The 129,654-nt window shown below is 36.8% G+C and overlaps 8 protein-coding genes across 11 annotated transcripts; 5 read left to right on the top strand and 3 right to left on the bottom strand.

Moving 5' to 3' along the window:
* Positions 1-1,763: 1,763 nt before the first annotated feature.
* On the bottom strand, positions 1,764-28,355 carry cemip2 (cell migration inducing hyaluronidase 2). Its single transcript, XM_084413301.1, has 24 exons — positions 28,215-28,355; positions 25,730-26,081; positions 24,766-24,906; positions 24,047-24,614; positions 18,582-18,751; positions 18,291-18,479; positions 16,765-16,934; positions 15,706-15,918; positions 15,383-15,588; positions 14,371-14,440; positions 13,668-13,796; positions 12,965-13,053; positions 11,823-11,954; positions 11,674-11,709; positions 10,971-11,126; positions 10,662-10,839; positions 8,296-8,511; positions 7,592-7,803; positions 7,058-7,240; positions 5,387-5,615; positions 5,091-5,192; positions 4,126-4,271; positions 3,611-3,717; positions 1,764-3,509 (listed from the first exon to the last, which is right to left on the bottom strand). Exons 2-24 carry the CDS (start codon positions 26,058-26,060, stop codon positions 3,301-3,303), a joined length of 4,182 nt encoding a protein of 1,393 aa, XP_084269427.1. The 5' UTR covers positions 26,061-26,081; positions 28,215-28,355; the 3' UTR covers positions 1,764-3,300.
* Positions 28,356-30,830: 2,475 nt separating this feature from the next.
* abhd17b (abhydrolase domain containing 17B, depalmitoylase) lies at positions 30,831-47,049 on the bottom strand. Of its 2 annotated transcripts, none has more exons than XM_084414757.1 (4): positions 46,713-47,049; positions 44,434-44,906; positions 33,961-34,140; positions 30,831-32,384 (listed from the first exon to the last, which is right to left on the bottom strand). In XM_084414757.1, exons 2-4 carry the CDS (start codon positions 44,898-44,900, stop codon positions 32,165-32,167), a joined length of 867 nt encoding a protein of 288 aa, XP_084270883.1. In that variant the 5' UTR covers positions 44,901-44,906; positions 46,713-47,049; the 3' UTR covers positions 30,831-32,164. The 2 variants fall into 2 exon arrangements, with proteins under 2 accessions (XP_084270883.1, XP_084270884.1); XM_084414758.1 differs by having other exon boundaries at positions 44,434-44,901; positions 46,713-47,035.
* Positions 47,050-47,129: 80 nt separating this feature from the next.
* On the top strand, positions 47,130-54,162 carry cUnh9orf85 (chromosome Un C9orf85 homolog). Its single transcript, XM_084414761.1, has 4 exons — positions 47,130-47,543; positions 47,678-47,784; positions 47,898-48,011; positions 52,901-54,162. Exons 1-4 carry the CDS (start codon positions 47,442-47,444, stop codon positions 53,040-53,042), a joined length of 465 nt encoding a protein of 154 aa, XP_084270887.1. The 5' UTR covers positions 47,130-47,441; the 3' UTR covers positions 53,043-54,162.
* Positions 54,163-58,450: 4,288 nt separating this feature from the next.
* Positions 58,451-64,758, top strand: gda (guanine deaminase). The gene is made up of 14 exons (XM_084412997.1): positions 58,451-58,677; positions 58,798-58,886; positions 59,148-59,319; positions 59,446-59,533; positions 59,933-60,038; positions 61,141-61,168; positions 61,293-61,400; positions 61,941-62,048; positions 63,230-63,327; positions 63,420-63,487; positions 63,751-63,897; positions 63,991-64,109; positions 64,249-64,276; positions 64,377-64,758. The coding sequence occupies exons 1-14, from the start codon at positions 58,552-58,554 to the stop codon at positions 64,439-64,441; spliced, it is 1,350 nt and encodes a 449-aa protein (XP_084269123.1). The 5' UTR covers positions 58,451-58,551; the 3' UTR covers positions 64,442-64,758.
* A 16,985-nt stretch (positions 64,759-81,743) lies between these two features.
* Positions 81,744-87,973, bottom strand: zfand5a (zinc finger, AN1-type domain 5a). 3 transcript variants are annotated; one of them, XM_084414764.1, is made up of 7 exons: positions 86,442-86,830; positions 86,292-86,357; positions 85,592-85,750; positions 85,083-85,182; positions 84,832-84,935; positions 83,195-83,326; positions 81,744-83,105 (listed from the first exon to the last, which is right to left on the bottom strand). In XM_084414764.1, the coding sequence occupies exons 3-7, from the start codon at positions 85,746-85,748 to the stop codon at positions 82,957-82,959; spliced, it is 642 nt and encodes a 213-aa protein (XP_084270890.1). In that variant the 5' UTR covers positions 85,749-85,750; positions 86,292-86,357; positions 86,442-86,830; the 3' UTR covers positions 81,744-82,956. The 3 variants fall into 3 exon arrangements, with proteins under 3 accessions (XP_084270890.1, XP_084270888.1, XP_084270889.1); XM_084414762.1 differs by lacking the exons at positions 86,292-86,357; positions 86,442-86,830 and adding an exon at positions 87,792-87,973; XM_084414763.1 differs by having other exon boundaries at positions 86,292-87,102.
* A 5,694-nt stretch (positions 87,974-93,667) lies between these two features.
* Positions 93,668-105,278, top strand: tmc1 (transmembrane channel-like 1; the record flags this gene model as incomplete). The annotated part of the gene is made up of 19 exons (XM_084414250.1): positions 93,668-93,704; positions 94,405-94,990; positions 95,847-96,050; positions 96,122-96,212; positions 96,310-96,391; positions 96,511-96,617; positions 96,742-96,840; positions 97,350-97,492; positions 97,643-97,787; positions 100,299-100,493; positions 100,577-100,756; positions 100,898-101,050; positions 102,567-102,695; positions 102,774-102,841; positions 102,940-103,179; positions 103,730-103,855; positions 103,945-104,023; positions 104,380-104,473; positions 104,691-105,278. 19 exons carry the CDS (start codon positions 93,668-93,670, stop codon positions 104,921-104,923), a joined length of 2,991 nt encoding a protein of 996 aa, XP_084270376.1. The 3' UTR covers positions 104,924-105,278.
* Positions 105,279-108,399: 3,121 nt separating this feature from the next.
* On the top strand, positions 108,400-120,734 carry tmc2b (transmembrane channel-like 2b). The gene is made up of 20 exons (XM_084415469.1): positions 108,400-108,454; positions 108,883-108,924; positions 109,199-109,613; positions 110,274-110,423; positions 111,919-112,009; positions 112,090-112,171; positions 112,270-112,376; positions 112,949-113,047; positions 113,140-113,282; positions 113,414-113,561; positions 113,656-113,850; positions 113,942-114,121; positions 114,261-114,422; positions 115,727-115,855; positions 116,401-116,468; positions 116,548-116,787; positions 119,644-119,769; positions 119,859-119,937; positions 120,027-120,147; positions 120,332-120,734. The coding sequence occupies exons 1-20, from the start codon at positions 108,412-108,414 to the stop codon at positions 120,568-120,570; spliced, it is 2,859 nt and encodes a 952-aa protein (XP_084271595.1). The 5' UTR covers positions 108,400-108,411; the 3' UTR covers positions 120,571-120,734.
* A 1,018-nt stretch (positions 120,735-121,752) lies between these two features.
* Positions 121,753-126,500, top strand: cyp1d1 (cytochrome P450, family 1, subfamily D, polypeptide 1). Its single transcript, XM_084414887.1, has 7 exons — positions 121,753-121,979; positions 122,235-123,079; positions 124,036-124,159; positions 124,603-124,692; positions 125,189-125,312; positions 125,430-125,516; positions 125,798-126,500. Exons 2-7 carry the CDS (start codon positions 122,243-122,245, stop codon positions 126,078-126,080), a joined length of 1,545 nt encoding a protein of 514 aa, XP_084271013.1. The 5' UTR covers positions 121,753-121,979; positions 122,235-122,242; the 3' UTR covers positions 126,081-126,500.
* The last annotated feature ends 3,154 nt before the right edge of the window (positions 126,501-129,654 follow it).

Below are 129,654 nucleotides of genomic sequence, written 5' to 3' on the forward strand. Positions count from 1 at the left end.
GGAAGCCCCACGCATGACTGGTAACAATCTGCCCTATTACCATAGATAGGCTACTGCCCTGAGTGAGCCGCAGCAGTCTGCCATTTGTTTCCTCGCTGTAGCAACTGGAAATATACAATGTCTGTGCCAAAAAAACATTGCAAATGTTCTGTTATTGGATGTACCAACGAACATAAGAGTCTCCATAGACTCCCGGCATCTGAGCCACACAGGACACCATCATGGTTGAATTTCATTTATGATGAAATGTGCCGAAGACGAACGTTTAAGTGTTACATATTTGCGCAAATCATTTTACGCCAGACTGCTTCACAAACAAGGGTCAGTTCAACACTGGATTAGCACAAAAGTTGTTTTTGAAAGATTTTTTTTATATTAACATGAGTACACACTAGTCGATGAGTTGAATCAACTTACCTCCACAACAACTACATAAATGTATCCACTAACCATTCACGATTGCATGCTGCGATTAATTGCAATTAATGAAAAGGGGGCAGGGAGCAGCAGCTCATTTGCATTTAAAGGGACAAACACAAAAACGGTGTGTATTTGCTCACACCCAAATAGGTGCAAATTTGACATGCTATAATAATTTATCTGTGGGGTATTTTGAGCTGAAAATTCACAGGCCCATTCTGGGGACACCAGAGATGTATAGTACATCCTGTGAAAAGGGGCATAATAGGTCTCCTTTAAATTGAAAGACCAACACCCACTCCCCCCAATGTTCAAGGCATGGTTATACAGCCTTGCTTAAATGAATGAATACTATAAAATTAGGAACTTAAGGAATACTCAACAAGACCATTACTGTATCAGATTACATTGATGTTTGTTTGGCAGACCGCTAGAACCATTCTGCTCAGATTCACTGTGGCAAGTTAACCATTAGCTGATGAAACCGACTATCAGAGGGTTTAATATGGTTCACGGGTAGCATTTGAGTAGGAGTGAGCAGTTTTTTTATTTATTTTTTATTGTTCTGGTTCTGTCAGCGGCCCACCGCTCAGCCAAACGTGCCATGCTAAGTTCTGTGTGAACACTGTGAGCAGCGTGACAGAAGTTAATCATGATAACAATATTCCCAGAAGATTTCGGCGGGAACATTACTGACAGTCAATGTCTGACGAAAAACATGCTACAGCACGGTCAATATTTATGTGACCGATCAGACGTCTCTTTGTAAAGCTAAAGTATTTTTCGTTAAAAAAATCAAATAAATCTTATATAATTTAGCCTATTTATGTTAAACATACATTTCTGTCAGATGTAGCGACAGGTGAAATCATGTCTGTGCTGTAACAAACGATGTAACAGTTATTGCTAGGCTTCATTTAGATTAAGTAATTTACTTGTCGTGCATATATGTTCTCGCTCAGAAGAGTAAGGATCAAGAAAGGCAGAATAAAATAGTAATTGGAGGAAAACATAGCTGTTGTGTGTTTGAAGCCTACATGATTGATGAGATCTCCTTTCTGAGTGTCCGAGTGGCTCACTTCATATTTCACACTCCACACTCCCTAGTCCCGCCTGAATCCCGTTCCTGTTTATGGGACCAAGCTCGATGACCTGGATCACGTATGTATACCGTATGACAGTCTAGTTAACCGGGAAAGCACTGGTGGAAAATGTGGTATAGCCTAGTGGTAGTAAGTTACTCCATGACTTTAACAAACCTGTAAAGCAACTCTGCCCCCTACTGGTCACTTGAGTGCCTACAAGTATTTTACGTCACGCACAAAATTCAACATGACTACAAATACGAGTTTTTTGTTTTATAAGCTTTGTAAAATCTTATCTGAATAAAAATAAAAAACATCAAATTACAGCACAAAAGCATATAGTAAAGAAAAAAGAGCATTTTACAAATAAAAAAATAACTCTGGAGGCAACAACACCCATTTACTTGGGGAAAACTTTTTGCATCTTTAAGAAACAGTTTACAAAAACTACTACCTCTGTTTCAAATGACCAATAAAACTCTTTGTACAGTGGTTAAGAAGTAGCCTAACTAATTCAACTCAAATAAAAACGTCACATACAGACAATTCAGGCTTCCATTTCAATCAAAATAATGACGATACATTTCAAATGTGATGTTATACATCTCAAGCTAAGTGACAGCACTACAAAATGCATTATAATTGATAATGGACAACATTTTAAAGGGACAGTTCACCCAAATATGAAAGTTGTTGTCATTTACTTTCCCTATAATGACAAAACATTTCAAATGGGATGTTATATCTCTCAAGCTAAGTGACAGCACTACAAAATGCATTATTAATTGATAATGGACATCATTTTAAAGGTATAGTTCACCCAAAAATGAAAGTTGTTGTCATTTACTTACCCTCATGTTGTTCCAAACATATGACTATCTCTAGACCTTCTTTCAAACACAAAATTAGATTAAACAGCTAGAATCACAACCTCAGTCACCATTCACTTTCATTACTTTTTTCCTACATGCAACAGAAATAAAATGGTACTTGCTTCTGCATCTCCTTTTGAGTTCCACTTTTGAAAGAAATACAGGTTTGGAACAACACGAAAGTGAATAAATGATAACAGAATATTAATTAAGGTTTTGTTAATATCTGTCATAAAAATCTTTTGTTGTGATTTCCTGTGATAAATGGCAAGTGACCTGAGAGTGAACAAAACTTGCGTGCTTACTGGTTAAACACCTTTCCTGCATGTACATATCTAACATTAGACAATTGTTTGTTTTATGAAAAATATTTTAACTGTAGTTAATGTTTAGTGTAAAACACAAAACATGAATACAGTCTAATATTAAGTGTGAAAGTATATACTGTAGAGTTATTGGTGTGTGTGCAGTAAAAACCAGAATGACAATTAAATAACAAAATGTCCCATCAATTTAAGAGGAATAAATAAGGAAAGCCTGAGTGTCATTTATACCTGCAGATGGTTGGATGAGGGAAAGAGGCCCTTCAAATGACAATTTGTATTGTGATGTACTTCTGCACAGTTGATACTGAAATGCAAAACCATCCCTCGGCATTTTACGATGTACTTCTAGCTTGTCCTGTCCACTTCTCCAGTTTGGAATATGTTTGGTGTGTCTTAAAAAAAGTGCATCACTTTGTGCTGTAACATTTATGACAAAACACAACCACGCAGGACAAAACAACAAACAAACAAATACATTCAACTCACTTAAAATACTTGTTTAAAATTCCATTAACGCTTGTCTTTGCCGAAATAAATTACGTTCATAAGTTCACATTCATTCGCTGGTTGTGTTGTTTGTTCACATCTAGTAAAGGCTCACTTTTGGCTAAGAGATTTTTTCAGGAGTTCAAGATCCATCCGTGTGGGAGGGTGTTTTTGTGGTGGACAAGAGTATTCCTCAAGGGACAGGGGAATGAACCTTTCCAGTAATCCCAGCACCTTGGTGCCTTGGCAGGCCAACAGAGCAGACCATGGCTGTGGTGAAGGTCCTCCTTGACCGAGGAACCCAAAGAAAGCAATGGCGTCTGTAAAGAGACGTCATGGGAATCAGCAAACCCAGAGTAAACCTCAACCAGGAAAAACAGATCTTGACAGTTATTTTTTAAGTGTTGTAGAAATACCTTACCTTTCTTCTGAAGATCTGGCGTTTTAGCAGATCCCAAAGAGACCAGATATTGTGCAACACCAGAAATGTCAGAAGGCTGACCTCTTGTGGCAAGAAGAACTATTGACCTACACAGAACCAAAATGATTTAGCCTAAACAGTGAAATATGAAAATGCTCACCTTAAAAAAAGAAAAGAAAAGGTTCATAATGGCAGAAGGTCCAAAATAGAGACCATACACTACTGTTCAAAGGTTTGGGGTTGGTAAGATGTTTTTTACTCACCACTCTTTGCTGAATAAAAGTATTCATTTCTTTGAAGGAAAAAAATGACTGTCCCAATGCTTATGAACAGTAGTGTATATACATACTTAAATCTTTATTACATCAAATCGGCACAGCACAAATCCTTCCCCTCATCACTAGCTCCCTCAATAAACACTGTAAGCCACCTCTCAACATCTTCCTCCTCTGCCAACTTCTCCTAACCTCCAGACGTGCAGTTTTAAACCCCAAAACGCAACTTTCACCCCTCACCTCTTCATAATTCCAGTTTTAAAATACTGTTCCATTTTAGTGTCCAGCGTCGAAAACAATGAGCTCTTTGTGACTTTTCCAGAGCATGCATCCACAGCAACTAGGAGGAACCCTGAATGGTTGAGGTCAAACCTCGCTGCATTTACCTACAAGAAAAGAAAAAGAGGAAACAGGTCCTCAAAACAGTTTTACATGTAAACAACCTTCATTCTTAATGCATCCACAAACGAATATGCAAGTAAAATGAAGGAAACAAATTCTAATATTCTAAAATACCCCCCAATATACTGTATAAAATGACTAGAAATGTGTACCTTGGATATTATACAATTTGTATACATACAAAATTGTAAAAAAAAAAAAAAAAACGAAATGTTTTATTAAAAATATAAAAGTGCAGAGAGTTTTCTGTGATGGGTAGGTTTAGGGGTAGGGCTAGTGTAAGGGGATAGAATATACAGTTTGTACAGTATAAAAACAATTACGTCTATGGAGAGTCCATGTAAACCACATATACAACTACAAGTATGTGTACGTGCGTGTGTGTGTGTGTGTGTGTGTGTGTGTGTGTGTGTGTGTGTGTGTGAATAAAATCTTTACATATATTCTCATATACATAAACTAAAATACATTGTCATGACAGCAAAACTAACTAAAGTAATCTAAAAATGGCCACAATCAATTATAAAGGTTTTTAATGTCATAACTTTCTTTCATTACAATATGGTATTATCTATTTTTTTTTACTAATTTAAAGTGATTATAACTTTAAATGTATATGATATTAGTTAACACAAACTATATAAGGCTTAAAATACTAAAACTACAATAAAAATTAAAAAATATATATATTTATAAAAAAAATCAAAGCTGTACATATATTCTTACATTTTACTTATTAAATTGGTGAACATGCACAATTTTCCCAAGATTATATGAATCATGCTTTGAATGGTCACACTTACAGTGATATAGGCTTGTGTGTCATTATCCTGCTCTTCTTTTACACTGAGGGATTTGATCTGGGTTTGGAGGTAGCTGTTCCATGGCTCACTTGAGAAGGCAAACTACAGAGAGGAAAATAAAAGTCACTCAGTGTTGACAGTTTAATGACTCCATGTTACAATTACCCAGAAAACGCAAGATAAAGCTCTTGGTCAGGATGGCAGATGGACTGACTAGTCAGTTCAAAGCCTGCCCCACACAAACAGAGCTACACAAATGATGTTGTCCGTTCATATGGAGCTTGGACCGTACTCACCTGTGAGGCCCCACAGGCTCTGCAGGGCTCAGTGTTCGGCTTTGGCATAGGCACTATGTTGCTGGCAGGCTTGCTGTATTTGGGGTAGGCATTGGCGGTGCAGTTGCAGGCCTGAGTCTTTTGGTTGGCAGGTATGGTGGCGATGATCTTCACCCTCTCACAGCCTGCGGTGGAGCAGTAGCTATGGCCGTCTCGTCTGTGCCGAGCTCGTGCATACAGCCATAACAAACTGGAGGTTAAACACAGGCTTAATGTGTCAGACTGTATTTGACTATTTAATTTCTGTCTCAGCCAATGGCGTGAATCTGGGTTGGAATTATCTGTTTGTCCAACCAATGGCAGAAAGAGGAATCATTCAGAAAACCCGACTCATTCAGAAAAAGTTACTACCCTTCAAATGTTTGTTGGTCAATAAGACTTTGAATGATTGAAAGACCACATTAAATTGACCAAAAGTGACAGTAAAGGCATTTATAATGTTTCTATTTCAAATAAACACGGTTCTTTTCTATACAGGAATAAATTACAGTAATATATTGAAATAGAAAAGAGATATTTTAAATTGTGATAATATTTCACAATATTGCTGTTTTTACTATATTTTATATAAAGAAAATGGTGGGCATAAGAGACTTCTTTCAAAAACATTAAAAAAAAATCTTACTGACCTCAAACTTTTGAACAGTAGTTTATATCGCTACCACATCCATAATCGGTATTACATGATACTGAGAGATTTTTATTTGAACTCATTGAAATTGGCTAAAATTGGATACATGTTCACATGCTAATTTCCCTTCTTTTACATTTAGAATTCCTTTGTCGCCAGAGGAGAACTGGCCCCCGACTGAGCCTGGGTTCTCCCAAGGTTTTTCTTTCTCCATTGGGTCACCTGATGGAGTTTTAGGACACTATTAGGTCACTTGATGGAGTTTTTCGGTTCCTTGCCACTGTTGCCTTTGGCTTGCTCAGTTGGGGATATTCTGGGGATATTCTGGGGATATTCTGGGGATATCTAATTTGATTTTATCAATAAATTCCACTAGAAACAAACCTTGTTGTATTATTTTAATTTAATACTGTGAAGCTGCTTTGATACAATCTGTATTGTGAAAAGCGCTATACAAATATACTTGACTTGACTTGACTTGACTTGACTTGTCGTCATCTAATAATTAACGCTGTTAAATCGGTAACACTTTAGAATAAGGTTCATTAGTTAACTACATTAGGTAGCAAGAACTAATAATGAACTGCACTTATTAATCTGTTCATTTTAATTTCAACATTTACTAATACTTTATTAAAATCTTGTTAACATTAATGCACTGTGAACTAACATGAACAAACAATGAACAGCTGTATTTTTATTAACTAACATTAACAAAGATAAACAAATACAGTAACAAATGCATTGCCCATTGTTATTCACGTTAGTTAATACATTAACTAATGTTAACTAATGAACCTTATCGTAAAGTGTTACCGTTAAATCTTTAGCAGATAAAAAAAAAATTATATCCATTTTTCATAGTGTACATTATATTATTATTCACTTGGCACTTAAAACAACAGATTTCAGTTTTTACTGCCCTACAGACTTTTGTGAAATTAATATGTTGATAAAGGCTTATATTTGAAAGGCAATATTTCAAATATATTTATTCCTACCCAGCAGATTTGTCGAAAAAGTACTTCCTCTCCTGCTGTCGTTTCTCTAAGTCTGAAATGGACGACACACGGCCATAGTCCTCTATGCCATCAAAGCCATTGTTCTGCTTGTTGTAGATGTCTGATGTGATCTGAAATACTGTTTCATCGGGGTAGCAGAGGCCAAGTAGAGCCCAATCACCCCTACAAGAGCAACAGAAAAAACAAAAACAAAAACATCAGATTGTCTCTAGTATGAGAAACATATGTTACTTACTAAATCTCATGAATATAGAGTTTAGTGCAGGGATGGGCAACTGGAGGGCCACTGTCCTGCAAAGTTTATCTCCAACCCTAAAATACAGAACAAACACACCTGAACAAGCTAATCAGTGTCTTCAGGATTACTACAAAGCTACAGGCAGGTGTTTTTTAATCAAGCTAAACTCTGCAGGACAGTAACCCTCCAGGACTGAAGTTGCCCATCCCTTCATTAGCCGTGCCTAATGTTTTGTATTAGATATGGGGGAATCACATTCCTCCTTTTTTACTTACTGGTCAAAATTAATAAGTGACAGGACAGTTTCTCTGGGTGCAGGTCCATTCCAGTGCACTGTGTAGCTCTTGCCCATCATCAGTACAGGCTGGTATTGCTGGGTTGGTGCTGTCTGGCTTCTGACACCTCTGAGAACCATGGGTTTATCAGGGTACTCATCTCTGATGATGGACAGGCTTAGATTAGATGCGCCCTGTGTCTGTATGTACACCTATATAGAACATAGGTAACATTGTTTAGGAAGCAAAAACAGTTACGATTTTACAGTTAAGTTTGGGGTCAGTAAAATGAGATTTTTTTAAAAGAAATTAATACTTTTATTCAGCAAGGAAGGATGCATTAAATTGATCAAAAGTGGATAAAAAAAAAATCACGGTTTCCACAAAAATATTAAGCAGCACAACGGTTTTCAATATTGATAATAAGAAGAAATGTTACTTGAGCACCAAATCAGCATAGAATGATTTCTGAAGAATCATGTGACACTGAAGACTGGAGTAATGATGCTGAAAATTCAGCTTTGCCAATATTACTGCTTTTACTTTATATATGATCCAATAAATGCACCCTTGGTGAGCACATAAGACTTCTTTCAAAAGCATAAAAAAAAATCTTACTGACCCAAAACATTTGAATGGTTGTGTACTTGCATATGAACATGACATGAAAATGTAAATGGTGAGTGAGAGATCTATTTCTTTACCTGAGAGTACTTGCCACTACACACAACCCCATTCCAATGAGGAACATCCACACATTGAGGGTGGCGGATCAGGAAATTGTCGGCCCTTGCCACATATGTATCTGAGTAATTACTGATCGAGCCATCCAGGTCATGAAAGATGGAATTTTTATCGCCATCCAGATCATTCTGCTCAAACCACTCGCCCGGTCGACCAAAAAATGCTCTAAGATTCACCTAGATGATAAAAAGAGGATCACTGGTCATGAGAAATGTAAACAGAAAGATTCTAAAACCTATAAAATGTCCTGAAATTGAGATTTGGTACTGAGAAAAAAAACATCCGAACAGACCTAGAATAAATGTGGTACCATTCACACACATCAAGTGAGGCAAAATATGACCACACTTAGACCTTTCCAAGGGCTCTTTTTGACATGCTAAATAGCAGCTGCCAGAACAGAATTTTATTTCATTACTCAGCACCAGGGCAGATGGTGTCCAATCCGGAGAGGACAAGCAGATGTGTCAACTCTCCCTGAGAAATGAGCAATAAGTATAAGCATTAGTAGCACTTGAGGTAAATAAGCGTTATTACAGACTAGACAGACCGGGTGGGTTATCTGGGAGAAAAGAGTCTTTATGACCTTGAGTAATGCAATAAAGTCCAGGTTGCCCCAGGGTATCCCAGACTGTAATTAGTCTAAAGTCATCTCTGACCCAAAAAAAAAAAAAAAAAAAAAAAAATCTAATCATAGGTGAAAATGGAAAACAGAACTGAAACAATAAAAAAAAAAAAAAATGGCCACAAATTCATTTTTGAAACACAATACATTTTAAAAGTTACCACACTAACTTTGGCAGTCGCAAAAAAAAAACATCAAAAGGAAGCTTTAAAACACAAATGACAAACTGTTAATACAAGATACAGAAATAAAAAAGTAAATTCAAATTCAAAAATGACCGACCCATAGGAAATGAATGGGAAATTTACAAAAACACAAAAATTCTCTGAATTTTTGTCTGTACAATCTACAAATCAGCCACGATTCAAAAAAAAAAAAAGTACACCGCAGTAAAGGGGTGACACTCTACAACATCAAGAGTGCAAAAAATTCACACCCACCCACACACACACACATACAAACACACTTTTATACACATACACACCAATAAATTCAGATTACAAAAATCTGTTTTGAATTTTTAAAAATCACAGCTTCATCTGAATGTTATGAAACTTGGTGACTTTTCTGGCATTAGGTATGTGAACACACAAAAAAAATGAGTTCATGATCCGAGCATGCTAAGTGGTCGTTAAAAAATTAGTCACGATTTTGGTCTTCGGTCAAAAATGACCCCCATAGGAAATGAATGGGAAATTGACAAAAACACAAAAATTCTCTACAAATCGGTCACGATGCTCAGCAATGAAGGGGTGAAACTCTAAAACATCAAGAGTGAAAAACATAACATAATTAATAATTATAATTAATATATATATAAATATATATATATATATATATATATATATATATATATATATATATATATATATATATATATATATATATATATATAATTAATATAATAATTATTAAAATTATTAAAATAATAATTAATAAAATGTTATAAACCTTGGCAAAAAGTATTATTTGAGAATTTCTAAAAAAAATATTCAATCCACATCTTAAAAGTAAGTAATTTGGTCCAAAAACATCTAGAATTCACAAGCATCTCCATTTAGAGCTATACAGGCATCTAGTGGTAAACCCATGCAATAACATGATTTATTTAATTTTATGTTTAATAAATTGATTTTTTTTTCTTTTCTTTTTTTTTTCTGAAAGCCTAGTCTCTATTTTAACCGAAAATACTGCATAGAAGAAAAAAAACTGCATTATTTTCATTGGCAAAAAAATGGACTATAAATATTGCATAAATATTAATAAGTTCAATCAAATTGTCTCAAAATACTAAATTAAAAAGAATAAATATTATAGAACAAAAATAAATTGCATTGGTTTTTACGGGGATGGAGGAAGTTTCATTTTTAGGTGTCCGGTCACTTCTGACCGGGAAGGCCAAGAACGTGACTCCTAAACGAAGACCATCAGAGGGATATATATATATATAATAAACAAATAATATACTCAAATAAAATAAAATAGCAAGATCAAAAATGTAAAAAAAATGATTTATTCTGTATTATTTATTTTATTCTGTAGTATTGACGACTTCTTTTTTTTCACAGAAGAAATTAAACTAAGCAACTTATATCCCTGTGTGTTAGGTGGTTTAGCAGTCACAGTATAACAGTAAACAAGTATAGCAGTATAAGAGGGTGTCTGAACAGTTTCCAAGGCTAAATGTGTATGTTCACTCACACTAGGGTGGAAGGCGAGAGAGGACAGGTTATTTCTGGGTGTCAGCTGCCAGATGTTTTTCAGGCTGAATCCCACAGCCATGGTGAAGCGCTCTGTAGTGGGACTGAAGGCTCGAAACGTGCTGTCCAAGATCCTCACTGGACCATCATTTATCTGAAAACCTCTGATCGGAAACGTCCTGACAAGAACAGAGCAAAAGACAAAAAAAATATTCAGATTAAACAAAGATTTTTTTTTCCCGCTAAACCAGACTGAAAGTTTATGTTAACACTATTCTCTCTTCTCCCTTTTTTTTCTTCTCTCACATACTTGTTTCTTGGTAGAGTCCTCATCTTTCCATCTACTCCACCAATTCCCCAGTATTTATTTTGCCTTCCATTGGTGCCACGATTTCTGCTCTCACCAACAAACAGGGACTGGGAGACCTGCTGACTGGAGCCTTCATCTTTAGGGTAGCTGCCATCACTGCAGTGAGGAGGAAGAGGAGGAGGAGGGGAGTGAAACACTTTAGTTGTTTCATTAACTGCTTGCCTAAGGAGGTTTATGTAGAACACTAATGCAGGCAAGTTCACACATTTGCACACATTTGCCAATCAGATTGTAACCGTTTCAGCAAAATTAAAAGATGTTACTTTAAATTACTATGCCTGCAGCCAGAAACACAGACAGCAAGAACATGCCTGCACATACACACACACTCACATAAAAAATATGGCTGTCAATTTAGCATGTTTAATGCCATTATTATTATTTTTATTTTTATTTTTATTTTTAAATAGTGTGATAAAAATTAATGCAATTGATCACGTCCTTTGAACCGCATGTCAATTTTGTAATCAGGGATTTCCTACCATTGGAGCAATCTAAGATATTGTACCGCCTTCATTTTTTATGAGAATGCGTTCTTTTCATTTGAGGACTTTTCTCAAGAATTATCAATATATGTGATTAACAATAGATGCGAATAATGAGATGACTGGCAGCTCTAATAAACAGTAAAATGACACAGTACCTTGCAAATGACAGTCCAACACCATTGTCAGCAAATCTATCAGAAAAACAAAACAATAATCAGAAGATAGCAATATTGTTTTTTTGCAATGAGCTTCTCAAAAGGTTTTAAGCTTAGCAGGTCTACAATTAAGAGGTTTTGTCCTGTACCCTGAGTTTTGTATGATGATGTCACCTCCACGAATCCAGGCACCCAGATCATTGTTTTTAAAGGAGATGAGTGTGTCAATGAGTGCGGCCACCCGTGGCTTGCTTGGATCAGAGTTCTCATGAGGCCTGAACCTGAGAAAGCAATGTCAAACAATGAAGAAAATGTAAGTGCTTCTTTCCCATGCAAATGTCTTTATACTAGGGTAGTGCTATGTAGGTTTCTGTGTGACTGCTAGGTGTTTGCTACTGTAATATTACATACACACATACACATACACATACACATACACATACACATACTATGTGTGTAATATAGTATTTATTGTACTGCTTTTAATGTATGCTGATTTATATTGAAGTCTATTTTCTAGATATCTATATTATAGATCTCATTGTGAACTATTAATAAAAAAAAATTAACAATCAAAATGTCATAACTGGATCTTCCAAAAATAACAGTCTTCTCTCTGGTGATGTATGCAGGACTTCTCCAATCATTTAGTGCACTTAAACCCCGCCCCTGCAAGTTCACATTCATCAGCCTCCATTTTTGAGCAACGCCCACATCTCAAAATCCAATCCTCACCCTACATTTTTTTCTTTTCCGCTAATCCATTTCACTCAATGTACATCATAAAATGGACAAAAAGATGACACTATTTCTATTTTATCGCAACTAAAAAAGATCTATATATTTTTGTGTAAATGTTATATAAATAAATAAATAAATTGATATGTAAATGTACTGTAGGTAAAAAGTAAATAAAATGTCCAGACACATTATGGTAATGAGAAATTTTGGAGAATTTGTTTATTTGAAAAGGATTTTGCTGTAAAATGTGAACTACGTTTATGTGAGATTCACCCACAAATTTTAAAGAACAGCATGTTGGCAAAATACAGTCACAGAAGTATAAATTAAAACGGGAGTAACTTACGCCTACAGCATATACAAACCATGACACTATGATGTATATTTATAGTGTGGTCACTGTGGTTTGTGGTCTAAAAAGAGACCAGAGCTCTGTCCAGCTCTACCACATACCATTAACTGCAGAAACTCTATCTGGGCAGATGTGTTTTCTTTATAAGCAGAATCAACAGACCCTGGACACAGAGAAACGTTCACCATATCCACTCACCTAGCGCTGTTGTCCAGACAGAGATATTCACGTGGGTCTGCCGCAGTGGCGTTGGTGCTCTTGACTTTTCTATCAATAAAGAGGCCAGCCTAACACAGGATGAAAGAAGCAATCACTCTTCACTTAGAAATTGTATGTTCAATATCAGGTACCATGTGAGTTGTGCAGTGAAAGTGAAGCCTGGATTTTCTCTGCACCTGGACAGTCTCGACACTTAACACACAGCTCAAGCTACCCAACATAAACAAGCAGATAACAGAGAACTATTGTATAGGGAAATGTATGTGTGAGCACCCTGTCACACAAGCACATTGTGCGGGACATTGAACAATGAGGCGTTTCAGAGAAACAACGAAGATGCCTTGTGTACGTGCAATAAAAACTTGAACTTGTAATTGATTTCATCAGTTTTTCCTGAAGCCACATTTAATACAATGTTATAAATCCCAAATGATTTATGAACTGAACTGTTATGAGCCAGAGGGAGGAAATGCTCATTTCACCACAGGGAGGTGTGCATTAAATGTAGATGGAGAAAAAGCAGTAGCATTGATACTGTTTGACATCACCTGAAGATTGTGTACAAAAAGGACAGAGGAATGTGCTTATAAAATCAAAAAGTCTAAGTATTCTGCGGCATTTTTACTATTTGAAGGTTTGTTACGAGATAATTCGGTGTTAGAGTCATAAGGCATTTGATTACCTTAAAGTTGGAATGAACACGGTTGTTAAAGAAGATGCCCAGAGGCGTGAGCTCAGCTTTCGTCTCTGGAATCAGTCCGTGAGAGTCACCTGTAGAGGAGCTGTGGAAAATGTACCAAATTCCTGCATCCTGAGAGAAAAACAAAACATATCAGAAACACTTTTCATAAATATGGTAAAACTCCTCAACACCCTTGTAGGTTAAACATCTCCTTCACCTTATAATTCCCTATTTTGTACTAGTGGAAGGGCTGTGAATAATATTTATTCCTGAGTCCTCTGATCCAGGAACCAGACTGAGTCTCTATTAACCTGGCCTGCTGAGAGCACAGCTTCGTAAGAAGCTTTTCCTTAATAAAAAAAGGGTGGAGGGATCATCCTTTTTATATACAAAACCTCAAACAAACAAAGCAAAGCATAACAATACCACCAGACTGAACTGATTTATATTGGCAAAAACATCTTTAATAAAGGATTGGAATGAGGAGATGCTATCTGTGATTGCATAACCTCCTTGATGTTCTCATCAATATCACAGAGATGTGGGCATCATTTCAAAGAGCACAAGTTCCATCAGAGAAGCTCACGAAATAGTCGTTCAATGATAAAGTAGCATGAAAATGTTGTAAGCAAACATTTACTCACTGTTCATTACAGATCATTGTGAAAATTATTCATTTGGTCATATCAAAGATTGTGCATACCTGTGATCCAGCTGCTGAGTTACTGATTAAATGATTATTGGGGTGTGCGATCCAAAATGTAGATACTGCCCTAGAATACACACATAAGACAGGATCTTTTATTGAAATATGAAGCATGGATATAGCTAGGTACTGTACATATTTCACTTTACAGTCAATATTATTCATATCTAGGTAAATATAGCAGTATGCAGTATTTATGTGCATTCAGTGTCTGGTTAAACTGGATTACTGTTGGTTAGGGTTAGAGTTAGTAAGACAGGTGTTTATGTTGAAATATAGCGTGCAAAACAGTGTTGCTAACAAAAACTAACTAATCAAAATATTTGTGTCAAATTAATTGACAAAACTGAAACTAAAATACCATAACACAATTCTTTTTTTCTTTTTTCTTTTTTTAGATGAACTAAAAGTAAAAATAGCCACAAATTAATTTGTGTAAGTTTTTATTTAATATAAATATTAAAAAATGTACAACCTGCCAGCATTATAAATGAAAATGGTAGCTAGCAATAGCACTGTGCTGATCATTTTAACAGTGTTAAACATAAACATAAAAATAAAAATAAACAGTTGGTGGTTAAACTGCAACTGAATAGCCTAGCCAACACTGAAACCTATTCAAACCTCTATCTTCATCCTGAACATCTACAGCTCTATACACAAACACATACAAGCTCCCAAAAATGTTTTTATTCTTTTGAAAATAGCCGCCTGGGGCACTGGGTGTTTTATTACCCAGATAAGAGAAAAGGACTATCGCTGAGTCTCAGGAAATGAGAGCTCTGTTCTTTCTCCTGTTATTTGACCAAACAATACAGTGGGTCACGTTATCAAGGTCAGCTAGTCAGAGCGGAACAAGCACTCTGTAGTCTTTGCATCAGAAGACTTTCAGATAAAATACTCACGCATGCACAATTTTAAGCTGAGAGGCTTCAAGCAGTGTGAATATTGGGAATATTTACAGGTCGATTCAGCAATATTAAATGAATATGTGTTTATAGTATCTTACTTGCACTCGGTTGCAGGAGATGGTATATATCCTTTGTGCACCCTGTTTATAATGTCTGTGCACATGCTATCATTGCGGTCAGTAGGTAGAATGGTCCCTGGCCTGGTCAACAAGCCTAAGTTATGGAAAAATATGTTCCTTTGTTCAATCCCGTCCTCCAGGAAAAAACAATGTCCCAGCGTGTCATAGCCAACCGTGTCCCTAACCTATAAGAAAGGGAAGACATCATGGTGAAACAAAATCTCATATTTTCAATGTGGTCTCAGACTTACTATATGTGCACACAAGCCCGCTGTTTATTGCTCAGTATCTTTCTCTCTCACCAGCAGGCCGTTAGTGGCGTGTATAGCAACACATCGGGAGAAGGAATGATGGATGGACAGGGAGTTCACATAGGTGGGGTCACTGTAGCCCCCGCGCCGATCCACATCTCCACACCTATGAAAGTTCACAGGGTATCTGCCCTTCTGCTGCTGCTGACCCATGTGTTTCAGCTCCACCTGAGACAGGTGTACCGATGAGAAGTTCCCCAAAATCTAAACATACACAAAGAGGAGACCAAAAACACAAGACCACAGAGTGTTGGTGAACAAATTTAAAAAAAATTCTGCCTTTTAATTGTGAGTGATTCTAATTTTATTTTAAAATAACAAATAGTAAATAAAGTCATTAAGTTGTTTTAATTGCACAAAATTATATTAAAACTCATTAAAAATATAATATAGTAATAAAAAAAAAAAAAAAAAAAAATCAAATATAGTAAAAAAAGGTATTAATTATACAAATGTTCTTAAAAATGATTTTTAGTTACAAAATAATATAACATAATATAATAGCATTTATATTAACAAATTATAATAATTAAAAACAAAAAATCATTCATTTTTCTCTACAACCACAGCACCGGACTTGCCAGAAACAGCAAAGACTGCTGCATGATATATGGTTAGTAATTTACATAAGGTAAACATTGACCAGTCAACTAGTCGACTAGTAAAAAAATGAGTAGTCGCATAAGTGTACTTGTACTGTACTGTATTTTATTTTACTTTTCTAAACTGTTTTAATTATTCTTATTTCTTTTTATTATTTTTAATTTCTTCTATGTAAAGCACTTTGAATTGCCATTGTGTATGAAATGTGCTATATAAATAAACTTCAACTAAGCTACTGTGTGTTGTTCATTCTTTTGCCAAACACAACACACACATTTTATACTTTCAGTTCCTTCCATTCAAAAAAGAGCTATACTCAATTATCCGGCGCTAACCCCAACATACAACAACAGCCTGTCATTTCTCCACATGACAGCACCAGACAGCTTAGTGTTAAATAAACACACAACCGCTCTCACACACATACACACAGACCCTCAAACAGACCTTGATGTGTCCCCCGAAGGTGTCGTAGCTGAAATACTGGCACCAGTTTTCTCCGTAGCAGGAGTTTTCCATTTCTCCATGAATGAGGATATTCCTTGAGAGGAGAGCCACCTCTGCACGCATGTCCACACCGTCCAGTATTTCTCCCACGTGGGTGAACTGAGGCTTTCCTGAAAAATTCCGACACATTAACACACACCGTAAAACTCACCCTTTAAAAGCACTGACTAATGATAACGTTTGAAAATATGATTATTTAGAGAGATTTGTCTTAAATTATTACAACATCTAACAAATAACATTTCTCTATTTAAATATTTTGATCATTTAATAAGATTAATTATCAAAAAAAAAAAAGAAAAAAAAAAAGTGGATCCAGGAAGGAAAGCAACCTGTCCACAAAATCGGACTGCCCTTTACGCACACCCGGAGTGCACAGTCTGCACACAGTATCCTTCCGGAAGGATAAGGGCTGGCAACAGCTTTGCCAACAGCACACAATGCACAAGGTGACATTTAAACTACATTCTTTCAATAAAGGCCACAGATTGGAGATATTTCCAATTCTCCAAGGACTTAATACTTGTGCTGAGAATAATGAACATATTGTAATTCATACACAATACACCAAAGAAACTATTTGGACACTTAAATAACACTTAATAATGTATAAATGTTTTAGCATTATACAACAATATAAATTCAAGTTGCATTTATTTTAAAGATATGCACAATCATAAAGTTTGGGGTCTTCTTTCTTTAAAGAAATTAATACTTTTATTCAGAAATGATGCATTATATGGATCAAAGTTGACTGTAAAGCCATTTATAATGTTACAAAAGATTTCTGTTTAAAATAAATGCTGTTCTTTTTCTTTTTGATCTTTCTATTCATCAAAAAATCCTGTGTTTTTAACACAGATAATAATTACAAATGTTACTTGAGCACCAAATCAGCTTGATTTCTGAAGGATCATGTGACACTGCAAATTCAGCTTTGCCATCGCAAGAATAAATGACATTTTAAAATATATATTAAAATAGAAAACAGTTATTTTAAATTATAATAATATTATTTCACAATATACCTGTTTGTACTGTAATTTTAATTTTAATAATAAATGCAGCCTTGGGGAGCATAAGAGACTTCTTTCTATCTAATGAAATGACATCCAGACATTTGTGTGACTTAAGTGTCCAAATTCCTATACTCACTAAAGGCCAGCTGGGACATTAGCATTGGAAAGCAATTAGTGAAAATAGTTCTGCGTTTTTAACAGGGTGGAGTACATGAATTTTCTATATAGCCATTGCTGGCCTCAGGTCAGAAATGACAGTTTGTTTATGGGATTCTGGTAAACAGTCCTCACCCTTTTCCTGTCCTAAACTCAATGACACTACAATCATTTAAACTCGGCTGTATACAAATTCACAGAAAGATTCAGACCAGAAACACCACAAGACAAGTCACCACAAGAAACCGGAGGAAATACATGCTGTTTAGCGCGAACACACCACTGCCTCACCTTGAATTCGAACCTGTTTCCTGTTACAGTGCGGACACGGGAGCAGGGTGAATTCCTCTGCCTGATGCATGGAATAATCTGTGCTGGCCACCACAATCCGATCGCCCGGTTTCCAGCTGCTAACATCATCTTGCAAGTTCAGAACCACTTTATCCACTGCATCCACTTGGAAGCCTGTTGTAGGGTAACCTTTATGGTTGAGCAAAAACCAATGTAAGTTTTAAAAGGGTTTTCTTTTAATACATTATTGGTCGATGTTGAGGATTTGATTATGTGCTGTCCAATACGTACCATTACTCCACTCACTGAAAGCAGTAACAGTGAAACCCACACCGTCCACAGTGACGAAGTCTCGGCGAGCCAGCGCCTTGCCACCTGTATCATGGTTTTCGTGTTCTCGTACGTCTTCTGTGCAAGAAACATTCCCTCCTCCAATTACTGAGACCAAGGCCCATGCCTCCCTAAAAGAGAGATGGAGGATGGAGAGAAAAAGCTAAAAAGAAAGCCAGTAACGGATAAAAACATGCCAGATAAAAGATGCAACAGATTTGGGAGAATTGTGTATTCATGAAATATAAATTGGCTAAAACCGATCAGTTGTTCATTAACAATAAAATATAAATTACAAATTAGTTTGAATGACTCCTCCATTTAGGCTTGTCAACGCACACCCATGTGGAAGTGATGATCGGTTATTGCACATAAATGGAATTTAACAGGAGAGCAGCCAAAACTCTGGGGTGAAAAAGTCAAACACTGTCAAGGATGAATGAGAATGACTAATTAAATCCTTCCTTTCTTATTATTTATCTTGTCAGCCCATTAGTACAGTGAAAAGAGCAGTTGTCCCACAACTGAAGGTAACTGAATGTCTGTCATTAGTCTATGATGATAATATAAACCAAAAAAACCCATTCAAAACCCATTCTTCCACAATTCCATATGTGGAATTGTGTTTTCGTAAAGAAGAAAGTCTTTGCTTTCTTCAAAGAGTAGTCCCGATGTGTGTTAAAGGGTTCTTAAAATTCTCATTAACTCATCCTCAAAGTCATTACTATATGATTAAACTAAGTTAACCCAAAATGAATATTCTGCTATCATTTAGCCTACTCTCCCTCATGTCATTCTCAAACTAAACAGTTTCTTTCTTCTTCGAAACACAAAAGATGATATTTTGAGGAATGGCTCAGTGTTGGGAATGACATATTCTTCAAAATATCTTATGTTGTGTTACACAGAGGAAAAAAATTGGGTGAGTAAACGATGACAGATTTTTTATTTTGTTCATCATACAAAGCTGTTGTATTACTTAAGACGACTTGGGTTGGGTGCATGGGTCATTTGGACCAGTCGTATTATGCTTTTTGTCATTTTTGGGAGCTTTATAACCCCTGGACATGGACAAGAGCAGCGTGAACATTCTTCTGAACGTCTCTTTTTTTCTTATTCTTCTTTTCTTTTCTTTTCTTTTTTTCTTTTTTTTTTTGGCCCCCAGAAGAAAGAAAGTCATACATGTTTGGAATTACATGAGAGTGATAAATAAAAAAAGAAACAAAATGAGTGTCTTGACCTTTTTTCACAATTAATTTATAATATTATTCATAATATAACCAATCCTACTTCCTCTCTTCCTACATGGCAACATTCAGCTTTGGCAAGAATTGAACTAAAATGAGTGGAAAAAGGGGGGTAAAATACCAAAAACAAAACTATTATGGCTCAACAGGCTCAGGAGATACTGGCTTCTGTTTCTGTAGTAGCATTAATACTTCCACTACGACAAAATAGCAGTCACTTTTTTACAGCAACTAGGTCAGAACTTCTATTTGTTTTACAGACACATATGAGCTCTAAGGGCCAAGCCTCAGACACAAAAGCCCCCAGAGGTTTGGAAAATAGTGTCTCACTGAACTTTCTCCCATTAAGGAATGTGGTTCACTGCAGTTTAGAGCAAGTTAATAAAAATCTGTGTATAAACAGAGAGACAAACTACCCACACAGAGACCAATAAGGCCATCTTAGCTGCTGTGAGGTCTGTGATGGCCAGTAAACCACACTTGTATTATTGTTCGATCTTTCATATTTTCATCTTTTAGCAGTCACCAGGGCAAGATTACCTAATTTCTCAGAATGACTATTATGTCTGACTAACACAGAAATCTTTCCTGTCTTTTTCCTTCTTGTTCCTGGCCATTCCCTACCCTCAAAGGGGAGATTAATGTGTAATATCATTAAAGAGTGAATCGTCACAACATTTCCTGCACTTTTAGTCCTCCTTCAACATGTGAAACAATTGTAATTCCATTTTCTCTGAGTAGCACTAAAACTTAGAAGTCTTAGTTTAACAATCATGGAGTATTGTTTCAAAGTTTAAAAGCAGGGAATAATCATTTTCATGATTCCACGATGATGTCAAAACCTGCATGAAATTTGAGTAAACAAACCATTTTCCACAATAGCACAACAAACTCTTTCTTCTTTCAGATAAATCAACCACCAGGGATCATATCATTGACTCTGAAAGGACAAAGGTCTTTTTAGAAAAATAAAATGACAAAATATTTTTAAAAAGGCCCATTTATACAATGCGAGAAAGAACTATAAACATGATATTATAGACACCATCTTGTTAAATTAAAAACTTGCAAAAATATTAAATCATTGCCTTTTATATTGTATTTGTACCATAGCCAAAATAAATGATTGAAATGTCATCTCAAAAATATTTACTTTTTTCTAACCACTATTAGAATTCATTTAGAACAACAACCCTTTAAATTTTATTACATTATTTTGTACAAAATTTTATTACATTTTGTATTATATATATATATGTTTTGTTTTTTTTACTGACCCCCTTGCAACCCCTGGGGGTCCCCGTATCCCTCACTTAGCACATGCTTTGTATCCAAATATACACCACTTTCCACAGGGACAATCCCCCCTGAGTAACTAGTTAAGTGCTTTCTTAACAACACTTTAATAATCAACATTCTTTCATACCTCAACTTCTGGTAATTTGCCTCGTAGTCTGTCAGAGATTGGCAGAACCCATAAAGTAGATTTATCACTAACCAACAATAGGCTTGTCAATTTATTTTTATCAAAGATATGTGTGGAGCTGCAATGCACCCCCTCTGGAGTGCCTACGGGGTTTGGGGGGGGTTAGACTTGGACAGGCTGGTTTATGTTGCGCAAGTTTTCAGTTAGATTGTGCCAGATTGTTCTGTTTTTGCAAAGGGAGCTGCCAAGATTGCATGTTTTCATCAGAGATGTGGCGAGTCTGACTGGTAAGGGGTGGAAAGGTAAGAGATTTCTATGTGCACAATGTGTCAAACTGAAGTCTCTAAATGAGTAAATTCACGTTATTTTTTCGTTCACACCTACTACAAGCCGTATCCTGCCCATTTCTCACACCAGTTTCACTGGAAATGACATAACTGCAATGGCACCAAGTCAGCAGACAGAAGACAATATCATTTCCTCATATGATATGCTTTTTCGTTGCCTTACAGTTCTAGTTATATAACAGAAATAAGAGTTTTCATGCCCAAGACCTTTGACCAAGCTAATGTGTCTAGAGACGTAGTCTACAGCTTGAACATTAAAATAAGAATGCATATTTTCCATGTTTCTTGCAATAGTAAGAGAATGCTACACACAAGTGCCTTTGCAGTGGACTGTAAAATAGGTTTTCTGTCTGGAGGAATTTCTAGATTTGACACTAAACTCTCTTTACAAAATACTTTCAGTTGCATGGTAAGAAAAACTATATCCCTCATTGAAAATAAAAACCTGTACTTTTCATCTGCATTGCAACCAGAAGAGACACAGCATCTGTTTCTTCTGCCTTTGAACTCTTTAAAAAGCCTTTCAATGAGATGACAGATACATGCGTCAGCTCTTTTTACACAAATCCTGGAAATATGCCTGTTTAACCTTTTCACCAGCTTTTCCTGCATAATACTGCCATTTGAAACACTTCTTTAGATGCGTTTCTGTAGAACAACCAACCAGTTAGGTTAAGCCCAAGAGTGCTTAGGACTATTTGCTACTAACATTTGGCTTATATTACACTTTTCATGCATATACTGGCAAAAGTCAACATGCCGACTAAATAAATAAGAACTTTTATATTTGCTTTAAATTTCCTTTAACATCACTGTGCAGTGGCCCCAGAAAGTATTTGGACACTAAAGTCACACTTAAAAATTTCTGAATGTCACTGCATAAGACAACATTAAAGGAGAACTCGGTAACTCTAGCGAACTCTAGTCACTTCTTCGCTGATTTTCCCTATTGTTGTCGCATGTTTTCCCCACGAGCTACACCTGTTACCCTACAGCTGTGGGGGGGCGTATATTTCACAACACAGTCGTAAAAAAACTCACTTGCGGCGGCCTCCTCCCCCTCTCTACCGCTGCTCATGTGCGTTTGTTTTGATCGGAGCAAGCCAACTGTATCGTGTGGAGCTATGTCTACCGAGGTGGGTAATCTGGTAATACATTATACATGCGTGTGTGTTTATGTCGAATTGCCGTAAAGCAATTTGTGTTTCGCGCTCGTTCTCGTTCTAGTTCTCGCTTTTCACGAGACTTCCAATTTCTATCTTGCCGGGACGGTAGTCCCCAAGTTGCAAGGTTGGTTTTCCGCCTGGGAACGCTGGGGGGAGCGGGGAAAGTCACCAATATCACCAGAACAGGTTGTTTAACCATCCAAATGATTTCTAGACAGTTTTATTAAGTTAAAAAAGTTACCAAGTTCTCCTTTAAACACAATCCGTAAGTAACATTGAATATTAAACCAAGTGGCATCATTTTCTCAGAACTAACTTCCCTGAGCCATTTTTGGTCCCAAGTGTTGGATTTGTAGTTTATGGCATTAGCTATGAACGTAATCCACTATCATTTGACAACCAGAAAGGGGCCAAATACATTGTCTTCATTTTTCACAGTATATCTGTTGTGCTATAATATGAAACCTAACATGCCAAATTGTTTGATATTTAGTTATACAATGCAAAGACATTCCTACATCTTTAAGTATGCCGCAAGTATCCAATACGTTTGCGTCATTGCATGAATGGGACTCGTAAAGTATACACAATGTACGCTGCCTTTGGGATTCAGTGGCTGGTCCTCAGTGGGTGAGTCTGAATTAGGATATGGTTCATGGAACAACAGGATACTTTCTGTTTCCAATCACAGTAACTTCAAAGCTGTGCTCGGAGATATCAAAGCAAAACTCATCAGATTGGAAAAAGCTTCTTTCCTGATACCACCCTTCAGGGATTCATTTCGCAGCTATAAAAACGTTTCGGACTACAATGACAAGGAAAATTATGGGGAATCATACACAAAGTACAGACTTCAGTACTGAATTTTAAAAAATGTGACGCTTTGAGCGCTGTTGAGCGGAAACACCTCTGATTGCCCATTGTACTCACGCGCTCATCGGATATGTCTGTGACTGGCTACAATGATCAGCGCTTCAAAAACATTGACACTCTTCGCCGAGCACAATTTGACAATTTCAGTACTGACTTGGTACCGAAGTCGGTACTTTTTGACAACTCTAATCCTATCCCTGCTCAACCAAAAAAAAGCCTAAGCTGGATTTAGCTTGAGCCAAGAACATCTATAAAAACCAGCCTGAACAAGCTGGGAGACTAACAAGCCGACTTAAGGCTGGTTTAAGATAACTTTTCAGTAGAAATACTTTTGTAATCATGCTTTCAAAAGGCCTGCCTTATTTACCTGTATCTGAGATTATTGACATGGTTGCTGCCTAGAAGATCCTGGATGGTTCTCTTGGTCTCGTCCAGCAGGCTCTTCACTGCAGAATCTCCGATGGCCAGTGCAACAATGCGTCCTGTGGGCAGAGACTTCAGCAGCTCACTCAGCCTCTTACTGTCGTTACGAGAATCGTGCGTGTCGAAGCGCTCGTTATTCAGCACCTCCGCCGTGTCCTGATCAACCACCCGCAGGTTAATTCCACGGCTGAAGTTCTTCTGGAAGGCATGGTCACCGGTAGCCAAACCTGAAGTGGGTACGGTGCAAGTGAGGAAGGTCCAAGACAGCCTCTCTGACCCGTGGAGCTCCAGAGTTCCTCCGCCATTCACACCCAAAAACTTGCGGCCCATCCCGGGTACTTCAGTCACGGCGGTCTCGTCCGATCGGCCGACCAGGGTGATGGTGGCCAGGGAGCGATAGCGGCATTTTGGAGCCCCAATATGGAGAGCACCGCCATCTTCGACCAAAATGTGGCGTGTTCGCAATGTAATGTTTTTGGAACCTTTTTTATCATCCGCAAAGACAACCAAACCTTTAAAATAATGAATCGAATCAGACTTTAAACCCTAATAAAAGTACTATCATTCACTTTCATTCAGAAACACATCAAATTAACAAGCCAAAGTGTTCTCAAAGGCATTTTCTTATTTTTAGGGTACTACACACTGGACAAATGATCTTACCTCCAGCCTGGATAGTGACAGAGTACAGAGTGGCAGATGAATCTAGGCGATAATGCTCACCACTGCGTACCACCACCACCTTTTTGAGATCATGGCCTGGGTTCCAGGATCGCAGCGCGGGGTTGTGATGAGGGCAGTTCACTACAAAAAGATATAGAAAGACATTTCAGAGTCTGAGTACAAGATGACCACATAGAGTTTTGATAGTGACAAAGGATCAACAATAAGGATTTGTTTCCTACTTTCCCAGACCAGTAGTTCAGAATGTAACTTTTCCCACCACAAAAGAGTGATCAATACTTATTTTTAGCAACTTATTTTTAGATTTAGTAGATTAGTAACTTTTTAGATTAGTAAAATTAATACTTTTCAAGCAACCACACATTAACTTGCGCATATATTACCATTTAAAAGTTTGCACCAAATCAGCATAGAATGATTTCTGATGGATCATGTGACACTGAAGACTGGAGTAATGATGCTGAAAATTCAGCTTTGCCATCACAGGAATAAATGACATTAAAAAATATATTAAAATGGAAAATTTTCATTCAAGCCTTGGTGGGCATTCAAGGAGACTACTTTTAAAAACTTACTGACCCCAAACTTTTGAATGCTGGTGTATTAAAGGAATAGTTCACCCAAAAATGAAAATTCTGTCATCATTTACTCACCCTCAAGTTCCAAACCTGCTGACCACAAAAGAAGATATTTTTTTAAGAATGTGGGTAACCAAACAGTTGATGTAACAGTAACCAAACATTGACTTCCATAGTATGGAGAAAAACAAAATACTATGGAAGTCAATGGTGCCCATCAACTGTTTGGTTACAAACATTCTTCAAAATATCTTCTTTTGTGTTTAGCAGAAGAAAGAAATCCATTCAGGTTTGGAACAACTTGAGGGTGAGTAGATGATCATTTTCATTTTTGGGTGAACTTGAACTATCCCTTTGTATCTTACCATCCAATTCATCTTTAGAGGTAAGGCTGAGGACGATTATGAGAATCAGTAGGAAGAGACAGAAGAAGACGCCAACACAAATATAAGTGTTCTTCCTCTGCTGGTTCTGGGAACGTTCCCTTCGACTCTCATCTACTGTCAGATTTAAAACTGGAGGACGTGCAGCGAGCGGGGCAGGGGGCTTCAGTGGGGGTGGTGGAGGAGCCTTGGCTGGAGGTGGAGAACGAACTGGAACAATCCTGCCTGGAACATATCCTGATGACCGCTGAGCATTTCCGTTGACAGGAGCCACAAAAATGGGGTGACTGCTGGGGCCATCATTAACCTGCATGGTATAACTGTCTGCCACGTCCTACGAGAAGAAAAGAAAAAACATAAAAAATGCATTAGCAATCAAACATTTGGGGTTGGTAAGACTTTTTCATGTTTCAAGGCGAGAGTAAATTACGCTCACCAGAAATATCATTACAATTTAAACGGCTTTAAATTCTTTACCCGTTTTTTACTTTGTTTTAATATATTTTAAAATGTAATTAGTCCTGTGATGGCAAAGCTGAATCTTCAGCAGCAATTACTCCAGTCTTCAGTGTCACATGAACCTTCAGAAATAAACATTTCTTCTTATTGTTAATGTTTTACAATTGTGCTGTTTACAATTTTTGTGGAAACTGTGATACTTTTTTTCAGGATTCTTTGATAAACAGAAAGTTCAAAAGAACAGAATATATATATGAAATAGATCTTTTGTAACATTAAAATGTCTTTATTGACACTTTTGATCAATGTGATGAATCCTTGCTGAGTAAAAGTACACATTTCCCTCAACTGACCCAAACACTTCGAATGGAAGATCATGCAAAAGTTGTTTTTGAATGACACTGAAAAGTACTTCTTAACTTAAATCTGATATTGACAAAACTAAACCACACTTTTGCCATTATGCATTACACTCACAGTTCTGTGGGCCAACCAAACTGGCATAAAACTGTTCCATCACCTTAATTTCGATCGGGTCTCAATTTCATAGTGGCACTACAGCGTGCTTTGAAGTGCAAGCTTTCTGTGGGTTTTCACATTTTCAAGTTATTTACTAAACACATGGCACCAATTACGAGGAAAAAAAACTGCTCAGTTGTTCAGCCCTGGCCCCTTCATGCCACAAAACAACAGATACTGGCCCTATAAAGAAATTCTCCCAATAAAACCTGTCACACAACTATTTGCTTACCAATAACCAAGTCAGCCAAATTCCTTTATTATCATCCAAAGCGACTTAAAAGCTCCAAATAGAGTCTAAACAATTTGGCTTCTTACTAATGCTTTTATAAACTCAAGTTAGACTCTCCAGGGCAAAAAATCAATCACAACTTGTTCTGATCTTTTAAACATTAGGGGGGAATAGAACAACCAATCTGACCACAATATCTATTGAACCATAGTTTATACTATTATACCAATTTCATCCTTGCTTTGATCAACATATAGATTGCACTATCACCAGATCCTGATCTGACCCATCTGCAACTCCTCATCCACAAATGCAGAGGGGCACAGAACTCACTATAACTGAGGAGGACATGCAAGCACCACACCCCTTCTTTTGGGATAATCAATACCCAATGCTTTAATGTGTCCCATCCCCCACTTTTCAAGTAGTTTTTCACCCCTGCACAAATCAAATCACATTTTAAAGGGGGATGAGCAATGAATTTCAACAGTCTGAATGGGGCAAATGGACAATGGCAGGGTATGGACAGAAACTTACAGGCTCATCCAGATTGTGTAGTCCACTAGGAACATTATGAATAAATATAACGCTAAAATAACTCAAACCTGTTCAGATGATTATTAAGGAAAAGTTTCCATGGACCCAGGAACTCAATTACCAAAATTAATTCACTTTCTCATTATGACCTACATTGCAAGGACAAATGCAAAAACAGAAGACTGATGCATGCAAAAAAACAGCCAAAGATGGTACCCCAGCCTGGCCAAGCTAGTCTTTAGCTGGTTTAGATGGTCAGTAAAATGGTCTCCCAGCCTGACAAGTGGCTAAAACCCATCAAATCAAGTCTGACTAGGTTGGGATATCAGCTACAAGACCGATAAACAAGCTTTGGCAGGTAAGATCATTTTTTCAACAGGAAAACTTTACAATATTGTTGTTGTTTTTTTATTATTAACATATCTAAATTCAAATGCAACATTTTGCTCGGCTTGTACTGTAAAACATTTGTTCTGTCCACCTTTGTCTCAATAGAAGCTGGCTGGTTGGCACCAAAACCGCTACATCGCGCTCTCCTCTAAAGTTTACACAATGCCACAAAGTTTCAACTTCAGATGCATGCATGCGTTACTTCATTCCTGCTTCAGTCATCTACCAACAGATGCCATAAACGCACAATGCACGACCAAAAATCCATAGAGAGGCAGTAGAGGTCTAAACTGGGGGTCTCTATACAATGAGACAGAGGAGATCTCTTACCTTTCGGTCTCTTTTCACTGTCACTTGCTTGGCTCGTCCGCTCCTTTCTCTATCAACCGTAGAGAACCACGCGCAACTCAAGGGGTTATTTGACAGGGAGTTCGCACTAAATGTGTTTTAATCTTCTTTTACATGATGTTTTATCTCCTGGGCTGAAGTCAGCCAGCCCCGTCCCAGGCGCGGCTCGCGGAGGAAGTAAAATTAGAGGCGTGTACTGAGGATGAGGGAGCGACTTAGAAAGAAAATTAACTTGTGGAAGAGCCATGAGCATGACAAAGGGGTTCTCAAGTGGGCGGAGATTACAGACCACAACGCTCTCTTCACTATATACTTGCAGTTAAATTGTATTTGAAACTCTGAATTCGTTTACATGTCATACTTATTATGGTCGTATTCAGTCAGCTGACGACGAAACACAAAGGGTAGTTTTCTCGTTTAGTGACCGAATCATTCTTATGAGTCGGATCTTATAAATGAACCGGTTAACAAGCTGGTCTGGAACTGACTCGGTCGGATCGAGTGCCTGTTTTGGACATTTTTCAAATTAAATTAGATTGTAAGACACATATTTTTTAAAACAGTTGGTGTTATTAAATTGAGTTTTTTTTTTTAAGCTGGAAAAAGCATGCTGAGAAATGTTAATTAAGCTTAGTGTTGTTAAAGTGAATGCAAATTATATTTAGATTTAAAGTTGTATGACCTAAATAGTGGCTCAAAAAACGAAGCGTGGCACACTAAATTAAAATAAACAAAGGTATTATTAAATCTGAATCGTAACAAACCTATGTCTTAAACTGGCTGTTTTAGATTTATTGGGTTGTAATGAGTGCACCTTTTGTAAAGCACAAACATTTTTTTTTATTTATGCACATTTTCAAACAATTCTGGGATTACCTATATGTTAGGTTAAGTCTGAAATAGCTATGTTATACCTTTGATTTTAAAACTATAAAATATCTGTATTTTACTTTGAATTATGCAGTGAATTTTTGGTTAACAATATTGTGTTGGCCAATTATTTCATACATAAATGCAGATTCTTTAAGAACACTCCCACATTTATATTTTTTCCATAAAGTTTTAATGATCTAGGCTACTTCAAAACTTTTAAAACTCATCCGTAACAAAAAAGCCCAAAAGCTGTGTAATCTTTTGAAGGTATTTGTTTATGATAACCAACCACCTTGTGTAATAGGCCTATTTTATTTATGCATTTAATTTATTTTTATTTTTTAATGCTTTTTTTAATGTTACTTCAAGCAATAATATAAATATATATATATATATATATATATATATATATATATATATAGCCTATGCAACGCTAATTTGTAAGGAACAACGTTATTACGTTCTGATGTAAAGAGTAACTAAATCGTTTTTTTGTTTGTTTTTTTTTTTTTTTTACCGGTTCTTTGAAATGAACCATTCAAAAGAATCGGCTTGAGGAAACGAACCATACTTCACTTCTTTTCTCAACGCTTTAAGAATTGACCAATCACAGTCGTTTGTGATTAATGGTCAAACCATTTTTTTTTTATAATTTAGTAGAGCTTGATGGGTCAAATTTAGATTTGAATGACAGGCAAAAATCGTTGAATGTAATACACTTAAATATTACACTTTGTATTGTACAAATCTCTCCAGTATGATTAAACTCATCCTGAGATTTTGAATGCGACTCAATGGAGAATTCGGCTTCCGGAGCTCCAATGCGACCTCTTGAGGAAGACCACTGGGCTACTTGTCTCCTAGTGTCTGCGCATGACACGCAGGCTAGAGAGAGAGAGAGAGAGAGAGAGAGAGAGAGAGAAATCCTCTAACATTGCTAAGATTCTGTAAGCTACTGTAAGGAGCAGGAGTGGCAATATGAAGCCTAATTTTCACCCATAACTATTTTAATTACATCAATAAGCTTAAATTATTCTGTGATATTTTATAAGAAGTTTCACTTTGCCTAATAATTAAAACATAACAGTCTCTACTACACAGTAAACGTCTTTATCGTTCTTATCCTTTGAACATATTTAAGTGTCCATGTCTGTCTTTAAACTTTGCCCCTCCCTAAAATGAATAGGTCACATGTGTTCTTAACTTCCATGTTCAAGGCCCCTGGCTTCAAAGGTCACTGAACCCCGGAGGCGCGGCTGACCTCTGTGCAGTAAAATGGTTATGTAAAGTGAATACACATGAAAGGTTAGGATCATTGTTGAAAGCAATTAAGTTGAGCTGTTAAGTTAATTCAAAGCCTAGCTGCTTCTAAGAAAGATGAGAAAGAAGATGTTTGTGTTAGATGTTTACTAAGACCTTACAGCTTTATCAAATTACAAATCATATTAGTTAAAAATCAGGTAGGCTACTGTAGCCTACTATAGAAACAGATCTTCACTTTAGCATCAGACGTTTCTCATGGCTCTTCCACATGTTAATGACTCATCATTACTCTATCACAATCCTAACTGAAACCGATATGGTTACTAAACAGGTAGATAGGGTTGTAAAGTTACTGTGTTTTGATTCACAGAAAAAAGTTACGATTACTAACCACAAGAGGTCGCTTTAAAATACAACACCTAACAGCAGCATGTTGCAGGTCAGCACACATGAAAACTCAAGTCAAGACTACCACAACTGGCTTTTAATACTTTTAGTTCTCTAGCCTCTGAAATACATGTTTATTTCCATTTTTGTATTATAACTATTTCAAGATCATAATTACATACAATTTTCTTTTACAATGGATGTTTACAAAAACAGAAAAATCGACACGTCTGGAAAGATTGAAGCATGTCAGTTTGTGCTTCAGTCTGACCAGTAAAAATCTATTCTGTGCCATATGTAATATAATAAATCAATTTAATAACAGCATTATCACCAGTTTCATAATACAGACATTCAGAAAAAAAAAAGAAAAAAAAACACCATCCAAATTAATTTTATTTTTAAAGTGGAACAGGGCGACAATCCTCTTTGATATTATGATCTTTTTTAGAGCATCATTCAGTGTCCAATAGCTCTCCAAAGAGAAACGAAACGTTGCCGTCTAAATTCAGCAGCGGTCCAGAGTAACAGCCTTATCATGGCTCAAAGCAATAACAACAAAAAAAGTTGTGTGCATTTCTTTATATGGGTTTCTTCTGAGACACAAGACAGTATAAATTACATTTGAATAAAAGACAATGCAATGACTCCAAACAGAATCAAGTGTTAAGTTCATTATGTGTGTAATTTTTGTGATTATTTTCATTTTAAAAAAGTGAAAAAAAACAAACAAAAATGACTGTTACTAATATGACAAAGCATATTGGCATATGCACCGTTTGAGCATAATGTGTGTTTACTTTGGGCTATTGCAAGCCACAATATTCAAGTGTTTCTTTATTTGAAAAGTCTATTTATTTATTTGAAAGTTAAAACAGATATAACTGCCATATTATCCAGCATTGTTTTCAAGGTCTAAGACAAGTAGAACATAGACAAGTGTGAGAACATGTAGAACTGTACACATTGTACTTTAAGCAGATATGTTTTAGAAATATGTACACACAAAGTAATGTATCAAAGTTTAATAGTATTTGGCATCCCCTGTATGGCAATTGTTTATGTCAGAATGCTGCGTTTGTACAGTACTCCATTACATGATATTATAACATGCATACAGCAAAACAAAAACTTGACTTAAATGGAATGGGTTTGATTCTTTAGTACGTGGTATCAAGACACATTTACAGTCGGGTCACCAAAACATCAGACCCCTCGCTCACACCTGTAGAAGTACAGTTACACGAACACACCCCTAAGAAAGGCAGCAAGGAGACTGCTCCCCATTTTCTATATAGCGTGGAGGAGTGCACCTTAAGTAAATAACCCAAAAAAATGGTGAGAAAGTTCACAGTTCCCATCTGGGCACCAGGGGCATCATCAAGGTGAGTCCTAATCTTGAGGTCCATTTATAAGTTTACAAGTTCATGAGCCACAAACTGTTTCAAGCGCTCCAGGTACTGTCCATACAGCTCTACGTCGTTGTGTCCCGCACCCTCCACCCAGAGCGGCTCCACGGGCCGCTGGCAGCGCTCGTACAGGGCCAGCCCATGGGAAAAATCAATCACCTCGTCCTCCGTCCCGTGGATCACCAGCACCGGGGAGGTGACTTTAGAGATTTTATCAATGCTAAAGAAACATATAGACAAAAAACACATGAGCAGAGTGTTCTACAATACAGTGTCTTTTAAATCATCATAACGTGCTTTGTAAAGTAATTTGTACATGAGACAAAGGGCAATTGTAACAACAACACAAACAAAACTAAAAACTGATTTTGAGGTATGAAAGTGCTCCTTTGGATGTCCAGAATTTTCTAATGCCATCTAAAGAACACTATTTTCCTTTAAAAATGTAATAAAAAATGACCCCATTAACTTAAATGCACATTCTTTGTCTTTCTAAAACAAAACACTTTCTAAAAAGTGTTTAACCTTCATAAGTATCTAGCTGAAATTTGTTCCTAGATTAGGCTATGTTCACACTGATTATTTGTGTATCCGATTTGAATCTGATCTAAATTATTGACTGTCCACACTGTGTATCGCAAGGCGCTCTTTTGTTTTCCAGCATGCTGTATCTGCATTGGTTTCTTTGGCAATGGCTTTGCATTGGTAGGTATCCGCCAAAAACATGGAGGGGTTTGCAACACAGATGTTTTCTTATTTACAACATGGCAATGTAAAAGCTGCGCTGGACTACTACGTCTTCTAAGGCAGCAGCAGAAACGTTGGAGGCTGGTATTCCGTGCTGTATTTTACTTTTTACGTGGCGTGAGAAAGCAACATAAACCACGGAAAATCCAATCAGAGCGGTCCGACTGAAACAGATTTCCAGAAATGCTAACCACACATGAATGTAGCTCAGAGCAAATTTGTAAAAATCGCATTTCATGTGATTTTTTTGCCGTTCACACTTGCTAAATCCGATTGGATTCCAATCGGATATCCACGAAAATTGGATTTGGACTGACAGTCCGAACAATAATATAATATTATTAACAGTAAAATATATTAAAGTTTAAGAATTAAGTATTTGATTTATGTGATGGCAAAGCTGAATTTTTAACAGCCATTCCTCCAGTCTTCAGTGTCACATGATCCTTAAAAAAAAAATTCCTTCTAATATGCTGATTTGGTGCTCAAAAAACATTTCTTATCATTAAAGTTGAAAACTGTTATGCTGGTTAATATTTTTGTGGAAATCATGATAAAAGTAATTTTTATCAATTTAACGTGCCCTTGCTGAATAAAAGTATTGATTTCTTTATAAGAAAACACTTACCCTGACCCGAAACCTTTGAATTGTAGTATACGTTTAAAAAAAAGATTGAATTGTATTTATACAATTTTATATAAAAATGTAAATATATTTTTAAATCAAGCATGAAAATATAAATTTCAACTGAAATCAGACTGTTTATCCCTTATAAATGTTGTTTTAAAATGCAAGTGCACAAACACTGAACTACTTGTTGGAAGATATTTGTCACTAGAGGGCACACAATAACAGTAATGGTTAAAGTGCAGAAAACGGATGAACCAACCAGGTGCCTCGTCCGCAACATGGCTGCTGAAAGAAAGGCGTGAACAGTGCATGAACAGTATGTGTCTAATAGGTGTGAGATACAGGACAAATGAGGGGGGAAATGTGGTGGAAGAATTATGAAAAGATGGAGAGTCTAAGGTCAAATAGAGAGACTCACTTGGGGAATGCATCGAAGCAGTACGTCTTCTTTGTGTCAGGAAAAGCCACCCGCATGCCTGAGGTCAGAGGGGAGTGAAGGACGACGGCAGCGCTCTCGTACCGAGAGGCCAGATCCACCGAAGGGACTGTACCGATGCTCTGGCCGTAAATGATCACATGCTCCGGCCTGATCCCGTACCTAGAACATGACATTCAAATGATGAGTTCAAATACAGACGCACATACACACCTACACTGATGATGCTGGGATCACAACACAATTATCATGAACCAAGAGTACAGGTTGTTTAACCCACTTTTAGAACCAGACAAACTGGGAAGCACCCTTGGTGTTTTGTAGTTTGACTGAATGACCGAATCTTTCAAAAGACTGTTCATAATCATTACGTAACCTCAATTGACATGCCCAACTTAAATGTTATTACTTTCACAAAAAGGCATAGGAGTGAGCCAAGATTTAAGAGCAGATACTAGAACAATTTAATCATTCAAGTCATTAAATCAAACCAATCCTGCAAGTCAAGCTGCTTGCAGTCAACAGTCTCCATTCCATTGCATTTCATCAAGTGATTGCTTAAAGAGAATAAGACAATTTCTTTGGGAACACTTTACAATAAGGTCCTATTAATTAATGTCATAATTTATATTAATTGTATAATTAATAACATTAACAATGACCAATACATTTGTTACAGTATATTTTAATCTTATTTAATGTTAGATAATGAAAATACAACTGTTCATTGTTAGTTTATGTCATGTCCATTAAATAATATTATTAACAGATACAACTTTTAATTTTAATAATGTTAGTTTATGTGAAATAATGTAGGTAACTAATGTTAACAAATAAACTTTGCCTTAACGTTTTGTTTTATATGCACTGATATTATAATTCTGGTCTAATAAGCGATTATTTAAGAAAAACACTAACTTAATGATGTATTCAGTAATATTCTCCACCCACGGTTCCGTACTCACTTTTTTTTATTATTTTTTTATAACTCATACAACAGACAGTTCCGCTAATGTATTTTCTGACGATGGATACACATTCTGGCTTCCCAATATATTCCAACAGGGATGATTTAAAAAAAAAAAAAAACGTTGTAAACTTTTTTCAATGAGAGTGCCGTATGCTCGAACATGACCAGTCATATATATGCAATTTAATACAATATGCATTCAAGAGTATGCTGAGCAACAACTAAGGAGAGAAAAAGTGAGCTAGATTAAAGTAGTCACGGCATGATCGTGATCAATTAATCAATTACTGTCTACAGTAAAAAGCCATGAGAACAGATGATTTCAAGGAATCCAGTGAGTCAAGAATCCAAGAATCTCAGTTTCAATTATCTTGTACAGGACCATTTGTATTTAAATCAGCAAATGACAACGTAACCATCAAAACACTTCTACTATGGAGAGGATGGTGTAAAGGTTGGTTATCCTAGGCGGTGTGTCCACATTCCATGCCATATTATAAAGCGCATGATCACTTAGTCAGCTGACTGCAGTGCCACAGAGAGGTCTGGGTGAAGAGATCATGGACCTGAGATGTAAACAGAAATTACTCCAAAAGTAGGTCATATGATAAGCGTAAAGTAACACATATCAATCGACTTATGCTGTACATTGTACTCTGTCCAGTGTGCAATTACACAGCCTTAAAATGCACAGTGAATGTTGCATTCAGTTCTCTAGTAATGCTTGACTGCGGTCTTGCTGGCAAACAGAAGGTGATAGAACTGGTTTGAAGTTGAAACTGAAAATTGTCATTGTGTGACCAAAATAAATACAAATATTTGCGTCTGATTCACAAGTGGACCTCACATGTAAATTACAATTCATCAATTCAGTTACCTACACAATCATGCCATCTTAAAAAAAAAAAAAAACTCAATCTTGTTCGGATTATACAATAGGCCGTTGAGACCAATACAGTCATCAAGTTTGTCCTCAGGGACAAAAATCACATGATTCTACATTACTCTGTGTGATCATGTGAGAGGAGGTGGAATGTGTTTTGGAGAGAGGCAGAACAGATGGTCAAGGATGAGAAAAAGGAGAGGGGACTCAACAAAGTCATTCTCAAAAAGAGCATTCTTTAAGGAACAGTTCTTTCAAACATAAAAATGATTTCATTATTCACCCTCATGTTGTTTAAAACCCATATGCTGTTATTATTTTCCACTGAACAAGCAGGGATTTAAGAATTCTTATGCAGCTTTTGCCATCCAACAGTTCATAGTTATCCAGTCTGTCAAGTTTAAAGCAAAATGTGTATTTTATTTGACTTGTATTAGGGCTGCATGATTAATCGTATTTGAATCGTGGTAACGATTAATTAAAAATAATCATTGCAATATTTACCCCACTGATTAATGCCTCCACTAACTTTCCTGCTTGGGGTTGCCAAATGTCAAGAGATTAAATCCCCCAAATAGAGCATTTCTCTTAAAATTACACATTTTCTGCCCAGTGTTTCACTTAATCTGGCGACCATGCACACGCACTCTCTCTGGCAACAAACAAGTGCTGATGATCTGACAAGTGACAAACATGTACATAAGAGTTTAGCGATGTTCATTGTGAAATTCTGTTTGAAATGTCATACAGCCAGTCTGTGTTCCTTCATGTGCGATTTGCTGCTAATAATAAATGTACTAAATCTGTGACAACATGTAATAAATCCAAACATGATTCTTGAGCATATTGTTTGCGATCATGGTTGACGAATAAATGTGGTCCGTGCAACCTCTGTGCTACAATACAAAGTAAAACATTTTCATGGTTTAGCTTTTGATAGAAGCTTCTTAAGGTTCCACCGTTTTTTTTTTTTTTCATCATGTAAAGCAGTTGAAAACTACATCGCCATCGTCTGTTTGCAGTGTTTAATCATTTCAAAGATGAAAAAGTCAAATGAAAAAAAGACTAGTATCGTTCTTTGCTGTCTGATGAATTTACATTTGTGGAGCGATCTCTCATTTGCAACTGAACTGCCTCTCATAAAATAAAAATATCTAATATAAAGACAAATTACAAAGCAAAACCAAAACCATGCATTATCAGAAGTCACATTAATGGTAAGTAGTGTTCAGTTTACTCATTTTTGAGTAAAATAATCATGGTTATCAGTTTAATCATTATCGTGTAAGATGGACACCTTTTATTTTCACATTACAATTTTTTTTTTTTTATATTATCTTTTTGCCGCTTGACAGGCCTGGTCAATGTGAACCGTAGGTCAATAATGACCGATTAAAATTCATTTCAAGTACATATTCAGGCTTTAAAAAGGGTCACATGCTTTCAGATTCTGGAGAACTCTGATGGTCTATCGAATGGCTTTTTAGTCAGTTTTAGAAAAAGATGGTAGGGCCTCACCAAAGACCTAATGATTTAGAGTACTCATAAACACTAAATGAAGTACATCCATTTCATTTCAAGCTGCTCAATATACTGGCTATAAAGATAAGAAAATTAAATCAGCACTATTTGTTGCCTTGACAACAAATCATAAATTGTTCAGATAAACAATAACATGTACCAGACTACCTATCTTAATTTAATATAGCAGCTGGCTGACAGCAAGTCTACACTGATAAACTTATAGATACAAACACCTGCTGTGTGACACCATCAGGAAGTTATTTTTTACTTCCTGGGTAGACAATGTTGCCATGACTGCAATCGGGCCTGTCCCTCCAGGACTCCCTGGGAATCAGTTGCTAGGCAACCAATCAATATTTGACTTGGAGAACTGGCTGCTGGCACCTCTCTCCCTCACCTCTCAGAGGGAGCTGCGCTCCATTAAAGACGGATACTAAAATCTCACAGGCTTCTCGAGTGAGCCCCTCTCAGCCCTCAGCCCAGAAACACTCAAGCGCAACGGTCATTATATCACTTCAGGAGGAAGGAGGGCACAGGGGTCTCATTCAATACAACTGCTACTGCTGGTTGCCGTGGCGTTTCCTTTATGACATCACAGTCATCATCTTCTGAGAGGGGAAATTCTCTCGCAGACAAAAGCCATTTCCTTTGCTTCTTCCTTTCACCGGAACGGTCTCAGACTCTTGGACTTGGAAGACAATACACATCACCGTTTTACTGTTTTGAAGATGAAACCAGATGGTTCTGTTTGGTAGAAGTTTACATACACCAAATCTGGTTGCAAATACCTATAAGAAACACACACATGCTGCAATGGCTAGCTGTGATAACAGATGGTCTTATCCGGACCAACCCCTTAGATATGAACCCGGCCCAAGTCGAGTAATTCAGGCTGCGGCAAAATATTGCACTGGAGTTCCCAGTGCCATCCGCTCTTCTCGTAAATGCTTTGTGTCTGTGTGCGTGCGTCAACACCACCTGATGTTTCAACACTGACTCACCTGGCTGAGTAGACACAAAGGTGTGGCTGTCCTACACCAACATTACACAATATAAACAATCTCATAATGATTCTCTGCTGTGGTTAAGCAAGGCAATGCTGCCTGTAGCAGTGGCTGGGACTGAACTTGAGCACTCACAAAAACATGAACATACTTCAAGCTTGATTGGGAAATCTTTGGGAATTGGGATATGTATCAGTATTGGATATGTAATTGTTTACACCTATTTTAAGAGTTAGATCATCATCTAGCACCATATTAAAATGATAGCAATAGGTTATGGCAAAAGTTGAACTCTTCAGAGCATTATGCACTATGCTTTCCTACATGAAATAAAAACTCACTAGCAAAATTAATTCATCTATGTATCCCATTAATTTTTTGGGAAAAATAAATTCTAGTGAAAATGACAGACTTCTCTCTATGCCGGACTTCTCCAATCATTCAATTTATTTAAATCCCGCCCCAAACGACTGCAAGCTCACATTCATTTTTGAGTTCAAAACCCACATTTCAAAATCCAGTCAACAAATGATGCTGGATAAGAACCAATTTCTTGTCTGATCATTTATTGTGGCTTTAAAAACCACATGTTGGAGTGAGTTACTATGCACAAGTAACATGTTTGTCGTGTATAGTATACCTTTACGATATCATCCATAACACAAAATACAATTATTCGTTTTTCCATCAGCCAGAATTTCAATATTGTTATACACACCTAAAAATTATTTACTAGTTCAAGGAGGTTAAATAATAATAGCCAATTTTCAATATTTTTGTATAATGTCGACTGAATAATGTGACCTTTGTGACAACTGATTTCCAATACTATACAGTGTCTTTGCAGTGTTTAGTTTCATGGATTTCATCTCACATGATAAAAGTCGAATCAACATTTAATGTCCATTTATTCATAAGTAGCTTTGTAATAAGAAGAATCATGTACAGAAATTCAGTATGTCTGACATAAACCCAGACAGAGTGATCAATGAACTCAGTAAACGGACATGGTACACATTCAAAACTGTGATCTTGCTACCTGATGTAAAAGCTGCTTTTTTGTGATTAGAAATCATATTTCGTTGGCCACTCAACAAAGGGAAGAGCAAAAAAGCTTTGTTGCACGCCTCGCAGAGTCAATCAGTATGGTCTGATAAGCACTCTCGTCTATTGAGATCAGATGGAGAATTTCCAAGGCAAATATTTTCAACAGACATCTAAAGGCAGGTGCTCTTTATGCTAGCTGTTTGGAAGATGATATTTTTCAGGGATGTTTAAACCATCCAAGACTGAAAAGCAGATGAAAACCCAAGGCCCTCACACAAACACAGAAATATGTGCCTTTAAAAACACTATACTGCAGTGAAACATTTAAAGCCCAAAGACTCCTTCCACAAATGTTCTTTAAAAAAAAAAAAAAAAAAGGCCCTCACACCACAGCCTTTTTTCCAAATAAAAGGTTTGGAGATCTGTAAAAGCACAATTTGTAATCTGGATTCTCACGATCCTCTATTTGAGCACAATTTAATAATAAAAAAAAACTGGCAATCTTTGATAAAATGAGTTTAAAATGCCAATTATCCTCCAGAAATGGTGGGGAAAGAAATGCATACAATGGTGACCTACCAAGCTAAAAAATGTGTTTCTATGAATAAAGAAAAAATATTCCCAGCAGGGGCCACAGTTTTATAGGAATAAGAGAAGATTTGGATGGGCCAGCCTACTTACTCCTACTCCTCTCTCAAAACACATAAAACACCTTACACAAATATATACATAAACACACAATAAAGTTGTATTCTTCAGAGTGGCAGGCAGTCAGACTAGTTCATCTGCACTGTAATCTGAATCATGTCCTTGTGTGGGATGGCCTGATGCATCTTCTGTGGCTGATATGGCAATGCGTGGGAACATTGAAAGTGACCAGAAGAACAGCGTGGGACTGCTTCACGAGGTACGACCTAACCCTCAGGGATATGACTTGTCAAACAGCGTGGACTGTGTTCAAGAGCATCAGCTGTACTTTCTGACACCACATGCATGCATGCACACATATACAGACGCAGAACACGGCTGTTATACACACACACACACCCAAAACATTATTGCGGTCACGAACACAAAGCACAAAGGTATGTTATTCTCCCTCTTGCAAGAACGACGAAAATGCTAAAACTTGCTACATCGAAGTACAAGCAATTAACAGAACTAAGTTCTCATGACCAGTAACCCCAGATGACACACATGTACGGAAAGACAAATAGGAATTTAGGGCACATGATACAGTGAACGGCCTTGAGATAGTTTCTCTATGTCCACAGTGCTGCCGGTGGGAGAATAAAAAAACACTTCAGCCATCTGAGGTCTGAGTTAGTGTGATTTAGCTATCTATGAGGAAATTAAACTTTCCTTTGCTGCACTCTTCAAAAATCTAAATACAACCGCAGTTTGAAACAAAACATGACTCTTGACATTATAAGTCCATCGCAAAGGACTCCAAAGGATTAAAAAAAAAGCACAGGACACGCAGATGGGGGATGGGATTCAAGGGGTAAAGGCAATATTAAATATATCCCCCCCCAAGCCCTAGGACCTCACATGGACAAAGACCAAGAGCAGAGTAAACCGGCTAGATATTCAAACATTTGTGTAATTATTTTATAGACCCATAGGAATATGAATATATGAATATAATATAATATAATATAATATAATATATGAATGGGTAGTATTTGGGATATTCAAATCTACATATATTTTAAATCGACCAGTTGGGGGGTTGCTGTGTATAAATAGAATGGTGTCAGGTTCACTTGACACGTTTTAAACGCTGTTCACACAAAGCATTCTTGCGTTTAAAAAGGCGCAGGACGGAAAAAGGACAAGAACACAGGACAAAAGCTCCTTGAGAAGTATTTTTAAAGTCAATGGAACAGAATGCAGGGGTCTCAACTCAAGACATGTTTTTAAAAGCTAGACTATATTTAACTTGCCCACCATTTGCAAAAACAATACACTAAAAACAAGAAACGTGGTAAAAAAACTTTACCGTACTCATTTACTGCAGTAAATGAGAATTTGAATGATCACTTGATAAAATTGATCGTAAAAGACTTTCATAATGTTACAAACGATTACGGTTTTAAATAAAATTCTGTTCTTAAGAATGTTCTATTCATCAAAGAATCCTGAAAGAGACTAAAACTGTTTTCAACAGTACATAGTAATAAGAAATGTTTCTTTAGCACCAAATCAGTGTAATATGTTCTCTGAAAAATCATGTGACACTGAAATCTAAAGTATTGGCTGCTGAGAATTCAGCTTTGCCATCACAAGAATTAATTATTGCAGTGCATTACAACTATATGACAGGAAGATCTAAAGAAACCAACAACATGTTTATTAGATCCCATACTCACAAAACTACTGAAAGAGTTGTTACCTGTAGCAGAAAAGCCCCTTCTCAACATTACCTACTCATCTCTAACTCTGGGTCATGTCCCAAGACCCTTCAAGCTGGCTGTTATTAAGCCTCTCATTAAGAAACCACAACTAGATCCAAATGAATTGGCAAATTAGAGACCCATTTCAAAACTTCCATGTCTGAAAAAACTAGAAAAAGTTGTGTCCGCTCAAGTGTGATCCTTTTTGCAGAACAATTATATTTATGACATTTTTATTTATTTCATTTTGTTTATTTAAACGGGGAATTATCCAAGTTAACGCCAGTAAATGATGGAGTGCCCCAAGGGTCTGTTTTAGGCTCTCTGCTATTTTCAATATACATGCTGCCCCTTAGTAATATTATTAGTAAACATGGAAATAGTTTCCACTGTTATGCTGATGATACTCACTTATTTATTTCATCATGTCCAGATGAAATCTCTAAATTATCCAAATTGACAGATAAATCTTCGATTGCCAGTATTTGTTTTCTATTAAATTTGAATAAGAAATGAGGTATTACTTATTGGACCAAAAACATGTACACAGAATCTCTTAGAGTACAATGTGCATTTGTTACTTCATCCTCTACAGTTAAAAACCTGGGTGTTATATTACACAGCAACTCATCTTTCGAAAATTATATTTCATATGTTACAAAAACAGCCTTCTTCAACCTCAAAAACATCGCTAAGCTATGGAAAATATTATCAGTTTCCGATGCTGAAAAGCTAGTTCATGCATTAATGACCTCTAGACTAGATTACTAATGCTTTACTAGGTGGTAAATAATCAATAATCAAGCTACAGTTATTCCAAAATGCAGCTGCTAGAGTTCTAACCAGGTCAAGAAAATATTATCATATAACCCCAATTTTATCATCTCTTTGCTACACTGGTTACCTATTAAGTTCCGTATCGATTACAATGTATTGCTACTGATCTATAATGCCCTAAATGGTCTAGCTCCTGTGTGTTTAACTGATCTTCTGTCACGCTACAACCCATCATGTTCTTTAGGGTTACAAAACTCTGGACTTTTGGTTGTACCTTGGATATTTAAGTCCACTAAAAGAGGGAGAGCATTTTCATATTTGACTTTTTAACTCCTGATAATGTTCAGGGCTCAGACACACTCTCCCAGTTTAAACCTAGATTAAAGACAATCTCTTTAGCCAAGCATCTCATAACCTTACACTCCAGTTATATCAGATCAAATGCGCATGACTATCTATTGCTTTAAATGTTATGAACAGCAGCTACGCTAATTATTTTCCATTTGCTTTCCAGGGCCCGTATTCATAAAGAATCTTAATGCAAAGAGTAGCTCCTAGTGACAAAATTCTAAGAAAATTCTTAGAAATGTGGGCGTTTACTCTTAAAATTAAAGAAAAACTCCTAGTAAAGAAAAAAGTAATTCAGAAAGCATCTTAACCCTTAAAAGAGGTCTTAAGGTCAAAATTGTTAGGAGCACGGACGAGGACTTTTAAGAGGCTTAAGAGTTTCTTTAGCAGAGGAGAAAATGGCAGAAAGACGAAGAGGGAGAAGAAATGTGTTGCAGACAATGGATGACAGTGAGTTAATAAGACGCTATAGATTAGATCGTGCAGGGATCATGTTTGTGACTGATCTTTTTAGAGACACGCTAATATCTCCGACACAGCGCAGAAATGCCATAGCGCCTGAAATGAAAGTAATCACTACATTACGATATTTGGCAACTGGGAAAATTCCATGTTTGATACATTAAAACCAACATTCAAACCACCACTTAAATAGACATGCCAGCAATCAGTGTAACTGGAAAGAGTGGAACAATTTTTATCATTCTAAGCAATCAAATACCTTATAGGAAATCAACAGCATGGTAAATAAAAAAAGGATTTATATACACATATATAATGTGTGTGTGTGTGTGTGTGTGTGAGAGAACGATCAAATAGGAAAAATTACGCATGTAAGTTCAAAGTGGAGGCTTAGAATAGACCCTATACTTAAAATCACTTTTTTTTTTTTCTTCTTGGACAACCAACCAATCACAGTCTTCAAAAGATTGTGTCATACATAGCAACGGGGTCAACCCCGCCTCCTCACTAAGATAAAAGTTTTTGTATTTTCCTTACTCAGAGTTGCTCTCAGATCGGTCCCGAATCGCTCTTAAGCTAAGACTCCTACATAAAAGTTTTTAAGCTAAATTAAGAGTTTTCTGAGAGGATTCTTAGAATCTTTATGAATACGGGCCCAGGTATCTAGAGATCACGCAAGCTCCAGTTTGGATCCAGCCTCTTATGAAGAATAAAACAATATGTATTGTGAAAAGCTCTATACAAATAGATGTGAATTTAATTATATTTTTGAAGTAGGCTATATTACAATAGAAATCATTTTTTAAACTGCAATATTTTCAAACATAAAAAAACTCTTACTGCCACTACTGAATAGAGTCATTCTATTTAGGAAGTGTAGTAAGAGGCCAGTGTGACTTCAGATGGGAAAATGTGATGTAAGAGACAAAAAACAAAAAGCAAACCTGATAAACACAACTGATGATGACAACAGAAGAAACAGTCTGTTTGTGAACAGCCTCAAACAACTATCCAGAATGAAGTGGCTTTCAGGTGTACTCTCACCTTGTTCTTAGTGCATGCCAGGCAGCGTCGACATCAGCATACAAATTCTTCTCTGAAGGCTTTCCTGAGCTTGCCCCATAACCAGAGTAGTCATAGGAGAACACGTTGCAGTTGATGCGGGAGCCCAAGCCGATGTAGAAGCTACTCATCTGACCCAAGTCTACAGCATTACCATGGGAAAACAACAAGGTGTAGCGAGCGTTGGGAGAACATCGCACAAACATACAGGCGATTCGGTTCCCCCTAGATGTCCGGGTCATGAAACACTCAATGGCGTCCTTCTCCCGGGCAGAGTACTGCCAATCCGCACGCTCAGAAAGGTGGAGGGTCCAGCGGCTGCCGCTCTCGTCGCACATGAGGGTGTAAGTGGGCTCCGGAGGAAGGAAGGCCAGCTTGGAGGCTATTCTGCTCGGGCACGGTGGACAGCAGAAAAGGCAACACAGCTCACTCAATGACAGGTGATTCATCCTTCACTTGAGAAGAACAACACAGCAGATTGGAAAATGAGTGGGGTGGAAACACAAAAAATAAAAATGTTTGTCTTAAAATGATCCTTCACTCAAATGAAAATTCTCAACCCCATGTTGTTTCAAACCTGTATGGCTTTCTTCTGAGGGACACAAAATAAGATATTTTGAACAATATCTTCTAAATCTTTTTTATATATATATAAAATTAAAGTAAAAGGGTGCCAACATTTTTTTTTTTTAACCCCACTGAATTTAATGTTGTGGACACTGACATTTAACAAACAGTAAAAATAAAAAATTATATATATAGGCTATATACACATCTTCTTTTGTGTTCCACAGAATAATGAGTGTCATACAGCTTTAAAACAACAAAATTCTAAATTATAACTTTTACATTTTTGGGTGAACTACACTTTTAAAGGTGAAGCATCAAGATTGAATCTGCATAGTAAGATGAGACATTGGCATTTTACAAACAATGTATTTACCCAAAGATGACATAATAGTTTACTTACCATGAGTAAATATATGCAGACCTCTTATAACTCAACTGACAAATTCCTTGTGTGTGTGTAAACATACTTGGCAATAAAGCTTATTCTGATTCTGATTCTGATTCTGAACTGACAGAAATGTTGTGATCCAGTACAATGGTGAGTAGCCTATGTCCTTAAATTGTTTATTCCATGTAGCTTAAAGTAAATAAATATTAAAAGTCCACACTGTTAGGATACACAAATACAAACTTAACAGTATCTGGGATGAAACTAAACAGATTTCATTAACAAAAATGTTCAATATTCACCCCATCTTAGTGCTAATTTGATGTCATTAATAATGACTCTCAGACTTCACCCTGAGGTTAGCTTTGATGTGTGCTATCATCGATCAGATCACTTTTTCTTTATGTCATGACAGCTGAAAAACACCCTAATTTTTTGGTTTCTAGGCTAGGCTCCTTTGTTATAGCCAATGTTTTACAAACCTGAGAAACATAGCATCAGTAGTCCACATCACTGCTTCATAATATGCCAAACATTTGTCTAGAATTTCATTGAAACCGCTTAACCACCTCATTATGAACTCCAAGTAGGTGACCACATTAATTTAGTACCAAAAGAATTTTTAACGATATTCTTAATTTACTGACAGACCATAGAATTTGGTAGCAGAGAGGAAAAAACACTGTGAATCAGACCCAGATCTGACCCATGATAAGCAAATCCCCACCCTCAATTTCATTAAGCAGGAAACCATCTTGTTTGGGGCATTTGGACTTCACATTGAAGGGAAAGCAAAAGCTAAAATTATCATCACATTATTACATATCACACACGACATCCCAAATAATTAGCTGAGGATAATCTTTTTAGCATTATTATTAAAGGTCAAATGGGGGGTGGGGGGTTCCTGTTCTTACACTCACTAGAAGGTTTTTAAAGATTAGCCTATTTCCCCTTAAGTAATAAACAGACACTTGCCCACATGAATTTATATTCAAATAAACATTAGAGACTTGTTATTCACACACACTTTTTTTTTTTTTTTTTTTTTTTTTTTTTTTTTTTTAAGTATTCGATATAATAATCTACAGGATTATTACAAGATGATATTAAGATCTACATGGATATTACAAGATGATATTTAGAAGGTATCAGTGACAATGACACTGAACTCAATTGAATCAGAAGTGTTTGCTAACTGAAACAAGCTTAGTTGACATATTAATTACATTATTTAATGAGTGTAACAGTTTAACTGAAAAGGCTGAAACGAGCTATTCTGTTAGCTTGGTCAGCTAATTACCTGTGTTAGAAGGTCTTGAGGTTGGTGAGTGCAGAAACGCTTTGATCTGGTGAAGTCGCAAGTATTAGATGAGTCAGATATGACATTCCCTTTAACAGATCACTCCGTCCACTTAGCCAGATCAAGAGTCCATCAAAACCTGCCTCTAGTCCGTCCGATCTTGTCAACATGTGGCCACTGTTTAATAGTCAAACGAAATCAAAGGCTGAATGTGTTAATACGGCCGTAACGTTAATACCTAATCTAATCCGTCCGGTACGGGTGATCTCATCTCTCACCAACGCGTGCCCACTGCCCAACACTGGCTTTCTTCTGATTTTCTTGCGGAATGCCGGATATCAACGTCAACGTTGAAAGCTCTATTGGCCAATCAGATTAATGGATAGATATGCTCGACCAATCACCCGCGTCCTCTCTGCACACGGATGATGTCGAAAACACAATAACAAGTTGATTAATGATTTTGCCGTTATTTATCCATAACTCTATATAATGCTAACTTTGTTGAGAATTAAATAGAGCTAAACATTTTTAACGTTTGCCGTGTTTTGTGAAGTTAGCAATCTTTCGTTTCGGTTTGTAGTTGAAAAGCATTAACCAATTGCTATTTACTTCCGCTATTTTCGCATTGCGTCAATAGTCACTTTAAAACGTGTGGAGCCACGCGGTTTCTTGTTTAGGCGTTTTAAACGGTTACAGTTACTATAGTTCATATGTTTTAACGTTAAAATGAGCAATCAAAAAGGTAATGTTTCCCGTTCGCGAGGCCAAAAACACCAGAATGTAATTGCCTTCAAAAATGACAAGTACGGTGCAAGCGCACAAGTTAAGGTAAGCTCGTGCTACAATAAACAGTGTAGTGTCTTATTTAACGTTTATATAATAGCGGCTTTGTTGCTGTTGCGATGTTTAAGATATTTTTTCGTGTATTTTGTTTGAATTTGTATGCATACTTCTGTTTCCAGAAAGCCAAAACAAAGGTTCATGATGGTCTTTGCCAGCACTGCAAAGGTGTGCTGGAGTGGAAAGTCAAGTACAACAAATACAAGCCCCTTACACAGCTACGAAAATGGTGAGATGAACGAGGATTTATTGCATAGTAACGGATAATAGGCAAATAAACTCTTCCACATTTAACCTCTTAACCTCTTCTGAATATGTTGTTTCTGTGGGGTTGTTTTTTAGTGTGAAGTGTCTTCAGAAAACAGTGAAGGATGCCTATCATGTCATGTGTAAGCCATGTGCACTAAAGTTGGAGCTTTGTGCCAAATGTGGAAAGAAGGAAGAGATTGTTATTCCGTAAGTAGATTCAGACCTCTTTTTCAGATCATGTATGTACAAATATGTGCAAATTGGTATTGTGCACTATTTTAGTATAAATCTATATTTACGTAATGTAAATACTTGAGAAAATGTTTAAAACATGCCCTGCAATATTCAACTGTAAAGTTTAGACTGCATCATGTAACATCTATCTATCTATCTATCTATCTATCTGGGGCGTTTCCTCTGAGGAGGCAAGGGAGGCAGTGTCTCAAAAAAAATAATCGATATTACACAAAATAAAAAAGTGCAAATATTACAAAATGTGACATTAAAAAGTATAAAAGTCACTCCTTTTAACAGATCCCCAAAAGCATGCTGCGAGTTTGATGGGGGGTAATTGAGAATGAATGGGGGAAAGTCACTTGAGAGGAGGCAATGCCTCCATCGCGCTCTGATTGGATATTATCGGTTATGATTGGTTCCTGCGATAAATTGCAGGATAAAAACACCCACAAATTAAGAAAACATCTTCATCAGTTTCACAACACGTGTGCTCCAAATACTCAAAACACAACCAAATACAGAAACGCGCTGCAAAAGTTCACAACACAACTAAATACAAAAACGTGCTGCAAATAGCACAGACCACAACGGAAACGTTTCCAGGTGACCCCAATAAGTGACGAACCCGGCTGGGACATGCTTATTGCTTTTGAGCATCCCTATGTTCTACTCCCTTCTAAGGGCAGACGGCAGAGCCCTTGAAGTGGGACTTTGGAGGGTGCAGGGCACTTGTGTGCCATTATGTTAGCCGTTTGGAACGCGCTTGCTGAAGGGAGCAACGAAATACAACGGAATTTCCTCATTATTTTCTCCTGGGATGTTCCCATGACAACGCAGCACCGTGTCCATCAGCTGAATAGCTGTTATTACCAGAAATATATTATTATTGCTGTTGACATAACTGTTGCAAATAAATACACATTTTATACAAAAGTTTTTAAAATATGCGTTATATAGGCTATCTGTGTGTGAGTGTCTCAACTTTAAAACTTTCCATCTCATCTTTGGACCATGCATTGCCTAACATTTCTTATGAAACTTACTTAAACATAACATGACAACATTTGTACAATGTAACTGATGTATAGATTAACATCTTTCCCTCATGTTCTTTTTCTCTATCTTTTTTATTTATTTATTTATTTATTTTAGTTTTCAGATCATTGTTCTTTTCTCATTAGTATTCTGATGACATTGACCATATTGTTAACATTTTGTATATTGTATATAAAGTTGTATGTCATAAATGTCATCTCTTTATGTTTTGCAAAAAATAATAATAATAAAATAAAATAAAGTAGACTTTGAGCTGTAAGCACGTCCCAGCCGTGTTCGTCACCAAATTGGGGTCCCCTGGAAACATTTCCTTTGTGGTCTGTGCTATTTGCTGCGCGTTTCTGTATTTGGTTGTGTTTTGAGTATTTGGAGCACACGTGTGTTGTGAAACTGATGAAGATGTTTTCTTAATTTGCGGGTGTTCTTCTATTTGCATGTGTTTTCTTCAGTTGCAGCGCGTTGAGCTCTCTCGGCCACCGTATAATCAGACAATGATGGCGTTAATGAAAAGACTAATTAAAAAGTAAACAAACAACTCGGCCACTTAGATATCACCGCTTTGTCATGTAAAAATCAAACTTGAAATGGCCTGAAACATGACACTGGGGGGTTTTGGTAAGAAATCAGCTTGGGGAAATAAAAGGTACATCTGCGTGTCTGTGACCAGTGTGTTCAAGCTTGATGACTGAGGAAAATAAGTGAAAAGCTGAACATTACTTTACAAATAATAGTTTTATCTAAAAATCTGTTTTATCACAATTTATCATCATTATGGCAACAAAATGTGTTTTTTCAGTGCAGCACATGTGCCATCTTGTGGACATATACAGTAAATGGTGAATTTATTTTTTTACAGCAAGATATTCATATATTTCAGACTACTCACTGCTCTGCTATTCCTTCAACATTGCATTATTAGAGAGACTTAATCTGTTGTGTATATATGTTGAAGTGTATTGAACTATTTACGGTGACAAATTATAATTAAAATATTTAAAACATGCCCTGCAGTATTCAACTGTAAAGTTTAGACTGCATCATGTAACATCTATCTATCTATCTGGGGCGTTTCCTGTGAGGAGGCAAGGGAGGCAGTGTCTCAAAAAAACTGGATGAGAAAATAATCGATATTACACAAAATAAAAAAGTGCAAATATTACAAAATGTGACATTAAAAAGTGTAAAAGTCACTCCTTTTAACAGATCCCCAAAAGCACTGTGAGTTTGATGGGGGGTAATTGAGAATGCCTCCTCTCACGTGACTTTCCCCCATTCAATGCCTCCATCGCGCTCTGATTGGATATTATCGGTTATGATTGGTTCCTGCGATAAATCGCAGGATAAAAACACCTGCAAATTAAGAAAACATCTTCATCAGTTTCACAACACATGTGTGCTCCAAATACTCAAAACACAACCAAATACAGAAACGCGCTGCAAATAGCACAGACCACAACGGAAACGTTTCCTGGGGACCCCAATAAGTGACGAACCCGGCTGGGACATGCTTATTGCTTTTGAGCATCCCTATGTTCTACTCCCTTCTAAGGGCAGACGGCAGAGCCCTTGAAGTGGGACTTTGGAGGGTGCAGGGCACTTGTGTGCCATTATGTTAGCCGTTTGGAACGCGCTTGCTGAAGGGAGCAACGAAATACAACGTAATTTCCTCATTATTTTCACCTGGGATGTTCCCATGACAACGCAGCACCGTGTCCATCAGCTGAATAGCTGTTATTACCAGAAATATGTTATTATTGCTGTTGACATAACTGTTGCAAATAAATTGTTTTACGGTGTGTACTTTACTCTTAACACCTTTTACCTATTTATTTATTATTCTCAGGTAAGGTAAAGAAAGTCAAATCTGACCTAAACCATAAGCATTCAAAAGGTACTTAAAATTTGGTCAGAAGACTCCCCTGTGGTATGTTCTCATTAAAAGTCTTCCATCATTAAAAATCTAAGTCTCAGTAGGCAGATTTTGTAATCAATTAAATGTATTTTAATTGGTTACTTTTCTTTTTATAATAAACAAAAATATAAAGGCAAATAAAACTTCATTATTTTAGTATAAAATACAATAATCACGTTTTGAATCAAAGGTGTCGTAAGCTCTGGGCTTCTTCTCTTCTGCTTGGGGTTTCTTGTCCTCAGCTCTGGGCTTCTAGGCGTCGGGGGCACTGGCGTATCAGTATCCCCAGGGGCACTCAGTTCTTCAGTCTTTTATACTTCTGTTGTTGACAACAGGCGTTGGGGTTGTCACTCCTTCAAACTCCTCCAAAGTTTCCCAGATCCTTCTCCTGGCAGGTGCAAGCGGTCCACCTCTTCATGTCCTTGAACTCCAGTAAACTCAACTAAGATGGCCGAGTCCATTTAAAGTTCTAGGAGTCCTCTAGCGCACACACACAATCACGCTTTTCTGCTCCTCTCAACATGGGTTGGCACAGTCACATATAAATACATAAACAATTACTGTACTGTACTGTAATGCCAAAACAATATAAGCCATATTTTACAAACAAAATAAATAACAACATTGAATGCAATGCATTATATCCAATACATTGGCTAAATATGTGAAACAAAAAGGCATCTACAATAAACAAGGAGGCAGGTAATTGCATTTTCTTGATATTATACAACAAAATACACATTTTATACAAAAAAAGTTTTTAAAATATGCGTTATATAGGCTATCTGTGTGTGAGTGTCTCAACTTTAACACTTTCCATCTCATCTTTGGACCATGCATTACCTAACATTTATGAAACTTATTTAAACATAACATGACAACATTTGTACAATGTAACTGATGTATAGATTAACATCTTTCCCTCATGTTCTTTTTCTCTATCTTTTTTATTTATTTATTTATTTTAGTTTTCAGCTCATTGTTCTTTTCTCATTAGTATTCTGATGACATTGAACATATTGTTAACATTTTGTATATTGTATATAAAGTTGTATGTCATAAACGTCATATCTTTATGTTTTGCAAAAAATAATAATAATAAAGTAGACTTTGAGCTGTAAGCACGTCCCAGCCGTGTTCGTCACCAAATTGGGGTCCCCTGGAAACATTTCCTTTGTGGTCTGTGCTATTTGCTGCGCGTTTCTGTATTTGGTTGTGTTTTGAGTATTTGGAGCACACGTGTGTTGTGAAACTGATGAAGATGTTTTCTTAATTTGCGGGTGTTCTTCTATTTGCATGTGTTTTCTTCAGTTGCAGCGCGTTGAGCTCTCTCGGCCACCGTATAATCAGACAATGATGGCGTTAATGAAAAGACTAATTAAAAAGTAAACAAACAACTCGGCCACTTAGATATCACCGCTTTGTCATGTAAAAATCTAACTTGAAATGGCCTGAAACATGACTGTGGGGGGTTTGGTAAGAAATCAGCTTGGGGAAATAAAAGGTACATCTGCGTGTCTGTGACCAGTGTGTTCAAGCTTGATGACTGAGGAAAATAAGTTGATTTATTAAAAAGAAAAGCTGAACATTACTTTACAAATAATAGTTTTATCTAAAAATCTGTTTTATCACAATTTATCATCATTATGGCAACAAAATGTGTTTTTTCAGTGCAGCACATGTGCCATCTTGTGGACATGTACAGTAAATGGTGAATTTATTTTTTTACAGCAAGATATTCATATATTTCAGACTACTCACTGCTCTGCTATTCCTTCAACATTGCATTATTAGAGAGACTTAATCTGTTGTGTATATATGTTGAAGTGTATTGAACTATTTACGGTGACAAATTAAGTGTGCTTAAGAATTCACTGCTTTTTTTTTTTAGGCTTGACAAGGAGGAGGAAGGAGAGGTAGAAGCAAAGGGGCAGGAAAAAAGAGATGAGGAGGAGGAGGAGGAGGAGGAGGAGGAGGAGGATGAAGATTTCAATGACATTGGCACGAACAATGATGAATTTGATAGTGATTAAGAAGCCGAAGTGAATTAACATTTGCCATCTTCTGTATGCATTACCAGCAAACTGCTAAACCCAAGAACACAGTATCTAAGGGAAAATGAAGCTGGATATTGGACATTTGCTTACCTGTTCACCTGCTGTTAATTGGGGAAAGACTCCCAGGAGATGTTTTTGTGTTTGCTGTAATGATTGTTTTTTCCCCATCTTGACCACTTGCTATGATCTAGAAGGAACTGACAAAGTAACCCTCATTCTTGTTTTTAAGTAGATGTTTCTTTAAAATCAGCAAAAGCGCACTGAAGAAGCTGTTGCCAGAATCATTTAAAAAAATACAGTAAAAATGTACATTTACAGAACGACCTAACTTTAAAAAAAAACGTTCCTTCTGAATTAGCAAGGCCATTTTGCTACTTAAATCTGTTTTGTATTTTTAACTTAAACAACATATGATATCCAACATCGTAATACTGGTGGTGGTACAGAGAAAAACACAAGTAAAATGTTCATCACAAGTAGCTTTTCTACAAGCTGATAATAAATAATACTAATAAATAGAAAACACAGTGTCATGCTCACAAATACAAAACACCGTCATGGTAACATCATGACGTGACACTAAAATAATGCAATAAATATTCATTTAACAACATAAGATAAAAAGATAAAACCCTAATGTGCATAAATTATACAAAAAACGAAGAAACAAAATTAAAACCATCAAATTTGAAGCGTCACAGGGAATTCAGGAAAAGTCAGTTTACAGCTTTTCATTGACGATTACACGATGATTTGCTCTTTTACTTAAAGTAGTACGTTTAACAGTATTTTACTGTAAAATTACACAAAATGTTAGGTTAGATCTATTTCAGTTTTTCTTACTATAACCAATTAACAGGTTTTTATTGCCCCATTTTCACAGTCTTTTACAGTTAAAATTACAATAATTTTTACAGTGCCGTTCATGTTATCTGTTATGAATGAGAGGCTGTGTGAATGCCTCACGTTTATATTAAGTACATTTGGTCTTCACAGTCTTCATGTAAATGGGAAAACAAAGTACTGATGGAACAGGTCCACTTAATAAACAACCTACAAGCAAATGTTGGCATGCTGCTTAGACAGCACAAATTTACACCTTTGTCCTGTTTTCTGTTTCGCTGTCTGATTTTTATTGTTTTATTTTTAAAACATCCTCTTGCATATCATTATGAGCATTAAATGATAATTTGATATAAACCTTAAGCCGTATCCATTCCATGAACTAATTCCAACTTCCAATTAATCGCAATACAATATGAACACAATAGGTACATTGCACCTAAAGCAATTTTTTGTAAGTACATAAAGTAGTAGTTAAAGACCAACACAGATCTGTAGAATAACTTCTCTGAATAAAAAAAGAGTGACAAGTAACATGTTAAATCACCATGTGATCGCAGAGGTTATGTGAGATCATAGTCAACTATTGCAAGATTTTTCTGGGAAATTCATGATTTTTAAGGAACTTAAACAAGAATAGTCGGTTTCACCCTCTGTGCAGCATCATTTTGAACCACCTGTGACAAAGTTCTGGAGAAGTTAATAACATGAGTGTCAGAACAGGATCTAAAAATAGACTGTTTAGTGGAATATTTAAGAAACTGTAGCCTTTAACCCTGGATTTATGTAATGCTGTTTAACCATGCACATGTAATGAAGCAAGAGGCTAGTCCAGTATCACATGTCTGACCACATTACCATCTTCTTCACTATTCGTCAAACTCATTGCATGCACAGATTTCTTCATTTCTTATTTTAATTCTTTTTCCAAGTTATTATAAGCCATAAGGAAAGTGAAAATGCTGTCAATGACTGTTTTTCACCTCAATAGCAGAACTTACTGAATAAGATCAGCTATGTGCAGGCGATTATGTAACTTCATTTCAGAGCACACTGTAAAAAAATTGCTGTAGTTATGCAGCTGTTTGCCAGTAACTTACTGTAGATTTAAATTGATGTTATTTACTGGCAACAGTTTGTTCAAAGTTAAATGAACATTAAACATTAACAAGTCTTTGTCTTTACAGAATAAAATGATAAAATAACAATCTAATGCAAAGCATTCTGGGAACCAGAAATCTTCATCAACCTTTTTCTGTTTTCTTTCCTTCAGATTTTGGTTCCCAGAATGCTTTGCATGAGGCTGTTATTTTAGTTTTATTCTGTAAAGATAAAGACTTGTTAATGTTTAATGTTCATTTAATTTTGAACAAATTGTTGCCAGTAAATAACATCAATTTAAATCTACAGTAAGTTACTGGCAAGTAGCTGCCAGTAATACTGTAATTTCTACAGATTTTTCTAACAGTGCAGGTCATTACAATGCCTTTTATTTATTTTTTGTCTGTTGTATATGTAGTTTAAGTGTTTGTCTTCTTGTTATAATACTTGTTGACTGTCAGATGAGACTGTGATATCCTGTATGCCCAAGTGTTGTACTGTCAAGTTTCCATGGACACTGTTATTGTTGAGTAAGTGATTGCGAAATGGCAATTGTTAAGACATAAAAGAGCCTATAAGTGTTGATGAAAGAGTCACCACGTGACCACAACTCTTTCGAAAAGTTCACTAATCATAATTTTTGTGTTAAAATAACTATTATTCATCGGTTGTGCTGTAATTTGGGTCCAGACAAAATTCATTATCAATTCTTAAAGCACATACCCCAAAGCAGAGGTCTTCAATCCTGCTCCTGGAGGGCCACTGTCCTGCAAAGTTTAGTTCCAACCCTAATCAAACACACATGAATCAGCTCATCAAGCACTTCAGAATCACTTGAGTATTCAAAGGCAGGTGTGCTGAAGCAGGCTGGAACTAAACTCTGCAGGACAGTGGCCCTCCAGGAGCAGGATTGAAGACCTCTGCCCCAAAGTATATTATCTCTTCTTTTGGGTAACTTCAACTTTGTCTGGTCTTCTGGACAAATACCATCCTCCTGGAAAGAAGCAATAACTGTAATCCCAATACCTAAACCAGGAAAAGACCATACAGATCCAAATAACTATCGACCAATCGCTCTTACCAGTTGCCTCTGTAAAACAATGGAGAGAATGGTAAATAATCGACTTGTTTGGACACTGGAATCGAAGAAACAAATAAGTGATTATCAACGTGGATTTTGATGTGGAAAGTGCACTTTGGATCAATTAATCCGACTGGAAACTTATATCAGAGATGGTTTCCTTAGAAAAGAACATGTTGTCGCTGTCTTTTTTGACTTGGAAAAAGCATATGATACAACATGGAGATATGGAATCTTGATTTACCACATGGGTTTTAGGACGATTTTGGCTAGCAGATGTTTTCAAGTCCAAGTAGGAAACACCTTGTCGGATATTCACAAACAAGAACTTGGAGTTCCTCAGGGAAGCATTTTCTCTGTCACTCTTTTCAGCATTAAAATAAACAGCATTGAGAATATCATCGGACCTAATATACTCTGCAGCCTATACGTGGATGATCTCTGCATTTGTTATAGAGGGAAGAACATGAGTACAATTGAAAGGCAACTGCAGTTATGTATTCACAAAATATATCAGTGGTCAGCTGAAAATGGATTCAAGCTCTCTAAATCAAAAACAGTCTTTACCTACTTCTGTATCCAGCGATCCCTTCATCATGATCCAGAACTCTTCATTAATAGAGAACCGATTAATGTTGTTAGGGAAGTAACAATAAAAAACACGTGTCTTAAAGCTATGAATATAATGTAAGTGTTGGCAAAAACTAAATGGGGAGCAGATTACATTGTTCTTTTGAGACTTTATAGAACACTAATCCGTTCCCGTCTGGACTATGGAAGCATAATATATGACTCTGAAATCATATAAGCAGATGCTTGACTCAGTACATCATAAATATGACTTGCCTTGGGAGCATTTAAAACTTCGCCAGTACAAAGTTTGTACATTGAAGCCAATGAACCTTCACTTCAAAATAGACGATTGAAGCTCTCACTTCAATATGCTGTCAAAATAAAGGCAAATAAAACCAATCCAGCCTATTCTACAGTCTTTAACACACAATTTACTCCTTTGTATGAGAGCAAACCTAAAAGCATTGGATCCTTTGGTATTCGTATCAAACCACATTTGGAGAACTTAAATATAAATGTGAACATTTTAAACCAAATACATTTCAATTCTATATCTCCCTGGAAATTAAAGAAGGCTAAAATCAATTGGATTTGGCTGCTCATCAGAGGAAAGGAGTGACTCATCCAAATGTATATAGACAGCAATATTTAGACTAAACCAATTCCCTTTTCACGTACCAATATTCACAGATGGTTCGAAGGTGGAAAATAGTGTAACGGCAGCAATGGTGACTGGACATCAACGCTATGGAATCCGTATTCCAAAACAGTGCTCAATTTTCTCTGCTGAAGCACGTGCTTTACTTTTAGCTTTGGAACATATTGAAAATACACAACAAAAGGATTCTATAATTTTTACAGACTCGAAATCTTGCCTTCAAGCAATGGACACTTTAAAAATGTATCATCCTTTAGTAGATTGCATCTTATCCAAAGTGGATTATCTACTAAATCAGTTCTTCAGTATTATCTTTTGCTGGGTTCCAGGCCATGTTGGACTTTCAGGAAATGAACAAGCTGATGCATCTGCCAAGGAAGCTCTTAATCAGGAAGTTAATGAATGTGAAATTCCTCCCTCAGATATCAGGCCGATTATTAAAGAAGAAGAAGAGTGGAATGTGCAAGGATAATAAGTTGTATGAAACTCATCCAGAAATAACAAACTCTTAAACTCTTTATCACTCTTAAAACTAGACTTGATCAAGTGGTCAACACCAGATGTCGTATGGGTCATACAAGGTGAAGACCCAACTTTATGTATGTTTTGTAAGATTCCCTTATCTGTCAAACATATTTTATTGGATTGTCCTGGACTTACTGAAGTTCCTTCACTTAAGGACATATTTAATAAGATTATGCCTGAAAAGGTTTTGGATTTTTTATCATAATTATGTTTATTTTAAAAATCTTTTATAATATGACTTGCTGTTTTTGTTTGTTTTGTTTTTATTGTATTTATATCATATTTGTATTTTTGTAATTGCATTTTTGCCATGAAAATAGCACAACCAAACAAAACATTTCAAAAGCACTTTCGGTTCTATGAGACTCAGAGACTCATGCTCAGCCTAATGAAATGCGCTAGAAAGCACGCTTTCATTTTCTTATTTTAAAATTATTATTATTACTATTATTACTTGTGTCACTGTAGCGATTAATTAATAAAAACAAAATCAACCAAACAGTCGTTGGTGCGAGATCACCCAATTACACAACGTCCCAATGGCGCATGAGAGTTTGATTGGATTGAAGCAATGACGCGCTTATAGAGCTGTTGTAATGATTACCAGTTTATGACAATAGGCTATACACCTCCCAGTAGGTTTGCAATGCCTTGATTCAAATATAAAAGTTCAGAGAAGTCACATTTGAACATTTGTGCAAACAATGCGTCAGAACGACACAACAGCGCGCATTGCGCACGTCTTCAGTGGAACATTTGTGCACTCCACACCGCGAGCTGCAGTCGAAATACTGGAGAACAGTGTCTTGGGAGTCGACGATGAGGGGAAGGTTTGTTTAAATAATTTTCATTCACAAATTGTGTCATTTTTATTTTCATTCGAAGATAAAGGCTGTCCATATACGTGTGTATATCAAAACATTTGTTTTCTCTGTTTTCTCTCTGAACAGATTGCATTTATTGAAAAAGATGAAGATTTGGTCAGTGTTTCAAAAATATGGGGGTTTGAAACTTCAGACATAAAACAGCTTGGACAAAAGTGAGTACATTTATCAATACGAATTGCGTATAGTCTAAAGTCTTGCGTGAGTCTGATCAGGGTGCATAGTCACTTTTGCATTCAGAACAACCATTCAGCAGTAACAACAAAGAGACAATGCCTTTTGTAAACCTGCTTTAAGGTCAACGTCAATATTTGTGGTATAATGAACGTTCAAGCTAGAAATCTTTCCATATCCATTGCTCTTCTGCAGTATCAGTGCTTAATTTGACTCATTTAGCATTCGATTTTGCTCTTCAGTGAGTTTCTCATGCCAGGAATGGTTGATACCCACATCCATGCGTCTCAGTATAGCTATAGTGGCACTGCCTTAGATCTGCCTCTGCTGGAGTGGCTCAACACTTACACTTTCCCTGTGGAATCAAAGTATAAAGACTTGGATTTTGCCAATAATGTCTACACTAAAGTCGTGGTAAGTTTATTTAAACAGACTAAATAAAGTCTAATTAAACTAATAAAACTGGCAAAGGCAAATTATTGATATGGAATGCATAAAATGTTATTTTCCTTTTTTTATGCTGACTGTTTGGAATTGAAGAGAAGAACCTTAAAGAACGGCACCACCACTGCGTGTTATTTTGCCACAATACACACTGATGCCTCCCTTCTGCTTGGAGAACTCGCAGGTACAACACATACAACCAAGGACACACACACACACATATTGACAGAATTTCCCCTGTGACTGGTTAGCGTCTGACGGGTGGCAAACACAAACACATCCTTTCTCTAACCTTTGGAGTTTGCCTTGCTTTATCCTATATTGTCTTAGTTCTTGTTCCTGCCAGTCTGCTGAGTAACTGCATTTGTTTCTGTTTTTATTTTTATTTTTATATATATATTATGTAACGAGATTGATGTGACCTATCATTCTTTGAAGTAAAATTATAATCTGTCTAAAATGTAATATTATCTAAAAAAACACTGTCAGCTACATTGCTGTATTTAATCATTATCTCACAAGATCGTAAATCAATCATTGATTTTAGATTGTGATATACAGTATTTGTCCCCTTTTCCACCAGATAAGTTTGGACAGAGAGCTTTAGTGGGTAAAGTTTGCATGGACTGCAATTCTGCAGTTCCACAATACAAAGAAAGTTCAAGTGAATGTAAAGTGGAGACAGATCGGTGAGTTTTGGAGGACTGTGTGACTATATTGACACAACAGGGTCAGTAACCTCATGTACATTTAAAAAAAAAAAAAAAAAAAATTGAGTTTGCTTTAAAAAATAAAGCACCAAGTTGCAAAGCATTTTTGAGTTTTCTCAACTTTAAAAGTTGTAGTTGTGGCAACTCATTTTTGACATTTATACTGGTTATTCACTCACCCTTCCTCAGCACGTACATTAAATATTTGTTGCAAGTTAACTAAAAAGAGACTAAATAAACAATTTTTCTAATATTAAGACGAAGATTTCACAAACTGCATGTCTCAGAATTCTATAGATTAAAAAAATCCTTAACAGTTATTTGCTTATATTCAATTGAACAAACCGAACCCAAAAGAACACTAATCATACTAATGGTGACTTTTTTTTTGGACAAAATTGATGTTATCCTTTAATGTAAGTGCAAGGGATCATGGGTATTTTCAATGGGCATACTCAGTAACTCGCATACTGAGCAGGCACTACATTTGAATTTAAACGTACCTTGCGATCGTTAAAAAAGGTCATTCTATATAGCATGAATGTGGGTATATGAATGAAATTCGGACGTACTACATCCACCATGTTGTTCACTGCCATTCATAAATCCTCTCCCGTGGCCTCATGTCCATCGAATGCACATCATTTCAGAATCTCTCCGGAAGAAGTAGGATTTTTTCCGCCAACTGTTTTCCAAATACTATGCATTCGGACAAAGTACTCTGTTGGCGTACTGTTTTTCACATACTGTATAGTAGGGAAATATTCGATTTCGGACGCAGTGTTAGTCTTTATAGCTTTATAAAAGCAAACTCAAACTGTCCACTTTACAAGTAAATGGTATTTTATAACATTTACATTCAAGAATATAATTCATATTAATATGAAAATATTAAATTACCTGTAAAACCTTTAAACTTTAAAATAGTGTGTAACAAAATAGATTGGATTGTACAGTGTACAATGTACAAAATGACTAATTTGCTGTCAGAATTTGTGTTTTAATCTAATCTGATATAAACCTAATCTAATCTGATCAATGAACTTGAAGATATGATTCTGCTTCCTCTTGTCTTTTGCAGTTTCATCAAAGAACTTCTCAAAAAGGAGGTAAAAAAAACAGGTTCATTCTTATTCAGTTGTTTTATTATATAACTCTAGTTGTCATGCTGTTTAAATACTTTTATAGGCTCTGTGAATATAAAAACGAAACTGTATTATCTAACTGTTTTAGTACCCGAATGTTAAGCCTGTGGTTACTCCTCGATTCGCTCCCTCTTGTTCTGCTTCACTACTCAGTGAATTGGGTGAGATTGCCAAAAACAACAAGCTTCACATTCAGGTTTGTCCTCCTTCCACAGATTAACATCAACTTGATAAGTAGATATTTACAATGGTTAAATAACATAAAATTAACATTAACAGCTGAGTTATGACATTGTTCATATCACATGACAGAAGGTTGAAATGTGATGATGACTCAGCGTTTCTGACTGACACATAGCCATACTTGTTATGGTGTTAAATGTCAACTCTTTCTTAATGTTCAGAATTATTGTGAAAGGCAATAATGAAGTGAACTATGGGTGTGTTCTGCTTTGCGTACTGGCCTTTGACTTTAAGATGGAAGTTCACATTCTGCTTGTATATTTCTAAGAAATATGCACACATTCAGATACATTTATGTAGAAGTGATTATTTGTTGCAATTTTGCTTTATAAAATAAAATTGTATTTATGAGAGATATAATAAAGAAATATTATAAACTGAAATTCCAAACTCAATAATTGCGATTAACAGTTAGCTGCTGTAACTCGTAGGATAAACTAGACAATGAGTAAAACTAATAACACCTGTTTTTCTGCATTAATTAAACCTATAGAGTCACATCAGTGAGAACAAAGAGGAAGTTGAGATTGTGAAGAAAATGTTCCCAGGATGCAAATCCTACACTGATGTTTACCTCAAGCACAATCTACTTACAGATAGGGTGAGTGGTAGAGATTGTCGTCATACATTAAAGACCTGATGAAACATATCTGTCTAATATATTAGTCTGCAATTTTACACACACCTTTGTTACTGATTCATTGTATTGTGTTCTGAATTGTGTTGCAACATATCTATACAGCTTAAATGAGCATATGAGTCCAAGTGTGGGTCTTAAGTCTATGCATGAGGTAAAGAAATGTCTGCAGTTTCTTCTGTAATCCCATTGCAAATACATTCATTATTCAAAAACTGCCTTACCTGAAGGTGCTATGAGTCTGCAATGAGATGTATGAACTATTGTCACTTTCTGTATTTACTGTATTTATTTATTTTTGTGTGGTAATATTTAATTAGTGGTTTAAAAATTGCACTTAAAAAAGGAAATAGGGAGGAGCTCATGGCATAGGAGGGCTTTGAGTCTTCAGTATTGCAGCAACACAAATATATGCAGCTGTTTGCCAATATACAGTAGGCTATCATAAGTTTAAGATTAAAATCATATAGAGCTGAACATATTTGATGAACAAATATGTTTTTACATAGAAGGGCTTTTTTCAGTATTTTGGTTTGTTGTCATTAGCCCTGTGGATACATGAGAGGTTCAGAATCATGTGCTTTATAATATGAGTTTTGTGCTCAAGAGTTCAGTACAGTGGAGAGCATTGTCATTTGTTAGAGCATACACATGAACCAAGATGCTCGTCCTCATTGATCTATGTAGGACCAAGTGCAAATCCCATTTGTGACTATGAGCAGGGCCGTTGGTAGCGGGGAGAAATGTGGTGACGATTCTAGGCCCCCCCCCCCCCCCCCATGATTTCCACCGAGGGTAACTAACCCTCCCACCCGGAACTCAATTCCAACGGCCCCGGACACCGCAGCTGCTTCCGAGGCCTATGATTAAAAGGAATTGTCTCCCAAAAAATGTATTATGCATTTACCTGGTTTCGTTATTTACCTCACTCTTGTGGAACAAAACATTTGAACATTTGAATCTGTATGGAAAAGTTATTTTGACAAAGCAACTTTCCAATTATTGGGCCTTTTTACTCTAGTACTCTAGCAAGTACTCTAGTAGTTAAATTGAACTTTTGCAGAAAAATAAAAAACTGAATTGGATTGGAATTAAATCATGTAAGCTGATGATGATGGTAACAGTGATGGTGGGGTTTATTGCAGACTGTAATGGCCCATGGGTGTCACCTAACCGATGAAGAACTGGAGATCTTTCATGAAACTGGATCTGCAATCTCTCACTGTCCTAACAGTAACATTTCGTGAGCACCTCTAGCCTTTTACTATTAGTATTAATATTCAGATCCCTTTAATATATATATCTTTTAATTTATTGTCTCTTTTCCCCTCCCAGACTTTGCAGTGGGATGCTAAACGTACGCAATGTTTGGAAACACAAAGTGAAATTGGGATTGGGGACAGGTGAGTTTTTTGTTTGTTTGTTTTTTGCATTTCAATTACTGAATCCCTGCTAAATAAATTGTTGCTATAGGCCATTTTTTACATTGTAGTGGAATTTTCTTGAGCAGAAAGCTTTAAGATAATAGGCTATACATGTAAACTCAGTCACCTGTTTCATGTCAAGGTTTATGTATTTATATGGTGAGTAGCCATGTAATATGTACAATCAGTCTGTCATTATGTATTGATTCTGCATTTTATGGTTTTGTCTGTGCCATCTGTAGATGTTGCAGGAGGCTACTCCCCATCCATGCTAGATGCTATTCGAAGGACTCTGGACACGTCCAAAACCCTGACCATCCAGGACCCTCAGCATCAGACTCTAACCTTTGAGGAGGTTTTCAGATTGGCTACACTTGGGGGAAGTGAAGGTATAAGATTCCAGCTATGATTTGACAAAGATGTTATTTAATACTCGTACACGACAATATATAAACCTGCCTGGCTGTTTCCCCCCCACACAGCTCTCTCATTGGATGAACAGATTGGAAACTTTGTGGTAGGGAAGGACTTTGATGCCCTGCGAGTGAATGTTTGTGTTCCTGATGGACCGATCGATTTGTTTCCTGGTGAAGGCCCCAAGGTTTGACTGATCTCTTACTGATCTTTTCCCTCCTCTTACTGAGAAAACAACAGAAACTGGTTTCATTTCAAAATCTGATAAAGAATGATAAAGAATGTCTCATCTGATGTGTTTTTTTTTCTTCTTTTTTTTCAACCAGGTCATTTTGGAGAAGTTTTTAAATTTAGGTAAGTTGTTTTTTTAAATACTTGTATAATATCCATTCAATTCATCCATTTTTCTTCCCTTATCTAAATCCTTACACTTTTTTTTTTTTTTTTTAAATAGGTGATGACCGAAATATTACTGAAGTTTATGTGGCTGGAAGACAGGTGGTTCCATTTCCAGAGTAAAAAAGTAAAAAAAAAAAAGTAAAAAAAAAAAATTGACCACAAATATTATACATCTACTCAGGACAAACATTTTCATAAGATCACACTTTGCATTTTTTTAAAAAAATATGTTTTAGATTTATATTATTCGGTTTAACATCTTGTTAAATGTCTTTTTGTTAATTTTTTATTATTATGTAAGCGATGATAAGATAGTAGCCTATCATGCTCAAATATTATTCCTTTTATTTTTTTTTAAATTACAGTAATGGATTCTATTTACTAGTTGTGTTGATCATGGGGAAATTTTTTATAAAATATCACTTATATTAATTTAATCAACTTTTAATCATTGACAAATGGCAACTGACAAAAAAAAAATGATTTATGATATATTACTGTCATCCTGCTTTTTATTTGTTTTGATTGCTTATTTCATGATAATACACTGCAAAACAAGTATTTGTGACTCTCACACACAGCTTCATCAGTCTCTTAGCTGTCTGTCTCACCTGTTCTTTCACTGTTTATGACATTTCCCAAGTAGAAATACAGCTCTCAATGACACTTTCTTCATGTCCTCTACAACAAACAAGAGTTCCAATTTACAGGAAATCAGATTAACTTTTCAAGCAGCATGATATGCAAAAGAATGCCCTCATATTCATTTTTTGGTTGTGTCTGAGTGAGAAATCAAGTCATGCCAGTTGAAAGATGTTTGGGTTTATAACTTTTCTGACTCTCATTTTATCTAAAACATCAAAAATATTCTCTCTGTAAGGAGATGCAAATCTAGTTTTCCGCTAAAAACCCATCAGTTGTATTTGATGCTTCTCTTGCTCACACAAACTCATTGTGAGATTCTATGTGGTAAATGGACCGCATTTATATAGCGCTTTCAACAGACACATGGTCACCAAAGCGCTTTACATATTGCCTCAGCTTTACATATTGCCTCACAGGCATTCATACACCGATGGCGATGTCAGCCATGCAAGGAACCATCCAGCTCGTCAGGAGCAGCTGGGGTCAGGTGTCTTGCTCATGGACACCTCGACACTTGGTCAGGTGGAACCAGGGATTGAACCACCAACCTTCCAGTTTGTAGACAACCCACATGAACCATGAGCCACTGCCGCCCTATATCTAAAACTATTTTAAACAGCATCTTTTCAAACATTATGCCCTCATATTCATATTTTGGTTGTGTCTGAGTGAGAAATCAAGTCATGCCAGTTGAAAGATGTTCGGGTTTATAACTGTAAGGAGATGCAAATCTAGTTTTCCGCTAAAAACCCATCAGTTGTATTTACATTTATTCATTATTATTATTATTATTATTTGATGCTTCTCTTGCTCACACAAACTCATTGTGAGATTCTATGTGTTCTGATGTGCAGTAAAGCAGGGGTCAGGGGTCTGAGTGCTCTTGGCCTCACGCGGGGTGACGATCCTACAGATCACCTACACAATTTTGGGACAAAGTTAACAAACATAACTTAAAAAACTATTAAGTTTCCAGATATATTAAAGAGCAACCTCTGAGCAATAAAATATAGTTTTAGATTCACACATTGAAGCATCACATCAGGGCTGTTTATGCCGTTCCCATTGTTTTTGTTTCCAGTCTCTCCACATCACAGAGTTTGGATTCATCTCCTGGTTTGAATATCACATGCATTTCCCTGTTTAAAGGATACATTTGCATTTGACACATTAAAACAAATTATTTTATGTAAAGCATAAAACAAAACTTATTTGTAACGTGTAAGCAGGGACGAGGCAGAGAATTGCGATGTTACATATGACAATGAAGCTTCAAAGCGCGTATCGAGTTCGCAGCGCAATTTCTCACAAAGCTTGTAATAGCCTATTGTTTATAGAGAAACACGTGATCAACGAAAAACGAAGCCTCACTTTCTTTCAAGTCAATGTGAATGCTTCACTTTGCTTGTCGGAATGTTTAAACCCAGACAACTACTCCACAGGTTTTTGGAAAATTAAGTCCATTTAATATAAATAAGCCTATCCCAGCTAGCAAAAAGTCATCTATTAGACATTGAAAAGACGTAAATCTTCAACGTCTAATTACGACTTTTCAACGTTGAAAACAAGTCGATCTTCAACGTCTTGATGGAATAGCCTAAAACTCTTTAAATTTATTTGAGATAGATGAACATGGTTTGGTAGTTTGTTTTTCTCCGTTATTTTAGTATGTATAACAGACTATCCTGTCTTAGATGATCAGTTGAAAACACGTAGTCAAACAGTCCAAGGCGGACCGACTTATTTCCAACCATTATATTCTGCCATATAAACACCATAGAAACCATAAAATAATAAGACCAACATTGCATCAAGCAACACTGTTGGTGTTTTCAACACTCTTGATGCTTTGAATCTTTTCCCGGAACAATCAGGGGAAAGGTTGCCAACCGCGTTCCGTATAATACGGAATCGTCCCGTATTTGACACATAAAAGTCTTGTTCCGTATTGAACTTTTTGAGAATCAGTGCAAATCCATGACAGACACATAGCTTCTAATATATGTCAGACTATGAACGAAGACATTTGTAGGCTATGATAAAAAAACCCGACGGTGCGGTAGATACTAATTTTTCCCCTGTTTGTCTATGATCATCATCAGCGTATCAGAGAATGCCCTTTTAATTGGTCGTTTCAGTCATTGTGAGTCACGTATCGTAGCAACCATAACGACAAGTGACAACAGCGGGAAATGCAAAAATGACTTGAATTGCTTGAATGCAGTATTTGAGTGCAATATTTTATATTTTCTTTATTAGCTGTTTTTTTATGTATTATTGTTTTGCACTGGAAAGAAAGTTAACTATAATGGAAGTATAATTATATAAAGATATTTGCACTACACGTCCTTAAAATGTTGTCTATTTAAATAAATAAAAAAATTGCACTGGAAAGAACATTCTAGAAGTCTAATTCTGTTGAATAAGTTCGCACAAGGCTACAGAAAACTGTTGTGTTTATTTTTCTTCAAATGCAGTCTAAGCTGATGAGTTTTGAATGTTATATGTTGTTTAAGTTAAAAATAAAACGTATTATAAACTAAACAAATCCATGGTTCATTGTTGGCAAAATGATCATGATAGCCTTTATATTTCACATCTGGTTCAGTCTTGTATATTGATTAGGCCTACTTTGCTATTCTATAAATATAGGCCTAATAAGTTGTAGCCTATTATAATATGCTATAATATATGAAATATATTTATCTAAATGTATCAATTAGTTTCCACAATATTCACCAGAAGTCATCATTTCAGGGGTTATTTTTCAAAATTGTCTTCCGTGGGGGCATGTCACATCCCCCCGAAACGAATAAGGTAACTATGGTGACAAACAAGGTACAAGCAGGGGCATGTTCAAGTTCAAAACGGTGCGCAACGTTTTGCTACGGTTTCCGGGTTGAACGTCATGTTTCCTGGAAACGGCGTGCACCGATGTGCAACGGGGTTTGAGATGCGTTTTCTCTTGTTTGGTGGGTGTGTCAGAACTGCAGTCCAATCAGCAGCAACATGTATATAAAGCACGTGCATTAAAGTGAACTCGCACAATGTATATAATTGTAAATTGTAAATAATTTACAAATGTGTTCGATGCAGCTCATGCGCAACAACTGAGGATATTAGAAGACATGTTTGTCGTAAGTTTTATTGTAAAAATATAGGATATCAACATGTAGTTGTTTATATTTTTAGCTTCATTGCAAGTGTATGACATTTGGTATAGAAATAAACAATGGTAATTAAGTGCTTTTCCTTAAAATGATAAAAGAAAATACAGGGTATTAAAGTATGTTTGTGAGGCTAAATAGATGTGTTTTAGTCCTTCTCAGCTGCCATAGTTGCAACTCTTGCGTCATCAAACAGTGTGTTCAACGCATACTGTCAATGGTTCAACGCATCACCGTTTCTGTTTAAAAAACGTTGTCAAACGTTTTGTCGGGGCTGAACGCAGCCCAGGTACAAGGCAAAACAGGAACCAAACACAGGAAGTGAACACAGAAACAATGTGGAACTAAGAATTCACTTTAATATAAAATTCCTAGAAACCCCAAGACCATACAGGGATCGTGACGTACGGGTTCCTCTTCCAGGTAGAAGATACAATGAAATTAAGTAGGCCTACATTGCTTATAGTACTAAATGTCTTTATGCATAAATGAAAAGCAAATACTACGGTTTTGTTAACAGATTAGTTTTTTTTTTTTACTTTCTGAAAAGGTGCAGTATTTTTCCTTCATGCCAAACAATTTCTTTCTTTCTTTCTTTGGGGTGAACTGTGACCTGTTGGTCTGTTAAATGGTTTTGCGAGATTCACACGCTTGAAGACATTTTTAAACTACATCGTACAGAGCAAAGTAACCAAACAGTTGCAATAGCCATTGACTTCCCTAAAATGGAAAAAACAAAAATATTATGGAAGTCAATGGCTATTGTCAACTGCTTGGTTACCGTACCCACATTCTGAAGAAAGAAAGTCATACGGTTTGGAAGAACTTGGTAAATTTATGACACAATTTTTTTTTTTTTTTTTTTTTACGACTTTTGATGGGCAAGATCAGTAATATAAATATAAATCAGTCAAAAGTATAAAGTCCTGTGTGTTTCAGTCCTGTGACTCACCTGTCTGCGGATCTCCTCTTGCTCTTCAGGTCCAGGTGCCTGTTTCAGAAAGGAGGTTCAACCAACTCTGAGTTAAAACTTGAACTCTGAGTTGACTTACCCTGAGATGGGAAACTCTGAGTTTTCGGTTACAGAACAGCTGAAATTAGTTAGTTCAATCAACTCTGAGTTGACCTACTCTGAGTTAAGCGCGTGCACCACAACTATAAAAAGCCATTATCAATGGAGCGCAGATATTATGAGTCACCATGGCAACAGCGCCAGATAAAAAGAGGTCTGCATGTTTCTCACCTTTACATTTTAACCCTCTGGGCTTCTTCATAAATGGGTAACACTTAGCTTCCTCCCGGTCAAAAACGGACGAAGCCTTAAAATTTAACTTTATTTTATTTTTTTTCCCAGGATAACCAATCAAATATATTTTTGTTCTATAATATTTTCTGATTATTATTTAGAATTTTTAGAGTTTTTTATGATACTTTGCATTAATTATATAATTTTTATGAGCTATTTTTTCCATTAGAATTAATATGTTTTTATTTTTTTTTTTTTTTTTTTTTTTTTTTTTCCAGTAAATGCAACATTTCACATCAAAATAGAGTGCAGGCCTTAAAAAAAAAAAAAAATTCAAGTGAGAAGAGCGCCATCTAGTGGCTTTAAAATATATAAATATGTGTCATGTCCTATAACCGCCTATAGCTTTTTTATTTATTTATTTTATTCCCATTCGGAAAGAAAATAATTAATTACTAAGCAAGCACTGAATGGAACAGCACAAATTATATTTCATAATCTATAAAATAATGTACTGCAATGTGTCAAAATTAACATAATCTATTGCTTTTATGACAAGATATTCTTCATGGAGAAAAAATTGCCCATGAGGGGGTGTCAAAGACTGTACAAAAAGGCTATCTCTTTTACAAATGCTGTAACTTTTGATTTCCTTTGTCCAAAAATTATTATTTTTTTTATCCAGATGCAGCTAACATGTAGGGGGACTTCACTAAAAAAGAATTTTCCTCCTACCTTATTTCCTTCCGTTATTCCATGACAAATAAGAAAGATATGCAAAATCATAATAAAAATTATAAATATATATATATTGTCTTTTATCCGCAGTTTCTCTGCAGGACAATGTCCAAATGTAATGTAATTTATATTTAAAAAAAAATTAAAAAGAGTTCTTTCAAACGATACCTACCTTTTGACTCTCCTTGCTATAGTTTTGGAGTTATTATGAGTATATAATTTTTATATAGTTTGGAGCAAAATTTGCTGTTTCAGTCTTACCAGTTAATTTGTGTGTGTGTGTGTGTGTGTGGATGTGTGTGTGTGTGTGTGTGGGGGGGGGGGGGGGGGGGGGCTGTCTTATTTGCACTCTTGATGTTTTAGAGTGTCACCCCTTCATTGCTGTGCACTTTTTTTCTGCACAGTGGCTGATTTGTAGTTTGTACCACCAAAAGTTTCTCTGAGTTTTCGTATTTTTTCGTATTTCCCATTCATTTCCTTTGTCGGTCATTTTTGACCGGGAGGAAGCTAAGTGTGACTATTTTTTTTACGACCCTTTAACATATCCGAATCATGTCCATGATTTTTTTGTGTGTTCACATAGCTAATACAACAAAAGTCACCAAGTGTCATCCCATTCCGATGAAGCAAAAATTGAAAAAAAATCAAAATGTATAAGTTTTCGGTCATTTTTGACTGAAGAAGCCCAGAGGGTTAATTAGTTATACAGTGTTGGGTGTAATTAATTACCAAGTAATCTAAATACTGTAATTTAATTAAAGGGATTACTCTTAATTCTTCTGTAATTTAAAGTAAAATCTGATGTTATTGCATTCGAATATAGATCAATTCTGTATATTTAACATACATTTTTAAAAGTTTTTTTTTATTTTTTTATGTAACCTTCTCCCTCTACAGTCTACACACTTTGGTCAATTCAAGAATAATTCATGCAATTGTATATTGTTTATTTGAAAGCATTAAAAGTGCAGTTTCTTGTCTCTCCTTGTATTGTTGAAATGGTTGAGGTTGATATGGGATTTAGTAATTAATAATAAGTAGACATTAATCTAATTACACTGTTGAAGATGTCATTTGTAGTTAGTAATACAAGTAACTTACCCAACTGTTATAATATCAGAGGTGAAAGAACAGTATGTTATTCAACCAAATTTTAATTTTCATGTAGGTGCAATCCTGCAGGTATTAAAAGAACATGGCAGCAGCTGAAAATTAAATATGAAAACATAATTCAATCAGGTAAGGCTTGAGCATATCATGGGTGTAGGCTACCTGACTTTACATTTGACATAAATAACTAAATAGCATCCAGTGTCTAGCAGTGCAGCAGCATTTTGGGCTGAGGGAATTCCTGGAGGGACTTCAGAGCCAGTCACTCCAGAAGATCCAAGGGCCTAAAATGTAAGATATATTACATATGTGCTATTTTTTATATAGGCTATTTTTGATATTTCCATTTATTTTACTTTGGGTTGGGTTTTTTGTTGATCCCAACAGATTCTGATGGTAATATCTGTCTGTTGGAGCCTCCTGTCCCAACAGAACCCCAGGCAGTTGTAAGTAACCTACTCAATACACCATTATGATAAATAGTGTTATAAAGTGTAGGCTATACTCGACCAAATGCTCATCTTCACAAGACGATGGGGATAAAGAGTTTCTGCTGCCACAGAGAGGCCAACAGTGTCTACACATCAAACAATCTACACATTCAGATTTTTTCACATATTTATGTGGAGTATAGAATCTAAGTTTAAATCTAAGTATAAACAGGTATTCTTATCTCTCCCCCAGAGTGTGGAAGAACAGCAGGAGGACGGTCCATCAACTTCTGTTGCACAGATCAACACAGTTCAGTGATTCCCAGTAAATGCCAGTTGAATTCTGTAGAATTTGTTTACAACTACATTCTGTAACTCTAATCTACTACTGTATTTTCAGTTGCCAGGTAAGGAGTTATATAGACTTCATTTTATAAAAATAAAAAAAAACAGCAGTAAAAATAGCAATATTTTATTTATTAATAAAAGATTCATTTTATTAATAAAAATGTACTGAAAGAATGAATGAGGTGTTTAAACACTGCTTCCTCTTTAAAAAAGGGGAGGAGACCAATAGAAAGTCTGGGTTTACCGAAGAAACCCTGCTCCCTACCAGGTTAGGTTCACAGAGTAAGTTACCATGGTAACTGACTCTGAGTATAAGTTACCTCTCTTCAGAAACGGGCTTGACTTACTCTGCTTTCTCAGGTTTAACATACCTCCCTTTCTGAAACAGAAAACCCAGAGTTTCCCTCATTTCAGGGTTAACATACTCAGAGTTTTCACTTAAAGGGATAGTTCAATTTGAAATTAATTTTTGATATGTTTTAGCTTACCTCAAGGGCATCCAAGATGTAGGTGTCTTTGTTTCCGCAGTAGTTTCAATTTTGATATTTTTAGGTCAAACCGTTCTTGTCTGTCAGTCATATAATGCAGGTCTATGGTCACTGGCTCAAAACCCAAGCACAGAGTCCAAATTAAAACAATTCCCCATCGTCCAAATGAAACAATTCCCCATCATAAGTACACCTTGATGGCCTAAGACACGAAACGAGCGGTTTGTGTGAGAAAACGAACAGTATTTATATCGTTGTTATCTCTTGAAAACAGCACACGTCCAAATGATCTGACGGCGCGGGCGGGTATAGATATATACATAGATGTCGCCTTGGCTACGGTTTCGTTCCAATGAACTGCAGTAGCGAAGGCGATATCTAGTGTATACATCTATACCCGCCAGCGGGCGGGTATAGATATATACACTAGATGTCGCTTGGCTACGGTTTCGTTCCAATGAACTGCAGTAGCCAAGGCGACATCTATGTATATATCTATACCCGCCCGCGCCGTCAGATCATTTGGACGTGTGCTGTTTTCAAGAGATAACAACGATATAAATTCTGTTCGTTTTCTCACACAAACCGCTCGTTTCGTGTCTTAGGCCATCAATGTGTACTTATTATGGGGAATTGTTTCATTTGGACTCTGTGCTTGTGTTTTGAGCCAGTGACCATAGACCTGCATTATATGACTGACAGACAAGAACGGTTTGACCTAAAAATATCAAAATTGAAACTACTGCGGAAACAAAGACACCTACATCTTGGATGCCCTTGAGGTAAGCTAAAACATATCAAAAATTAATTTCAAAGTGAACTATCCCTTTAACCTCCTTTCTGAAACAGGCCCCTGGTGGTCGGCATGGTGGCAAAATCTTGAAAAGTTTATGTTCGTGTTTTCTGTCAGCTGCTGGTTTATTAGCAACAATAATGGGTAACCACATGGAGGCGCTACAAGACTGTGTTTTACACTCCATCTTTGACTCCAGTGATGATGTCGTAATTATAGGCCTATCACACTAATGGCTTTAGCAAAAACCATAAAATCTGATTTGCTTCAGTGAGGGTGAGTCACATTTGACTCATATTTTCATAATATACTTACATTTGACTCACATTTTCATAATATACTTACATTTGACTCACATTTTATATTAAAATATCAGTAAACAATTATGTTAGTATATCATAGGATATGCTTTTTGTTTTGTAGATTACTCTGTTTATTTAATTACCTGAAACACTTAGTTGAAGTTTGTTGAACCACATTGCCAGCATTCCAGTTCTGAACTCTTTGTCAGGCAGGTCTGTCTTGTGTGTTGGGAAAATAATATCTGAACACATTGCTCAACTTGCAAATCTTGATTTCATAATGGCCAGTCCTCATTAGAAAACAGAAGTCATGAGTCTTCAACCTATATATAGGTGTCATTTACAGTTTAGAAACCTGAACATTTCTCAAAGAAAATGTTCCCTATAAGGAATATGTTCTTTGTTGAGTTAAGATGAGGGTAGATGCCCCCTTAAAGGGGTAGTTCACCCAAAAAAGAAAATTCTGTGATATACTCACCCTCGAGTTCCAAACCTGTATAAGTTTCTTTCTTCTGCTGAACACAAAAAATATATATTCTGAAGAATGTCGGTAAACAAACATGCCCAGGGCCCCATTGACTCCCATAGTATGAAAAATATATATACTAAGTCAATGGGGCCCGTCAATTGTTTGGTTTACCCATAAGCTATAGGCTACCTAAATTCATAAATGTTTGGAACAATGTGAGGGTGAGTAAATTCAGAGAGAGTTTTTTTTTTATTTTTGGGTGAACCATCCCTTTAAGAACAAAATGCATTTACTTTTATATATGTAGTTTTTTACGGTTTCATTTCTATAAAATACTAAATCAACTGTTCTATTTTACCTGGCCTAATAACAGACAAAGCAGAATCCCAATAAAAGAGATTCATCTGAATAGTAATTTTTGTGACTTAGCTATATACAGGCCTATGAACATATTTATTTGCCTATAGCCTATATTAATTGAAGATGTCATAATCAACACTATGAATTCAAATTGAATGATTTTGCTCAATTAGCATACATGGTTCACTTCAATGCATAGCAAAGGTGTCTGAAATGTATATCTAACTCAGGGAATTACTGAATAATAACCCCATGAACTATATTATGTATTAAATTAAATAATAATAATACCGCCATCACCAACATGACAATCTGGGCCTTCTGTCTTCATTCTAAGGCCCCATCTTAACCCAATGGTCTAAACTAAAGGCATCTTTACACAGCTGGGTTAAGGCTGCTCTGTACCAGCTCAAAATTCTGTGTAAAGAAGCAATGCAGCATAAAAGCTAGACTAAATTATACCTGCTCTGACCCACATCAGCCCCTATAACAACATACAGTTAAAATTGTTGTGTAAATGCATTTATGCCACCTCTGAGCAGCATTAAACAGTCTGTATAAAGACACCTAAGCGCTTCTGTGCCACCTTTGGATCATAAATTTGGCATCATTTAGCCTACCTTTTCACTTCAAAATAAAAATATGTAATCCACAAATTGAAAAACATGAACGTGTCTACAAATCTCATTAACAAACAGACACAAAAAAAACCTCAAAACTGTTTTGACTGACTAGGCTAAATCTCACAAAAATGAAGAAGAGCATGGCAATTGATTAATTGAGATTTTGTGCCATCTATTGTTAGAAGATAAAATTACAACTGAGGGGCATCTTTACCCCATTCTAACCTATAGGCTACAATATGCTCAGTTCCTCACTGTTATCACGACCACAGCAACTGCTAAACACGTTTTATTTCTTTTAATACACAGTATTATCACTAATTATGACAATTCATTATTTTGTAGCCCAACTTTGTGCTCTGAATCTGCTTTATAGTAGCCTAGTGTCTGGTAAGTAAACACCTTTAGTATTTAATACACAGCTCTGTCTGTGTGACAAGGGAAACTGACTGCTTTTGCGTTCTGGCCCTAAGGCTTTGAAAATGACAGCATAAAGTGAGTGTCATAGAGTGAGAGAGAAGCCAGACGGACCGCGCAAGCAGAAGTGAGGGCGAGTGTATAAACATGGGAAAGACAAAGAGGCACACAGTTGGGGAGAGAGAGACGAATGAGCGCTGAGAATGAGACAGAGGCATGAGTAAAGCGCATGTGAGTGGGCGGAGCTTCTCACACAGACGCGGTGGAAGCATGTGAATGAGGAATGAGGCGGCCTGTGTCATATGCAGTGACGACATAATACCCATCTAAATCCCGCCCCCTTCCTGCCAGCTCTCTCTTTCACAGAAGTGCTGAATCAGTCAAGAGCTGGATTAGTCTGGCTTGGAGTTTCCTGGCTAGACCACACAAGGTACATTAAATATTTAAGGCACACATAAGCACTTTACAACTAAGTCATAAAGAATATAATTTAGACCATAGAATGTCTTGAATGAATTCAGAATAGACTATTCTTGTTTTGTTTTTTTATATTGTAATATTGCAGTATTTATCATAAATGATTTATCTGTAGGCTACATATCTTTTTTTTTTATTTTTTTTTTTTTTATTAAACTAACAGCTGCTTGAGTTCTTACCAGGTCAAGAATTTATGATCATATAACACCAATTTTATCATCTCTACACTATCTAAAGTTCTGTATTGATTACAAAGCATTGCTACTGACCCATAAGGTTTAGGTCCTGTGTGTTTAATCGATCTTCTATTGCCCTACAATCCATCACGCTCTTTAAGGTTACAAAACTCTGGACTATTGGTTGTTGGCTACCTATATCTAAGTCCACTAAAGGAAGGAGAGCGTTTACACATTTGGCTCCTAAACTCTGGAATAGCCTTCCTGATAATGTTCGGGGCTCAAACTCACTCGGGTTTAAATCTAAATTAAAGACACCTCTTTAGCCAAGCATTCACATAATGCATCTCATAACCTTGTACTCCAGTTATATCAGATAAAATGCACAAGATTATCTTTGCTTAATTTTATGAACAGCAGCTACACTTAATTCTTTTCCATTTGCTTTTCTGTTTTACCTTGGGATGTCCATCTTATGAAGACTTCAGATGCTCCAACACCTGTGAAGAGATGACTCTAACTCCTGCAAGGACTTCAGATGACCAACACTGAATCAACATGCACCAATGCTACATTTTCTATGTATTGTAATCATTTTGCTCACAACTTGTAGAATTACTTCAATGAGCTCATTGTTTTTGCCTTAAATTAATACATTGTTAGCTAACTGCATGATTTGTATACTTATATTTCTGAAATACATTACTTAGACGCAGTCACCTTCTAAATTGTAATGTAGTCACATGTGTTTTCTGTAAAGCTGCTTTGAAACGATATGTATTGTGAAAAGCACTATACAAACAAATGTGAATTGAATTGAATTTCATGTGCCCTTGTAATCTTTACTCAAAATGACTTCCCCTCCCTCTTGCAGCAACATCTCTTTTCTTCTCTGACGACTGTCTCTACTGGCGTGAGGACGAGACACCCTGTCACTCACATGTGATTGCAGCAATAGCAAACCACAATGATTCAATGAATTGTTAATGGACTAAATCAAGTACCGCCCTACATGTTTTCTTGTTTGAAAAGCCATGTCACTTGGATACATCACAATGGGGAAGAAAAGACTATGACAACTTCCATTTCATGCTTCCTTTCATATGATGCAGGAAGAGTGTTGACTCCTTGTGTATTCATGAGTCAAACAGGTTCTTGTATCTGTCACTATCCCCTTTCGCATGTAATCTGACTGACTGACTGACTGAACTTCCTGCATGAGGAACACAAGCAGCTTTGTGAGCCACACCCAGACACACAAGTTAGAGGGGGGTTTTACTCTGTACTGTTAACTGATTAGCATCTTCCTGATTACGCCTCAAGGAACAAAAGTACACACGAAACACAGCACGAGAACGTGTAAGTTTGGAGTTTCCTGTGAACTGAGAATTGTGTCGGATTGGAGTGTTTGCTCGTGCGTGGTATTGTTAGGTTGAGAGGCAGGGCTGGACTGGGGCTAAAATTCAGGGCAAATCCAGACCAGCCCACGAGTTCCCCCTAGAATGTTTTTACTGGAATTAGGGCCTTAAATTTGGGTAAATAAATTAATAGATCAAATAGAACAGCAACAAATAATGATAGATATTATTGAATTTACTGCGAATGCAGTTAAAGGGATAGTTCACTTCGAAATTAATTTTTGATATGTTTTAGCTTACCTCAAGGGCATCCAAGATGTAGGTGTCTTTGTTTCCGCAGTAGTTTCAATTTTGATATTTTTAGGTCAAACCGTTCTTGTCTGTCAGTCATATAATGCAGGTCGATGGTCACTGTCTCAAAACACAAGCACAGAGTCCAAATTAAAACAATTCCCCATCGTCCAAATTAAACAATTCCCCATCGTAAGTACACACTGATGGCCTAAGACACGAAACGAGCGGTTTGTGTGAGAAAACGAACAGTATTTATATCGTTGTTATCTCTTGAACACAGCACACGTCCAAATGATCTGACGGCGCAGGCGGGTATAGATATATACATATAGATGTCGCCTTGGCTACGGTTTCGTTCCAATGAACTGCAGTAGCGAAGGCGACATCTATTTATATGTCTATACCCGCCCGCGCCGTCAGATCATTTGGACGTGTGCTGTGTTCAAGAGATAACAACGATATAAATACTGTTCGTTTTCTCACACAAACCGCTCGTTTCGTGTCTTAGGCCATCAGTGTGTACTTACGATGGGGAATTGTTTAATTTGGACGATGGGGAATTGTTTTAATTTGGACTCTGTGCTTGTGTTTTGAGACAGTGACCATCGACCTGCATTATATGACTGACAGACAAGAACGGTTTGACCTAAAAATATCTAAATTGAAACTAAACTACTGCGGAAAAAAAGACACCTACATCTTGGATGCCCTTGAGGTAAGCTAAAACATACCAAAATTTTATTTCAAAGTGAACTATCCCTTTAACAAACTTAATATTGCATTTTTGTCACATAGAAATGCATTTGACAAAGCACTGAATTTGAGCTAGAATGCCATAAAGTAAATTTGCTGCTTTTAAATTCTGTCATAATTTACTCACCATCATGTTGTTCCAAACCTAAATGACTTTCTCTCCTTTTTGAAACACAGAAGATATTTTGACTTCTATTGTATGGACAAAAAAAAAAAAAAAAAAAGACTCAAAAAAAAAAGAAAAAAAGAAGATTTTATTTTATGTCCCACAGAAAGAAAGTAATTCATGTTTGTAATGACATTAGTAGGCCTAAATGATGGCATTTTGTGGTGAACTATCCCTTTAAAGCAATAACATTAGTAAAAAAGACATCTCTCTCTTTCATCAGGATGTCATTGAATCAACATTTGACTTCAATTCAAATACATTAGAACTATTAAAAAGTACATAAAACATATGTAAAGAGAAAAAAGCTTCATCTTTAATTCACGGGATCCAGGCTTTAAAGCTGTTTTGTTAAATTAACCTTTAATTGCCCTAATGAAATTTACCATAGTTCTTGCATAGAATCCAGAGTTCAACTGTAGTTTCCCATGTGCTCCAATTTAAAAAAACAGTGCCTCATATGTGGAAGGGGGAGGCCTCTCTCTTGCTTCTTCCTGTCAATACATGATTGGCCAGTCCTTGGCAAAAACAAACAAACAAACAAACACTGTATTGGCCCCAAAATGTGTCGGGCCACCAGGAAAATGCCTGGTATGACAGATTACCAATCCAGCCCTGTTGAGAGGGTTTTTGTGAGATCATACCGCCCTAGTTCAGTGCATCTGTCATAATCTGGTTAGGCTTTGTTGACAGGCCATTCTCACTGCAGTAAAAAAAAAAAGATAAACTAATTGAAACTGAAAACTAAAGTTTGCAACCTTCAAATTCTCATTACCCTTTTTATCACTAAGTACTGATGGATACATTCAATGTGAAACTCGGGGAAACATAAAATTAAGCAGAAATGACAAATTATTGTGACAAGTTAACACATTTGTTTTTAAACTTGAAACAAAACAAAAATCTGCCAATGTGACAAGAAAAAAAACTTAAATTCAAAGGGAAAAAAAGGCTTATTTTTCTGACCCCACTTGCAGACATTTTTTTCATATTTTAAGCATGACTTAATTTTGATGATTCATCAGAAAACAAGACTATCATATGACATTTGTGCTGCTCAAGTAAATGTTTCTTGATTTAAGAATGTTTGTACTGGAATTTTAGTTTATACTTTATATTTGCACTGGAAAACAAGACAAAAATACAGAGTAAGAAAATAACTTTTCACAGTCAACATTTTGCAGTTCATATTAGCCATCAATATCCCTTACATTCCTATTCATTTGTAACATCCCATTTAAGTCTAATGTGTGTGTGTGTGTGTGTATATGTATATAAAAAGTTATGGCATGCGTTTAATATGCGCCTTCCTGTGCAAGCTGAAACCTCAGTGTCTGTTGCCACCAAGTCTTGCTGCATGTCTTTTCAGTCACTCAAGGGTTTTTTCTGAATCTGTCTTCTCAGAAATCTGGATGCAGCCATTGATAGATTCCCTTTCTGCCCCTTCCAGATAGTGTAACCACTGTTCCTTTAACTTTGAACTTGTAAACTATACTTCCAACTGTGTCTCTAGGAACATTTAGTGCCTTCGCTATCTTTCTGTATCCTGTTCCTTGCTTGTGAAGGGCAATGATATCTTCTCTTAACTTTTTGGACCATTCTTTTGCCTAACTTAGCCACATTTCTAACTTGTAGTCAAACAACTTGTGACACTCAACAAACCTAGCCAGTTCAGATATTTCATGTGTTCTAGCTCAAGCACACCTGGTCCAACTAATGAAGCCCTTGATTAGTTGCTTCAGGTGTGCTGAGACCACCTTTTTGCAGATTTGTGCTGTGTTTAATAATTTGGAACTGCAGAAATCATTAAAAGTTGCATTTTCAGTTAAATTTTGGGAAACCTTTGTTGTATTGAATGACTTGTGTTTGATTTGCTCATTGCATACAGCTGAAAGTCTGTAAATGTAGCCAATAAACCTGATTAGCAATGCAATTTGTTGAATAATTTCGATTGCAGCTATATTATACATTACATTTTATTGAATAATGGTCAATGTATTCCAATTTCCTTCCCTTCTCCACTCTTTTGTCCTCCCTCTTACATTTCTTTCTAAACCCTTCTTTTTTCTCATAATGACTACAATGCCCATTTTCATTACATTCCTTCCAGTACAAGCTTCATAATTAGTTTTCATACGAAACTCTTTCTTTAAGCTCCTCTGCCTCATGGTCATGAGCCTTGCCCTCTTCTCCTCAGCCAAACTCATGACTGTGAAGCCAATTTACATCCTCTGACTTGACCAAGGATTAACGCGAGAAGAACATGTGTGAATAGTTCTCCCCTGCTGAACTATTCCTACATCCTGCTTTTAATTAAGCCACATTTATTTTTTGCCCGTGATCCAAATTTCTAAGCCACACTGTTTTTCTAATCATCTCACTTTCCAGTTCGACTTTGCCTTAATATACACTCAGAATAACTCTTTGTACCCTCGGTGTACCCCTCCCCCTGACGCCCGTCTACACACAGTGGCGTAGTCATCTGCCCTTAACATCTGTCACCACCCGTCACTGTGAAGTCATCCACCCAGACCGGCTTAACGCTCAGCCCCCTCTGTACAAATACTGAGAGCGGGCCACAGACGCTGACTAGTCAAGAGTCTGACAAGAACACAAACTGACTAGATTGTGTCAGACAATGATACAAAACATTTTCTTTCAAGGGACAGATATGTACTTTGAAAACAAGAAAGGAAAAGTATATCCTGCGTTTTTGAATGAGGCTGACACTTAGGGTCCACACCACCTGTTGTCATTCCTTAAAAGTGACACACACCTCTCCAGCTGTTACTAGGTCAGGCAGGGATTGTCAAATCTGCTTTGGTTGCGAGTACAGAAGTGCTAAAGGTTGTCAGGACAGCTGTTGTCAAAACAGGATGTCTTTGCGTCAGCAGCCGGGACAGGTGTGCAAAACAAACGACATCTGAAAAACCATACAGGTGTCAAGGAATCCACAGTTTGGGCCCTCTGCTTTCAAATAAGAAGCTTTTTATTCAGTGTAAAAGAACGCCTAAAAATGACTCCCCAAAGTGCAATAAATGAACAGAACAGCTTGACTGTATATTTTCTCTCTGTATATTTTTATTTACAATACTTTTTTAATGCCAGGTAAAAGGATTAAATGCAATACATAAATATGAACATAGTAATGTTTTTTTTTCATACAAATTTGCATATAACTAAAGGCTGAAATTCAACATACTCTCAACAGTTACATCTTTTTTTTAAGGAAACCTCACTCCCTAAAGAAGAAAAGACGTTTATATACACAACATATGCACTCGGACTCGCTTACATTAAGATATGCAGACACACAAAAATGACAGGTGCATTGTGGGTGCATTTCAAAACCAACAAAAAGAACAATGTTTCACAGACTCGGGTCTGACTTTATGCGTATACTATTGCGGTGTTGCAAATGCACTAAGGAGGGTCAGCTCATCTCGTTTTGACAACAGGAAGAAGGGCGTGTGCGCGAAATTCCCCCCCGTGCGCACAAATACGGAACCCGACTGCACCACCTCACAGTCTTATTAAAAAGTCTACGTAATGTTCACACAAAATTGACAAAATTAAAACTCCCAGACCACTGAAACTCTAAAGCGCAGTTGTGACAGATTGGAGGATTATTGGTTCTAGAATGTGGGAACAGAGTTGCCTACAACAGATGAATCTCAATCTTTCATTCTAAAACAAAGAAAAGGTATGATGTCACAGTAGCAAGTTCACATTCTAAAATAATGCTAAAAAAATGGCCTTGACGACTGGGCGGCCCCACATTCCAAGTGATTTTGTTAGAATGACAAACTGCAGTTTAACAGACCAACACATGCAGCACACACCATCAGGTAGAGCTTTGACACATCTCTTGAAAATCCAGCGTCTTTCATAAGACAAAAGGCTAAACAACACTAGTTACTCAGAAACTACACGGCCACGTTTTGGCACAGAGTATCTGCCACTCCCATTGCATGAGGACGGGAACAAGCAAAAAAACAAAACAGCTAAAATTTCCTAAAAGGTGTCCTATGCTTTAGGGGGGAAAAAAAGAATTTGCAATAATAACTAGCATAAAACACCACAGAGAGGGGGGAAAAAAGAAAACGGAAAGAAATGAATACCTATTAGAAAACCCAAATCTGTCAGATCGTTCATGCACGAGCCTCAGACGGTACAGTTCTCTCGTTTTCTTCTTGAGGTGATCGAAAAACACAAGTCCGTTTTTCAAGTCGTCCATTTTATCCACCAGTGTTTTTGAAGAAAGAAGGAAAAGCTTATATTCTCTGGATCTTATCGGCAACTACAACTGGATTCTCCTTACGGATCTTAGCAGCGGCTTCCGCCTTGTAATCGTACGTGCAGTTGTGCTTGTCAGAGTACCGGTGAATTCCACAGAACAGATTACCACATCGACAGTCAAAACCTGTAAAACAAGAGAAAACATATGAACGGCGGTCTTAGATACGTATGACTGTCAAACTAATAACAGAATGACCAATCCATGAGCCTCACCTGTTAGGCCGACTCTCTTACGGCAGGTAAAGCATCTATTTTTCTTAGGTTTGATGGAGTCTGGGATCTTGTCCTCGTCGCTTCCCTGAGCCACAGCGATAGGGGAGTAGGAGGAGGTGGGCTGTGTTATAACTGTGGGAAGAATAGAGACAAGAAGGATTGTTAAATAAAACAGTTGCAATGTGGCATGGGTGGATTCTGGAAGCAGTTTGTGGGGTTTAAAGGAAAATGAGTATGGTCACAATTTTATAGGGCTGTTCCTTAAAATAAGCTCTGCCACAAACCCCAAAGTCCCAATTTCTGTCAGAATGAAGTTATTAACACTGCATGAACTGGAGCAGACCCAAAGATGGCTCTGTTTGTTCTTGGGTCTGGGCTGACAATAAGAGTACATATCTAAACAACGGGTGTGTATGATGCCAAAATACTTCTGAAGACATGTTAGCAGTTGAATTTATAGCAGCAAAGTTCATTTTAATAAAAAGAGGAACTGACAAAAGAGAGCTTACTGCCTGAAGGCTCAACTACCACAAACTTCAGTACTTCCTTTGAGACTGACATTGTAAACAGAGTCTTATGAATAAACACACCTTGCAACACCTGAAAGGTGATAAGTGATAAAACCAATAAAAGTCATCTTGCTCACTGCTGTAGCAGCAAAAATTTGGTCTACCAACATTCGTCAGACTTTTTTTTTTTTTTATCCCAATACAGACATTATAAATTCCCCCCGGTGCACAATTTGTTTAAACATTATTTTAAGGGTTGTGATCAGGGCTAAAGCATTAACTTTTTTTGCTCACCAGCCACTGTGGCTAGTGGTTTTAAAAGGTTTAAGTTTAAATTCAAGCCCTGTAACAGCACCGATATTCATCCGGAGCAAAAGAAACGTGTGAGTGAGGGGAGGCGGGTTTGTGCATCAACTCGCTGTCGGAGAGATGAGAGAGCGAGAAAGCACAGCTGGTATCGTGTATCGATTCTGCAGAATAGCAGAGTTTAAGATATTTCAGTATTGATATGTATCAAACCATTTATATTTTTGACAAAACTACATTGCATTTTATTATTCAGATGCCCTTTTAAAAGACTACAATTGAAAAATGTATACATTATATATAAAATTGAAATCCACCTGCATTTGGGAGGTGTTAATGTCAAGCCTTGGTTGTGATATGAATGAAATGTTTAGCATAATTATCTACATTTACCAATTTTAATACATTTAACATTTCGTTCTGCTTTCTAAATACTGGTGAGAAATCATGAGATCAAATACAATCATTTTTTTCCAATGACAGCACCACATTTTAACAGTATGAATCTACATATAGTTTTGTGGAAGAAAAAAAAGAAGATAAAATCTCAGATTAAACTTTATAAAAAAGCTAATATTTTCTAGAGTATATTTGAACAGTTTGCAACAGTGACAATGTATATTTTTTTAATAAAATTTTAAAGACAATTATTTAATTCAGTTGTCTTTGCAAGAAATCACACTTAATATTTTTTATATTAAGTATAAATACTTTGTCATGTCGACAAAATGGACTCACTTTCTGAAATATAAAGTTTGAAACACCCTGTGTTAGACTAAACAAGGAGCTTTGTATGTCTACTTCATTTTTAAGTGCAATTACCTGGTTCAATAGCCTCAGTTTTAGGCGACAGGGCCTTTTCCTCTCTAGAAATACTCATTTCTGTCATCTGTTGTGTCACCGGTAAGGAGGTTGAAGGAATACTTCTGCAAAAAAACAAAAAAAACAGTGGGGTTTCAGCACCTGGCTTTTCTTGAAACACATGAGATCATTGTAATGTCAAGCAGCTGAACATAAAATGCATCCTTTCTCAATCTGAGGTTTAACAACAAACACACATGTGAAGTACTCACTCTCTCATGGTATCTGTTCTGGGTGCAGGTGAGGCCTCTGCTTTGTTTATGCTGGCTTCTAGTCTCTGTATAGCACAGGCCTCTGCTGAGGGGCTGCCAGCTGGTCCAACAGAACACAAAGACACAAATCACAAACAGTGCACAGGTGCAGCTGTGCTACAGTATACAAAAGGCCTGTGACACAAAGCAGTGCTGCCTAGTACAAAACAAGTGCAGCTTATACAGTTTCTCATGGAAGTCCCAACATAGAGCTAGAGACCTCAAGAAAAATATTAAGCTCTAAAACAACTCAGCTATCACTGGGTGCAGGTGGGTCTGAAATGTCTTACAAGCAGTAATATGGCGGTCTGTTATTGCTGTAACAACTTTAATGTCATCGTCTCCAAGAGGTGCAATGAATGAAAGCCCTTATACCATGGTATAACCAAGTTGTTTGTGTGGTCTGTAACCATAGAGAGAGCTTTTTCCAGGAGGTTAGACAAACAGGTTAATGTTTCAGTGCGACTTACCCAGGGGGCTCATGGGACTACGATCACTGCTTTGCTGTCTGTTCAGGTGCTCCTTATAGCACACCGAGCACATGCCATTGGTCCTGGGGTTGCCATAGAAACCACAGCCTGTGGTACACAATATAGGCACAGGACTCTGGTTTGTCTCTTGGGCCATTGCTAATATATCACAAAAGAAAAAAGAGACAGAACAGGAATGTCTTGTTAATAATGACTGCATTGTGGTTGGCTTACATGCACATGCAATGAGTAGAGGAGATTATTGTTTTCAAGGTCCACTCAGCTAAAAACTAGCAGTTAAACCGGACTGGGTCCCCACTCCCCATCATGGATGTTGCCATGTTCAGGTCACAAATATGTATTATGATAAGAACCATAGTGTGTGTATGTATAATACAGTGAATAAACAAGTAAAGATTACTTCAATAAACAATATTAACATACCAAATAAAATATGCTGTAAAGAAAGAAATATTTTTTCTCCCAAAAAGCAAATTACATACTTTTACAACTGGTCATGTGACCTCAACATGGCGGCACCCATGAGGGGGTAGAATGCACTACATTCTACTCCATGTAGAATAAAATAACTTGTTCTAGAAAACTATCCTTATCTCATGTAAATGTACGTCATTTTTATGACATTTAACAAAAGTACAACTCATTTCTTTATGTAAAAAATAATTAGCACAAAAGTCACCTTGTGCACCTTTAAAGCAGAAGGGTTTGAACTTCTCTAGAGTCTCTGAGCGTGAATACACTGCCCCTATAATTAAAAGGCATTGTTTTATCTCAGCCAAAAATAAAGACACAAGCTCTTCAACCACCCTCCTCAGGACAGAGTAATTACAGTGAAGTCAACCGTCTCTGACCGGACTAATACAGAGTTCAGCTGCATCTATTTCTAGCCACATCCAAACTGAACTCGCTTCAAGTCGGTATCCTAAAATAAAGTACACATAAAACAGCACGATACAAGCTCTCCCACCTAACCATGACTAAACAAACGAGTGGGTGTTAAGCGTGATATGCAATTTCAGGAGGCCGTAAAGGTAAGACATCTAGGCTAAGACTCTAATTATACTTTTAAGCAAAAGAAGCACACAAATGTTGTTAGGACAGTGTTCACGTGATCAACCATGGAAGTCAAGGCACCGACACCACACCACAACCGCTCTAGTCTAGAACACTCGTGCTAGCCAATGCTGGCGGGTTAACAACTTTAAACCTTCACCAACCGATAATTACAGGTCATTTAACCGTCTAGATGACGGGACAGCCGTGTCCGTGATGGCTGTGTCTCAAAACCCGGCGAGCTGACTATCTAGACAGCATAATGGGGCATCATAAGCGCGTGGCTACCTAGGTAGGCAGCTTACTTCTGTCGAATCTCACAGACAAACTAAACTGGGTGGATTGTAGAGGACTGAAAAAACTAGACAGGCAGGTAAAAGCCCAAAATAGCAAGACATCAAATATCATGACACATCCAAACGCAACCATCGCGACTATGAAGCAGCACTGGCTTTGTTTAATCTTCCTTCTTTGTCCCTTTGCTCCAGGATTTCCTCCCCAGACAGACAATCTGCCCTTTGAACAAGCCCGAAACAAAAAGCTAACGTTAACTGGTTTTAGCCAGCTGTTTGTCTGAGTTACTAGTATCATAGAGCAGGAAAACGCGAAAAACTAAACGAGATTTCCTTGGATTTATAAGGGCACTGTCGAACAATAAACAACCCACCGCACAATGAAGATAATCCATTGGATTGTGGGTCTGTTTCAAAAACCACAGTTGAAATTCTGAATTAATAAAAGATTTAAGAACCGACAGTCGCAATTCGACTTCTAGATCAATGACCAAGATGCAAAAAAGTTGGCGATTGTCCGTGTCTTGTGTTTTATGTAGAGGCGAGTCACGTTCTGGGGCTTGTGATGTTCATGAAGGTGCTGCTGACAACTTGGGACACTTTGTTATTTTAGGAATCCACCCGTAGAACAAAAAAAAAGCTCAATACCTCGAGCAACCCTGGCGTTTATAGATCCGAGCGAGCGGTTTAACTCGCTGTGCTACACGTTCTGAATCGGTAATCGTTAATCGCTCCCTTTTTCGGGGTCAGCCTCAGCCAGTCTTTCCGTGATCACAGCGACAAACCTCAGATTATCACCTAAAATAAAATTCAAAAAACGTTGCGGTGCTTACCTTGGTGGATTTTAAAATCTAATCGGTCGATGAACCTCGGTTAAAAAACAGGGACTCTTCGAAAATGAGTTTGTCTTCCTCCCGAGGCTTTGTGTCGGTGATGTAAATAAGTCAATTCCTCTCTTGTCCTCTCCCAAGCTCTCTCTTCTTTCACTCTGTTTGTTTCCTTCTTTAGTAAAGGGGAGTGGCTGAAAGCGTCATCACGTCGAGGCAGGTATTCATTGGTCACTCGACGTTTGGGGGCGGGGCCTGGAAGTCAAAGAGGGGCACAATCCTCTTTAAGGTTTGCCTTTGCCACCTACACTGATGACGAATTCAAACCTTCCTGATGAAAGTCTCCCAAGTCTGAAGACACCGACAAAGTCAACAACAGGCTCATGACATTGATTTAACGGTTACATGTTGTCTTATACATATATTCTCATTTTTATTTGGTACTTTCCACATTTATCAGTGACCAATTTTGTGTTATTTGTCCCAGTCTGTTGCATCACAGCTCTTTTTGTTGTTGGCACTACAACATTTGGCATGTGTTGACACTCTGATGCCATCTTTACATTGCAAAGGTGGCACAGGAACTGCATCTGAAGTGGTGCATTTACACAGACTGGTTAATGTTGCACAGAGGTGTCAGACACGCATTCACATAGGAATTACAATTGCAGAAACAATGTTTTGAAAATTAGTTTGTAAGGAAATATAAATGTAGATAGATAAATTGATAAGTGGACAATTAATTAGATATAATTAGATATATACTCTCTGTCAGGACAACAGTGAAGTTTAAGGCCTGTTCAGAGCTGCCTGTGTAAAAAAGATGTTTACACTGTCCGTTCTGGAAATCTTATTTCAAAGAAGTTCATTCATGTTGTTACTTCTGTTCCTGGAGATGCTGACAGCTCTCGTGTTTTTCAATACACACATACCCAGGTGTCAGTCAGCAAACACTCATGTGAACATGTGAACTGCATGAACCCATGAGCATTGGTGTGAGGGAGATTCCTTTCAGTGTAACCCAACTCAGTGTGTCCGAGGGTGGCTTTGCACATGAGCAAATGCAGAAGCCGCATGGTTGTTTGTGAAAAGAACAGTTTGAGGTGGAGGAGGGGGACGAGTTTAAAAGCTGCAAATATAAGGGAAATAAACCTGCCTGAACTAGTTTAAGTTTGGTTTGTCACACCGTGTCTGTGTGTGCCCTGCCAATATGCTGTACAGGGGAGTGGCTTAATCTACAGCATGTTTTTCCTTTAAACTGATGTTTTTGGTGTGTCAGGGCTGAAGTAGAGATCCAAGCCCATGTCAAACGTGAGAACAAGGCAAACAAACATGTGATTTTTGCATTTTTAGTACAATGCATAGATAACAGTAGGACAGTAGGTCACTCTCTTCAGTGCAAGGTAAATGCTGTCTTATCTGCATGCATCATTAAGCACACAGAACCTCACTGCATTTACATTTCGCAGAAGTTTTCAAGATATCCACCTTATATATATAATATAATATAATGTTTTCCTTATTTACATATATAACTGCTCTTTATGAGCCAGTTAAGTGGAAGTAGTTTTGCATTTGGATACCATTCTTGGCTGTGGGAAATGAATTAGTTAGATATGTGTTTTTTCATCACTCGTGGAACATGGTGGACAAAAAGATAGTATATATTTAGACCATGACTGTGTTGTACAGTAAGGTAATTTTCCTTCCTTCCGTCTATTTATGCTTTTAAGTGATAAGCTCCAAAATGACTGAATACAGAGTTGAAACACAAAAATAACACTCACATGAAATGTTTTGTAGTGTACAGTGATTTAAGTAACCTCTTGTGCCATAAAGTGTTTGTTAGGTTGCCAACCGTGTCATAAAGTTGAGTTGTAACAGCTGCTGGTGCCATTGGCTTACTTGTGTTGGCCCATAACATCATCAGGATCAGATAAACACTCTGAACATTCTCACACTCATAAACACTAAGTGTGCCTTCACCTTAAGGCAATGATGATCTAATGAACGTATATTGGATTATCTCCAAAGAAACACATACACACACACTGCTTATTCTTCATGAGGTCATGAATGAAACCTGGTTAGACAATAGGCTACATTTTTTTAAACAAAATACTTTACTATGGAACGATAGAAAACTATCAGTGACGCAGAGTTATGATGGTTAACTAAAACCATAAAAAAACATTTTTGTTATTTGAAATAAAATAAATATAAAATTTTAACTTATTTCATTTCAGCTAGTTGCCAAGGCTAAATTTCTGAATAAATCTTAAATACAAAATATCTTAATAAAAAATAGATATTAGATTTATAGCCTAGATTATATATAAAATAACAAAAACACATAAAACTTAAAATAGAAATAAAGTAAAAATAATAAAAATTCAATATTATTATTGATATTAATATTAATGTTAATCACAACTTTAACAGTATGTCTAAAATAACACTGAAATGAGGTAAAAAATAACACATTACTCTAGAATGACAGAATTTAAATCCATAAAATGCGCTGTTTAAACCAGCCTTGATTTACCTGTCAGTTGCTCCACTTTATTTTGACAGCTTCTTCCTGCCCTTGTAGTTGTTTCAAGTATGCTTTCAATTTGGCTCTTCTTCCTCAAGGGAGATTTGTTGTTCAGTTGCTCAAAAGTACCCAATATTCTGACAGTTCTTCACAGTATAAGTGTGTTTGTTCAGTATAAGTGTATTTATTCTAAAAGTGACCCTACTTGTAACTGTCAACATTTAAAAAATATGTCTTCAGCAATCACATCTATGCATAATTTGACATCTTCCACTTAAAAAAAAAAAATTTAATTAGCCTAATCCATCACAGAATGATAGTCTTCAGTCAACGGCTATTGAATCCTGTTATAATTATGAATTTTACAGCTTTATTAATGTATTGATTCTGTTTAAAAAAATATTTTAAAAAGTTAAATGAACAAACAATCAGAGGAAAACTGTCTGAGTACAGTAGGCTACAAACCAGTCAGTGCAGAACAGCCGTGAGTGTGAATATGTTTAGTCCTCTATCACCAATGTGATGTAAACAAACATAATGCAAGAAAGTTTTCTTCATGTTCTAGTTAGTACACTCATCCATATTTAATCACAGGATACAATTTCCCCATCACAAGTTTCGTCCTGTGCCGTTTCGTCCGTCCTGTGAGCAAATGGACAACGAAGAGTGCAAAATAGAAATTAATCATCTTTCCAGTGGGTAGGCTACTCTTTTCTTTTCCTGGACATGCAGTACTGAGAATACGACCTGAATGAAAACGTGAGAGTAACAGGGCACCGGCTCTTCTATAAATATAAACCTTCATCCACCCATGATATTAAATATCCTGACTATAGGATTCTTCAGAGTAATGGAATGCAGAACAGCAGCGTCGGCTCACATGATCACCTGAGGGTGGTTCTGATGACAACATTAAAAAAAGAGACACTGTATGTGACTCATAACAGAGTCATTCCACAAATAAAAGCTGCCAGCTCATAGTTTTAGTCACGCGTCTATTGACACTAAATAGCTCTTTATCTTTTTAGCATTATTTGTACAGTAGGCTACTATACACGTACTGTAGGTTTTGTCAAATACTGTTAAAGTATATGAAAAACCTTTTTCTTAAGACATGATTGGGAAAAGAGGAACGTTTCTGTGTTTCTCTTATCAAAGGTGTGCCAGTGGCTGAGGGAATGAGGGGGAGAGAAGGAGACATGCTCAGAATACAGTTACAGCCCGTGTCAATCCTCCGAAGATGGAATCCCCAAACGGTGCTGCTAAACTTAGCCGAGGAAAACAATCTAGCTCTCTGCAGGGCGAAAAGACACATACTGAGGTAGACACTCACGCACAGATATTGGCACAATATGCACGAATACACTGTGTAAATGTAAATATCTGCTGACTAGGTGGGTAATGTGCATCAGAAATGGGTCAAACATTGAAAATTCAATGTAGTCTGACGTCATCTGAATTCCCCCAGACTGCTCATTCGTTTCAACAGAACAGCCTCAAACGTTTATCTTTAGTGACATCAGGTGGTCAGGCTGTGTAACAGCAATGAAGGAATCCACAAATAATATTGGTGGTGTTTGATTCACTGCTTTGGAAACAGACCTCACTTCTTTGTCACAGCTATATCGATCACATGCACTGAACATCGTCCTTACGTTAGTTGCAAAGAGAAATAGGTGAAATCCCTATTTTAAGGATGTAATAATTATAAGATTCCATCTGTAAACTCCAAATTTAGTTTGATCCCCACCATTGATTAGTATTAGCGTCCCAATGCCTTAACCATAAGGTTACCACTGCCTTCTGGTCTCAGTATAATCTGTTCTGTTTCTTTTTTCTTTCTATCTGTCTAATTCCCATTATTAAATATTGTTGAGATAATTTAGGCACAATATAAGAAAGATAAAGATAGACAACCTTAATAAGATTCAGCTAAATATGGCAGCATATCAAGATTTATTTATAGAGCTCTTTTTCTCCTTTTCCATACCTCTAATATTTCCATGCGTCTACTGTTCTGTGGAGCAAAATCCCACAGGACACCTCAGGCATATATGAGTCAAATCTATCTTCTTATTAATTTCTCTGCAGACACTTCCAGACTTTCTGTTTTTAGTCTTTATTGTATGACAGCTTTGGTTCTAATGTGCCAGCCAGATACTGTACGCTGTTTGATATACAGTAGCACTGCATCGCTCATGTAGTTTAGAGTTTCACACTGCAGGACAATTTAAGCTGAGGGGGGTATTTTATTTTAACAATTAGCATTTGGTCCCAAGTCAAATTCAGAAGGTGTAGCAGATTAAAAAAACTGCCTGCCTCAAAATCAGGAAACGTTGGGGACCATTTCAAATTATTTTGGTAATACTTCACACTAAGGCCCCATTACCTAATGCATTAACTAACAACTAACAAACAACACCATATTTTTTTATGAATCACATAGACAAGTCCTCTATGACTTCATGCCAGATGTGTTTTTATGATTTTTAACAAAAAAAATTATGTCCCATTAAACACTGTGGGCATATACTGAGAAATATACTTCCATATTTCTTTGCATAATAAAATTGAGATATATTCAGAAAGTTGATCTTTTCAGTAAGGAGTGAAAACATGATGTCATGTCAGCTGTCCATGTATATTATGTATATTTTTAAAAGTCTTTTACAATCTGAATTTCTAAAATCGTATTTTCCTTCATGAAAGTCATTCCTTAACATCTTAGGTATGTTATTTGTAAAACGATTGTACTATTTCCTGCAAACCGAAGCAGTATTTAAGTAAGTTTTATGTATACGTTTTGCACTATAAGTGGAAGTACAGCTCACACTGACCCTGTGGCACTAATCTTATGTTATCTGCCTCTTCGATCTTTCTATAGTCAGTCATTAGACCATCATCATCTATTTTGGCTTGGTACTGTGTAACCTCCTTTCTTTTTGAAAAAAGAGTCATAATTCTGTTGAATAATTCAAAGGGGTGAAATTGAGAGGCTCTAGAGTTTCGACTGGTTATTGTTCCTGGGAGAGGTCGCTGAATGCTTGTAAAAAGTGAACTCTTCATGCACGGTACTCATCACCCTCCAGGTTCTATTCAATCAGGCCATGGTCCAATGCTACATCATCATCATCATCACTCACACTCACACACACACCCACACACACACACGCACACACGCACGTGCACACACACACACACGCGCGCGCGCACACACACATGCGCGCACACACACACACACACACACACACACACACACTTTCACTCTCACTCTCACTCACTCTCTCTCCTGTATGCATGGACACACACACGCGAGGTCACAGAGTGAAGGCCACTCAAGAGGAGGATGCCACGGCATAAACTCATCGCATCCGAAAGTGACGGTAAAGATGATTATTACTTTCTGTGTATTTGATATATTTTTAACACCATTTTTAAACATGTGATGTTTGTGTTTATCAGTGTTAGGCCACAACTAACAACTGATTTATAATTTCAACTTATTAATTGTAATTTTTGTTATTAATAATAAAAACGAATGTAACATTGTATATGCAGAGATTAGCAGCTTAGACATATCTTTTCCTTTACACAGTCTGTCTCAATATTTAAAAATCTGATAATGATTTTTTATTCTGATCAAATTATTTGAAATGTTTAGTTACTTAAAAGGCCATTTATATTTTATGCCTTGTTTTCATTTTGATGCAAACCTATTGACTTAATCATGTATTTCAGCTGTGCTAAATACCAAGATGGTCATGCAGAAAATATGAACTTTAAGAATGTGTATGTGAACATTACTTTCATTCTTTTGACCTTTGACCCCATGTAAGAGGACAGTTTGCATTGACACTGAAGATGAAAAGCACCATTGTGTCTATTGTGCAACACAGCTAAGCATGTAATGACCCGGTCAGCACTTACCGGTCTGGTTACACTGTGGTCAAACACAACAGACGCTGAACAGCTGCTGGGAACCCTACATGTCTGACCTTTCAGGACTTAACAATGTCTTCTAAACAATGTCTGAAACTTATGTCTCATTATTTTTACATTTTTGTTATTTGTTTGCCTTTACAGTGAGCATTGAGGTGGAGGATGAAGGTAGGAAGGTTGACTGCTTTCTGTATGCATGGTTTTATTTTGTGCTGTATGTTAATCTATGTACAACTTATTTTTTTGTAGGGAAGGACAATGAATTCAGCCTTTACTATGTAGAAGTGGAGGAAAATTTTGAGGGAGGTAAAGAGAAGCAGGCAACACGAGATGGCAAACGGAGGAGAGTGAGAAATAGTGAAGTTAGCAGAAGAGCTTCAGAGAAGAGAACAACTGAAGCGGGCATTAAAAGAGCAGAGAAGAAGCACGATAAACGGCACAAAACAGCAAGGAAAGAGGGTGAAAAACATGGAAGAAAGCAAAGAAGAAAGAATGCAGATGCAGAGGAGGCTGAGGAAGAATCCAGAAAGGAGAAAAAGAACATTAAAAATGAAAGAACTAAGACATTGAAGCTGGAGGATGAGAAGGAAAAAGATGTGAAGAAAAAGAGAAAGAAGCATGCCAATGAGGAGGACGATGCAAAGCATGGAAAGACAAAACACAAAGATTGTCATGACATGCCCTTGAAGGAAAAGAAAAAGAAAAAGAAAATAAAGAGACCAGAAACTATGTAAGTTTGTTTTATTTTGCGAATCATTTTAGTAAATCAATTTGGGATGCACCGATATGAACATTTTGGTCGATACCGATAACAGATAATTCTTTATATTTGAAAGCCGATAATCCATATATTGGTCCAAATTTTTATATAATTTTTGAGAGCCTGGTTACAAAAACAAAAGTCTCATCATTACATCCATTGTCCCAAGCACACAATTATAATGTTCTCATTATAATTTGCCTAAGCCTATATGATAGACTTGCGCTGCACGTTTCCTTTTTGAAGTCATTCCAATCATATTTCAAGCAATTCAAAAACCTTAATGGTGAACAGCGCGCATCTCAAGTGTCGCAGGTGAAGGAGAATAATCCATTATTTATTGGCTTTAAGATATCGGCCACATTTTCTTACCGTGCCGATAACGATAGCATTAAGAATAAACGCAGATACCGATATAGTGCATCCCTAAAATCAATAAATGTATAACCACTAACTTCTGTCAAACTATGCACACTATGGACTAGATGGAGTCTTTTTTAATAGAAACCTGAAAAGTTTGTTTAAATAAGTTTTTTTTAAGTATGTTTTAGCTTGTTCGAATATTTTTTTCAATGATGTTAAGTAAGGAAATAATAATATAATATTTGTTTTATTATTAAAACATTTTACACTAAAGCAAAATGAAGATTTATTACAATTCTGAAATGATCAATTCAACTTTTCTCTGAAATGGTTTTGCTATAGATGTCATTTGTATTGGATATGTTGTATTGAATTTGAAAAATACAAATTAGCAAGCATCCCATTTGTGGCCTCAGACGTTTGAGTCTCGCTCAGCATTCCTGCATCCATTTCTCCCTCTCAGCTCAGAGTCTGAGTCTAAATCTGAGTCAGAATCTCAGTCCGACTCTGACTCGGAGTCAAAGGACAATCAGGCAGTGGGAGTTTTGGGGTCTCTGACCCCAGAGGAGCTGGAAAAGTTAAAAGAAGCTGTGGACGAAAGGAAAAAGCTAATCGCCACACTGAGAGGAAAGCCCTGGCCCATGAGGAAAAAGCTAGTTGTCCTTAGGTACGTCACTGCTGTTTTTATGTGTATGTACACCCGCCTTCAAAATGCCAGCAATTTGTGTTCTGTCTCAGGGAGTCACAGGAGTTTGTGGAGAAATATGAAGGGGCTCTAGGAAAGGGCAAAGGCAGAAAGCTCTATGCCTACAAGGTCATGATGATGAAGGTGAGGAGATGACTGTCGTTATGAAACTAATGGAGCTGGAGATCTCCTTCTACAGCTTCAGAGTGATCATCATTTTTCTCTTTTACTTTGATTTCAGAAATGGATGAAGTTTCAGCGCGACTTTGAGAACTTCAAGACTGCATGCATCCCGTGGGAGATGAAGATAAAGGAAATAGAAAGTGTGACGCCTTTTAGTTTGAGCTTACTTCTCTCTCCTGCTGTTTTTTTCTACTTCCTTTTTTTGCATTTCCCTCCCTTATCTTTTCTCATATACAAACTTATTTTTATCTCCTTACAGGCCATTTTGGCTCATCAGTTGCTTCTTACTTCATATTTCTAAGGTGGATGTATGGCATCAATATGATTTTATTTGGATTGACGTTTGGGCTGGTGATGGTTCCAGAGGTGAGAAATATTAAATCCTGCAAAGTATAAAATTATATAAGATATTAGTAAAGAACATCACATTATTTCCTTCAATGTAACTATCATAAATGTATCACGATCTATGAATGTATTCACTTTCCAGGCTCTTATGGGGAAACCGTATGGCAGTTTACCCAGAAAGACAGTGCCCAGAGTGGAAGAGGCCAGTGCCATGAATTTTGCAGTCTTATGGGATTTTGGGGTAAAGAGTCTATATGATTATACACTACCATTCTAAAAATCAGTATGATTTTTTTTTAAAAGAAATTAATAATTTTGTAGTCTGCAAGGATGCATTAAATTGATTAAAAGTGAGATTAAAGACTTTTATATTGTTACAAAAATGATATTTTAAAAATAAATGCTGTTCTTTTGGACTTTCTATTCATCAAAAAGAAAAATCCTGACAAAAATCTTTCAACATTGATAATAATAAGAGATGTTTCTTGAGCACAAACTCAGCATATTAGAATGATTTCTGAAGGATCATGTAACAGACTTGAGTAATGCTGGTGAAAATTCAGCTTTACCAACACATGAATAAATTACCATTTAAATATATTTTAAAATAGAAAAACATTTATTTTACATTATATGAATATGTAATATTTTACTCTTACAGACTCAAACTTTTGAACAATATAGTGTAAATACTTCGCCATCCAAGTACATAATTGCATCTTAGTCCAGTACTTTTTTCTTTTTTTTTAGGGCTATGCTAAGTACTCTGTCCTCTTCTATGGCTACTACAACAGCCAGCGGGCCATTGGGTGGCTCAAGTTCCGCATGCCCCTCTCCTACTTCCTGGTTGGAGTGGGCACAGTGGCATATAGCTACATGGTGGTAATCAGGACGTGAGTGATGACAGTCTATTGTATAGTCTTACTGTCTATATCAGAAACCTTTATATACAGTATGTTGAGTGTATCAATAAGCACATTTCTGCCTCTCTTAGTTCATACACAAAACATTTCTTTAATGATTTCCACACTCTTACCGAACAGTATGGCCCGCAATGCAAATGAAGAAGGTGGCGGAGATGACACCAGCTTTAATTTCAGTTGGAAGACGTTTACTAGCTGGGATTACCTCATTGGAAATCCTGAGACAGCAGACAACAAGTTTGCCTCCATCACCACAAGCTTTAAGGTGTGTTTCTTTTTATTTTATTTCCCCCCTTGTGCCCAAGTCCATGTTGTCCATAATAGAGGAGTCTTATAATGGGAATGAAAATTCTCTAAAAAAAGAACTTGATATACCATAAAAAAGATTCTGTAAGTTTCAAAGCTGTAATGCATTTAAAAAAAGACCATGAACTGACAAGGAGCTGCAAAAATGGCTATTTTGGGATTTCTGATGTCAGACCCTATGAAAGCCCATTCCACCACATAATAAAATGCTTGGAAAATCATAATTATGACATAAAATGTCACAATTATGAGAATAGAATTCTAATTATGACTGAATTATAAATTATGACATAAGTTAACATTATGTAAAAAGTCATAACTATGACAAAAATATGAAATTATTAAAAAAATTGAAATTATGTGAAAATTGACTTGACACTGATGTTATATTGATGAATTTTATCTAATAATTTTTGACTTTTTGTCATAATTTTGACATTTGTCATAATGATGACTTTTTATTCCATAATACATAATAATAATAATAATAATAATAATAATAATAATAATAATGATATCATAGCTTTGACTTTTTATCTAGTAATCTATAAACTTTTTATAATCTAATAATTATGACTTAGTATGTCATAACTTCTTTTATCTCATAATTGGGCCATTTAGAATTGGTTCAAAGTCAGAGTTGGAAATGTATTGGAAAACATTTGACTTTTTTCACAAATTTTGTATGTATGCAAATTGTATAATATCCAAGGTACACATTTCTAGTAATTGTGCAGTTAATTATCATAATTGTATTTTCAGAAAGTTTTGGAATATTTTTCCTCTCCCCAAATTTGTCACTACCGAAACACAATAATAAATAATTTAATATTTTGTTTACATCTACCTTGTAATATTATTTAAAAAAAAAAAAGTTTTCACAGGTAAATCAATAACAATTTTAACAATATTTCAAGAGTCATTTATAAGATTTGTTGTATTTTGAATCCAATCTTTCATTTTAAAAGGCATTAAATTAATCAAACTGATTTCAAAGTTAAGGATTCATTAGTTTGAATATACATTGAACCAAACATTATAATAACATCTTAGCTGATAATTAAATATACTTCATTTTAGACAAAACATGCATGTTTCGGTCATGACGGCACATTTTCAGTAGTGACAGTAATGCTTTGGTACCGACCACATCACATTACAGTATTTTAACTTGCATACTAATAAAACATACTAAGATACTAATGATTTGCATAACTGTACTAAAATTTTGTTTATTTTCCCCAAATAAATGATTGTGTGTTCCCTTTTGTCACTACCAAAACAATGATGACATGTTTCGGTTATGACTGACAATTTTAGATACTTTTGAGCCTAACTCAAAGATGCTAATCAGCACATTATTAACTAGCACAGTTCTGACCAGTTGTATACACACAAAAACTACATTTTATCAAATAACACACACAAAAAAACATGATATCACAACCGAAACAGTTTGGGTAGTGACAAATCTGAAATACTTAGCCTAGCTCAAAGATGATAACCAGCACAAGGTTACCTAGCACAGTTCTGAACAGTTGTACACACATAAAAACTACATTTTATGGAATTACACCCCAAAAAAGTTTGCTTAAAGGTGTATGGTGAAGTTCCTTAAAGTTACACAGTTTTTCAGACTTTTGAACACATTTCCCTTAATATGATGGTACCTATCTACAATGAATGAGAGGCTATGAGAGAGAGGGACACAGGAATATTTCCTGATCAAAAATGTGTGGTTAAAATCAGTCCCAGCCAATGGACTAAAACACACACGGTTTCGGTAGTGACATGAAAATGTGGGACACATTTTTTTTTACATAAAGTTTCATGATTTAAAAATAAAATATAAAATATATATATATATATTTTTTTACTTTTTAAAAGAAATCAAAAAGATATTTTTAAAAACAACAATGAAAAAAAAAAAAAAAATTCAATATCATTTTCACAAGTTGAAATTTAGGGGTTAGGGTTCAGGACAGCCCCCTCCCAGTTGAAAGTACCCAATACATTATGATTTTATATATATTAAGCTTACTGATATTTTTAATATTATTGTGGGATTCAATAGATAATAGAAGGATCTTTGTAAACATCTAAAATTTGAATACTTAAATTCTTTTTAAATGTGTTTTTTTGTTTGTGGGACAGCAGTTTGCACCAATTCTGTAGAATAGCCCAATTGTGATTAACCAAAACAAGATTTTTTTTCTGAAATGGGCTTTCATATCAGACAGACGAGTATATTAACAAATAAATGCCACATTTACATCGATGACGCTATTCGGTGTTCAGAAACTTAGGCTATACCTGCTATACCTTCACATGCAAAGAAAGCATTTACACTTAAAGGTCCCATATTGTCAAAACTGAAATTTAATTCAAAATAAACAATAATAAAAAAGAATGATATGACCCCTTTAATATGGCGTCTCTTGGCTTCATAATAAATTCAGCACTTTAACAGGAGACCATTGTGGAGGAGCAAGAGAGCAGAAAAGATGACAACATCCACCTTACAAGATTCCTTAGAGTGCTGGCCAACTTCCTGGTGCTCTGCTGTCTGGCAGGGAGTGGGTACTTGATCTACTTTGTAGTACGCAGGTCTCAGAAGTTCGCTCTGGAGGGACTAGAGAAATACGGCTGGTGGGAGAGGAATGAGGTCAGACTCATGTAACAATGCACAATGGTAATCCTCTTGTTAATCAATAAAAATGAATTTTGCATGGTTTTACATACATTCAGGTGAACATGGTGATGTCTCTGTTGGGAATGTTCTGTCCGATGCTGTTTGATGTAATCAGCACTTTAGAGAACTATCATCCACGCATCGCCCTCCAGTGGCAGCTGGGACGCATATTCGCCCTTTTCCTGGGGAACCTCTACACATTCATTATTGCTCTCATGGATGCCATCCAACTAAAGGTAGAGCTTCATTTAACAAAGACTAAAGCCCTCGCAGTCCCATTTTCAGTATTTCTATTTCTGTCCAGCCGCCACAGAATCTGTGCTAAATCATCTTCTTATGAAGGTCAATTATTCTCCTAACTGTCACATATTTTCAAGAGGGCAGAAGAGGAGATTGTGAAGAAGAATATGACGATATGGCAGGCTAACCTGTACAACGGGACTATGCCAGACAACTCGACTGCTCCTCCGATCACAGCGCACCCTGCTGATGTTCCAAGAGGGCCTTGCTGGGAGACAATGGTGGGACAGGTACTGGGGAAGAGTGCTTAAAGCTCTTTTCATAATCCAAATTCCAGTACAACTGGAACACAATACATTCCAAAGTATTGTATAACTCCTAACCCAACCTTTAGTGAGAAAAATGTAGTATACACTTGCAAAAACTTTCCAAACACTACCCCATCTTGAATTGTTTAGACAAGCAGTCCCACTCCTGACCCAAAATCACGCCATTTGTTGAGGTGATGCTGCTATTTTGGGCTGCTCAAGTGCTACAGACCAACAGTGTTTACACTTTTTTTTTTTTTTTTTTAATCAATCTGCAACGGTTTACTTCATTGCACATTAAAATGTTAGAGGGCGAAGTATTTTAACATTGAAAATTTACACAGCAGTCTAAAAATAAGTCTAAGACACTGGTGAGATGACTATTAATGACTTTAAAAACATTTCAGCCTGTTTTAAAGATTTACACATTTCAATTATTTGACACATTTACATTGAATTAAACTACAGTTCAAAAGTTTGGGGTCACTTTCATTTTTTAAAAACTAATTAATACTTTTATTCAGCAATGAGACATTACATTTATCAAACGTGACAGTAAAAGACTTTTACATTGTTACAAAAGATTTCAAATAAATGCTGTTCTTTTGAACTTTCTATTAATCCAATAATCCTTAAAACACACACACACGACGGTTTCAAGCAGCACAACATTTCTAATTATTATCAATGTGTTTCTTCAGCCCCAAATCAGATTTCTGAAATGATTTCTAAAGGATCATGTGACCGCTGACATTTTAACTTTAAGTATGCGATTTCGGATGCAGCCAATGCATCAGGTTCTGAATCTGATCCAAACCGTAGTCTTTGACAAAAACGCGATTATATCTACTTTTTGCAAAAATAATTTTGCTTTTTTAAAATGAAACTTTTGATGAAAAAGAATGCATGAAGCTAGAATAAAAGTTTTTTTGTTTGTTTAAAAGTAGAGGTCATATTGCATGTTCAGATATTATTAACAAGTATTCTGGGGCCATGAAACCTTTGTGAAAGTTATCAAAAATGCTGGCGCACAACTTAAAAAAAAAATGCTGGTGGGGAAAGGGTTAATATATATTTAAAAAGAAGAGTTATTTTAAATTATAATATTTAAAAATGCTGTTTTTACTGTATTTTTTATTTGAAAATGCAAAATGCTCTTGGTGAGCTTAAGAGACTTTTTCATAAACAAAAAAAAAACTTACCGACTTTAAACTTTGAATGGTATGTACTGTAAGTATAATATTTGTAAATAAGCATTTCATTAAAATTATTGAAAAATATACATTATTTTCAGACGAAATACAGTTTGGCAAATGGAAAAGCAAGTAAATGCTTTGGCATTAATTTGATTTTCTAGTTAGCATAAAGTTACAAATATTGAGTGTATGTTTGAACAAATCCTAAGATAACTACAAAGTTTTAAAATAAAGTGTTAAATGAATGTTATGATGCTTTACATCAAGTCGTTAGAGATCATCAGCATCCTCTGCGTCTACAGGAGTTTGTTCGTCTCATCATTTCTGACACAATGACGACTTACATCACTCTGCTTATTGGGGATTTCTTCCGTGCCGTACTGGTGCGATTCCTAAACAACTGCTGGTGCTGGGATTTGGAGTTTGGCTTTGTGAGTATCCACAACACATGCAGAATCAGTGTCAGGGATTCCCTCTCATTTATAACTGAAGTGTGCTTTCTTTATTAGCCGTCCTATTCAGAGTTTGACGTCAGTGGGAATGTTCTGGGGCTGATCTTCAACCAGGGAATGATCTGGTGAGAAATATCACCATATTATGTAGCATGTTTTCTTTCTTTCCGAATGATACCTCTACCTCTAAATCGCACCAAATCCTTGTCTGTGTGTGTACCAGGATGGGGGCGTTCTACGCTCCATGTCTTCCAGCATTAAATCTTCTACGGCTTCACGTGTCCATGTACCTGCAGTGTTGGGCGGTGATGTGCTGTAATGTGCCTCAGGAACGGGTCTTCAAAGCTTCAGGCTCCAATAACTTCTACATGGCCATGCTGCTGGTCATCCTCTTCCTTTCTACATTGCCTGCTATATACACCATTGTCACCATTCCCCCCTCCTTCGACTGCGGACCCTTCAGGTTTTAAATTTTAACGTATGAATCAGAATTGGTGGGGATTATGGAGAAGGTCTGTTTAGCATAAGAACTGAGTAATAGTGTTTCAGAAATTGGTCAGTGTGGTGAAAGCTTAAATTAAGAATAAATACAAATAACTAGACTTTAGAGTAATGGGCTATTTCTGTATGTATATATGTATTATATGTATTTATTTCAATTTAAAAGTGGAGGTCTGCCAACAAGTCAAATCTTGCAATACCGGATCTTTAGCACTAGAGCGCAGCAGAGTGCAAGTCTACAATTTTCTCACATCCTTTTTTTCTTAAAATCCGCACAAAATGCGGTTACCATAACCTACATGAAGAGTTTTTTTTTTTAAGTCGACATAAATAAACTAAAATTAAAAGATAAAAATAAACATAAAAATGTATAAAATAATTAAAATATTTATAAATCCCCCTCTCAGGAGTTGACTCAGGGTCAGGGAGCCAGTTGACGAGGCTGAATCCATCTACTTGTTCGTTTGTTAGCCTAGGCTACTTATTGTAACTAACCAGAGATTTTTCTGCAGTGGGAAAAACCGCATGTTTGACGTGATTCAGGAGACCCTAGAGACAGACTTTCCTGCCTGGTTCGGTAGAGTGTTCAGCTATGCCTCGAACCCCGGACTGGTGCTGCCCTTTCTTCTGCTCTTGGTGTAAGTGGGAATGTCTAAATCCATCCATGTGTTTTTCCCTGTACTTCTATAAAGATGTGTTGTAATAGTGTTTTTTTCTGTTATTTTAGTCTTGCAATATATTATCTGCAGTCCACTTCTAAAACATACAAAAGGGTAAACATGGAGCTGAAAAAGAAACTTCAAACAGTAAGTTGGGAAGACCAAATGTCTGTTCAAATACATTAAATGTCAGTTAAAGGGATAGTTCACCCAAAATGAAAATACTTACTAACCCTGTAAATGAGCAGATGATATTATGTAAACTTACCACTAGGTGGAAGCACTAACATTGAGTTATTATAAATAATGATGATAATAATAATAATAATAATATATTTAATAATTATTATAATGACTATTTATTGTTATTAATATTTCACATAGACCTAAATATATTTTATATTATTTCAATTTATTTTTTTATAATTGGACATAGATCTACTCACTACTGTTACTTGTCATTTATTGTCATGTCACTGAATTCTCCAATTTTGCATTTACAGCAAAATGAGGAAAACAAGAAAAAGAACAAACTTGCAGCCTTAAAGGCAGCCAATGAACTGGAGCAACAACGCAGCAACAGCGCCTCCGATTTGGGTGAGAGCACATTGAACGGGTCACAGCTCCCATCAGTCAGTGCACTTGACAGCATCTTGGAACCAGTGCAGGGAAACTTTCCATTAATGTTGAAGAGCTAATGTGCTGTGTTTGGGCAACAGGTGGCCACAGTATTAAAACAACATGCCCTTGTTTCTGTATAACAGTGTTGTTCTGAGACAGCGGTTGAAAGGTCTCTCTGCCTCCTCTTTCTCAGGAGTGAATGAAGAAAGCAGCAGCCTAGATGAAGCAGGGCATCACAGACAAGCTGGGCAGAACGGTCGTTTTATTCACCCCTCACAGAGTCAGCATACTCAAAACTCTGGACCTCCCGTCACCGCGACCCACACAACTACCAGAACCCCTGCATCCCGGGGACACACATCATCTGGACATCTTCCAGGTCACCCACATCAGCCACAGAAAAACTCTCACTCAAACAAGAGATAAATAGCACAGATGCAAATAGATGTGAATCTCTATGTTGCATACACAACATTTGGCACTTATATGACACTTATTTTATTTCTTGCTGATATTGTTATTCAGTATAAAAACTGTGCCCAGGCCTGCCGCACATGTCATGAATGTCTCAGTTATGCTCAAGGTGACTATGTAACTCTAGATTGATAAGTCTTGTCTCTGTGAAAGAGAAATGACTGCTCTTGTTACACACTGGTCAAACTGGGGTCAAACTCTTCATCTCTTGCTTTGTTTCATATTTTGACTCATGTTTTATATATATTTTTAGTTTTAGAAAAAAGCTTCTTGATTGTTGGTTTACATGCCAATTACAACTAGTTATTAAAATGCATCAGATAAAGTAAACATTTGTTTGACTAATATGTTATTCTAAGAGCTACACAGAGGTGGAACACGTGTGTCTTATTTACAGTGGAAAGTGATTGGACATCTACGCTACACTTAAAAATGTATGAGTGTCATTGCATTATATAACAACATTTTAAACCAAGTGGCATTTATGATTAGCCTGGTCTTACCAGACTCTCGTACATTTCATTTGTACAGAGAGTCTGGCCACTCTCCATTGACAAGCGTTAACTTCCTTGAAGGCGGGTACTCTTTTGAAGTTCAAAACTACAGATCTGGGATCTGCCCAGAGCCACTCTGGATCTGCCATAACCAATTGCTAATGTTTGATCGTGACGTAACCCTACAACTCAAACTAGCGCACAACCTCAACGTCATCGTTCTCAGCCACTCCCTCTGTTCGCTGATTGGACCGGTAAAAACCCACGAATATACCGCAAACCCAGACGGAGTACTGGAAAGAATCACATAAAACAGCAGATATAAAAGTTGAAATCAAGACAAAAGACACTTTTTTTAACAGCTTGTTAAAAGACTAGTTCTTAAAAAAGGCCTAGCATCATTTGTGTGCAGATTTCATAAATGTTTAAGTGTGACAAATTGCTTTATTGGGGGCCAGTGTAAAACCCAATTTATACGGCATAGCTACGTCGTACCCTGACATGCACCTCTTCTACGCGGACCGCAAGCGCTGTGATTGGTCTGCTATAACCCCTCCCTTAAGTTTCACATGCTCCCTCTGCATGTGTAATTGCAGGTCAATGCGGACAACGACGCAGAAGTATAAATGAAAACCAACGCGTAGTCTATAGCGTAGAGGCTCCGGCGTAGGTCCGACGCAGAAGTATAAATCACCCTTAACTATCAGCAATCCCAAAATGCCTTCTTCACACAAAACGTGTTTTTCCGTTCCACTGTGCTACTTTCCATTGATTTCCAATGTAAAAGCGATAGACGGACAACGTGTTTAACCATTGTGTTTGTGTCTTTTGCAGCATCGTGCATGCCGGGGCATTATAAAAATGCCAGGGGTTCCTCAAATCTAGTCCTGGAGGGCCACTTCCCTGCAGAGTTTAGTTCCAAAACTAATCAAACACCTGAAAAAGCTAGTCAACAGAGTTACTAGAAAATTGCAGGTAAGTGAGTTTGATCATGGTTTACAGGACAGTGGCCCTCCATGCTGGATTTGAGGAACCCTGACCACTGGTCGCGTTCAAAACGTTTGCGTTCAAAAAGACCACAAAACGCGTTCTGTGTGAACTGGTGTTCTGACGATTTGTGCTCCCCGCTCATCGAAAATCGTTACCTGTCAGACCACCAGCGTTATTGTTATGTGGTGCGACATGGTTTGAGGCTTTTTTAACATCCATACCTACCCCAAACCCTAAACCTACCCTTAAAACAATGCAAAAATAGTGTTGGTAGCACAATTTTATAGGTAGCATTATTCGTCAAGACACCGGCCCTTAGCCCCCATAGATCTGGAAGCGAAATCATTTTTGAACCGATTGACGGCTTGGCTTTGCCCAACATTACGTCTCCATTTCATTGTTTTCCTATTCTCAAATCCATGCAGCTTTATCTTGATCAGCGTGTTAGGTGACCCACAACATTTCCATGCGCAGTACTGTATTCTCAAATCTGCTCTCAGCTCTAGGGGTGTCTAATGTCCTGGATTATTTTCCAGCAGCCACAGATTTGGCAGCAAAGATGCATGTGACTCACTTGTCATTCCACGGCCCATGCTGCTCTGTTTGGGGTTACGCTGTGTACCATTTAAGTGAGGGGAGTTTGTTACAAACCTACTAGAGGATGGTAAAAAAAACATCCGTAAAGAATCTAAGAATATATAAAGAGCACCTGTTTTGAAGATGGATCGAAGAGACCTTACAATCTTTAGAACCTTATGATATCCCTGTATCAAATCTTGACGATTATTTATAAGAAAATTGGCACATAAGTTTCATTAACAATGCAAATGGTCATTTATAATTCATGGGCTGTCGTCATTAACTATTAACAGGAGTCATTTGAGATTTTGTTTATTTGTTCATTTAGGTAGTCATTGTTAATTGAAAATACAGCTCATTTTAAATTCTTTTAGTAAGAAATCAAGAATAGAATTATTAATGAATAATTTAATTCATTCAATTATTAATTGAATCATAAATTAAACTTTACTGTAAAAACCTTGTAAATTCTTTACTGTGTTTATCCAATTGATTTGTCCAATGTATTGGAATTGATCAAATTAAATAAAGTTATCTCAAATTTTGGAAGTAAGTAAATCTCAAAAACACTCAAAAAGTACAGTTTTCACAGTGTTTTTGCGTTTATTGTGAACCTTCCTTACTCGCGGTCACTACAGAGAAACCGCTTTTATATGCTGGATATCTGATCTGTGTGAATGTAGTTCTGTTACTTGATGTTATTTTAGTAGACCTCTTGTATATAATTAACCCAAAGCAATTAATGGTATTCTGCTGCGCTGTGTCTGAACAAGAAGGTTAGAACTTCCTGTTGACACAATGCCTCATCATTTACACACATTAAGTTTAACCAAAGTTAAACATGTTTAAACTATAGTTCAGTATATGAATCTCTTGTACTTAAATGGAACCAGGAAAAAAAGTGTGGTGTGAGAGTAATAATATTTTTACTAAGGTCCAAAAATGAGTTATTGAACTTTTTTCGAATTAACAAAGAATGATAAATTTGTCGTAAAGAAGAATAACTTAATCAGACCTTCACATTATTTACAATCTGTTATAATTTTCTTATTTTAATTCTAGAAAAAATATTTTCAGGTGTTTATCATGAAACTTGGGTATACTTGCCGTTCTTCATTTAGCCGACCTGCTTGTGTTTAGGTATCATGAGAGACACCTTGATATTTGAATCTTGAATCTGCCCTGTACACTGGCGTTTTGTTTGCTGGCTCTCACGGCTTTAGATCTTGACTACCATTTTCTGTAGTCAAGGAGACATTTGATTCCTTTTTTAGGAGTGGAGAGCCTGTTAACAGAGACCCACCTGACAGTCAGGTGTGTCTTCAGCTCAGATGCCTCGCAAGACTGAATAGCTGGACTCAAACTCAAACCGGCAAGATGCCTCGCAGAAAAAACGATATTGCGATAACCGTGGATGATGGTAAGTAGATTTTATTATCAGAAGAGGATCATTCCAATGCATGTTGATTCAATTTGATTCAGTGTATACTAGACTGTTCGTTTGGTAGGCTGGGTAACTATTTGCAACTTTTATTTACTGTTCTGATATAGTTTTTATATTCTGATGTAGTGCAGTTGATGATTTTACAACTGGCAGGCATGTGTTGTGATGTTGTGTTTCCTGCTGTTATAAGTTTGTGAGTGAGTTTTTGAATGATGACCCTTATTTAACAGGTTTACCTAATTTATGGTAATTGTTTTAATGATTAACACAATATATCATGTATGCCATGAATGCACTCATCTGACAGGATGTTAAATAGTTGTGTTATTGAGTTATTGTGACATTATTTTTAAAATGAAAGAAATTCTCATGATATTAATACAGTGTATGTGTGTGTGTTACAGTTGGGATGGAAATCGATGCAGAATATGATAGTGGAAGTGACGGTAAGTTTTGAAGATGGTTGAATTTTTTTTATACATTTTTTTATTAACATAATTATTGTTTATCATTATTATTTATTATAATATTACTTTCGATAATATTCGATAATATTATTGTATTATTTTTAATTACTATTTTGAATGTGCATGTCATGCAGTGATCTTACTAAATGTATTTTGTCCATTTTTTATATTTAATTAAAATATAATATGAATGTATGTATGTATGTATATATACACACTCTCACACACACACACATTTTCTCTATATTTTCAGTGGATTCAAAAAGAAGAGCAAAAGGCAGGAATAAACCGAAGCCTGCTGCTCGAGGAAGGAAAGCCAAGCCTGCCGATAGCGTGGAGGAGAGCGACGAAGAGGAGGAGACTCCACGGAAGAGGAAAGGCCGAAAGAAGAAGGAAGTAAGTGAAGACGAGAGCGAGGAAGAGCAGAAAGGAAGAAGAAAGAAAGCAGCAGGTGCGAAGAAGAGGGCTGCCAAGAAAGATGACTCAGAAGAGGAGAGCGAAGAGGAGAAAGGAGATAAAAGAAAAGGAAGGAAAAAAGGCACAACTAAGAAGGATAAAGAGGTGGAGAATATCAAGGAGAAGAAGGGGAATGGCAAAGCAGCAGGAAAAGGAGGGAAGGATAAACAGGAAGATAAGGATAAGAAAAAGAACAAAGGCAAAAACAGCAGGTGCAGTATTCTCTAGCCTCCCTCTCCACGCCACACACACACACGGTGCCGTTCACTTCTCATTACCTCCACAGCCATACACATCTATTGCCATAAAATAACTTTTGAATGTTCTCAACTATTCATATTGCAAAATTTGTGGTAAAATGCAGCCAAGGAACTAAAACCTCTGAACAACCGCAAAAGTGTTGTTATCATAATATTGTATTGTATTGTATTGATTGTATTGCTATAAATAAATAAAAATATGATATTTATTTAATTTATTTAAAGTTTTAATCATTCACTAAACCTATGTATAGGGTACATTCAGGGTGATTGGGACACTTTTTGCCATTGAAATGACTTGGAAAAAGTGTCCCAAACAACCTGAATTCACTCCTATATATATAGACTTGTCACTATATTATAGAGTATTATAGCAACCAATGTAAAGTAGTATTGTTGTTATTGGCTATACATGTTTTGGTTTCAGTTGGACATTTCATTCTTTTTTTTTTGCCTTCCAACCGATAATCTGGAAGTGCTTTTCATGGTCATCCTGCTCACTAGAACTTTTGACTTGACTTGACCAAAACAACAATATCCTTGTGGGATATACTTTTAAACTGGACTTAAAGGACTGACTGCTGACTCTTGGGTCTCGGCTTTGTTCTGCAGCGGTTCATCATCAGACAACAATTCAGAAGACGAGTCTCTGTCTGAGGGAGAGATGGCCCGACTAAAAGAGGAAGTGGAGGAGAAGAAAAAGCTGATAGCGACACTTCGGAACAAACCCTGGCGCATGAAGAGGAAACTCAAATGCCTGAAGTAAAACGGATTTCCTCCTACTCATTGTTTGAGCTCTTGTTTCAGTCACCTCTTAATCAAATGAAGTTCATTTATTTAGCATGAGTTTCATGTTTGTTTATGTGCTTCATTAAAGCTGACAAGTTGCTGTGCTTCTGCTTTCTTGCATTTTCACGTCTCTTAATGCACTTTAAGCTGATGTTTAAAGGAGCTCTTATTGGCTACATATTCTTACTGGCTCTGAAAATTATTTTTAGGAAGCATGGAAGTAATTTGAATTAGAATCAGTATGACAACATGGCACTTTTGAAGTTTACAAAAAGTTTCGGTAAAGAATCACCATCATCCAAAATGTGCTCGATTGTACTTTGAGATAAAACACTTGACACAGAGACTACGCCAATGCATTCATTACCTAGTGGCCTCCATCTGAACCTTTACCTCAGACTGCCCAGTGGAATTGACCAGTGTGGGTGACAAACGAGAGTTTGGACAAGTGCCCTCAGAAGTTAGTAGAGACTGACACACTGCCCAAGAAAGCATCAATAACATGGGCCCTGAAGCTGTAGGGAAAGAAACAGTGCCACATAGGGGACACTCACTTGGCAAAGCTTCATGGGTAGCTTCTGGTTGGTGAGTGGAATGTTACAGTTTCATGAGCTTGATGCTGTTTTATGCATGCTGATGTTTCTTGAGGGCAGTCTTTGCATGCATGTTTGGGTACAATTCTCTTCAGAGATCTCATGTACAAAGTGCCATAAGGTCATATGGTCATGTCCAAACAATACACGGATGTCGATATGGTCCACCACGGGTTATAATGAGGTGCTTTGTAGGTTTGAGTTTTAGTTCAGTTAACTACAATTAAACTGGTACCCATACTATTTCCATGTGAAAACATTAAAGGGTTGTTTCATCCAAAAATGAAAGTTCTTTCATCATATACTCACCCTCATGTCATTTCAAATCAAACCTGTATGACTTCTTCTCTTCTTTTGCCTATACAATGAAAGTCAAAGGGGTCTAAAACAACACTGGACCCCAGTGACTTTCATTTTATGGACAATCCCCCCCAAATTACTTCTTTTGCTTCACATTTGGGTGAACTATCCCTTTAAGTAATATCCGTTTATTAGTGAATTAGTTCATCTTGTGTCCATCTGGACCATTCACATTCATTATTCATTGATGAGTTAATTAATTGGCTGTAGGCTCAAGTTACAGAGTGTGAAGGTTGTGAGTGAAACATGATATTTGTTCCTAGTATTATCTCTGGTGCTTACTATACAATGCTGAATGGCCATGCTGCGTAATACACGCAGAACCAGCCAGTAAGTCAGTGGACTGGTCCGTCTACACATGTATAGCAGCATGCAAAGATTACAACCCCAACAGGACAGAGAGAAATACTCATGCCCTGTTGAAATCTGAAACAAAAACAGAAAGTTTGTTGAGATATTGTGCCATACATTTTATTTCCATGTTAATACAAGTTTCTATTTATATCACCTGTTAGAGAAGCCCAGGGGTTTGTAGAAAAGTTTGAAGGGGCTTTGGGCAAAGGAAAAGGAAGGAGACTCTATGCATTCAAAGTCATGATGGCTAAGGTACAGCATTAAATATTCCATAGTGACATGTTACATTTTAAATGCAATCACTGAATATGTTTTGTTTGTTCGTTTCTCAGAAATTAATCAAATTCAATAGAGACTTTGAAAACTTCAAGACAGCCTGCATTCCCTGGGAGAGTCGGATAAAAGAAGTGGAAAGTCTGTTCATCTCTGTTTCTTTTTCTTTTTTATCGAAATCTGTATTTTCAGAGTTCAGTATGTTTCTTATTCTCTTCTCAACTGTTTTATTCTCATAGGTCACTTTGGGTCATCTGTTGCCTCCTACTTCATTTTCCTGCGGTGGATGTATGGATTAAACCTTGTTCTCTTCGGCTTTGTGTTTGGACTTGTTGTTATGCCAGAGGTGAGATGTGATGCTAATGTCTTTGTTTAAACACCTTTTAGGCAATATACACTACCGTTTATTGTAAAAATTGTAATATTGTAAATTGGCAAATTACAATTTTATTGTAAAGAGTCTAAAGAGTTTTCAGCAGCCATTCCTCCTGTCTTCAGTGTCACATGATCCTTCAGAAATCATTCTTATATGCTGGTTTGCCTCTCAAGAAACATTTCCTATTATTATCGATGTTGTGCTGCTTGATATTTTTGTGGAAACCGTGATTGGTCAGACTGGTAACCGAAAGGTTGCGGGTTTGATTCTCAATACCAGCAGGAAATGAATGAAATGCACTTGAGCAAGGCACCAACCCACAATCGCTCCCCGGGTGCCACAGCAATGGCTGCCCACTGCTCTGGTTGTGTGTGTCCATGGTTTGCAGTGTGTGTTCACTACTCACTGCTCCTAATGTGTGCATTAACTTGAATGCAGAGTACAAATTCCAAGTATGGGTTATCATACTTGGCCTTCATGTCATAAAAGAGAAAATTTAAATAAAAGCTACACTAATATGATCTGTGTCTTTCTCTTTGTAGGTACTGATGGGCATGCCTTACGGCTCCCTTCCCAGAAAAACAGTCCCCAGAGAAGAACAGGATACTGCCATGGACTACTCTGTCCTGTTTGAGTTTGGCGTAAGGATTTTTCACTATTGGATTCTGTGTAAAAGAGGTTGTAAGATTGCTATTGTCTTATTTGGATTATACCTTTAGCATTTTTTTCACAGGGTTATTGCAAGTACTCCGTTATGTTTTATGGTTTCTACAATAACCAACGAAGTATCGGAGTCCTCCAGTTCCGGTTACCTCTGTCATATCTTTTGGTTGGTGTTGGGATATTTGGCTACAGTCTAATGGTGGTTATCAGAACGTGAGTCTAATAACTACATCTGCAGCATTGACAGTGTCACTCTGTATAGGGTTTTGCTCACTGAAAATGCTCTTTTTGCTGATAATGTGGAGCCTCTTTCTTTCTTTTTTTAATGGCCTACCTTCTTCTAGAATGGCAAGAAATGCCAATGAAGGAGGAGATGGAGCAGAGGATAGTGCCTTCACCTTTTGCTGGAAGCTGTTTACCAGCTGGGATTACCTTATAGGAAACCCAGAGACAGCTGACAACAAGTTTGCATCCACCACCACAAGCTTCAAGGTTAATAACATCAAAGAATGGTACACTGTGCTGTGAAAACTTCTGCATAGCTAGACTGATAAAATCAAACATTAACTGAGTCATATTTCCTCAGGAATCTATAGTGGATGAGCAGGAAAACCTAAAGGATGAGAACATTCACCTGCGCCGCTTTCTACGTGTCCTAGCCAACGTTCTCATCCTGTGCTGCTTGGGTGGGAGTGGATTCCTCATCTACACTGTGGTCAAAAGATCTCAAGAGTTTGCCAAATTGGACAGGAATGAACTGACATGGCTTCAAAAAAATGAGGTACCCCTTTTCTTTTACCTTTCAGTTTATTAATATGATGGTACATGAAAAAAAGAAGGAAATTGTGAAACTCTGTGTCTTCTTCGGTCAGGTTGAAATTGTGATGTCCCTGTTGGGCTTGGTGTGTCCACCTCTGTTTGAGGTCATAGGGGAGCTGGAAGACTATCACCCTCGAATCGCCCTAAAATGGCAGCTGGCCAGAATCTTTGCCCTCTTTCTGGGCAACCTGTACACTTTTCTGTTTGCTCTGTTTGATGAAGTCAATGCAAAGGTATGACCATAGAGGGTCTAGTAACCATAAACATAATAAAAAGAGGATATTACTCTGCTTAAGAGTTTTGGGATCAGCCCTTACACATATACCTGTTACATTTTATGTGAATCATTTCTTTGGTATTGTATGTTCACAGCTTGAAAACGAGAAACAGATAAAAAATGAAACCATCTGGGCTCTTAAAGAATACTATGACAACTACACCTTACAGTACAATGTCACAGAAAACATTCCCCCTCCAATCACCTCCCCAGCTGATGTCATCAGGGGGCCATGCTGGGAGACAGAAGTTGGCATTGTAGGTACCGTCAGCACCAACATCACCATCACCAAACTTATCAGTAACAGTCAGTGCTGATCCATGTACAGTGTTGCCTACTATTTTCAATGGAAAGTATAGCTCAAGTAGCCTGCTCAAAAAGTTACTACATGTCGCTGGATGACGTAATGCGCCAATTGTCAGCACTTTACATCCGTTTTTTCTCCTAATCCGTGCTCACATGTATTTTAATATAATATATAGCCTAATGTCCAATACAGCTAAATTTTTTCTGTCAGAAAATGGAACAAGTATGTCACAGTGACTGATTACATGTTAACCAGCAGTCCAAATATCACTATATTTGTTGTTAGCTGACAAGTTGCTAAGTTGGCAACACTGACCCTGTAGTGCTTGACAAAATATTAGTCACAAAAATCTATTTTTTGAAATGGAACAGTTTAACCCTAAAATGTAAAAGTACATCTAAATGTATCATATTTGATACATCAGGCTTTTACGGTTCATAGAGTGTGAAATAGTCACAGCAGGGGTGGCAAACTCCAAAGTTCAGCTCCAACCCCAATCAAACACACCTGAACCAGATCATCAGGGCCCACGTCTGAAAGCTTAAAAGCGCTGCCTTCGGAGGACGCATTCCAAGGTAGAAAGGCATCAAGGAACGTACGAATCCAATGTTAGCTTCACTTCCTGTCTCCTGACATACCTTCATCTGTTTGATTTTTGAAGGCAGCATAGTTGTATCTTTCACTGACTTTAATATCCCACAATCCCGTGCTTTCCATTCTATGACAGTTCAGCTAAGAAATAAAGATGCCGTCTGAAAGTTGCGGTTGCTGGTCAGTTTGTGTGTAAATGTACGTTTTTGGTGTCACTTCTGATGTCATTTCTAACAAGAAATTACTATTGATATAAAATATTCACTTTGTTTTCACCAATGCTCCATCTATTATGCCTTAAATCACTAAACCGTAACGCTGCCTCAGAAGTCTGTCTGAAATCAGATTTGTGAGGTACTTTTGTGCGCAAACGCACAAGTGCAACAAGAACTTAAGTTGCTTCAGTCTAGTAAATGTTAATCTTGAAATATTACTGACAATACAAAAGTTATACAAATATATAATAATTTTACTAAAAGGCCTTTTACTTGCTAAAAAAGTATGATCTATCAAACAGAGTGCCGAAGTCAGTAGATTGTGTGCAACAGGTTTCTCAGCAATGTTTGATTCATGCTGATAATTCAAAGGCCTTAGAAATTCATGTATCAAACATAATACAGTAGGCTTTATATGGTTAAAATGTACTGCTTTATTTCCTCACAGGAGTTTGTGAAGCTCACCGTATCCGACATCCAGGTGACATATCTGACCATTCTGATAGGGGACTTCCTACGAGCCGTGATTGTGAGATTCCTCAACTATTGCTGGTGTTGGGATCTTGAAGCTGGGTTTGTAAGTCCAACCTCACACCCTGCTGTTATTCAAGTTACTCACGTAACACTGTGTAAACAAGCTGGAACAGTATCAGTTGGATGACCTCTGTCAGATGCACATTTTAGTTGTTAAGGTTAGTTCCTAGCAATTTAGTGATGATGGGACGTTCCCATCAAGAAGAGGCCAGATGTTAGAAACCTGACTGACTGTGAATATGTCAGGTTAAGTATATTCTCATCAAAAAGTTTTTTGTGCTCAGAAATGACTGCTCTATATGGCTTTGCCCTGTCGCCCTCATTTTCCTGTCACTCGATATAGGTAACATACTACTCATTCATCCGAGGTCAACTGAACTCCATGAGAAGGTGGCAGGATAGGTGATAGGGCTGCTTTACAACCAGAGTCACAGAGAGACACACTACACCATTCAGGGCACTTAATTACAGAGAGAGAGAGAGAGAGAGAGCGAGAGAGAGAGAGAGGTATCTTTTACTGTGACATCTCTTTCTGTGTTGTCATGCATACAGATATTTATGCATGTGAGTGTGTTTGTGTTTCTGCAGCCATCTTATGGAGAGTTTGACATCAGTGGTAATGTACTTGGGCTCATCTTCAACCAGGGAATGATCTGGTAAGTAGATCATGCGAGTAAAAACACAGCATCTCGGCGATGGACAGTGTGATGACCTCACATAATGTGTGTGTTTCAGGATGGGCGCATTTTACGCCCCTGGGCTGGTGGGAGTAAACGTGTTGCGTCTGCTGAGCTCCATGTATTACCAGTGCTGGGCAGTGATGGCCTGTAACGTTCCCCATGAGAGAGTGTTCAAAGCCTCACGTTCTAATAACTTCTACATGGGATTGCTCCTCCTCGTCCTCTTCCTCAGTCTTATGCCTGTGATCTACTCCATTATGACCCTGCCACCGTCTTTTGACTGTGGACCCTTCAGGTAGCTTTTAAACTATATCAAGATTTATGTATTAATCCTTGAAAAGGCTCACTGTGGTCAAAAATGGGAAAAAGTTGAAAAGTACAGAATGCCTGAACAAATTATTCCTGTAGGAACAGATTTGTTAAGTATGGAAGCCCATTTACGCCACATAAGAAAAAGAAATCATGCTTTGGTAAATTATGATTATGACATGAAAAGTCAAAATTATGACATACTAAGTAATTATAAGATAAAGTTGAGATTACAGTTGTAATTGAAATTATTCAACCTCAGTTGCAAATCAGGTTTATTGGCAAAATGTACTGACTTTCAGCTGTTTGCCTTGAAAAAATCAACAAAGGTAATTGAAATAGCTCAACACAACACATGTTTTAAGTGGTTTCCCCAAATTCAACTGAAAATGCAACATTTAATGACTTCTGCAGTCTCAAACTTATTCAACCCCTTCATGGAAAGCATCTTAAGTACTTAGTAGAACACCCTTTTGCTGTCTGCTGCAAACAAGATGTATAACCAGACACCAGCTTCTGGCAGCGTTTCTGAGGAATCTTAGCCCATTCCTCATGAGCAATGGCCTCCAGTTCAGTAATATTCTTGAGTGTGTGTGCTGCAACCGCCTTCTTCAAATCCCACCAGAGATTTTCTATGGGGTTCAAGTCAGGTGACTGATGGCCAATGTAGAATCTTCCAGGACTTCTTCTGCACCCAAGCCTTGGTGGAATTTGAGGATGCTTGGGATCATTGTCCTGTTGGAAGGTCCAATGACACCCAAGCTTCAGCTTCCTCCCTGACTGCATGACGTTTTGTCCTAGGATTTTCTGATACTTCAATAAATCCATCTTGCCTTCCACATGCTGCAGGTTTCCAGTGCCAGAGGATGCATAGCAGCCCCAGAGCATCACCGAACCACCAAAAGAGTGTTCTTTTCAGCTTTTCAGTTCCAGTTTTGTTTCATCGCTCCACAGAACAGAATCACAAACATTCTTTGGCTTATTTATATGATTTTGAGCACTTTTCTTGTGCTTTTGAATCAGTAGCTGTGTACGTCATGGAGTTCTGGCATTGAAATCGCATGTATTTAGTACACGCCTTACTGTGCAAGCTGAAACCTCAGTGTCTGTTGCCACCAAGTCTTGCTGCAGGTCTTTTGCAGTCACTCAAGGGTTTTTTCTGAATCTGTCTTCTCAGAAATCTGATTGCAGCCATTGATAGATTCCTTTTTCTGCCTCTTCCAGATAGTGTAACCACTGTCTTTAACTTTGAACTTGTGAACTATGCTTCCAACGGTGTCTCTAGGAACATTTAGTGCCTTCGCAATGTTTTGTATCATGTTCCTTGTTTTTGAAGAGCAATGATATCTTCACTTAACTTTTTGGACCATTTTTTTTACTTAGCCATATTTCTAATATGCAGTCAACAAACCAACCCTGTTCAGATATTTCATGTGTTCTAGCTCAATCATACCAGGTGCAACTAATGAAGCCCTTCATTAGTTGCATCAGGTGTGTTTTAGACAACACCTGTTTTGCAGATTTGTGCTGTTGTGAGGGATTCTATTCAGGGGTTGAATAATTTTGAGACTACAAAAGTCATTAAAAGTTGCAATTTCAGTTGAATTTGGGGAAACCACTTAAAACATTTTTGTTCATTGCAAACAGCTGAAAGTCTGTAAATTATGCCAATAAACCTGATTTGCAATGGGGGTTGAATAATTTCGATTACAGCTATAGGGTTATATATGATGTATGTACATAGTACAGTATGTCATAATTTTGACTTTTTATATCATAATTTTGGCTTTTTATTTATTTAGAGTACAGAATGTACAAAATTATAACATTTCATCTCATAATTACTTCATATGTCTTTTTAATCTCAATTATGCATGATATTTGTCTTATTTATGGGGAAATTAGCTTTCATGATTAAAGGCAAATTAATACAGGAGATCTGATAAAATACTTAGCTGGTTGCAACTTACTTAGCTAAGAGGTTATAAAACAAAAGTGATTAAATAAACATAAAATGTGTGTTATTTGCAGGATATTTTGAACAAGTATGTCTTAAAATGTTACAAAAACATCTTACTACAGTATAATAACAAGCTTGTTTCATGTTGGTCCATCAATATGGAATAAAAATGTATATTTTAAATTGTCATACATTTTTAGACCAGCAAAATAGGGCCTAGACCGTGAACTCTGTCGTAGATTTTTCCCTAAACCTAACTATCTGGGTCGTCTCCAATCGATGTTCCCTGGGTCGTCTCCAATCGACGTTCCCTAACGTCTCCAATCGACGTTCAATATATAGTAGTTCTCAGGGAATCTCTCCCAAGAAGCAAGGGTGGAGGATCTCAGGCAAATTCCACTGAGAATCCCACCAGTTAATAGAATACAACAGTTTTTATAGAATAGGGAGGTATGGCAAAATGATATGAATTTAATTGGTTCTTCATATGCAAACCCTTCTGTTACTAGGTAAAGCAAACTTTGTTTTAATGATTACTTCATTGTTAATCACAAGGTTCTAACCTAGTTATCTGTCTAGTTTCATTTCCCATATTTGTTATTTTTACACTCACACAACCAAAGTCAAAGGGGTATGGCAGCACAACATAAAACATTCAAAAACACAGGATAGAATGTTTTAGTACATTGTGTTTCAAAGTGTTAGTTTTGTTTGGCCTAAAAAGGGAAGTAAGGTTAGATGTTAGAGTTAATATTAGTTTGATATACAGTTTACTATTTTATTCATTAGAAATCCACCACATCTCATATTTAAATTTTTCTGTAAAATTTTTCTGTGAATCATAAATGTCCTGAGCAATGTGAGATCCACGTCTCTCCACAGTGGTAAAGATAAGATGTTTGATGTGATCACGGAGACTATAGAGAAGGACTTGCCACCATTTATGGCAGACATCTTCGGTTATGCATCCAACCCAGGCCTCATAATTTCTGCAGTCCTGCTCATGGTGTGAGTAGTCACCTAATGTGAAGTATAAAGGTAAATTTTATGATTTATTTGCATTTAATAAAACTATCTGTATGTCTTGTCTCTGACAGGTTGGCTATTTATTACCTGAATGCTGTGTCCAAAGCATATCAGAACGCTAACATGGAATTAAAACGCAAAATGCAAATGGTTGGTAAACGTTTTTTGTAAATGATGGTAAAGTTATCTGACATCAGCAGTGTCAGCCATTGGTTTATATTTTCTGCTCCATCATATAGCAAAGAGATGAGGAGAAGAACAGGAGGAACAACAAGGACAGCACCAACCAGGTGATGAAAGACCTGGAGGATCTTATGCCCAACAAGTCCCTGATTCCCCCTCCATCTGCTGAAGAGGCTGGTCAGTGGGCTAAACAACTCGTTGAACTAGTCATGACATGTTTCTTTTGCCGTGTTTCCCCTACTGGTGTTCACATTGTAGGAGATGCTTCCAAACTCTTGTGATCTTCAAACTTGAGAGTGGAACCGTCTTCATTCACAACGGAGTGTCTGTTTCTGTGACAAACTTGCCATTTTTATTACAGAGAAACCAACTGACCAGCTTAGCAAGTCACCAAAAGTGACTGGCAAACCAGGCGCTGCAGCCACCGGGAAAGGGGTACATGTTCAGAGAGATGTGTCTTTGGCTGCGGCAAATCCTCGGGCACCAGTGACTCGCCCTCCAGGTCCCAGGCCACCCGGGCCTCTCCCAGGTAATGGCCGTGGACCTCCACCAGGTCAAGGGATGGGAAGAGGGAGAGGTGGACCACCACCACGAAGATAAGGCTTTAAGAATGTATATAGACACACACTCCACAGTCATACTACATATGGATCCAGATCGAATTGTAATACTATAACAGTGAGGAGGTGCTGTTGTTGTAAATATTTTTTGTGTAAAATGTATTTGTATGCTATTTAAAAAAGTGCAATAAAAGGTTTATGGATATACATGTCTGTGGTGGTTTATTCATCAAATCATTTCCATTATTACTGCACACAGATCAGGAATATATGAAATAAACATGTTTTCATGAATTGGATACCCTTCTTATGATCCCCCTTGTTGTGCCTTTATGCTTGCTAAAATTACTTAAAATATTTTGTAAAAGATAAATAAATTAAATATTAAAAATTAAAAATAGTATATATTTAATATTTTGCAGGCATCAAGATGAAACCTGAAAACATATATTTAACTTTAATTTGAAACTTTTAAATAACTTTCAGTGTCACAGAACAATAAATGCAACGTTAACCCTCTGGGGTCTAAGGTGTTTTTGGGGCCCTTGGGATGTTTTGACATGCCCTGACATTTGTGCTTTTTTCAGACAGCCGCACATTCTCCTCAAAACATCGGATTCATCCGCGCCGTGCCGATATAAGATTTGTTTTCTTAAGTTTATTATTATTATTAAATATTTTTTTTAAGTCAAATCAAATTATATGTGCAGTGCTAAGTATTGGGAATCCAGTATGTTCAATAGCTTACCCAGAATCCAGTCATTATTTCCTTGTTTCATAATATGTTCCCTTATACCACATATTAAATAATTAAGTAGAACAGAAGGCTACTTTAATTACAGGAGTTTCGTCTATGACAAATGCACTTCTACAGACAAGAATGCAATTAGGCCTACTACTGGTCCACTACTGACAAAAAAATATATATATATATATTTTTTTTTTGGATAATGGTTTGCGTTTTTTTTTACGCCAAGCAATGTCTACCAATTTGATTTTACATGTTTAAAATAAAATAAAAAAGCTTAGATTTTACGAATCTAATTTTAAAACCCTCCCTAAAATGCATACAGAAACCATCGACGCAAACAGTCACAGCTGCCAGTATTATTTCATTAACAGACTGTCTTATAACTCGATTCAATTTTCTAATCATAATCGAGTCTGCTTTCTCTTTCCTCCTCGATATGTAAAGGCTGTGAGCTTTCAGGGTTTTAAAAATACTGCCATCGTGTGGAAACACGCACTTAATATCTCATTGGCTTTCATTCATGCTTGTACATCGATCATCTCGACGGCCCTCCAGTGTTCTCTGCTTCTGAGAATCAGTCTGTGTTTTTGTGCAGTCATGGAGACACGTACGTTCTTAAAAAGAGTTCTTGCACAGCCATTTTTCAGCTGGTAAAACTTTGGAAGTATTTGACTGCAAACGCGGGAGCGGTTTCAAAGGTAAGATAATGCAAATTAACAGTTACGTGATTTAGTTTACCTTTTTGTCCTTTCCGTTTCTGCCGGTTTTTCGCTTCTATCTTCAGTGCCGTTTTATTTGAAAGTAATATACAATAATAGCTATTATAAAGTTTTAATTTCCCTAAGGTTGCTCTTTAAAGCTATTTATAGAGTGTAAAATAGAGTAGTGTATTATGCTTAATGCGTTAAACCCCTATTTTAAATATACCACAGTCATTTTCTCCTTTTTTGCAGTGCGTGCCATGTATCTTGAGGAGATTTCCCGAACGACAAACCTTACATCTGGAGTGACTCTGTTCCTCTGTGCCTTCGCTCTGCTCTTGCTGGCTCTCCATGGTCGACGAAGAGGACCAGGCTGCTCCTTTCCTCCAGGTCCCAAACCTTGGCCGTTAGTGGGCAACCTTTTCCAGATGGGGGAACAAATCCATTTGTCATTAACAAACCTAAGGGTTCAGTATGGAGATGTGTTCCAGGTGCAAATGGGTTCTCTTGTGGTAGTTGTTTTGAGCGGCTATTCTACAATCAAGGAGGCTCTGGTGCGGCAAGGAGAGGCATTTGCTGGACGCCCTGACCTTTTTACATTCTCTGCCGTTGCTAATGGCACCAGTATGACATTTAGTGAGAAGTATGGCGAAGCTTGGGTGCTTCACAAAAAGATCTGCAGAAACGCCTTGAGGACCTTTTCCCAAGCTGAGCCCAGAGACTCAAGTGCCTCGTGTCTTTTGGAGGAACATATCTGCACAGAGGCTATGGAGATGGTGGAGGCTCTGAAGGAACAAGGAGATAAGGTTGGAGATTCAGGGCTCGACCCGGTTAAGTTGCTAGTGACCTCAGTTGCCAATGTGGTTTGCACTCTGTGTTTTGGCAAGCGGTATGCCCACAACGATAAAGAGTTCCTCACCATCGTCCAAATCAATAATGAAGTCCTGCGCCTCTTTGCTGCAGGGAATCTGGCAGACTTTTTTCCTATCTTCCGTTACCTGCCCAGTCCGTCTCTGCGAAAGATGGTCCAGCACATTGGCAGAATGAACAGCTTCATGGAGCGCAACATCAGGGAACATCTCATCACCTTTGATAGGGTAATACTGTTGAAATATAAAGATGAGAAGACAAAACTGATTATTTTATCCCAGAGATGAGTGGCAGATTGTTAGTGTCAGAAGCCTCAGATTACATCTCTTCTCATGAGATGAGAATGAGATCAGAGGAGTGAACGGACAGAGGTTATATACTCCATACATTTATACATGCTTCATTAGAAAGAAAATCTGTCAGCATGCTTGCATATGCAGAATATATATATAAAGTTTGGGGTCGGCATCATTTTTTGTGTGTTTCTGGAAGAAGTCTCTTATGCTCACCAAGGCTGTGTTTATTTAATCAAAATACAATACAGTAAATTCAATAAAACAGTATAACATTGTGAAATATTACATTTTTACTTTTTCAATATATATTAAAATTTATTTTATTGCTGTGATGGCAACGCTGAATTTTCAGCAGCATTAACTCAAGTCTTCAGTGTCACATGATCCTTCAGAAATCATTCTGATATGCTGATTTGGTGCTAAAGTAACATTTCTTATTATAAGCAATTTTGAAAATAACTGTCTTTACTGTAACTTTTTATCAATTTAATTCATCATTGCTGAATAAAAGAATAAAACTATTCATTTCTTAAAAAAAACAAAATCTTACTGGCCTCAAACTTTGAACAGTATGTTATATTGGTGTTTTTTATACATTGTGGTCAGTAACTCAGTAACTATTATTATCCGACCTATACTCCAAAAAAATAAAGAGATTTCTCTTTCAGAGCACATGTGAAGTGATGCTTTGTTTCTGTTTATACAAACTAAAATATTCACATGCTCAGTTGAATTTGGTGTAAACAATGTATGCATGTGTGGAGAAGGCACCCGCATACATGGCCAGGAACAAGATGGATGTAAATGTCATAGAGAGAGTACATTCACTGTTTATTTTCCCACATTTTAAACATTTTGCAAATCTGATTCTCTGTGTGTTTGTACAGAACTGTATTCGGGACATCACCGATGCCCTTATAGCAATGAGTGAGGACAGGCAGGAGGACGAGGAAACGGCCATGCTCAGCAACTCACAGATCATCCACAGTGTTATTGACATCTTCGGAGCCGGTGAGAGACCGGGAGTCAAGAGAATACATGTGCGAATGTGGCATTGTGCTTTTAGAAAGACATACAACGGAACCATTTACATCCAGAACCAGATGTTTTTCCTGGCTCTTTGTTGTCACAGGGGAAGCTCTACAGACTGATCTAGAATTAGACATGGAGTTTTTCTGAGAATTTGCTTTAGATGTATGTTCTTCATCTGCTCTTGGCTTGTGCTGTTCGTTCCTGTTTCAGTTTATGCATCTTGGTAGTTCTAGTTCATTAAACAGTATTTAACAAACCCCCGTGAGGAGCTCAAACCACTCATTTTCATTCTTTTAGCCTGAGAACAGCCCACAACACATCTTCTTTCGATTTGGTTGCCCATATGCTAATTGTGACTTGTTTCTTGAGGCTGTTAACAGATTATGATCATAAACAATGCCTTTTTTTTTTTTTTCTTGTAGGTTTTGACACTATCATCTCCGGTTTGCAGTGGAGCCTTTTATACCTGATCAAGTTTCCAGACATCCAGGCTAAAATCCTCCAGGAGATAGGTGAAGACTAGAAAGGGCCAATCAAAACAACATTGTGTTTACTGGAAAAAACTATTTCCCATCATGCACGTCCCTTTCTTCAGCTGTGCTGCGGCATCCTAGGGAAACTGAATCTGCATTAGCGGGGATTTGTGGTTTGTTGTGAGACAGACACAGGAAACCAAAAATTATAGACAATTCAATACACAATTTTGAAAGTGGAGTTTAAAATACGTTGATGGAGAGCTAAAAGTGTCTTCCTGTGGCCTCGCTTTATTTTGTCTTTTGGAATTTGCTATAAACAGGAAATTATTTTGTTTTAAATGAGATTTTATCTACAGGGTTATTTTACTGCAAACAGAGACATCTGAATATATATATATTTTTAAAAGAAATCTTCCGGTGCTAAAACAATTTGTGAGGTCCAAAATAATATTGTTAAATCCAGTTCAAAATTCATTAAGTATTTCTTCATCTTCTTTTCTGGGTGTTTATTATGCTATATGTGCTTTCCTAGATAATCAGGTTGGTATGAACAGGCTTCCACAGTTTAAAGACAAGCCAAACATGCCGTACATAGAAGCTTTCATATTTGAAGTGTTTCGTCATGCATCCTATGTGCCTTTCACCATACCTCACTGGTGAGTCCATTTTTTCTCTCTGTTCTCTATAGTATCATAGTGTTATAGTACCATACTATTAACATATGACTGTATTCATAAACAGGTACTCACATTTTCCTCCATCATGTTATCTAGCACAACTGAAAACATAATACTGAATGGATACTTCATCCCCAAAGACACGTGTGTTTTCATCAACCAATATCAAGTCAATCACGATGTGTAAGTATTACATTCCTGACATAATCTTATTATATTTGTTTCCTAAGGCTCTCTTTATTATATAAATATTATTTATTTTATTAATATATTATAATATGAAATATAATGTAAATAAATTATTATAAATCATTTTATTACATCATTTTATATATAAAAGTAAAGTTATTTTTATAATATTTTTTTATATATTTTTACATAAATTTTTTTCTTTTATAAATATATAACGTTAATAAATTAAATAACTCAATTGAACTGAATTAAACTCATTATTTGGCAAAAAGGGACATTTGGGGCGATCCTGAGGCTTTCCGACCCGAACGATTCCTCACGCTGTCTGGCCATCTAAATAAAAATGTGACTGAGAAGGTAATGATATTTGGCATGGGAATACGGCGTTGCCTCGGTGACAGCTTTGCCCGTCTGGAGATGTTTGTGTTCTTAACCACCCTGTTGCATCGTCTGCACATAGAGAATATTCCAGGGCAAGAGCTTGACCTGAGCTCTACATTTGGACTCACCATGAAGCCCAGACCCTTCCTAATAAAAATCTCACCTCGTAACTGAACTATTATGCTCTCAGTGTTCCAGATGTTATGTTTTATGCACCCCAAATCAACCTACAATGCACCTCAGAATCATTGAAGTCACAGCACAAAGCTAATGTCGGCCATCACTGGACTGCTAAGCTAATTCGTCACTAATAATCATCATGTGGTCTTTTCTCTACCTCTGTTTCAAATGTTAGTGTTTTAGTAGAGTATTCAGCTCAACTGTTACTTGAATGTTTACTTTTGTACTCTGAGTGTATCAATATATGTGATCATGCATGAAGGTTTTAGCATGTAAGTGTTCTGGTTACTGCTTTTCGCAGATATTTGAAACATCAAAGAAAGCCACAATCTGTCTGTTGTTAAGCTGCTTTGTGTTATATAAACTGAATCAGTGAGAAATAATCAGAATTAATAGGCCTATTACTGATTTAGCAAAAAAAAAATATTCATTACATTATGAATAAAATGTAATCCAGTGTAATATAATATATTGACTATACAAAATTATATTATATTTATAATACTTTAAAGTTGTCAAGTCTCTATCATATCACTAAACTGTTGTTATCCATCTTATTGAACATCACAGAATTTAATAGAATAAAGGACAGTTAAAACCCCTAAAATGTATTTGCTGTTTTTTTTTTTTTTTTTTTTTTTTAGTTTGTGAAGAGAGTTGAGTGATTGAGATCTGTTTGTGTCTTTGACTATAGCATGAGCTGGTATTGATGTACACTACCTTTCAAAAGTTTGGGGACAGTAAGATTCATTTATTTATTTATTTTAAAGAAATTGATACTTTTATTCAGCAAGGATGTATTCAATTGTTTAAGACTTTTCCATTTTAATGGATTTCGGGCCGAGCGTTGCGAAATGGGACTGCCTAGCCATGGAGGACTGGTCTTGTCGCCTAGCAACTGTGACAGCTGTCATTGATGACTGACAGTAACGTTTGTACAGGGTTTATAATGTTCTAAATCTAAATATGCTCACCACCGTCCATTTCTGTACATAAGAAAGAGTATAAACTATACATAATCGCATCTTAGTAAAATATAAGTCAACATGTGAATGTGTGGCTTAAATTGAAACCCAATACTTAAATTAAAAGCAAATTCTCTCAAAAAAATCTTGTCATCACTGATTAATATACATTAAATATATATATATATATATATATATATATATATATATATATATATATATCAGGTTAAACTTTGATTAGTCACTCAAACCTATGTCTAAACCTCTCACTCTCGGGGTTTTTTTTTACACTTTTTACTCATGTTTGTAGTTCTGAATCCTCCAAAGCGCAATGGGTTGTGGGCAACATTAGCCTTTAGAGTGTGCACGAATCCACTCTTCGAAAATCTACCGGAAATAGTAGACCATCCGGGGACTTCTGGCATACTCTTTTCAACATACTATGCTTTGGGACACACATATTTTAATCTCACGTAGGCTACTGTTTAAGATGGATAGTATGGACATTGAGACGTAGGGTGACAGTTGAGCTAGAAAAAAAAAGATGGCGTCTGAAAGTTGTGACTGGTCAGTTTGTGTGTAAATGTACATATTTGGTAAATGTTTTCCACTTATGTCATTTCTAGCAAGAAATTACTAGTCATTAGATATTAATTTAGTTTCCACCAAAGCTTGCTCTATTTTGCTGTAGATCATTAAACCGCTGCGCTGTCTCAGAAATCTGTCCGAAATCAACTTCGTGAGGTACCAATTGCCTGATAGGTCAGCTGCCATTTTCGGACGCAGCCATGGTCAAGACGATCTGGTGAAGTTCAAACTGAGCATGAGAATGGGGAAGAAAGATGATTTAAGTCACTTTGAATGTGGCATGTTTGTTGGTACCAGACGGGTGGTCTGAGTATATCAGAAACTGCTGATCTACTGGGATTTTCACGCACAACCATCTCTAGGGTTTACAGAGAATGGTCCAAAAATGAGGAAATATCCAGTGAGCAACAGTTCTGTGGGTGAAAATTACTTCTTGATGCTAGAGGTCAAGAGGAGAATAGCCAGACTGGTTTGAACTGATAGAGAGGCAACAGTTGCTTAAATATCCACTTGTTATAACCGAGGTCTGCAGAAGAGCATCTCTGAACACACAACACGTCAAACCTTGAAGCAGACGGTCTACAGCAGCAGAAGACCACACCGGTGACACTCCAGTCATCTACCAACAGGAAACTGAGGCTACTATTCGCACGGGCTCATCAATAGAAGATTAGAAAAACGATGTCTGGTCTGATGAGTCTTGATTTCTTGAACATTCAGATGGTCGGGTCACAATTTGGCGTAAACAACATGAAAGCATGGATCCATATCAACGGTTCAGGCGGGGTGTGGAGGAAATGTACCAATTGAGGCCCCTTAGTACCAATTGAGCATTATGCCACAGCCTACCTGAGTATTGTTTGTGACCATGTCCATCCCTTTATAACCACAGTGTACTCATCCAGCAGAATAACATGCCATGTCACAAAGCTCAAATCCTCTCTTGAACATGACAGCGAGTGCACTATACACAAATGGCCTCCACAGCCACCAGATCTCAATCCAAGATTTCCCAAGACGTTTGGGATGTGGTGGAATGGAAGATTCGCATCATGGATGTGCAGCTGACAAATCTGCAGCTACTGTGTGATGCTATCATGTCAATATGGACCAAAATCTCTGGAATCTCTTTTTCCAGCACCTTGTTGAATCTATGCCACTAAGAAATAAGGCAGTTCTGAAGGCAAAAGGGGGTCCTTTTGTTATTACAGTTATTTTTGATAAATTATAATATTTCACAACATTATGGTTTTATTGTATTTTGATCAAATAAATGCAGCATTAATAAACATAAGGGATTTAAGAAAACATAAAAGAAAATTGTATGTACCCCAAACTTTTGAATGGTATTTTATGTGCATTTAGATCAACTGAAATACATTTTACTCTAAAGATAAAATGTGACCCTGGACCACAAAACCAGTCTTATGTGTAATTTTTTTTAAATTGAGATTTATACATCATCTGAAAGCTGAATACATAATATTTCCATTGATGTATGGTTTGTTAGGATAGGACAATATTTGGCCGAGATACAACTATTTGAAAATCTGGAATCTGAGGGTACAGAAAAATCTAAATATTGAGAAAATCACCTTTAAAGTTGTCCATTTCTATTGGCGATAGTGCTGCATCCATTCACAAAAATAAATGTTTTATATATTTAAGGTGGGAAATTTACAAAATATCTTCATGGAACATGATCTTTACTTAATATCCTAATCATTTTTGGCATAAAAGAAAAATCTATAATTTTGACCCATACAATGTTTTGCTGGCTATTGCCACAAATTTACCCGTGCAACAAGACTGGTTTTGTGATCCAGGGTCACAAATGTTAAAGATTTTAAACATCCCTACAGCTCATGCATGGGCTTATGGCCTTCTACAGTTTCTCTTGCAGTTTGTCTACTTGTAACTTTATCATTCTTATTTACAGGTTGTAAAACAGGACTCTAAATTTATTGAGATTACCATTGTCCTCAAACCATCACATGGGCCTTTCATGTCGGACC

Source organism: Rutilus rutilus (assembly GCF_951802725.1).
Source record: "Rutilus rutilus genome assembly, chromosome: 7".
Lineage (NCBI taxonomy): Eukaryota > Metazoa > Chordata > Actinopteri > Cypriniformes > Leuciscidae > Rutilus > Rutilus rutilus.

Excerpts from the sequence above, each read along its gene's own strand:
- cUnh9orf85 (XM_084414761.1), top strand. The coding sequence starts at position 47,442 with ATGAGCAATCAAAAAGGTAATGTTTCCCGTTCGCGAGGCCAAAAACAC. Across the intron at positions 47,544-47,677 it reads GTGCAAGCGCACAAGTTAAG|AAAGCCAAAACAAAGGTTCA; the intron begins GTAAGCTCGTGC and ends TTCTGTTTCCAG. Across the intron at positions 48,012-52,900 it reads AAGGAAGAGATTGTTATTCC|GCTTGACAAGGAGGAGGAAG; the intron begins GTAAGTAGATTC and ends TTTTTTTTTTAG.
- cemip2 (XM_084413301.1), bottom strand. The coding sequence starts at position 26,060 with ATGCAGGTTAATGATGGCCCCAGCAGTCACCCCATTTTTGTGGCTCCT. Across the intron at positions 24,907-25,729 it reads CTCTAAAGATGAATTGGATG|TGAACTGCCCTCATCACAAC; the intron begins GTAAGATACAAA and ends ATCTTTTTGTAG. Across the intron at positions 3,718-4,125 it reads AAAACTGGAATTATGAAGAG|GTCAATAGTTCTTCTTGCCA; the intron begins GTGAGGGGTGAA and ends GGTTCTGTGTAG.
- gda (XM_084412997.1), top strand. The coding sequence starts at position 58,552 with ATGCGTCAGAACGACACAACAGCGCGCATTGCGCACGTCTTCAGTGGA. Across the intron at positions 58,678-58,797 it reads GAGTCGACGATGAGGGGAAG|ATTGCATTTATTGAAAAAGA; the intron begins GTTTGTTTAAAT and ends CTCTCTGAACAG. Across the intron at positions 64,110-64,248 it reads TTCCTGGTGAAGGCCCCAAG|GTCATTTTGGAGAAGTTTTT; the intron begins GTTTGACTGATC and ends TTTTTCAACCAG.
- tmc2b (XM_084415469.1), top strand. The coding sequence starts at position 108,412 with ATGCCTCGCAGAAAAAACGATATTGCGATAACCGTGGATGATG. Across the intron at positions 113,283-113,413 it reads CTAATGGTGGTTATCAGAAC|AATGGCAAGAAATGCCAATG; the intron begins GTGAGTCTAATA and ends ACCTTCTTCTAG. Across the intron at positions 120,148-120,331 it reads TCCATCTGCTGAAGAGGCTG|AGAAACCAACTGACCAGCTT; the intron begins GTCAGTGGGCTA and ends TTTTTATTACAG.
- abhd17b (XM_084414757.1), bottom strand. The coding sequence starts at position 44,900 with ATGAATCACCTGTCATTGAGTGAGCTGTGTTGCCTTTTCTGCTGTCCA. Across the intron at positions 34,141-44,433 it reads TGGCATGCACTAAGAACAAG|GTACGGGATCAGGCCGGAGC; the intron begins GTGAGAGTACAC and ends GTCATGTTCTAG. Across the intron at positions 32,385-33,960 it reads TGCTTCGATGCATTCCCCAA|CATTGATAAAATCTCTAAAG; the intron begins GTGAGTCTCTCT and ends ATGTTTCTTTAG.
- zfand5a (XM_084414762.1), bottom strand. The coding sequence starts at position 85,748 with ATGGCCCAAGAGACAAACCAGAGTCCTGTGCCTATATTGTGTACCACA. Across the intron at positions 84,936-85,082 it reads AGAACAGATACCATGAGAGA|AAGTATTCCTTCAACCTCCT; the intron begins GTGAGTACTTCA and ends GTTTTTTTGCAG. Across the intron at positions 83,327-84,831 it reads AACTGAGGCTATTGAACCAG|TTATAACACAGCCCACCTCC; the intron begins GTAATTGCACTT and ends TTCTTCCCACAG.
- cyp1d1 (XM_084414887.1), top strand. The coding sequence starts at position 122,243 with ATGTATCTTGAGGAGATTTCCCGAACGACAAACCTTACATCTGGAGTG. Across the intron at positions 124,693-125,188 it reads TAAAATCCTCCAGGAGATAG|ATAATCAGGTTGGTATGAAC; the intron begins GTGAAGACTAGA and ends GTGCTTTCCTAG. Across the intron at positions 125,517-125,797 it reads TATCAAGTCAATCACGATGT|GGACATTTGGGGCGATCCTG; the intron begins GTAAGTATTACA and ends TTTGGCAAAAAG.